At 39.0% G+C, this 123,684-nt stretch overlaps 1 protein-coding gene and 1 long non-coding RNA gene across 4 annotated transcripts; one reads left to right on the forward strand and one right to left on the reverse strand.

Annotated features, from left to right (window-relative positions):
* Positions 1-8,761: 8,761 nt before the first annotated feature.
* Positions 8,762-21,307, forward strand: LOC121527132. The gene is made up of 3 exons (XR_005993377.1): positions 8,762-8,997; positions 14,118-14,189; positions 21,290-21,307. It is a non-coding gene; the product is annotated as an uncharacterized LOC121527132 (long non-coding RNA).
* A 10,378-nt stretch (positions 21,308-31,685) lies between these two features.
* mllt10 (MLLT10 histone lysine methyltransferase DOT1L cofactor) lies at positions 31,686-115,354 on the reverse strand. Of its 3 annotated transcripts, XM_041813870.1 has the most exons (21): positions 114,979-115,354; positions 104,821-104,900; positions 97,424-97,478; positions 93,268-93,377; positions 91,748-91,851; positions 89,728-89,821; positions 83,004-83,093; positions 69,707-69,805; positions 69,174-69,510; positions 66,348-66,566; positions 63,525-64,007; positions 53,903-54,057; positions 46,545-46,662; positions 38,304-38,382; positions 37,092-37,276; positions 36,358-36,507; positions 36,126-36,181; positions 35,694-35,989; positions 35,440-35,460; positions 33,870-33,951; positions 31,686-33,662 (listed from the first exon to the last, which is right to left on the reverse strand). In XM_041813870.1, the coding sequence occupies exons 1-21, from the start codon at positions 115,139-115,141 to the stop codon at positions 33,384-33,386; spliced, it is 3,255 nt and encodes a 1,084-aa protein (XP_041669804.1). In that variant the 5' UTR covers positions 115,142-115,354; the 3' UTR covers positions 31,686-33,383. The 3 variants fall into 3 exon arrangements, with proteins under 3 accessions (XP_041669804.1, XP_041669806.1, XP_041669805.1); XM_041813872.1 differs by lacking the exon at positions 83,004-83,093; XM_041813871.1 differs by lacking the exon at positions 35,440-35,460.
* Between the last annotated feature and the right edge of the window lie 8,330 nt (positions 115,355-123,684).

A 123,684-nucleotide genomic window follows, 5' to 3' on the forward strand; every position in this document is an offset into this window, starting at 1 on the left:
GCAGTAATATGACATTGGGAAATGTAGGCTATGCATTGAGAACAAAAAGGGAACAAGTAAGATGTTTGTAGCTGCAGGAGTTCATGCTGTATTACGAAATCTTGGGAATAGATTTTCCTGATTCCCCTGGGAATTAATTCACGTTGGCTCTGGCTGACATTACACACAGCCAGCACTGGACTGGAAGAGAATGTGGCCCTGCATATTTTGAGCCGGCTATGTACCCAAGTTTAACACCACATAACTCCACTCTTTCTCCATGCCCTTTAGCAGATAAATACACAAAAACTACCAGACAGCTGAGCAGTAAATGACAAAGACAAATAAAAGTACGTAGGCTAGGCTATTGTTTATTTCACAGGCTCTCTTCATGTCAGAGGTGGTTGAATATAAAAAAACAAATAAGATCAAACCTTACTGACCGCAAAGTATATCGGTCCACCGGGAAAATGCCCTGTATAATAACCAGTCCACGGTTAGATACGCGTCATCCTTCTGGAAACATCGATACAGATGCCTCTTTTCAGTATAAACTAATTTTTATAGTTTTTTTTTCATACACCGAATGTAATTTCTGAACTTTTGTTGTGCCTTTATGAAAACATGCATACCTTGTGCTGTCCTTTTATGTATGTTGTTTCATATCTGGACCTCGTGTTCGAGATTAAGTTTGAATTAAACTGAACACATTCCCAAAACCCACGCATTTCCAAGAGTAAGATTGGCTATGGAATTAGAATCTTTTTTTTTTAACGCTTTGCTTCGATCAGTCTCTTTCACAGAGTTTTTACAATGAGGGTTATATGATAGAAACATTTCTTAATTAATTTGTGTCAACATTTTTCAGTATTTTTAAACATTTGAAATCCTTCATAATGACTAGATCTCAGATTTGGATTTAAATTATCTTATAAAGTCCAGGCTTGCCTATAGTCTCCACTTGGCTCGGTGGGATTTTTTGCTATTTTTTCTTCTTTAAAATGCAAGTTTTTTATTACCAAAGCACATTGGTTAAAGGGAAGACTACAAGCAGACACAGGAGGTTCCGGCCTCTTTCCCGGTGCTGACCCACTTTAACCTATTTTATATTCTTTAACGCTGTGCGCAATGTGCAGCACAGCCATGAGCTCTGTTCTTGGCTCTAGTTTCTCTGATCACTGACGAGAGGCTTCCTGAACACAAAAACATTGTTATTCAGTTATCGTAAGTCCTAATCTACATTTGACCATTGATGGAAGCTGTTCCTGTCTTTCCAGAAATTCTATCAACCCATGGTGACATGGAGACGACTTGGTCCCATGTGTTCTTGTGTAGGAAACAATGGTCTAATATAAAAGAGCACATTTTTTTAATCAACAATGCATCACCAAATCAGAAGGCTTTGCAGGGTTACTAAAGTTTTAAGAAATTCATAATTTTATGAATTTCAAGGAGCTTATACAAATCAAAGGCCGTAAATATTTTACGCACATCTGTGTAATCTTTACACAAGGCTTGAATCAGTACAAAAATCTCATGATCATCCTGTTTAAGTCAATTACTCGGTATCATTTGAGAATCAATTTAACGACAACGTTTTTTATCAGATTCATTTTGTCATCTCCGAGGACCCATAGGCTATCAATGATCTAGCTATCTGTCGACAAAAGTCTGTAAAGTTCTCATTTCCCCAAAACAGCCAATCTATCAGTTTATCCTGAAGACTGGAACACATTCATCTGATGCCTTTGAATATTTAACTATTTTTAATGTAAACAGAAGATTGTCCTCCATTATACATTTGCTGAGCAACTGTATGTCGACCATGGTTCCACCAAATCTATGCTAAGTAAGTTAAATGGTTAGTAGAAAAAACAGGTTGTAAGAGGTTGGTTACATTTTAGTCGAGCTATAAAATAAGAATCGGGACTAAGAATCACCATCCACCTTAAAACACATGTCATGCAGACTTCAATGAAAACTTAGCTAATTATGAGAGAGCGTGAGACACAAACCTCAAGCAGCCCCAGTGCTGTAGAAGTTCAACGGAGAAAAAAAATCTTTATTAGTTATTATTATATTATATTATACTAGCTATGTATCTATTATTATAACACTTTCAACTAATAGCAGGTATTGGAAACAGAACAGAATTTAAGCTCCTCAAAGAGACCTTTTCAGCTTCATCTGCTAAAATGAGAAACCCTGAACCATTCGGCACCTCTGTGATGTGGCCCAAAAGTTTATTTGTTGAACAAGCAAACACAACCGATTTGGGTGAGGCAGTGCGGAGGTCACTTTAAACTCAGCTGGGTAGAGCAGGAAGAAAAGACACCAGCAGGGCTTTTGCGTTATGCATTCCTCCTGTGTGAATATATGTTTTTCTTTAAAAGAAGGACACAGATTTTTTTTTTTTTTTTTTTTTTTGGCAGTGGTTCTGCCCCCTGTTGGGAAAAAAACCACCGATTCACTCCTCACAGCCTAATCTGCTGTATGTTTTAATAATTTATTGTTCTAGCTTTGCTGGTTATCATAATCAACAATCGCTATTTTTCCCTTAACAATAGGCTGATATTTGCCAACTGTAAAATGAATTGTGATGCATAGTTCGTTATTGTATGATATAAACCAATAAAATAAAATGCAACACATATTTCATACTGGCAGACTCGGGGGGTGAATTAAAAGTGCTACAGTATCATTGATTAATGCCACTTAAAGGCGCAGAGAGGAGAGGATGCCCTGCAGATAAAAAGCAGGGCAATATAGAATCTGTAATTAACGCCTCCCTGTTAAGTACCTCATTAACGCGCTTATATATAGAGCTAATTAAATTGTTGTCCTGCAGAGCCTATAGCTCCCCTTTTATTGAATCATTTCCATGTGAAATCCGCCAGCGATGGCGCTGAAACGAATAAGCACGAGCGCATCACTCAAAACACAATATGATTATCTCTGGAGGACAAGACCCTCCGCCCCCCACCCTGTCCCCAGAGGTCAGTATGGGGTCAGTGTCTTGCTCAAGGACACTTAAGCAAGGCGCGCGAGTGTCGGCTCCTGCAGACTCTCTGGATTCAAAATGGCGACAGAGCGGTCTTATTTAAGCTAAGATATGCGTGTTAACGTTGTATAGTTATGGAAGTGTTATTTTAATACCCGCTGGTGGAAATTCATGGTGGTCTGTGTTAACAAAGAGAGAGCGCGCACGGTCACGCGCGCCCCCTCGGCCGCTGGGTGGCAGTGGTGTGATTCCCCTCTCTCTCTCTCTCTCCCTCTCTCTCTATCCTGTGGGGAGCTCATACAGAGAGTCATCGGAGGGGAACAAAGAAAGGAGGGAGAGTGAGGGGGAGGCTGTGTTCATGTGTGTGGACTATGTGAGGAAAAGACGAGGGGGGAGGAAAGGGGGTCTCCCTTGTGACAGGAGGACATATATGGAAATTTGAATGGCTCACATGCACCTCTAGCAGAGCTCGCATGCCTCCTCTAATTCACCATCTCTATAGTCATCACCATCAACTCCCATTATGACCTGAGCGCGCGCCGTGGCAGCGTCACCAGCTACAGGCAGAACCCCTGAACGTGACAGATGTTACGGTGATAAAGGCTCCGTGGTTAATTTCTGCCAGAGATGTATAGAAGTAGCCTATGCACCAGTAGTCCAACATAAGCTTGGTTATCCCTCTGGAGCAGAGGGAGTGGGAGAGTACCTAGACAATAAAGGCTTTTGGGGTTCAATGTGATTGCAATTACAGCCCTTTAAGCCTGTCTATCACTGTTACAGTATGGCAGGCCGATGTGTGGAGAAGGGATATTAAATGCAAATATCACCTGACGTAAAATTCAATAACAGGGCTCATAGTCTTTAACCTGCAGTTCATCTTTTCATGTGTGTGACTTTGCCACTGCATATTAATTCACCTAAAAAATATAGGCTAGAACCTAATGGCCCACTTTTCATAGTAAAAGAGGGTCATCTTAAATTAAAAGAAATAACTGCGATTTTTAAAACAGGTTATACATATACCGGAATCAGCGCTATGAATATTTAGTTGAAGTTATTATAATATTTAAGAACATGTAATTTTATGTATGAAATTCCGTCTACTTAAATCCACAAAATAAAGCACAGAACTAAAAATATCGTCATTTTTAAAATGTATTTTTTCTAGCTTATTTTATGTTATAGTTTTTTCTGTAATTATTTTTGACATATTTTCCGCCATCTTTTCTTGCAACTTAAAATATTTATCAGTGCGTGTTTCACTCTTACAATGATTAATAAAATAAAGTTAGCTGTTACTCTTACCCTAGGTCTATATTTCAAATATTTTAAAACGTCTTATTTTGTAGGTTACGCAGTGAGAACGCCGGTGTCTGCCTGCTCGCGCAGCGGCAGCTGTTCCTCCAGCCTGCCCGGGAAAAGCAGCTTCCTGCCGGCTGCTGCTGCCGCTCTGTCCGCTGGTAGGAGCTCGACTTCAGCTCATGTTCTACTCGCCTCTACGGCGCCAAGGCTCCTCGCACAGCACGAAAGGCAAGTGGTACAAACCGAAAGAGTCCTATAATCTGTACAACCAAACACGTAGGGAGTATTTAAAGGGAGAAAACACGAGTTTCGCTGCTGTTTCTGTCCATACTTACCACATTTTCTCACGGTGGACCCGCCATGTTTACCCTGCTGCTGACAAAGGACGGGGGGCAGTTAGGGTCTTTTTCTAGTTTAACGTTTTTGTCTTAACTGAAAGCGAAATTTCACCCACATTTTCTCTAAAAGTACTTTAAACGAACACGTTTTATGTAGTAATAAACATGTCCTGATTCACACCCTATAAAACTTAATCAATGCCTATTTATTCCCCCTTAATGTCGCAGCTCGTTTTGAAGCTCGTCAGACTTTAAAGTTGTGTCGTTGTAGAATGGTTTCTTCTGTATCGAGTCTCATTTCACTCTGTCTCCATGCTAAAACCCCAATCAGAGGCAGGGCTTTGGATCAAAGTGAGCTAAGTGAGTAATTGAACTTTGTGGTTACAAAGGTTACAGTCTGGTTGACATGATGCCAGAAAAATCTGCCCCCACCCCACACACACACACTCCTCAGCTCCCACAGGTTGACTATTTGTTCCTTTGAGTGTGAAGTCAGTCAGTGTAGAGGAGAGTGACATTTGGCTGTAAAATATATCAGTAATAATGATATGAAGGTCATGAATATTGCTGGATTTATCTCCATTGCCAATTTTCCACATCTTCCCACTCTGATGGTTGTGTTTTGTTCAGTAAGAATACTTGCAGCCAGGCTTTATTTATTTATTTTTAATTATAAGGGACAATTCACATTATTGAACATGAACTTGTAAAAGTGCCAGATTGTAGCCATAGGCTTTAAAGTGTGGGCTAGTTATAACACCATACAGAAATATATAACGTCTATTGCATTTTTCCAGCAGGTATTCAATCTTGAGGCCAGCCTGGATGGCAACAGGTAATCCTAAAAGAACTGGATGTTATGTGATGCTTTGAAACAGAGCTGTTTTTTCTTCTAAAATTCATCAAAGCCTGTTTGTTTATTACTGAAGGCCATCTACACATTCAAGAATCTGCTCTGTAAAACATCTGTATGTGCATGGCACTATTTTGTCCATGCAAAATGTTACTTCAGGCTTGCACAAACTTCAGGCAACTAATCTCCAACATCTTAGTCCTGCTTTTCAGTGTTAATTCTGTCAGCTATTATTCGATTTTATTCTCAGTCTTAGTCTTTATATTCAATGCCTTTTAGTTTTAGTCAGATTTTAGTCATTTTTTGCCTTTATAGTTTTACTCTAGTTTTGGTTGACAAAAACTAAAAAACATTGTAGTCTATTTTAAACCCATTAAAAGTCCTGACATTTTAGTTTTTACTTTTTAGTCCAAGCATTTATTCTCTTACCTGAATCTGGTACCAAACCATGGTAGTGTGTTCTCTGCACCCTGCGAGACCTGGGGTCCTGCTTTCTACAGCTGAGAGGTAGAAGAGATGCAGATGCATTATATTTTGACAGATTTACCCGCAGTAGAGAAATATCATGGATTTAGAATGTCTGAAATTAAATTACATTTTATTCTAGTTTTAGTCACTTTGATGAAAACTAAACTTACTTTTAGTGAGCTTTGGTCATCAAAGATTTGTTTTTGGCTAGTCTTAATCTAGCCTTTCCCATGGGAAAAAGTCTGTCAATGAACATTTTTAGTCATAGTTTTAGTCGACAAAATGAACACTGCTTCTTTTGAAATATGCACACTTTTAGCAAAAGACTTAGGGCTGAACTATTTTGGAAAATAATCTAATTGCAGTTTTTTTTCTCTAATATTAATATTTTGATTTGATGTGCGAGTATTCTGTAACTTTCTTTTATTCCTAAACAAGGGCTGAACAATTCTTTAAAAGTGTCTAATTCTGACGATTTTGACTCGTATTGAAAATTGGATATGAATTGTTGCATTGACGAGTTTTTGTCATTCTTATATTTAATAAGAAAAAGGTACAAAAATGAAGAGGGTAGGATTTTTTGTAGACTATTTTTAAAAAATGGCACTTAAGCGATTGCATGATATATCATGCATATCTCTGCTACAAAAATAAGTCTGAAACTGGTATTTTGACACAAATATCAGGTCAAAGAAATGCTGCACCTTTTGCAATTTGAAAATTGCAACAGGCCATATTGCAATTTAATTTGACTTTTGATCAATTGCCCAGCCCTTAAAGACTTAAAGGAGAATGGCCTACTTTTTGTTGCTGCATCTGCAACATTTAAATATGTACGTATTAAACAGGTTTCCAATCCAATATGCCCATTACCTCTGCAGCAGAGCCTCTAAAAACAGTCATTAGCGGCTGAATTTATGGCACTGGAGCAGTAAAAAGAGCTTTCCTTATATAACAAAAAAAAAGAAAAAACACCCCACACATAAATAGAAAATGTCACCCTTTTTTTGAGTAGGTCTACTTTTATTTTTAACTATTATTCATCCATTTAGTAGCAGTATAAAAGTGTGCTTATGCACCTGTGCACAAACGTTCATGCATTGAAATAAATAAGAAATAAAATTGTTATAATGTGAATATTAGAACTGCTAAGATAGATAGATAGATAGATAGATAGTTAGATGCTAGTTTCTGCATCCTATGAATAAAAGCAAATCAAAATATTTTGACACCTGCCACATGAAAAATTAAATCTTAAAATGTAATTTGAAAAGAAGGTTATAAAGGAAGTTATTTAATGAGTGGCACAAACACCTATGCTGTGAGAGGCAGATAGAGAGGCAGGCGGGCAGGCGTCCACCACAGCCCAAATTAAAACACTTTACAATCAGGCAGGGTGAAGGACGGCCTGAGGCGTCTCAGTTTCCTCGTACCAGGGGTCTTAAGCGAGGATCAACTTTCATGCAAGCGCTCCCAGAGAAGGATGGTTCTTTGTTCTATCGGCACCAGTCCACACAGCCTCTCTCTCTTCTTCTCTCTCTCTCTTTGAGGAGTGAAAGAGATGAGGAAATGTAATTATAAAAGACACAACATTGCTTCAGGAGGGCCCTAAGAAGTCCATTTATGCAGCATCACAAAATGCAGAGACACACAGGGCCCCTCAATCTGCAAGAAAGGAAAGATAATTCATCATTTATATTTTAAGTAACCGTCCAGATTGACCGAGTGGTTCTGCACAATAAATGTAAAATGTTTACTGTCCTGTTTCTCGTCCTGTGAATGCAGGGTTAATTGAAGATGCAAATGCAGGGTGTAAGCCCACATTCATTGTTTGGTGATGTAAAATGTAGCTGATGTGCACAGAAATGTGTTCTCTCTCTCCCTCTCTCTCTAACCGGGAGGCCGCCGTGGGTTTGTGTGGAATGAATACAATGTTGGACACAAAGGGAGCACAGCAGAAAGAAAAGTGTCAATCTCCACCTGACTCAGAGCCCATTATAGGGTGAGAGAAGAGGCAGGGATGTGCACGCACGTGTGCGTGTGCAGCAGAGGTAAAAGAGAAAGAGACATCCAAAGGTGAATAAAGCGCACACATCACTATCAGCAGTACTATTAGCAGGCTGTGCTGGTTGCCAATCAGACTGAATTATCCTGCAGTGAATCGACTTGCAGGGAGTTGACCAATGACTGTTTCCTTTACGCAGAAACAAACACTAACTCTGCTTGGTCTGATTTCATTTCCCATCCTTTCTGTCACTCCCCTCATTGATTGGCTCTTGTGCTTCCAACTGGAACCTCTCTACCATCAAACCCACCCTCCTTTATTTCAGTCTGTTCTGTTTGTCTTTGTCCACAGCATCCAGCTCATCCTTCTTTTTTTCTGTGCAGTGATGAAATCTGCAACAGGCGCTCATAGTGCATGTATGTATGAGCGTGCATGTGTGTAGATTTCGGGGCAGGGCAGTGCAAGCAGCAGTCTGATCCATACTAATGTTCATTGATAGGAAAATCAATGGTGCATTGATCCAAGACTTGGCTCTGAGGTAGGGAGGGGGGGGTTTGCAAGTGTGAGGACTGGAGGAAGAGCAGCAGAAAGAGGAAGAAGAGGAGGAAGGGAAGGATTAAGAAGAGGAAGGCAAATAAAGGAGAAAAAGAGAGCTAGAAAGATGCTCTGCAGGCCTCCGTTTGTCTGCACATGACAGAGATGAGAGCTGGTGGCTGCCGTTGGGGGTGGGTAACTATATGTGTGAACAACCTGTCGTGGCCTAACTATTCTCTTTTCTCTCCCCGTCTCGCAGAACTGCTCTCAAGAGTGGATGAACAAGCCTCAAATGGAACCTGAGAAGAAGGAAAAAGAGGAGAAACAAGAGAGGAGAGGAGGAGGGGAGGGAGAAAATCAATTTTCTCAGACAGAGGCAGGCTGGTCTAATGGAGGTCTAAAAGAAGAGGAGGAGGAGAGGACGTATTTTCTTCTGATTACCTCCTCTAGCTTCCCCAACAAACCTTGAAAGCTAGCATCGCTAACGTTGCCTCCCTCATCCGACCTTTCACTGAAGGTATAGAGTCTAGATGTTTCTTTTACAGGGCAAGGTGCATGCTTTGAGGTGGAGAAGGCAGTGAAACATGCATGGAGATGGCTGTAAAACACATAAACCTAATGGGAATTAAATTGAAAGAAAATCATGTACTCATTAGCAAAATAATACACGCTTCCTCCTTTTAAATTCAGAAAAAAAGAACATAATGGAGCATCAAAGCTAATTTTTTCTTCTTTGTCATCCTCCATGCTGCTCTCTGTAGAAGTTGTGTAACCCAGGGTTGGATCTCAAAGAGAGAGAACGATCTAGATTAAATGATAGATTTCAATTTAGCTAAGAGGAATCATTTATAGAGTATAAAGGAAGAAAAATTGTCATTAAATGAAGGAAGAAACTTGAGTACTCTTTTCCTGGGATTCTTAGTTAGGGCAGACTGCCTAATGTCATGACCAGGCCACTTTGTCCGGTTTTCAACAACAGCCTTGGTTATTATAAATTTAACGGTTAAGAGGACCTTCAGTGGAATGACCAAACACAGGCAGCTGTAGTCCTAGCTCTTAAAATATGAAAGGCTCTTCATATAAAGTAAATTGTAGAGCATTTGTTGGAGCATTATCTAACTTTCCAAGCAATAAATCCAAGAATTTTTGATTGACAGTGTTAAAAACTTCTTAGAAAATTACAACTCATGAGCTCCACAGCTGACATCTGGTGTTAATGGTCCCTCTGGTTATACAGATCAAATCTGTGAAAATTCTCTGCTGGGAGGCTCCATTTAAACGGCTACAGTGGAATATAAGGATTGATAATGTTATCAGTAATGAAATACAATAAAAAAGAAAAAAATATGTTGAAAAAACATGAGCATGACTGCAGTGGTTGTTGGGGGGGGGGTGCTATTCAGAAAAACAAAGAATTTTAAAATAATTTTAAGGGTTATATTTTATCCATTATTGTAAAAATGTATGCAAAACTATTTCAATTCAAAATGAAGTCATAGTTATTAATTGAGATTAATGCCTGAAAGGAAAGTGATGTGTAGAAAATCCTGAAAATGTGAATTTGCACATGGTGCTTTGCATGATCTTAAAGTATGGCTATTAAAAATCCAGGCTAATGCTGTAATACACTATTATTGAACATAAACATTTGTCAGTGTCTTTCTCCTTCGGTATACTCCTTCTGCATCAACACACCGCTGCATTCACTGATCAAAGCAGCGCAGAAGGTCTTCAGACAGTTGTCTCAGAACCTCTGTCATTCTTTTCTTAACTTCGGACACTCAAAACCTTTGAGCACAGGTTTGATCTTAGGAAAAAGGAAAGTCACGCGGTGCTAGATCAGGTGAACAAGGAGGATGATCAAGCACTGTGATTTGTTTTTAGGACAGGAACTTATTTACTGAGAGGGCAGTGTGAGCTGACACTGTCTTGATGAAGAATGAAACAAATTTTCCACAATTTTGGTCTTTTTCTTCTGACTTTATCACAGTTTTTCTAGAACTTGTTTGTAATAGTGTTGATAAGCCATTGACCCCTCTGGAACCCAATCCTCCAAAATCATACCCATAAAGAAAAGAACCAACATGACCTTGAATGTGGACTTGCTTTATTGTGCTTTCTTCATCCTTGGTGACAATGGTGCTGTTTAGTCTCAAATGGTATTGGAACATCCAAGTTTTACTGCATGTAATCACTCCTAAAAAAATTGGGTTTCTTCCAGTTTGATCCAAAATGTCTCCACAGATTTGCTTTCATTTTTCCTTTTGATCAGGAGGCAGAAATTTTGGGACAACTTTGGCACACACTTTTGTCATGTCCAAATTTTCATGCAAAATTTGCTGAATGGTTTCTTTATCAATGGAGACCAAATCTGCTGTCATTCTTCCATTGAGTCATTGATCATTTTTCAGAAGTTTCTGATGTGCATGGGCACCCAGAACGCTCATGGTCTTGGACATCCTCTCTGCCTTCACTAAATCTTTTGTGCCATTCAAACACAAGTGCATGTGACATGCAGTGTTCCCCACACACCTCAGTTAATGCAGGAAAAGATTGGCTGCTGTTTTGTTGCATTTCACCAAACTTTAAAGTTAACGCATCACTCAGATTTTCAGCTGATCAGTTTCTAATGCCTTAGTAAAAACATGTGCGCTTCATTCAGTAGCTAGTAGGGGTGGGAGAAAAAATCGATACAGCATAGTATCACGATATTTTGTCTGGTGATATATCATCTTGTCCACCATTTTTTCAAATTAATTGCTCATATGAACTGAAGTCTATGATAATAGAAAATAAAATCAGTTGTTTGTCCAGTGAGGTCAGTAGACGTGACGCTCATAGAGCAGGAAAAAGTTAGCTCAACAAACATGACAGCACCAGGAAAAGGACATTAGGAATGCAAGGAGGGCACGAATGAGATGGACATGACACATGAGGTTTGAAAGAAGTGCTACAAGAAGACAAAATACTGTGGAAATAAGACAAACATGAGGGCAAGACTACTGCTAAATCAGCTAAACAGCTGAAAAAATTGTATAGATCTCAATATATCGCAACATGTGATATCAGAATACTCACTGTATCGCAAAATGTTTAAAATTGCAATAATATCAAATCGTGACCCGAGTATTGTGATAATATCGTATCGTGGGGCCACTAGTGATTCCCATCCCTAGTAGCTAGCAGTGAACTCATTGCAGTCTCATTTAATAACCATACCTTGTATATCCTGCACTGCACCACTGGCTAAAACAAGACTTCCTATTCTTATGTGTTGCATTGTTTACAGTTGAAATAGCAGGAGAGAAATCTCTTTTTAGAAACCTCAAGAAAAGCCAAATGATGTCAGTTAACTGCCAGTAGGTTCGTGGATTGCATTACAGTAGATTTGGTTTGCCTTGTTTTCCTTGGTGCAGCCATAGCTGAACTCTCGTTGCAAAATCTTGTCTTTCACCTGCATGTTCTGATTTTTATACACAGTCCGCCAATAGAGTTAAGGAAAATTATGAGCTGCATTCAACTGAAATGCTGCCTTTCCAATAATATTTTGTCAGAGCTAACCAAAGCTAGAGTCAACAAAGGGTTAAAAGACCAAAATGTGGACAGAAGTGGCTGCAAACCCCCTCAAACAGGTCGCCTTCTCTGGCCAAGTAGTGTTCTTATTAGACTAAACCAAGCCTGTAAGCAACATTCAAAGAACTTTTCCTTTTCTCTGGAATGCTTACTGTGCAAATACAGTGTTTCTACCCAGGGGAAAGCTGGTAAAAAGCTGAGAAAAGAGGGTTTGAATAGCAATTAAATGTAGCTGAAGGAGAGTTTGTACCACACTCTCTGTCTGTCTGTCTGTTACTGTGTTTCCGTCTCTCCCTCCCTGTCTCGTTGGCTCTTTGTGTGTTCCTTCGTCTCTCTCTCTCTCTCGGCCCTGTGAGGTGAAAGTGGCTTCCATGGTAACGGCACACTCTGTTTATGCCACGACGTCTCACTTCATCACAAGCTGTTGATGGCGTTGATTTGCATGCGTGCCTCTGCGTGTGTCCTCCACCATTTCTAGGAAGTTCTCCCTCAAACATGTATCATACAGGTGTTTATGGGACTAACAGGCCTGGTCTGTACTTTAATCTGCTGGATCAAATTCCTCTATAAGATAAAGAGAAGTAGTCTGATGTTTTAAAGGCACATTTTACTTTACTTATAGCAACACAACAGAATGTAACACATAAAAGCAGCTGTCATGATCTCTGTTTTTAAGTTTATACTTATTTAAATAGGAAACATATGACAGTAAATGCAAAAAAAATCTCTTGAGACATTACAAAAATGTTATTAGGAGTGTATCTTTCAAGAATCTCGAACAAAACCTTAAAAAGGAAATTGGCACTTTAGCTGTTAAGACCAAAAAATGTAAATTTAATCATGCTCATTTCCTCATTCAGATAGCCGATCCTGTACACTTAACCACTTAAATTAGCAGCAGAAACAATGATTATGACTTCTTTTCACTAAAACCAGTCGCTTCCAATTAGTGGAGTAAGTGAGAGAGGAGGAAGAGAGGGAGGGAGGGCCTGGCTAGCCGGACCCCATGCAGGGCAGAAAAGGGGAAAAAATGGATTCCATACCAGGAAATCCATTAGGGCCGGGAGCGGCATGGAGCTGGCAGCATGGAGCGGCCGCCGTGTTTTTAAAAAATTCCTCATTAGGTGTAATTTCTAAATTACAATCAGCATGGGCAGAATGAGAAGGCGAGGATCTGACCAGCTCATCAGGATAATCAGGGTAATAGCATGATTCGGCAGATGGGGATGAAAACCAAAGAGAGCAGGGGAGAACGGAGGGGGGATTTTAATTCTGCCGCTGCTGCTGGACACTGACTCTTAGATGCTTCATTTTTCATATTTTGTACAACTAAGTGATGTAGATAATTGTGTGGGGGGTTGGGTGGCTAAAGCAACAAGCTAATGGAAAGCAGGAGTCTCTGCCTCATCAATAACTCTCCTCTTCTTGTTTTGCCCTCCCTAGGAACAAGGCAGAAGTGGAAAAAAATGGTGAAAGTGAAAAGAAACAGGAAAAAGGAGGAAGAAGAGGGACAGAAGAAGAGGGTGGGGATCGAGGCGAGAGGGAGCGAGGGGCCAATGTAAGGGAGAGAGGAGGGGAAACGGCAGGAGGGGAGGAGGGAGGGGAGGAGAAGAGGTTAATTTGCACATATTAGAGAGGGCAGGATTTTTCATTAAAAAGAGATTGAAGTTGATATATGCCTGCGCGCTCCTGACACACTGTACACTCTGATTGTGTTAAGTCCTTGACAGAACAAAGGATTTCCCCTCTCTCTCTCCCTCTCTCTCTCTCTCAATCTATCTCTAACAGCCCTGGCTCCAGCTCTGGCAGCATTTTGCAGCTTTATGGAGCTGTTTCATGGTAGATGGAGGCACACACAGAGTGTCATATCACCTCAGGACCCCCCCCCCTCAATGCATATGCATACACTTACTTTCTTTCCTATGTAAATTAACACACATGCAGAGGAGAAAATGGCCTTCATGCATGTGCTCTGCCTTTCCATTTCCTCCTACGTGCAAGTGTTTGGTGCAGGTGGAGAAAGGCTTCAGATAACATTTGGTTTTCCTTCTTTTCTCCTCACAGGTTGAACATTTTTGATGCTAGAGAAAAATAAGGAGATACAATCCATTGTTGAAGGCATCATCACTCACTCAGGTAAGCCGATCTGAGGCCTGAGGCAAAGCCATGCCTACCTCAGAAACAACACAAACAATAATAACAGTCTCTTTTATGATCTTTTGTTTAGGACACACTCAACTGGTTTACATCTTTCCCTCCTTTCCTCCTTTCTCCCCATACCGTTCTTTTATCTTGTTTTCCTCCAGCCACATCTGTCATTCCACGCTGGAGGGTTATACCTGATCTTTGACCTTAGTTAGCGCAGCCTTTGAGACCCGCTCCCCTCACAAACACACATACATAAGAAACTAGTACACAGAAAAGGAGATATTGATTGGCGATAGATAGATAGAGCAGGGCCAGCCTGATAAGGAGGCCATATTTGATGTTTGTTCTGGCAGCGGGGAGAGATTAAATCACAATGAGCAGCCTGCTTCGTCCTTGGCTTCGTCCCCACTCAAGGCTTTGCAGGAGTTTAGGGGTCGAGCTTAAAGGATGACGGGTGAGGGATTGTGGACAAGGGGTGCCCGGGCTGCTTAAATCCACTGTGCTAAGAGCCATTGATTAACATGGCTGCTAATGTTATTCAAGGGTGTGTTTTTGTGCATTCCAGGGTTTTCACCATTTCAGGCTTTTGGATGCACAACAACTGCTTCTATTCTGAACACAGAGCTTTGTTTTCCTTCCTCTGCCTGCACCATACACCGAAGGGAACTGATTGACAGGCATCAGTATAAATCTGGAGGTTCATAATGAGGCTCTAGTTCTCTCCAACAGACACAGAAGTGCACAGACAGTCCAGTCCACTTTAGGTTTATCCACAACTATAGCACATAAAAAAATCAAAGCATGGTTTACTATGTGCAGCACAGGGAAGTCAAAGAAAAAGAAATGGGGGATATTGAAAATAGAAAAAAACAAGCAACTTTTAATACTTTTAAAACAAACAAACAAAAAAAACCTGGAGAACCCTGTAAAATATGTAAACATGCGAGAACACTGAAAAAAACACTTTCAAAACACATAGCAATACTTGAAATACTGATATGTGAAACACTCTAAAGTACCTTAAAAACACCTTTAGAACACTGCAGAAGATTAATTAAAAGAACTATAAAGTGTTTAAATATGCACAAGAATTCATAAAAAAAAACATAAAATGAAATAAAAAACACATAAGAACACTGAAGAGAAATTAAAACTAGATTTAAAAAATACTCATATGCACATAAAAAGTTTATTACAAATACCAAAAAAACACTTTAAAACAGATTAAAAAACACACTTAAATACTGTGAAATACTTAAAAAACTCATAGAAGAATGATATATATTATTGAGAACTACACAGAGGACATAAAATACTTTTAAATTCAAACATAAATACATAGAACACTATAAAAACACACAAAAAAACACCAAAATATTACCATAAAAAATATAAATGTTTAAAAAAAAAGGAAAAAAATGCAACTTTAATGCACAATAGCAAAAAAAAAAAGGAAAGAAAAAAGTCAGACAATCCAGTTTTTATTGTGCATTTAATCTCTACCAAATTTTCTAGGAATGCACGATATTTGATTTTTCCCATGGTAATCTGTATTTATTTCCAAACTCACTTCAGCTTATACTAATATACATGGTATGGCTATTAAATGATGAGACTGAGCTTATAAGGATAAACCACATGGTTCACAGTCACACTGAGTGCTTTATATCAAAAGTTGTGTATTCACTAACAACTGCTGTAAGTTTGCAGTAAGTGACGTCTTTAGTTCACTGCTAGCTACTGATTGAAGTGCACATGTTAACTGAGGTGTATGGGAACACTGTATGGCACTTGCACATGTGTTTGAATGGCACAAAAGATTTAGTGAAGGCAGGGAAGATGTCCAAGACCATGAACATTCTGGGCGCCCATGCACAACAGAAACTTTTGAAAACATTCAACAAACTAAACAAACGGTTGGAAATGATCGACGTCTCAGTGTAAGAATGAGAGCAGAAATGGTCTGCACTGATAAAGAGACAGCTCAGCAAATTTAGGATGAAAATTTGAACATAGCAAAAGTGTGCCAAAGTTGTCCCAAAACTTCCAACTCCTGATCAAAAAGGAAAAATGAAAACAAATTTGTGGAGACATTTTGGATAAAATTGGAGGAAACCCAAACTTTTTAGGAGTGACTGCATCTGATGAAACTTGGATCTTCCAGTATGATACTGAGACAAAGCAGCAGTCAATGTATGAAAACGTCATCATCACTAAGGATGAAGAAAGCATGAAAAAGCAAGTCCAAGTTCAAGGCCATGTTGATTGTTTTCTCTTAGTGTTATTCTGAAGGAGTGGGTTCCAGAAGGATCAATGATGAATCAACACTTACAAACAAAGCCCACAAGACAACGCTCCAGCTCACACTGGGCTCTCAGTAAAGAAGTTTCTGTCCCAAAAAACAATCACAGTGCTTGATCATCCTCCTTGTTCACCTGATCTAGCACTGTGTGAACTTTTCCTTCCTCCTAAGATCAAGTCTGTGCTCAAAGGTTTTGAGTGTCAGAAGTTAAGAAAAGAACAACAGAGGTTATGAGAGAACTGTCTGAAAACCTACTGCACTGCTTTGGTCAGTGAATGCAGCGGTGTGTTGATGCAGAAGAGAAGTATACTGAAAGAGACAAATGTTTATGTTCAATAAAATTGTATTACGGCATTAGTCTGCATTTTTAAAAGCCATACCTCGTATGTAGAAAGTTAAAGTAGCTGTAGTTCAGAGATAAAACTTCAGTCCTCAGCACACATTTTAAAGTTTAAGAGGATGAAAAAAGGAGAAAACTTCAGATGAGGCAGGTCAGCTGGTTCTCCTCAACACTCAACAAACTTAATGCTTCACCATATCGAACATTTTTACGTCTTGCCCCATAAGTACAACCAATATGGGCATAATTCATAAAGACATGGGAAGGTGGTATTGTGTCGATATCAACAGCTATTATCATTTTTTTCAGTTGCAAAGCTTCAAGAGTTTTCATCATTAGCTAACATGCAGGATAAAGAAGACAAGGAAAGACTAAAGTTTGATTACCTCAGTGTTGAACTGCTCTACTGTATTAGTTATATGCATGACGTGCCAGTTGTTATAATAAAGGCTCACACACTGTAAAGATTTGTGCTGTTTTAGGGATTATGCATTTGTGCACTGACATGCAGGTTTCAAACTATATGGTGGTGGTTAATGCAATCTGAAAACTTTCTATCTGTCTGTAGTTTGTACTTTATATGTTAGCTGTTTACAGACAAATGCATTTATTCAAACCAGGAAACACTTTTTTTTATTTCTCATGTACTGCATTCAAGTAGAGGAACATTTAAAGTGATAAACCTGCCTCACACATGAAAGCACTTGTGTCTGAGGAGAACATGTGCTCTAAATTCACTGGTGGGTTTTAACATGTGACACCATTTCCCCCTGAAGACATGCACTCTCTTTTTCCTCCTGTGGTTGCTCTTAAACATGGTAGCCTTCAATTTTCTTCAGCATGTTGTGATAAATCCATGTCATCAGCCCATGCAAAGAAGAGTCCTGTTGATTGTTACACAAGTGTGACTGAATCAAAAAGGAAACAAACCCTGATCTGACCTAAGCGTCGCCTGTTACATATGAGCAGAGCTGACCCAGGACCCAAATCCCCCCGGTGGAAAAAGCAGCGTGTGTACGTATGAAAGGCTGTATACGTTGGCCAGTGTGAGCTCCGTCTCGAGGGTTGGGAGATTATGTCGACAAAAGGTGCACCTGGTGCTTTAGATTGAGTTTCTCTCCTCCCCTTCCTCCCTTTATCCCTCTTCCATCCCCCTCTCCTCTTCTCCCCTGGTCATCTCTGACATTACCCTGGGACTTTTAAAAGATTAGACCACAGCTTTATAATTGTACCACTAATGCATGTTTACAGCTAGTCTAATGGAGAGCACTACTTCTTAATGTTCGATATATACCTGTAAGTTATGGGAGTACACCCTCTAGTTCTTTGATTGTTTGATATATTTATTTCTATGGTGTCAGCCCTTAATGAACCATGTCTATGTGAATGTCAAAGAGCCAGGTCACACCCTGAAGATGCTATTTGCTTCCTTTTTTTCCACTATGACTCTAGCTGACCCATGCATACAGTGCCGTTAAAAAGTATCTGCCCCCTTTCTGATTCCTGATGTTTTTGCATATTTATCACACTTAAATGTTTCTGATCATCAAACCAGTTTTTATATTTCACAAAGACAACCAAAGTAAATACAAAATGCAGTGTCTGAATGATTATTCAATTTTTTAAAATCAAAACCTATCTGGCCCTGTGTGAAAAAGTAATTGCCCCCCCTGAACTTAATAATTGGTTGTGCCACCCTTGGCAGCAATAACTAAAATCAAGCATTTGCATTAACTGGTTTTGAGTCTTTTGCATTGCTGTGGAGGAATTTTGACCCACTCTTCATTGCAGAATTGTTTTAACTTAGCTATATTGGAGAGTTTTCCAGCATGAACTGCTCGTTTAAGGTCACACCACATCATCTCAGTTGGATTTAAGTCCAGACCCTGACTGGGCCTCTCCAAAACCTTAATTTTGGTTTTCTTGAGCCATACAGAGGTGGACCCCCCCCCTTAAAAAATTTAAATAATCATTCAGACACTGTATTTTCTGTTAGCTTGGGTTGTCTTTGTGAAATATAAAAATTGGTTTGATGATCAGAAACATTTAAGTGCGATAAATATGCAAAAACATCAGGAATCAGAAAGTGGGCAAAAACTTTTTCACAGCACTGTACATGAGAAGTATTCACCTCCTTGGATTCTTTACCCTTTTATTGATTTTACAAACCAATCATGGTCAATATAATTTAGCTTCTTGGCAAAAAAAAAATCAGCGTTTTGCTGCATTCATTTTACCCTCTTCCTTTACAAGCCTTCCAGGGCCATCTGTTGAGAAGCATCCCCACAGCATGATGCTGATTCACAGTGGGGATGGTGCGTTTGTGGTGATGTGCAGTGTTTGGCATCTTGTCTGATGGCACAAAAGCTCCATTTTGGTCTCATCAGACCAAAGAACTTTCTTCGTCTTGATCATGGAGCCTCCCACATGCCTTTTGGTGAACTCTAGTCCAGATTGAATCTGAGTTTTCTTCAACAGTGGCTTTCTCTTTGCCATTCTCCTATAAAGCTTTGACTGGTGAAGAACCTGACCAATAGTTGTTGTCTGCAGAGTCTCTCCCATCTCAGCTGCTGAAGCTTGGAACTCCTTCAGAATAGTCATAGGTGTTGTGGTGGCCTCTCTCACTAGTCTCCTTCTCGCACGGTCTCTCAGTTTGTGAGGACGGCCTGATCTCGGCAGATTTACACATGTGCCATATTCCTTCATTTCTTGATGATGGATTTAACTGAACTCTGGGGGATGTTCAGGGTGTCGCAATTTTCTGTATCCATCCCCTGACTTATACTTTTCAGTAACTATTCCTCGGAGTTGCTTGGAGTGTTCATTTGTGTTCATGGTGTAATGGTAGCCAGGAATGCTGTTTAACCAGACACCTTCCAGACATAGGTGTCTTTACACTACAATCACCTGAGACACATTCACTGCACTCAGGTGATCCATTCTAGCAATCGTGTGATATCACTAATTGGCAGGGCCTCTGTTAAATCAGCTCAGTCACTCTAAAGGGTGGAATAAAATCATGGTCCGTTGTAAAGGTGAATAATAACTGAATAATAACCACTCTTATCAAATCAACAAACAATGAATTTTGCTTATTTACGCTGTTGTACAATAAAGCCTTTTTCCAAATATAAACCACTTTTCTTAGGACAGAATTACCTCTTTATTAGTGATGTTAACAGTGTGAATGGGCACATTGAAATAAATGATTAAAGTAACGTTAGACAACATTGCCAGCAGTGTTAACTTTGTCTAATGTTTTGCAGCACATATTCTACAATTTCAATGTGTTTTGAGTGTGGTTATGAGAGATATAGCTATTAGACATATAGTTTTGTAAATAATAATTATTATAATAATAATTTCATCCTCTGAAATCTAATGGAAGAAAGATGCAAAATGGAAAATAAATAAAAAGCATGCAAGCCTGAGACTGAAGTGGAGTTTTATGGATACAGAGTTTTAAACTTGGGTATGTAATTACTAAAAACCAAACATTATACATTTTTAATACCATTGCAATGAAAATTTAAATCCCAGGGAACTTTCTTGTTTTCTTTAACAAAAAATCAAGTAAACTCTGACTATGTACGCTGAAATGTTGTTCTCATATTTGTGAAACGTAGACCGAACATGAAGTCCTTTCCTAAGCAACTGTTTTATGATCTTGATGTCGTTTCCTTTAAAGGTTCAGCATTTTTCAACACTACGATCATTTAAACAACCTTTTTATAAAAACAGGGTTCTCAACAGGTGGGTTGGGACCTGAAAATGGGTCGCAAAGGTGTTCTTAGTGGGTGGTGAAAGTGTGCCTGTATGGAAGTTTTAAGCAAACATACATCAATATATTCCATTTTACTCTTAGTTTTCCTGTGATGACGTTATTTTTTTAGCTCAGAATGCAACCCAGATTAAATGAATCACAGGCAACAGAGTAAAATAAAACATGAATGTGCTCTTTTTAAACATGTTTGGATTTATCTCATTGTTTTCATCAGATACATTTGATATGTTTTTTGTTTTTATTGTATTTTGAGTCCCACCTTCTTATTTAGGAGATGTTAGACCCATTGAGAACCACTGTTTTAAAATGTGGTGGGGAATAATTTAGCCAACTCTTAATTGCAGTGGTAACAGTTTTGATATGCGCCTGCAGACTGAAATATGCTCAACTGAACATGTTCAACCAATTGGTTTTGTATTTAATATTTTCTTGCTGCTTTACATAGCAGGATAATTTTTGTCATTTTTAAAATAGAACATTTAAGGAAATATTAAATTCCTTTTAAGACTTTTAATGAGAGGGACTGATTTACTCAACACATATTTTATATTGAAGCAGTGAAAATTTTTATTTTTCTGCTTTAAAGAATTGCAGGATTTATTCCTTGTTATTTTTGCAAATGTGTATAAAAGGTCTGATTTTTCTCTGCTGATGCTTTTCAGGGTGAAATGAGCAGGAAGGTTCTGCAGAGATATCAGCAGAGATGCAGGTAAGCAGAGACAAGCAGCAGCTCCTTTGTGCATCTGAATTTCAAGGTCATGCCGTAGAAACTTAACTACCATTCTTAATGGACAAATATTTAACAATCATGGCCAATGCAACGAGTCTGACTCTCTCTCTGCAGTCTGCATATCTCTCTCACCTCCTCGTATATTTGAGAGCACAGAAACAAAATCAGCTGTGTGCATGTGTGCTCTGGTGGGCATCACATATAACACCCCCTTCCTTCTCCTCCTCCCCATTTCCAAAACACACACACTGGCCCTCCCCTGCAGCCCAGGGGTCTCTAGTCTGCATAATAAATGAGGCCTGCTGATAGGTGGATGAACAGGGGAGGGGGAGGGCTCTCCCTCTCTCTCTCTCTCTCTCTCTCGCTCTCTTGGTCTTCACCATTGAACAGCTGTTGCTGTTGGAGAAATCCCAGATCTCTTTACATGCTTGTTGTTGGCTCATTTATCGTGATTGCAGCAGCGGTTCAACTCCTCTTCAATCTCAGATGATTCGACTCCAAAGCTGAAAATTAGCTCCAATCTCCACAGAGATGTCTGCTCTTAAAAAGCACTGCAGAGTCCTTGAGCAAGGCAGTGGCTCTCTTCAGCTCCCCCCTGATGTTTATTAGCTCATCATAAAAACACACACATATTTGGAGCAGAGGGATTCCAGGTTGGTAATTTGTATGCCAGTGTTAAGATTTCCAGCTAAATCAGTAAAATTGCTTGATGAATATTAATATCAAATTTGTCATTTTACAACAATTAATAATACGCCTCTTTTCTTCCCTATCACCTTTAATGTAATTATTATATATGGACACACACAACCCCCCATACACCTGCCATCACTAACCAGCAGCAGACTTATTTAATCATATAGACCCTCACCATTTGAAAGTAATTATCAGTAATGATCTGCTGCTGACTGATCTATTTTTACCTGATGATCAACCCAGATCTCATCTCAGATCTATATCCCGTCACATTCATTATGAGCCCACAAGACTGCATTCATCTCTGCCAGCACCACCTGTCCCTGTAATGGTGCTTCATTCTTCACCCACAGTCCATTCATAATGACGGTAAATACAGGACACACTATGGTGGCTTTTGTCCCTTTTCCTAGTGCAGGTAGGATGGAGACTACAGGATGAAAAATGTTTTTCATCCTGTGTCCAGTTTTAGTCTTATAGCTCACTCTGCGTCGAGATCTTGCAAAGAAATATACAAGTATTGTAATATTTTGCCAAATTTGTACCACTGGAGTACAGATAAATAGAGCTGTCATTCTTTTAAAACAACCTGACCTATAGAAGTCTATGAAAAAGGAGGTTGGTGATGAGTTTAATTGAATTTATACATAATTTAGTGCATTTCTGTGCTGGTTATGTGGATTCCCTGCAGGTTTCTGCTGTGGTCGATGGTCTTCAAAACACATGCATGGAGCGAGGAGGTAGGTCAGTCAAACCTCACAGTAAAAAAATTGTATCTGAATTAGTCCAGGATAAAAACAATTTTTCATCCTAGTGATATAATATTAGTTAAATCTAACAGTATGTTATAACTCCAAGTTATTGTTTTAATATTACTTGTAGAGGTCACAAGGCTGACATAAGTGTAAAAGAGTGGCTAAATTTACAGGGATCACGTGTGTAGTGTTTTAGGAAGGAATACTGTGCTAAATACGCTGCTAACATGAGCGTTCATGGACTAGTCGATAAATTACCGCAATACACGTTATAGAGGCGCTCGCATTTATTTTTTTCACCGTTTTAAGAATAAAAAATACATATATAGCAGTGTTATTTGAAACGTATTTAAAAATATGATTAATTCTTACATTTTAGTATCTTTCGAATAGAAATAAGTCCATTTAATGGTGGCCTATCTGAAATGAATGTAGCGTCATGTAATGCAGGCGGCTGAGCTGCTGTCTTTCAGTCTCGTGAGGCTGAGCTGCATTTCCCCTTTCGAAGGGGAAAAGCAGACTAAAGAAAAACCATTTATTCAAACCCCCTCCTATCACCGACACATTTATACGCTGTTTACGTAAAGTGTACTCATCCTCCCTGCTTCGCTGCGGTGTTTGGGGCTTATTTCTTCACCTCCGTTATCGCGAGCCGGAAGCAACGGGAAGGGGACGGAAAGTCAGCCGGGTAGCGCTTCACTCAGCGGGGCAGAGGATTGGAGCACGAGCCGCTGAGTCCCGGGGATGACGGTGTGGCTCGCTAGAGAGACGGAAGTGCAACGCTGAGGCTATCAATCCACAATTTATCCATACGTGGAGTACACACACTTAAATAAGCTGTATCTTATTAAATCATGAGCAACTTTTAAAATCTTTTTGGACAATATTCAGAATTATTTATTTTTTCCCCACGTTGCATTGTGCTATATTTTTGGTTTACCTTTCCAAAAAAGTTGAAATATATTCTAAAATAAATTCAAAATCTGTTCAAAAAGTGTAGTTGCCCATATTTTGCCTACTTTTGTATTTATCGGATTAAAAAAAAAAGTTGTCAGATTGTTTCCAATATGCACAAATGAACGATAGATAGATAGATAGATAGATAGCAGCTCCTTTATGTGTCTGAAGACGTATTTTCCTCACTTTTTTATTTTAATATTTTTCTCTTAAGCTGCAACAGCACAATGGTGCTGCAGAAGCATAAGCTTCATAGCCATGTTGTGAGTAGGTGCTGTGCTGTTTCAATGAAATCTACTTGTATTTGTGTGTTTTTGGTCATCCTTCAGTCATTGCATGTATGTTGCTGTTGCAGGGAGCCGCTCTGAGGTGTCACTGAAACAACAGGAAGGGGTGAGCATATGTGTTAGTGTGCATGTGTGCGTCAGAGGGTGACAGGGGCGTCACTTAGCAGAAGAATACGAGCTATCTGAGTATGAAGAGGGATGAGGCTGAGTCCTGCTGCTTCTCCTTGCCACCATTATCCTACAGGAGAGAGACCTGTGTGTGTGTGTGTGTGTGTGTGTGTGTGTATGGTGGGGGGTGGGCATGCTCACCCTGGGAGTCCCCTCAGCTGTTCCAGCTACATTCTCAGTTTTCTTCCTCCTCATCCTCAGGCCCAAACACCTCACATTGCTGGTTCTGGTTCTCTGGGCCCCAGCTGGCTGCAGGTTTAAGCCTCTTTTGTGGCTTCTACTCTGCAAAGATTCACACTGCATTACTGTAGATGCCTCCTCCTGCTGATAGTTTATTACAGCTAAGTCTCTATCAGCTTTATTGTTCTCTAACTTGAATATCTAAACCAAATGACCAAACAAGCACATTTGCAGGCATGGTTCTAGCTTCTGTTTTCAGTTTAGCTTTAGTTTGAGTTCCTCTAAGTAAATCCAGGAGTCCATGGAAAATGGTGTCAAAAAGAGACCTCCAAATAATCTCTTCTGTATTTCTGTGAGCTCCTACTAGAGGTTTTTTCATGACAAAATGATATATCTATGTTTGGACAATAATATCTGTTGAATGACTGTAGACTCTTATATAGCATATATGTAGTATACCTAGTTATTTTTCAGTCTCCCTAGAATACAACCACTTCTAAATTCACTCTCCAATGGCAAAGGCAACAAAAAAGTAACCTGAGCAAACTAGCACATTGCTTTGTAATGTGTTGCTCTCAGCACTGCTGAGGAATATGGAATAGTTAAAGAGGGGCAGAGACAAAATAAGCCAAAACTTGGGTCTGGGAGGGTCTGCCACCAAGACTTGCCCACAGAATTGGCTGGGCCACTGAAAAACCCATGAATGGGCCTCCTCAGCTGTGATTTATTAATAAAGCATCTATCTGTGCCACTCTTGATCCCTTTAATCACTTTTTCTGCCAATTTTGCCACTATTATTTGCCATTTCTCATCAATTTTGCACAATTTTCGCTTTTTTTTTTTTACAATTTTTGCCAAATATTAATCCCATTTCACTTTCTTTTATGCAGTTTTGCCACTTTAAATCATTTTTTGCCACTATTTCACATTGATTCACCATTTTTGAACCATTTCCACCACTTGGTTCGCCCATTTTTGCCACTTTTGTCTCTGGTGACCCAATTGTACCACTATTAATGCTCTTCACCACTCTATTTGTCCATTTTTTCCAGTTGTAATCACATTTCACTATTTGTCTCTTTCTTCCACTTTAAACCTATTTCCGACCCTTTTTTTTACCCCATTCCACCACTTTTATACACTTTTCAACATTTTCTTCTTCCCATTTAGGTAAATTTTCAGCTATAGTTGCCTCTGTTGTCCCAGTTTTACCACTATTAACCCTTTCCAACACTCTCATTGTCCATTTTGGCCAATTTTAATCACATTCCACTATTTGTTATGCCCATTTTTGTCACTTTAATTTCATTTCGCTACTTTTAACCATTCCCACCACCTCTTCTGCCCATTTTTGCCACTTTACAGATATAGTTCCCTCTGGTGACCTAATTTTTCCACTATTAACCCTTTTCACCACTCTCTTTGTCCATTTTGGCTAATTATAATCATATTCCACTATCTGTTATGCCTATTTCATCACTTTTAGACAGGTCCCAACACTTTTCTGCCCAATTTTGTCCATTTTCCAGCTATAGTTGCCTCTGTTGACCCACTTTTACCACTTTTACTATTACCTCTTCACCACTTTCTTCGTCTATTTATTATTATTACATTTTATTTAACCAGGAAAGCCTTATTGAGATCAATAATCTCATTTACAGGAGTGTCCCGGCCAAGACAGGCCGCAGCACATTTAACAGAATAACAGACATGAAATATAAACACAGATCAAACAAATCCTGAGTCACAGAGCACAAAGTCATTGGTTAAAACATCTACAACTTGAAGCATCATCCTCCAAAGCCTTTAATCTACTTTTAAAAAGATTTATAGAAACCTGCTCCCCATAGAGTCTCCTGTAGAAGATTCCTGGCTGCAGGAGCAGCGTACCTGAAACTCTTTTTACCCATTTCAAGACAGACTTTAAGCACAGAGAGCAAAAGTAAATCCTGGGACTGACTCACAGAGCGAAGACTGGAGCTTGCAGAACTTTTCACATAAATGAGATCACACAAGTATGATGGAAGAAGATTTCGTATTGCCTTATAAATAAGGATAAGCCAATGATTTAGCCTACATTTGATAGAGAAGGCCAACCAACTCAATCATACAGAACACAATGAGGAGTTCAGGAGTAAATTTTTGCCAATTTGAATTACATTTTACTATTTGTTATGCTGATTTTAGCCACTTTATACCCAATTTTGCCACTCTTTAATCCCATTTTAACCACATTTCCCTCCCATTTTTGCTACTTTTACGCCTAATTTCACCATTCTTAAAACATTTCCACCACTTTTTCTGCCTGTTTTTTGTCCACTTTCTAGCTATAGTCGCCTCTGTAAACCCATTTTTACCACATCCAGGCCCTTTTCCCCACTCATTCATCCAAATATACCCATTTTAACCCATTTTTCCACTTGTATTCCTTTTAAACACTTTTTCTTCCTGTTTCTGCTTCTTTTGAAATTCCACTGCTCCACGTTTTCTGCCCAGTTTTACAACTTTAACCCATTTTCATTCTGTTATAAGAAAAGGGATTTACATTTTTAAGAAAGCCATATACTACCACATACATATATAAAAAATGTTGCTCTGATGAGAGTAGTTCTACCAGTTAAAAATAGAGTATGAATATCACAGCTTAACTTTATGGATCATCATATTGTTGACCCCTATTTAGCTGGGTCCCATAAAGCTGCCTCCTCTATCCCCCCTGATGGGCGGCCCTGATTCCACCAACACTCTACATCATTTTAGAAAAAAGGATTCAGCCCAGAAAAAAAAAAACAAAACAAAACATTTTTTTAGAGCCAACACTCTTCCTCCCTAAAAATGTTAACATTGTTAATTACTTTTCCTGGCTACCATTACACCACAGACACAAAAGAACACTCCAAGTAACTCAGAGAAAAGGTTATTGAAAAGTATGATTCAGGGGATGGATACAAAACAATTTCAAAGGCTCTGAACATCCCAGAGAGTTCAGTTAAACCCATCATCAAGAAATGAAGGAATATGGCACATGTGTAAATCTGCCTAGATCAGGCCGTCCTCACAAACTGAGTAAGCGTGCAAGAAGGAGACTAAAGAGAGAGGCCACCATGACACCTATGACTACTCTGAAGTTCCAAGCTTCAGCAGCTGAGATGGGAGAGACTCTGCAGACAACAACTGTTAGAGAACTATGGCTTGAGAGAAAATTTATTTTCCAGTAACACAATGAGCTGAAGCATACAGAGAAAGCTACACAGAGATGGTTTAAAGACAACCAGGAAAATATTCTAGAGTGGCCAAGTCAAAACCCAGGCCTCAATCCAGTGGAGAATTTTGGTCTGAAAAGATGAATTTTATTGACCATGACAGATTAAAACAATGAAAAAACGGATAAAACATCCAAGATATTTTTTATGGTCATTTTTCTAGATTTTAAATCAAATACAAAGAATTCTCTATCTTTAAAAAGAACAGCTGTTTCTCAACTGAGGTTGTTTCTAACTAAATTGTGAGTGTTTTCATTTGTGAGTGAACTAAAATGCCTTCAGTCAAATCACTTCAAGCTGTATTGTTGGTTTTCATAGATGCAATCAGGACTAAACAAATAAAAGGCAGCATCAGATCTTTGGTTTCACTTTGCTTTGAGCTTTTCTTGATTGTAAGCTTTGCTCTCTCTGCATTAGAGAAATGTAGGAAAGCAGAAACCTCCTTGGTGTGATGCAGCACCCATGTTTCTGCCCCACATTTGTCTAATCATCCTGGGCTTAACCCCCCTGCTGGCCTGCTGTCTGCTCTATACTTCTGCTAACACCACAGCTTAGCCATGTTCTGACTTTGTGATCAGGCACCTGGTTGGGCAGCTCACAGGGGTCCTCCATCAGCTGGTAAGCCCTCCCATCCCCTGGGAGGCTTTGTGGGGGGAGTGTTGATCGATGATGGACACGGCAGCTCTGCCCTGTGAGTGTGTGGCTGCTGTTCTACTGAGTGGAGGGGGGGGCTTATAAAAGAGATGGTCCAGGGTGGAGGGGAGGGGGGTGTATGGTGTTTAAACAGCCTGAGTTTGATTGACAAGGCTGATAGTGAGTGTGCTGGTTAGGGATATTTGGATGTAGGAGGGGTGAGTGAGCGTTTGAGAGAAGAGAGGAAAAGGGGGCTGTGTTGGTGAATGCAGGTTAGATGTTTGTGTGTACGTGGGCAGGCTGGGGGGGTAAGAACTCCTGAAAGGGGGGAGAGCAGTGTATTTTGGGGGAAGTGGGGTGCAGGAGGAAAGTGAGCTTTTAATTACCGGGGCAGAAGCAGATGTAGCAGAATGGTGCCCCCACCTTAAACACACAAACACACACACGGGTTGTTTCTTGGCAGCTGGAAGTCATCAGCTTGTGTGGTGTGAGTGCATATTTGTTGGGACAGGAGCCTTGAAGCACATTGTTTGAATTTAGAGACGTTAAGCTTCTATTGACACTTTAAGCTTATTCGTCCTCCCCTTACTGAATAAATCAGAGCTCAATGCTACTGTCTCCTACATCATTTCCTCAAAATCAACCCCACCCTTTAAACTGCATTTTCACTTTTTCTCTGCTGTAAATAAACGTAAAAATCAAGTGTCGAACTGTGCCATACCTTCAAAGACCAAATGAAGTGGTAAGGATGCAGTATGAATCTGACAGGAACCCTTCTCTTATAATAAATGTATATTTTATAACAGGGGCAATCAGACATTTTTGCAAGTGTTCAGTACACCTGCTAAAACAGAAATGTCACTTAAAAGGTAATATTTTCCACAGAGTCTATAATGTTCATTAAATTAGGAAAATGAATCAAAGAAATGTGAGTTTTACCCCACAGACTATCTTTGTAGCATTTAATGCCGCTATCATTATAGAGGCCTACTAGATTTCAGCATCGTTAGGATTTGGCTGAATTAGAATAATAAAAGGATTTTATTTTGTGATTAACTATTTGACAAAATCTAACCTTAAAATAATTTTTTGGACATATTTTAATGTTTATATTGTTTTTTCTATTTTATGAAGTTTTGAAAACAGGACTTTTAACACTAAAGCTTCATTTTAAAGGCTATTACCTCCAAGTATTACCCTCAATTAAAGGACTATCTTTGCATTATTAACCTTGTTTCATTATTTTTATCAGAGAAAGGGGGAAAGGTTAATATGAAGAAAAACAAAATGAAATTTTGAGGATAAAACTGAAATTGAGGATAAAGTTAAATAGTTTCAAAATTTAAAAAAAATTGTTGAGAGAAAAGTTGAAATCTGAGAATAAATTTTGTCGACGCTTTGATGCCATAGATGATAAGGTTTAGAGGTGACGGAAAAAATAACAGTGTGCACTTTAAGTTTAAAGTCAAAATAACAAGAACGTTATAATAGTTTTGGGTTTTCATTCATTCATTTCATTTTTACCTTTTTTGATATTTTACTTTTAATCATTTTCTCCTGCTGAGTCACTAGTTTAGTTTAAATTTAGAGTTGGTTTTGGTTTTGTAAGCACAGAATTTAGTTAAAGTTAGTTTTTTTTAAGCTTCGTTTTTATTATGATTCAGTTAACTGAAAAGTTTTTTACATGTCAGTTTTAGTTATTTAGTTTAAGTTAACTATAATAACCTTGGTCAAGAATAAAGTTGAAATTTTGAGAATAAAATTAAAATAGATTGAAGAATAAGGTCGATATGAAAAGAGAAAAAAAAAATGAGAATAAAGTCAAACAGCTGATCTGAGGCACTTTGTTTCTGAGCTTAAAGAGAAAGGCTCTCTTTGTTGTTAAATCTAAAGCATCAGTTCACACGTTTATTGATAAAAGGCTTTTTGTTGAGACAGTCGAGATTCACTGTTTCTTGTATTCTTCAGTACTATTCTCTCAGGATTATTATCTGTTATAATCTCTGATTATCTGTGAAAGGCTCTGTGATGTCAGTGGTTGGTGCGGTGTATTTGCATGGGATAAACAAAGTAAATGTAAACAAATTCACTGACATTTCAACAGAAAACTGTAAAAAAAAAAAAAAAAAAAAAAAAAGACAGAGGAGCCTTAGTAAGAGAGGAGACCAAGAACCTGATGGTGACTCTGACTGAGCCCCAGAGATCCTGTGTGGAGATGGGACGAAGTTCCAGAAGGACAACCATCACTGCAGCCCTCCACTGATCTGGGCTATAGTGGCAATCCAGTTTTTGTGTCATGCCAATGTGATATTTCTGTTTATATATATTTTTTAATTGAAAAAAGTCTAAAATTATAGTTTAACTTCATCACAATGGGGTACAGAGTGTAGATTAATGAGAATATTACGTTTTTTTTTTCTTTCAACTTTAGCGTCATAGAAAATTCTGAAAAAGTAAAGGGGGTCTGAATACTCCGAATGCACTGTATATAATAATATTGTGCTATATATCTGCAGTTTTATATGAGTGATTCTGTGGCTGTTAATTATAGTCATTAGTTAAAGCCACATCTTTATAGAGCAATGGTGTATGAGTACCGTACAGCTGAATGTCTGATAAATGGTGTCTAGAATAGAGCGGATAACCCTGTCATGAGGGTCGGTCAGTCCTTGTTCATGCTTTATTTTCTTAATTTTATACTTTGTAAATCTCTTTGACTTTGAAAGGAGCTGCATAAATCAAAAAAGTTATTACAGTGAACTTAAACTAAAATATATTTTAAAAAATTAACTGAAACTAAATAAAAACTAAACTTTACCTAAAAACCTCACTTACTAAAGCTGCACTGTGTGCCTACAAAACTAAAATATATTGGAGATAAAATCTCCTCAGTTTGAGGCTTTGACAGCAGACTGAGTGTAAAATGGCCTGATTTGATAAAAGACTTCACATTATAGAAGTTTAATGTCTCCAGTTGTATTCAAACATCAGTTTTAAATAGATAAAATGAAAAGTGAGCGTAGTCTAAAACAAGTGAAATGTGGAACTGTTTCCCCATTCAGCTGTGGGTAGAATAAGGTACTAAGTAAAAAAATAAATTTAATAAATGATGTAATGTGTCTTTTTAAACAAAATCCCAGAGGCGTGGCTTATATCCATAGTGTTTCTTTATTTTGGTGTTCTGAAATGAGTCAGATTTCCTCCTTCTATCTCTTTCCATTTGTACAAAATTGATCCAAACAAACGTGTGCACAGATGAAAACACGGTGCCCCGAGTATAAAACCACTTCTCATCATGAAAACGGTGCAAAAACTAAAAAAAAAAAAAAAAGAAAAGAAAAGAAACACAATGTCCCTGAACATATAAAAATAAATTAATACTTTGTGTGTCCAGTCACCGTCAACCTTTTTTTTTTGTTTGTTTTCTGTCTGGTCCTAATGATTCACACACACAAAGAGAGGCTTCACTGGCTTTCCTTCACACCATCACGGCCAATCACAATCACTTATGTACACCAACGGCCAATGAGAAAGGTCTATGTACACTTAACGAGGTAAAAACTGTGCCTCTGTGACACACTTCCTCCCCACTACCAATATCTATATACAGCTGCCCCCCCTCCCCAAAATCAGCCAACTATGGAGTTGCTTCTAAACACAACACGGATTATTAAAAGGATTTACAGCCAGATTCAACTATGAGGAGAAAAACAAGACAAACAAAACTTTACACAGTAGTACAAAATGAAGTTAACACCAGCAGGCTTTTAAAATATCATCTTATGCCTGTTATACAAACTCCCAATAAATAAAAAGCACAATACAAAGTTGGCTTTGATATTAGATAATGCAGCAGAATTAGTTTTCCTGGTTTTCTTAAAGAGACAGTACACCTCAGCTTAATTACATCAGTAGAGTTGTGAAGAGCGGGGCTGAGTGACAGCGGCTCAGGTAAAGGGAAAACAAGCCCCGCCTCCCCCCTCCATGGCCTCAGGCACTTGGGTTTTTGACCCTGATTGGCCAGTCCTGACTGCTTTTTTTTTTTGTTTATTTTAAATGGGTATGTGGTTTAAGCGGCCGCTGCTGTCGGCCTTTTAGGTCCTGCTAGGCTGGTCCTGCTCGAGAGGTAGGTGCAGCAGGGGGCTCAATCAGAAACATGAAACGTGACGACTTTCCCAGCTGATAACCAACTGCATATTATTTCTTTTTGAGTCTGTGCTGCATGGATCTAAACATTCAACAAGCCGTTTCCATGTATATATATCTTTAAATTTTCACTTCCCTGAGTGAGCCCCCCGTCTCTGGCCCAGAGAAGAGACAGTCAAAAAAGCAAGGCTTCTGCGGTGACCATGTTCGAGTCTTGGCTCACTGACATTAAAGGATCGACACAAGCGGAGACAAAGAAAAGGAAGAGAGGCAACAACATGTGGGACATTTTCACTACACCCTCAAACAACATTTCCCCCCAGGGGACCGCTGCGAGAAAGATGCTTCTGTTAAGTCCTGTGGTAGAGAAGCGCAGTATTTTTTTTAGATTCATGTATTTCTGCTATTCTTTTTTATTTTAAGATTTGTAGTTCTGCGTATGTGCTAGCTTGTGTGCTGATAGCCGAGGCCCCTGAGAGAGACAGCAGAGACAAAACAAAGAGGGATGTGAGCGTGGAGGATGAAGAAGATGGACATGACACAAGAAGAGAAGAGAAGACAAACTGATTAAAGTGTGGAGACGAGACAAACGTGCTAAGATGCTACCAGTGACTTCAAATGAAAATAATCATCTTAACAGTGAAAAGAAGAACCTGAAGCAGCACTACAGCTAAAAAATCTAAAAACTGGATGGAAATAAATAGTAAAAATTAACACACAATGCTGTGTTAAGACTGTAACCTGATAAAAAAATAAAGCCTGGTGAGGTCTACAAATGCAAATGAAGGCATCACTCTCTACTGTGTGATGCTGAATGAACAGATTTCTCTGCTGTCAGTGTTTTCTCAACTACAACAACAGTCTGATCTCCCCAAAAACTCTGCATATTTATTTTCAGAAAAATTAAAAAGGAAGAAAAACGACCAAAAGAGCATCAGCCGTCATGTCTTCTCCTGCCCTGCAACGCCCACGGCTTTCTCCGCGAGCCGCGGCTTCTGCGCCCCCGAGGCGTGCGTGTCAGCGTGTGTGTGCTGCAGCGCCAGGAAGGGGTTGGTAGTGATGGCACCTTGGCCCTGGGTGGCGGGCAGCAGGTTGTTGATGGGCAGCTGAGCGGAGGAGAGCGGGATGGAGGGAATCTGGGCAGAGGAGGAGAGGGACTGCAGCTGCTGGAGGTCCTGCTGCTGCTGCATCAGCTGGTAGAGCAGCACCTGCTGCTGCTCCTGCACGAGAAAGGGAGGGTTGTAGAGGAAAGAGGGGTGAGAGGAGGCAATAGACAGGGAGGAGAAGGGAGGAAAAGAGATGAGAGAGAGTTGGATAAGGATAGCAATGAGGGACAGAGAAAAAAAGAAGAAAATGTGGTTTAATTATCTTGTTTTGGGTATAATTGTGGGTCAGTGTCATTGTGTGTTTAACTGTTTGTTTTGTACCGCTGAAGGCTGAGAGGCGAGCAGCTGCTGGAGCTGTTGATGCTGCAGAAAAAGTCTTTGCTGCTCAGACAGCAGACCGAGCCTGACGGGACAAAAATACAACAGTCGGATCAGTTTTAAAAAACGCAACACACTGTCCTAAGCCTTATGTGATCAGACATCTAACTCCTGACTTCAGCCAAGATAAACATATTCAAACCTATAAACTAGCCCTAAAGAACATGTTTGTTCACCTCCTAAACTTCTGTTTGGGATATTTCTGTACTTTCTCTCCCTTATTTGGGACCAATAGGACCTGATCACTATAAAACCAAAGCCTGGTATTTGAGCAGGATTAGTTTTTACACAAAGAAACTCTCAAAATGCCCCCAAATTTAATTTTTTCCCCAAAAAATTGCATGAAAATTTCCAAATTATAAAGCGAATTCTGTCAAAAAAAATTCCAATCAAATTCCCCCGAATTTTAGAAATGACGCCCCTAAATTACACATAATTTCCTAACATATACCCCCAAACAAATTCCATTAAAATTCAAGAAATTTCAAAAGGTAATGTTTCCCAAAATTTCAAATCCAATTCCCGAAAATGTATAAATAAATGCCTCTAATTCCAATGTAAGGCGCTAAAAACTTAAAAGTAAATTTCCCCCAAAAGTTCAAATCAAACGTTCTAAAATATACATACAAATCCACCAGATTCTTAATCAAAACAGACAAAAGGCACTTGTTAAGGCCAAGTATGAACTTAATTTACACTAAAAATTCTGGAAGTCTTGGAAAATTTCCTGTAAAATTATTTGTTTTCAAAACATGAAAAAAATCCTTCCAAATTTCCAAGACATCACCCAAAACAAAATCTGTGAACGTTCTTTAACTTTTTCCTAATCCCATAAAATAACCCCAAATTTCCTCAAATAATCAGGTGTTCAAACAACTTTCTGAAAAATCCAAAATATATAAATCGTATTTCCCAGTAAAGGTGCAATAAATATCCTGAAATTTTCTAGAAAATTCCCCAAAATATCAGAGCAAAGTCTATCCAAAATTTCCAATAATTTACACATTTTTTCCCCCCAGAATTTCATGCAAAATTAGGATAATGTTCAAATAAATTCCCCCACATTTCCATAAAATTTTAGAAATTTTCAGGTAGTAAGTAACCACCAAAATTTTGAATAAAATATCACAAAAATGTATATATAATTCCCCAAGAATCTAATGAAAGTACCTACAAAATTCAAAGTGAATTCGAAAGTTTCAAAACAAATTTCCCTATCCTACCTACCTAATTACCTAAACTTTTATAGAAATTCTGGTCTATTATCTGAAAATTCAAACAGCAGAAATCATTACTGTGTTGTAGGAAATTCCAAATCTAAATTTGTTTTATTTACATGCAAAGTCTTAGGAGCTTGAACATCTCAGTTATTTTTTCGACTGAACAGAAGTAACAGAAGATATAAATCTAAAAGCCATGCAGATGAAAGATGCATTTATAAAAATCTCACAAAATCTCTTGATGGGTTAAGAAAAACAGAGGTTGTTGTGATGCTAAACCAATTCTTTCTCACCTGCTCTTACTAGTTGTCGAGCTGTTAGTTTCCAAAATGCAAGAAAAAGGAAAGAGAGGACAGGAGGCAATAAAGTTCACAGTTCAAGACATGCAGGTTCCCAGACGATAGCGGGAAAAAATGAAGCATTTATTTTTGTTGTCATCATGACTTTAAAACAATCGTTTATCATTATTTTTATCCTTGATATTGTCAGTCATTACCACTGTGCTGCTTTAATTTAGATTTTAAGGATTAAAAATAAGGATACGTACCTGTTATTAACAGGTAATGTGACACCTGCTGCTGTAGTGTGCGCGTGAGGACTGCCGGTGCCCCCCGGTGTCTGGATCACGCCGTTCAACGCTCCGACAATCCCCCCCATGCCCAGCGTGCCCCCTCCACCCAGAGCACCCATAAGCCCTGCCACCCCGCCAAGCCCGGCTGGGGTGGTTCCCGCAGTTGGGACGCCATTTAGCTGGGGCTGGGGGGGGCTCTGTGAGACGGAGGGAGGGGTGGAGAGAGAGGAAGTGGAGCCGCTGCTGCTGTGGCCTCCGCACGACGTGCTGTCCTGTTAGAGAAAAACAGGAAAAGTCATGAATAAACAACAACAAAAAGTTATCCCACACATTTAAAAACAAATGAAGGTGATGATTGAATTTCACTGAAGGACTCTGGGTAATAAAGGATGGAGGTTTTTTTCTTACCTGAGCTGCAGCAGGTAAAGAGGAGTCAGTGGCCCCCAGGTGGGCTCCTTTCACATCTGCAACACACATCAACCACATAAATTTTTCACTGCATTATTTGTACGGATGTTTCACTGATTACTTTCTCAGTCGAACATTGATTTGCTACCTTTACCTGTAGAATTATCAAAAAAATAATGGCTGCATATTAACAGTTCAATGTGTTTGTGTGAAAAAGAGCGTGTTTATGTACCAGAGGAGGCTGTGGATGGGGTGAAAGGCACTGATAACTGAGCGCTGAGAAGCTGCAGTCTCTCCTTCTTCATGGTCAAAGTTTTGATCTGCTCCTCCAGCCGTCTGTTCTCCTCCTGCAGCTGGTGAAGCGACTTCAACATGCCCACCACTGACAAGAGAAAAAACCAGACTGATGTGATTAATTTAAACGACACGCTGAGTTCTAAATATCCTCAAGGCTAAACTTGCAGGAGTTATCAATAAAAACAATCATCTTGGTTTATTGCTTTGTCCTGGAAGGATGCAGCTGTATTGGAGCGGTCTTTTCACTACACTGATGCTCTGACTTTAACAAAGGCCAACTCTTCCTTGAGGCAAAGCCATGACTGATCAGACAGATATACACCACAGAGACCACAGAGGTCAAGATCAGCTACAGAGCAGTGACCCTGATGTCTGTGCAGACTCAGCGGAGAGCTCAGTGAAGAGAAGGGGAGGATTTGTCGACAGAAACTTCAGCCTGACACGTCCTGAATGAAGGACAATCTCTGTAGCAACAAGGCCGCCCTCCTTTTTTCATTTTCACCTCATAGATCCATGAAGGGGCATTCAGATGGGCTGGTTACTGACAGATCAACAGTTTACAGACCAAAAAGAAACTAACTGAAGAAGAGGAAGGCGACTAACAGATAAGTTAGTTAACAGGTTATCAGGTTACAATGGGTCTGTGCTAACATGGGTTTGTCCTCTCACCATCACCATTCGCTCCCTGCTGCAGCAGAAAGCTCTGCCCTTCATTCCACTGCCTCTCCAGGAGCTGCTCTATGCTGGTGGCCACCGGGGGCAGCGCGTCTCCGCCTGCCCCCGCCCCTAGCAACCCTGGCCCCGGCAACGACCCCGAGGAGTCATAGCGGATCTGCAGGCCACCAATGGGAGAGCTGAATGACGGGACAGAGAGAGGGAGAGAGCATGGACGGAAAAGGAGAGATAGAGAGGTCAATGGGGGAGATTAACGAGCCAACATAAACGTCAGACAAACATAGACACTGCTGGCTATAAAACTACATCAATTTGTTGTTACAGTGGCCTCTAATGAAAAGGGGCCAGGCTTTCTGTGTGAGAGGGAGAGAGCGAGTGAGAGGGAGAGAGAGGAGATGCAAGAGAGAGACAGAAAGAGGGAAGTGGACTGTCTTGATGCGATAAATCTTGATGTGTGAGTGCAGGGACAATCTGTTGAGTGTGAAAGAGGGGAAATGAGGGACAGCAGGGGAGAGAAACAGCAGCTATTTTTGACTTTTCCATCAGGATTTTAAAGCATGAATAATATAACTTTGCATATAAAAATGTGCTGATTATATTTTTAAAGAAATATCTGTTAAATTCATAAACAACAGCACAGTGGGAAGGCTTCTCAAACATTTAATCTTTCAAATATTGTCCTTTAAAAATCAAATGCTGCCCTTTTCCACATAGCTAAAAAAGTACAATAATGACAAACCTCCTCATGTGAAATCATCCATCCCACCAAGCAGTGAAAACAAACAAATCATCATTATTCCCATCCAAAAAAATCCTCGCAAATATTCCCAAATGATAAAGATGCAGGAAATCAGACGGTCCTTCCATGTGTGAGAAACAAAAAATCTAACTGGAGTTGAAGGATGGTTACCACCTTCAAAAACACAAGTTATCGTTGGCTGAGAGAGCGAGAATTGCCTGTAGGGGTGAGAGCGAAAGTGTGTGTATGTGTGTGTAATGTGTGTGCGTGAGGAGTGAGAGGAAGAGAGAGGGGAGACGAGGGGCCAGCCCAGGGAAAAGAGAGAGAGAGTGAGAGAGAGAGAGAGAGAGAGAGGGGGGATGGGTGAAGGAGGGATGGCAGGGAGGGGGGGGGGGGGGGGGTGTGGAATGTAAATGGGAAGGGATGGGTGAGGTGGGGGGGGGGGCTCTGTGTGAGTGTGTACTCACCGCGGGGTGGTCTTTGGAGAAGCTCTTACGGAGAAGCCTTGAGCTCCGACGCCGCTGCTGCCGTCAACCACCTCCTGATCTGCACACAAAAATCAATCCTGCATGTTAGGAACACCTGAAGTCCAAAATACTTCAAACTCAGAGAACTTCATGGTTGCTTTTACACAAACTTATGAGCAATTGGAACCAAAACTTTGCATTAGAATCAGCTTATTTATTATCTGTGTCTACTGATAACAGCAGAAGTGCACCTTAAGTCTTTAAATATAAGTCACATAATTACACTCATTTAAAATACATACAGCTCAGTGACACTGCTGACAAGCAAGTTCAGGACTGTCATTTCCTAAAACTGATTGAAACAGCTGCAGTTTTGTACTTTTACACCTCTGTTACACTGAAGCACATAGAGAGAATAATCCATGTCACAGCCTGAAACAGCTGATGTACACAGCAACTACTGGAGGGCTGGGGCTCCTTTGGCCACCTTTGGTCATGTTCAAATGGATTGTCGTTGTTTTTGAGGTGAGACACATTTGCACCATGAGTGAAGTTATCCACTGAGTTAAGGCCAATCCCGCTTCTTCCTCTTAGCCTTTCCCCTCTAAACATATCGGTAAGGGGTAAGGGCAAAAACCTTCCCTCAAGAAATGAGACGCCACTTGATTGCTGTACTGTTGATAAACAGCTGCGTCATCAAAGGTGACAACAGAGCTTCAACTATCTCGTTCATACTATGGATCTCTGTGTTGATCTCCATATACAGTCCCCTCCAAAAGTATTGGAACGGTGGGCCCAATTCCTTTATTTTTGCTTTAGACTGAAACCATTTGGGTCTGACATAAAAATATGACTATGCAACAAGAGATCAACCTTTCAGCTTTTATTTCCAGGTATTTACAACTTGGGAGATAGCTTTATTTGTAACAGAAGACCAATTTTTTAGGTGAGCAAAAGTGTTGGAACAGATAGACTTTAAGCAGATTAAAGTGAATAAGATTTAATATTTAGTTGGAAATCCTTTTCTTGCAATACCTGCATCAAGTCTGTAATCCACTAATATCACCAGACTTCTGAATTCTTCTTTTGTGATGCTTTTCCAGGCTTTCACTGCAGCCTCTTTCAGTTGTTGTCTGTTTTGGGGGGGTTTCTCTCTTCGATGTCCTCTTTAGCAGGTAAAATGCATGCTCTATAGGGTTCAAGACTGGAGTCTGACTTAGCCTTTCTAAAACCTTCCACTTCTTGCCCCTGATGAACTCCTATGTTGTTTTGCCAGTGTGTATTGGGGTCATTATCTTGCTGCATGATGAAGGATCTCCCATTCAGTTTGGATGCATCTTTCTTTAAACTGGCAGACAAAATGTTTCTGTAGACTTCTGAGTTCATTGCTGCTGCCATCATGTGTTACATCATCAATGTAGATGAATGAGCCCGTCCCAGAAGAAGCCCTGCAAGCACAAGCCATGACATTACCTCCACTGTGTGTCACAGATGAGCTTGTATGTTTGGGATCATGAGAAGATCCTTTCTTTCTTCAAACTTTAGCCTTTCCATCACTTTGGTAAAGGTTCATCTTTGTCCCATAAGATAATAAAAATTAGTCTCAGAATTTCTGAGGCTCGTCTCTGTACTTGTTGGCAAATTACAGCCTGCCCTTCCTATTGCGAGTGGTTTGTATCTTCTGTTGTAGCCTCTGTACTTTGTTCATGAAGTCTTCTGTGAACAGTAGATGTTGATATCTTCAAACCTGCCCTCTGGAGGTTGTTACTGATGTCACTAACAGTTGTTTTAGGGTCTTTCTTTACAGCTCTCACAATGTTTCTCTTGTCAACTGCTGCTGTTTTCCTTGGTCTAACCATTCACAACTGTTACTTAATACACCAGTGGTTTCTTTCTTCTTTAGGACATTCCTAATGGTTGTACTGGCTATGGCCTATGTTTCTGAAATGGCTCTGCTGGATTTATCATCTTCTCTCAGCCTCACAGTGGACTGTTTTTCACTCATAAACAGCTCTCTGATTTTCATGTTGGTTACACCGCTCAACTATAAATGCAGCCTCCAAAGGCAAAACCCAAATCTGAAACTGAGAGTGGACAAACAGCGCTTTTTATCGTTTGAATAACCAATGTCATTGGACACACCTGGGCAACAAAACACACCTGTCAGTCACATGTTCTAATACTTTTGCTCACATGAAAAATGGATGGGTTCAAACAAAGCGTGCTATCCTTAAAGTGAATCATCGGATCCAGACGTAAATACCTGGAAATACCCCTGAAATGTTGATCTATTGTCTCATATTCATATTTTGATGTCAAACCCAAATGTTTTAGTCTACAGCAAATATAAAGGAATTGGGCCCACTGTTCCAATATTTTCAGAGGGGATTTATACAGTTAATAGCCCTGGTTTACACGTGAACAATAAAGAATTGAATAAAGCTGAATATATGAGAAAACACAACTGTTGTATTTTCTAAAATCATTTATAAATGCTGAAAATTTTTACATTTATGCGCCTTCTTCATCGTCCATTGTGTCACTTCGCAGTGCATGGTGGGAAATTCATCTTGCCCCTTGGTTTCAAGTGTGGTCCTGAAAAATCTATGGCTAAGATAAGGGCTAAGGGGTAGAAATGGGGTTGACCTTCAGAGTTCCCGCCTGTGTCTTTAGGTATTCCTACATAAACTTCATCAGTATGCACTGCCTCACTATAAGGTTGACTCTCTGCTTTGTTCTTTTTTGTGGGTTACCGCAGCTCTTTCATAGTGTTAAATAATTAACACTTTTTAATATATGTAGTGTGAACCATTATAAACACTTCTAAAGTGTTAACTTCAACTCTATATGAGTTTAATCAACACTGTGCGTGTGAATAGCAGAGCTGGAATTTAAATTTTTTCCGTCTACCTGCCGCTGTGGCTGTAGGATCAAAAATCTACCAGCCACAAACATGTTTAACAAAGCCACTCTATTAGAACAAGCAGCATTATTTCATAAGGTATAAAATTAATGGCTTATACTATTCAAGTTCTAGGCTATTTAATATGAGCAGTTTTCCTCATTTTTTACCACTTTGTCCTGTAGTTGACCATGCAGACATTTGCTGTGCTTTCTACAGGGGCACTGTAAATTCATAGATATCTTCCTACATAATGAGGTTTAGACTTGCTAGGATTGATCATTTTTAGTGCATTTTCTACAGTTGAAATCCTAAATTCATGCTTTTTTTTTTTTTTACTTTCTCGGACTTGCAACAAGCAAGACATTGATTCAAACACACCTTTAATAGATGTACAAATGTGTAGGTCTGCTTGGCTTTGCTCATAAATTCAGTAGGAAGAAAATCACTCTTTTAGGTAAGGCTAATTTTATTTATCTGGCCTAGTGGCTGGTAAGTCCAGAATATCACCTGACACACCTCAAAAATACCTGCATTTAGCTGGTAGATAGAGATATGGAAATGCTTTGATACTTTCACACTGAATCGTTGCTTTACAGAAATAGTGTGCAGGAGTTTACCTGCAACTTTTGATGATCAAAGACTTGAAAATCCCTCAGTATGAAAACCTAGACCTTTAATGTTGTTGCCTCGGTATAAAGACTAATCCTACTGATTTTTACAGCTATCATTTTGAAGTTTAAATATTGTAATAAACCAAGTCTAAACTGGTTGTGAATGCTGGATCACATGCCATTTACTTTATAACAATAAAAATCCATTTGTTCATTTGTTTGGGAATTTACAGGGAAAAGTTAGTTTAGCAATTGAAGAAATTAAAACATTTACATGCACAAATGCTGAGAGAATAAAGTTGGTATCAAAAACAAAAAAGTATTGACTCAGTGTTCCTACACATTTTTAAAAATCAAATTTAAGAACTTTTAAAGACAGAGGCTTTCTGGGTAAAAAATAAATTGCTTCAAAAGTTTTCAATAATGCGTACATTTGAGGTAACATTGTTTTGCCCCCCCCCCCCCCTTTTTCTTTTTACCAAAAACTTGCTAAATTCCAAGGAGAAACTGTACCCATCTGTTACCTGTTTAGACTAGCTTACTGGACAGTTCAGCTGGCGAGTCCTTAAAGGAGCAATGCTCACTGAAATCACAGGAGGCTAATGCCACTTCTACTGCTACGCACCTCATCTGGCCCAACTTAAAAACACTGAAATATGTCTTTAATGAAATGGTAAGAGAGACATTTTCTAGTCATAAATGCCCAGGTTTGATGATTTCTGACATCAATGCCTCTGTTCAATCAATATACCATATAACAATATTTAAGCATAGCACAAGTGTGCTAAGATGACATGAAACAATAAACTGTAGGTTATGTATAAGTTACTGTCAGCTGCACAGAAAAAGATGATAAAAATCAAATAACTGGTTAGTAAACAAAGATTGGATAAAGGTTTGTCTTTGTCAAAGTGCCTCCTGCAACTGAAGAACTTTTTAGACTTTTCAAGGACATGCAGGAATCCTGTGACTTTACTGCTACAGATCTTCTCCACGTGACTGTTGATCATTTAAAAATCTCTTACGTTCTTGTCTTAAAATTCTCTTTTTTTCTTTAGTAAGAAAAAAATAGTGCAACAACAAATAGAAGGTAAAAATTCCATTTTACCAATCATAGCTTGGATTTATTTGAACACTTCTGGGCTTACAAACTACAAAACTTTGTCTTCTTTCCTCTGGATCTCTTTAAACACAAGCCCTCATTCAAACTTTCTCTCTCTCTCTAGCTCTACCTTCTGTGAGAGTCTCTGCGTCCTCCCTCTGGGCCCCTGGCCAGACGCTTCTTTTCATTTTCCTCAGTAAGAGTAATGAATCACACATGTACACACATGCAGACACACACTTTAGCATTTACACGCTTTCGCAAACTCCCCTCTACTTAAGACAGTCAATCCCAGCTTTTACCCCCGCCGGGTCACCACTCCAGCCCGTCGCTTGCCTTCTTTTTCTCCCGTAGCCCTTTTTCCTCCCGGCACCTCCCTCTAGACACTCCAAAGCAAAGTCAAACAGCTGCCAAAGTAAACAGGCTGCATACATACAAACACGCGCACACCTTGCACGTTTGAGCTCACATGACCCTTACGAGTTCACAAGCACAGCTTCACGCCCGCTTAACTGCACACACAGAAGCTGTACGCCACGGCGTGCAGAATTAAACAGTCTGGAAATATCAGAGAGGAAATACAATCATGGCAGAAAAGATTTACTCAGAATAGACTCAAATCATTAGATTTCCTGGCATAAATTCTCTGTTTTTAACTGCCTACATTGACAATTTTGGGTTTTCTCCTGCTTTTATTCACTTTCAATGGAAAAACTTTGGCTTTCTGGTAGGGGTGTAAAGGTACGTGTATTCATACCGTACCGTACCGATTCGGTACAGGCCTCTCAGTACGTTACAGATGTGTACCAATCGAATACACGTTGAACAAAGCTCATACACAGACGGAAAACCAGAGCACAACTCATTGTCACACTGTCCTGACAACCACACAACAACAGCAAATGACAGCAACAGCCTGAATATTCCCAGATAGAAGTGTCCTGTTTAGGAACACTTTGTTTCCCAGTGAAACACAACAGTGGACAAAGACAACAACAGTAGCGCCAACATTATTCAGCAGGTGTGTCGCTGACAGCATGTCATTCAGCGGATCAATTAAAGTGTTTGAAAAGGAACCACTCAAACAAGAACGTCACTGTAACGAGGAGGAACTACAAAAAGTCTCACCAGGCGGTCAAGAATTTCCCATGATTTAAGATCTTTTAATTTTAACAATGGTGCTCTGGTTTTGTGGATTGAATTCAAACGTGTACCTTCAGCTGTCAGCCTTAGAGGAGTGGGGGAGAGGACTCCATCATGTCTGCAGCTGTGTCATAGGTAAAGTTATCCTCAGATTTCACACGGCTCTAAACTTTATCTGCCAAGATGGAGAAAGATGGTGAAAAGTTCTCCTAAACTTTGCAGTAGGTCCCACTGGTTACAAAAGTAATCCAGTGCTGAAGTCCATGTTGAAATCAGCAGGATAGATGCTAATTAGCATCCTTAACAAGCTAACTTATGATGATGTGTTCAAGTTGGCTGGGAAATTTTAGTGTGTAAAGAACTGGTATAAATATGTCAATATATCAATTAAAATAATCTAGTAATTAAAAAATGTATTATTTATTAATATTTTTATTCATTGAAGACCGTTTGGAAGGAGGTTGCAGCATTATTTATATTTTAAATGTAATTCATTCAACCTATTTATTTTAATATAATTAATAATAATAATTTTAAAAAACGGTTATTTATTCATTGTAAATACCATACCGATAATGTACCAAACCATGCCTTCAAAACTGAGGTACATACAAAATTTTTCTGTAGCGTTACACCCATATTTTCTGGACTCTTGGAACAACATTTGTGCATCAATCTAAGGAACCACTTTAGCTTTGTTTCCCAGTTAAATTGCAGAGTAGAAAATTAAATTTAAATTGGGCTTATACTTTATATATGTTTCATTTTATTAACCTAACTGTGAACAGCACCTCCAAAAAAATGTGAAATTCTAACATAATAGACCGGCATACCCTTGTTCCTAAAAAGAAGTATTAACTATCAATTATAAGGACGGCATTACTACAACTCTAAAAAACAGATAGATAAAGAGGATCTGTTAATTTTTAAGAAAATAATCAAAATCTCATGTTCAAAAAGGCGTTTATTTATAATTCAAGTTTTTTATTTTAAATTTGCGACTTTTTTTAACTCTGGAATTCAGAGTTTGGTTTTTTGGAAATACAAAACTTTATAATTTAAAAAAAAGGTCTACCCCCCCCCAATTTTCACTTCTATTTTCACTGCTCTTAGTTTTTTTTTCTTTTAGAGTGGCCCTATTATGTCTTCTTACACTAGTTTCTACGTCTGACTTTTTTTTTTCTTTTTAAAAAATTAAGGTACATCTAATTCCGACACCACCAGAGCAGAGCGGAGAAGAAAGAGGGGAGAGAGGCAAGATGAACAGATTACAGTTGTAGTCTAATAAAATAGAAATTATTATAAAAGAAAATATACAAAACCTGGCATATAACCAGACAAGCTTTAAACAGATCAATGTATTTTATTGTTCTTTTTAAATAGATGACCACATTAGAGTTTTTCCAGGGTGGAACACATATTTTAAACGTGAATAATCATCAACAGTTATGTTTCTTTGATCGGTGGTAGGTTAAAACAATGAATTAAATCAAAATTAATTAATTATTAAGCTCTACTGTCGCCTGCCCTTTTATTTACTAGTGGGCCTAAAATGTTGTGATTTATTTGGATTCTGAAAAAACGTTGGAAACAAAGATGGCATGTGAATAACAGCAGATAGAGATAAAATATAGGAGTGAAAACTAACATGCACTAATGTCTCTTTCACACTGAGTATTAATAAAAATTGAATAATGTTTCGCAGATCACACACTAGTCTCCTATCCTGCAGATTACATTTTTAATCTGTCACACATCAACTACATAAATTAAAGAAAAAAAATTTGTAAATATGATGGAAAAACATGTTTCTTGTTCTAACTGTGGTATTTTCTGGAAACAACACAAAGCTTTTTTGTTTCTAACCCACCCCCCCACACACACACACACCCACACACACACACACACACACACTGCCCCGTGGCCTCCTGTCATTCAGCCTGATTAGTGAGTTGACCTGCAGGTCAGAGTGGATCTGGCTCTGATGACTGCTGACCGGCAGCAGGAAGGACCCACCTTCCTCCTCCTCACTCTGAACTCCTCTCCCTTCTTTTCTCTCTGTTCCACCAGATGTCTCGTATCAGGAAGCGGCTCCTCTGATTACCAAAGACACGTCTAACTCCTTCATCAGCTCCTCTGCGCCGCACAGACGACAAAGCTGCTGTTTTTTTCTGCTGCAGAAGCTCCTGAACGCAGCAGTAGGAACACTCCTCTCCCTCTCACACTGAACACCACGGTGTTTCAGATGTGTGTGATGATGGGCTGTATTTGTGTGGGTTTTTTTCTGTGAGGTGGCGATAGCAGCTTGTAACTGGAGCTGATTGGGCGGAGCTCAAAAATATCACGAGTGCTGACCGTTGACCTCTCTGTGGGACCAAAGGGGCGTGACCTGTCCATTATCTCCTTCTCGCTCTCTCCCTCCCTCCAACGAGAATGCACGCATGCACTCCCTCATCTCCACATTAGGTATGTTGTCTTACCTGCCGGAGAGGCCTCGGACTGGGCAATCAGAGCTGCCATGGCGGAGTTTGGGTTGAGCCGGTTTCCAAACATGTGGGAGGGAGCGAGGTTGAAGACTGAGCCTGGAAGACCGCTCACCTACAGAAGAAGAGAAGAAAACAGAAGAAGACATGTCAGGGTTCCTACACACTGTAAAAATCTAATTCAAGACTTTTTAAGACCTGAACTGAGAAAAATTAATACTATTTATTGCACCGTAAACAGTCAAAAACAAAATGCATGAGATTTCTCTGTACACCAGAGCAGAGCTGAATTTTCTGATTTAATGGACTGTTTATGAAAGATTTAATGGTATAGGGCAAATTTTTTATTTTTCTAAATCATAAAAACCCCAAATTGACCATTTCTGGCACATTTGATGCCTCTATTCTATCAATGTGTCCCATGGTACTATCTATCAGTTTAACTATTAAAAAGCAGAATATTGGTTTTTGTCAAAAGACCTCCAAAGTAAGAGTGGCCTGCATGGATTTTTTTAATGGGCAACCAGGTAGCCCAGATGTTAGAGAACTGGACTTGCATTTTACAACAGAGTTTATTAAATCACAGTGAGTCAAATAATATCAGGGGGGGAATGTAGAACATCAAACACTGAATTTGCTGCCTTATGAAGAATAGTTTTGCAACAGTGTATATCGTACTTGGTTGCTCGGATAAAGAGCTGTTGAGAATGTAAGACCCCTCACTGGTAAAAATAAGACTTTTTTTGGTCTTAAATATCAAATGTGCACTTTAAGACTTTTAAAGTTTCTGCCAGAATCATTTATAAATTAAAGCAACTGAAATCTGAATTAAACTCACACAGTATACAGTATACAAATATACAGTACTAGAAATATGAAAGGGAAATGTTGGAAGATGGTGTCAAAACAACATAATCTGATGCCTAAACTGGCAACCTCCTTCTACAAATACATATTTTTTTAACCGTAAATTTATTGAAATAAACAAATTCATCATTTCCATTGGCTCTTATATTTTTAAAGGAACATTTACAATGATTAAAGGAGCTATAGTTTCAATGATTCACACTGATTAAAGACGTATTTGTCCTGTAAGGCGTAAGGGTGAGAGCAGTGTTAATGTTAATATGAATTAAAATAGATACAATTCAATAAAAAGAATGAAACGATTTATTGACCAATCATTTTGTACTTATCAATTATTAATAAACTAACCCTACCCTAACCCCTAACCCTAATTTATGAAAAACTGAATTTTCCCAATACTTGGAACAAAAAAAAAAAAAAGAGATGAACTTATGATGCCAAAGACTGCAAATGGTCACACTGAAGAGGACAAATGCAGAAGATAATCTGTATTTTTGTTTGGAAATACCCCTCAAATACAAACTGACTGTATTTAGGGCTGTCAGATTAATCAGGTTAATCATGATTAATCAAGGTCCACAATTACTGCACTTTTTTTTTTTTTCAGATGCAATTAATCTCATGCTTTATTGTCTCTTTCAACACACTTTGTTGAAACCACTGCAACATCTTCCTGCAGCCACAGTAAGCAGGTGGTCAGTTACCCTTCATTTATGCTGTTGAAAAATCCAAAGTATAACAAAAAATATTGGAATTTTAAAGCGCTAAAAAGGGTGTGATTAATTACGATTAACTACAGATTTCTGGGATTAATTGCAGTGAAATTCTTAAAAATCATTTGACAGCCCTAAATGCATTTTCATCCAGTGAAGTTTGACAATTCTTGCAGCAATTAAACTTTTTTTTTAAATGAAGAATGACAGAGACTAGCATTTGAATAACTTTATTTTTGTTCTGAATTCATGATTTATTATTTTACGGTTTGAGTTGCCAGTGCTGTTTTAAATGTGATTTCTATGGCCTCTAACTTGGTCAGGTCTGTTAAAGAGATTTTCAATCTTGATGGCTTCTTCCTAAAATAAAGGCTGAACTTACAAAAAACAAGAATATATATCCTTTAATTTCAGACCAGTGTTGATTTATGTGACCATCCCTTTCAAATGAACTAACAAATGAATATAAAATCATGTTGCTTATTTGTGTATACTCACTTTATTGTATTGCATTTTGTATCAGCAAAGAATAAAAATGAATGATTATTGATCTGAGCATCAACTATGATTTTAAAATAAAAAATAAGCACATGGCATGGATCCACAGCTCATTGCTGGGTGGCACAAAGGTCTGGGTACACGTAGGGCTCAAATTGCCACAATGCCTCACCAGTACGCTGACATGCTGACTAAGTGTTTCTGATGCATACGGTATAATCCAATTAAGACATTTCCCAAATAAGGACTGAGAGTGACGGGTCGGGTTAGAGGGAGGAGAGCGAGGGTGGAGCATCAGGAGGTCCATAGACAAGAACAAAATGGCTGACTGTTCTCAAAAGTATTATAAAGGCACGAGTGAGACGTGTGACACTTATTTAAGTCAGAGGCTTCTGCTTGAACACTGTTTGGAGGCGTCAGGAGTGCTACGGTTTGTAGTCAAGTTAACAGGCATTAGAAGATACCCACTTAAATATTCTTAATTTCACTGAAACACAATTCTTGGTACAAAAACAGTTTTAAGAGCTAAAGATAGTTTCCTTTACGTTACGTCTGAATAGACAGGTTGTGGTAAGCACAAACTACCAATGGTGAAAAACAGAGAAAAGCAATGAACAAAACCAAAATATTAAAGCTCCTGTGAGGAAACTCTGGTTTGCGTTGTTTTTGGCATCCCTTGTGGACGAAGTGGTTCTTCATGTTTTCATGCAAAGATTAAAAAAATTCTCATCCTGCATTTCAAATGTCAAATGTACAACTCTATGAATTCAAATGTTGAAAACTAGCTCTGTTTCTGCACCTCCCCTTTTTTGACACCTACCCCCTAGCAGCAATAAAAGCCTTAAAAGTAATGACACAAATACCCTCAGCCTCATCACTGATGTCCTCATTTGCTTTTGTAGCTCATTAAAGAGGCACAAGTAGAGATATGAATCTTTAAATATCTCAAGATTTCCTTTGCTTCCAATTCTAGGGGCCACAACTCGATTCAGAATCGATTTTCAATTCACAACTCATCCTGCACTTCTTCTAAAGAGATGACCATCTCAGCATCTGATCCAGTCTGCCGTGCAGTAAGGGGCTGTAAATTCCTATTTGACATGAAAAATTTTGATAAAATGTGCTAAAAAATTATGCTTTTAAGCATATTGGAAGCACTTTTTAAAACTCAACTGATAACAATACTGAGGAAAATGTAATTTATGCTTCAATTGTAAAATATTTTAATATGAAAAATGTGTGGACTTAAGCAGGAGACTTAATTGTCAGAACCTCGTCAGCAGAAAAAAATGATCAATATTCAAAGCCTTCAGTGTAAACTATGCTGCTGGAGAGCAAGCAGGTGTTGTGTTTGATTAAGTAACTATGTTAACTAGTGACTTTTCTGCTGCATGAGTCAGTGATAGTTGTTGTTACAACATTGTTAAAACACTTAACTTTTTCTGTAATGTCTAAAATATGCTTAGAAGGTATTAATTTAATGAAAAACAAAACAAAGGGACTCTTTAAATATTTCATATCTGTTAATAAACCATACGTATTTGGCACATAGTTACCGATTAACATGGTAAATTGTTAAACGGTTACATCGGTCTTAAGTAAAAACTGGTGATGGATTTTATTATCATATTGTCCGTGTTGTTCAGCTGTTGTTGGCTCATATTCCCTCTGGATGAACATGTCTGTATGATGTCCAGGCATTTGAAGCGTTCCTTGTGTAATTTAGCACAGTAAACATCAGGACAGGCTTCATCTTACCAGGGATCCACAGTGAGCCGTATAACTTTTCTTTTGGGAAACCAGGGCAGGCTGAGTAAATGAGGGCTCCATAGACAGGTGTGTCAGATACAGCAATGTAAACTTTACTGACGGTAAGAGCTAGCGCTGCTAATGCAAACAGCACAGCTAACAAGCTACACATCCTCCAGCATACTCTCTGTCTGAGGCAGCACACTGAGGAAAAAATACACTCAGGATGTAATAAAGCAGGTTTAAAATATCGATTCTTGGAATTTTTTAAAGGATTCAGAATGTGGAGATTAATTTGTGATTACCACGCGGATTTATTTTCTTCTGGCACCTCTACGCTTAAGTAATGACTTTAACATGTTACTGAATAAACTGAACACTCTGAACAAGAGCTTTAAAAACATAACATGCACTTTAATGTTTAATATGTTTATCTTTAATCTCACCTGATTTTAATTTCAGGGATTGCCTTTAGCAGTTTATCCTCTTATCATAATTTTACCAAGTTCTCTTCTTGTGTTTTATACAGTTTTATTGATCTATATTTGTTTTTATTCTTATTTTAGTATCCTCATATTCTGTTACAATGTTACAATGTCATTTAGCAAGAAGTAAACATCAGTAAGTGCCACAAAGTGCTTCAAGTCCATGTGGATGCAGGTGCTGCCATGCACTGTTAAAGGAAATGCACATGGGTTATAAAAGTTTCTTCTTATTATAACTAATTATCATTAGTATTCTGTTTTCATTTCATATTAATCTATTTACTGCCACTTTGTTTTAATTTTTTAACCCATCCTCCAGTGTTTCCTCATTCTGAATTTTAGGACAGCATTTCCTCAGTACGTACTTTCCTGTTTGTAAGGAATCCATTATTGAAGACATAGCTGCCAATGTTGTGTATGGACCACAGGGTGAGGAGAGGGGTAGGGGGGTGGACTCATGTATTTTTCTTTTCTGTTTGTGTGTAAAGCACTGCTAATGTTTTTCATGCCAATAAAGCCAATAGAACTGCTGTACTTGAATCATTTTCTATCTATCTTTCTATCTTTCTATCTATCTATCTATCTATCTATCTATCTTTCCAACTCTCATCACAGTGCTGTAAAGTACAGCTATAAAATAAAATATGAAATAAAATACAAATACTACTACTAATAATAAAATGTTTAAAACATTCTGGTTACAGCTGTGGAGAGAAACGGTCTTGTTTGTCCATTCTCTCTCTTACTTAAATGACTTCAGATTTCTTTGTAGACCACCCCCCCTTTCCTTCTCTTCTTCCTCCTTCACCTCCTCCCCTCTGCGCCATAATCCGGCCCCCTTTTCCCATCAACATTCATTTTTCATTTTCATTCATTTTTCATTCAAAGTCGCTCTCTCTCTCGCTCCTTTTCTCTGTCCTGGGCTGATAGCCAATAACAGTAGGCCGGGAGTCTCTTAGCGCACAGAAAATAGTAAATGGTCTCTGTCACTCACTCACACAACACAACTGAACACACACACTGAGGGAAGCCTGTTGTTGGCGTCCTTCTTAAGTTGCATAATTTTTGCAGCCACAACTCTGAGCGTTTCCTTGGTTCAGTGTGTGGTTTTTGTGTATTTGTGTGCATCTCCCAGATGCCCAAAGCCGTGCATCAAAATCCACAAACCAACATATGTGGTTTTAACAATCTGGAGTGACTGAAAGAATAAAAATCTTTCCTTCTCTATTAAAGTCTTCCTCTCGCTGGCCCTCTTTCTGTCGCTTTCTCTCACTTAAACTCATCTATACATGCTGCAAACAGGCGTGATATCCTGCGCTTCCCTGGGCCTCCCTTCTTCTATAATATGTACCGCACAGAGAAGAGCGGGCGAGATGAAGGCCAGGCCAGTGAACTCACCCCCTCCTCCCCTCATAGACACATCACACTGGCCCGATCCCTCCCTCCCTCCTTCCCTCCATCCCCACTGTGGTGCTTGTCAGATGTCATTACATCACAGGACAACGGAGGGAGAAAAAGAGAAATGGATGGGGACAGAGAGGAGGAAGGTCGAGGGTGAGAGAAAGTGTGTGTGAGAAAAAGAGAGAGAGAGAGGTGGTGAGTGGACACGGAGGAGAAAAATTGGAACTGGGTGGACAGAGACAGAGCGTGGTCTTTAGGAAGGTTTTAAAGAGATGGTAGAGCAGGGTCAGTGACTGAAGATGAGTTTTATTCTGCTTATTGGGAAATGAGGGGTATGATGGTTTAAAGACTGATATAAATGCACACTTTTGAATATATTTACGACAAAAATATAGGGAGAAAAAACATTTTTAAAAAGTCTACTGTGTAAAATCACCACGACAATTTTGATCAGTTGTTTCAACATCTATTTTTTTATGCATGTAGTATTAAAATGTATTAATGAATGAATTTTCTTTTTTCTACAAATTCTATCCAAAACATTTTAAATCAATCCAAAAGCACAGGTTTTTACATTGCATTTCAGAGACTCATGCATAAGAGATTTCAGGATAAACAAGTGTAAGGACTGCAGTTAATCGCAAATTAATCGTTTCTGCAATATGAGCATTAACCGAGACAATCAAGATTATAAACCCAGTTATTCATTTATTTTAAATCTGCTATACATGCAGTGTTAAGGCTTTAGAAAGAAATGAGTGATAAAAAACATAAATATATATATATATATATATATATATATATATATATATATATATATATATATATTAAAGAATGATATATAATTTTGATTAACAAAAAAAATTACTTTGTATGGAGCTGAAACTTTAACCACAAAACCACATGTAGAACAGTAATTGTTCTACATGTGTGAATCTAAAATAACAATTAAAATTAAACCTCAATTAATTGCCCAGCCCTAGCATTCATAATCACAAAAGTCTGAATTAATCACCAAAAACATGAGAAAAAAAATGCAGTCAAGCAGTGTTTCTCACTCTGCATATGCACAATTATTTAGTTTTATTTTATGTATACCATTATTTAGATATTGAACAATGTTATCTGAAATTGCAGATAATTTTGAAATCATGCAAACCAAGTGTAGGCACATGATTAAAATAATAAGGTTTTATTTTATTTAATTCTCTAGAATTTAACATGATTGCTTTTTCCTTATTAAACTTCCACACATTTCTGTAAATTCCAAAGGTTAAGGAAGCATTTATTCATGGCTGTATTAAAGTGATGTTATCATGTCATGCTCAATTTTTTAAAAAAAAGTAAAACATAAATTTTCCCCCACTCTTTATAAAGCAGGAAAACCGTCCACCTCAGAATAACTCGCTGAGAAAACACAATGGGCACAAGGTCAGGACTCACACATTTCACACATAATTAACGTGCAGTGGATTAATAACAGTGCTGAGAGATTTGGTGCGTTTAATTAATGAGCTTTGATTTATTTGTGTTTCCACAGTTCATCTGCACTTCAGCTCAAAGGCGGCAGAGATGAACCGACAGATGCAGCGGCGGCTGAATGGGAAGTGTGGAACATGTTTGTATTTGTGTTTAAACTCACATGTGTCGAGGCCGTGCTGGTTAGCGGTGCGGTGGCGGTGAATGGAGAGGGAGGGGCCAGCGAGGGTGTGGGCTGCTGTTGCTGTGACAACTCAGAACTGGCTCCACCCACGGCAACAGCGCCTGTCCCTGATGCTGACCCATCAGAGAAAACACCTGTGGAGAAATTAGAACTAACAGTTAACATTTAATCATCTAAAACAACAGAAGTAAAGCATTTAAGCAGTCAGAGTTCAGAGGTCTTATGGCTTGGCTTGACTATTTACATGATAGAAACAGCTGTAAATCCAAGGTATTTGTATTTTGCTTCAAATTGTGCCTTGACGAATAAGGATGAAAATAATACTGTCTTTTTGCCAATATCCAATATTAATAAGTAGGCCAGGCGTTAAACTTCAGTCCTTAAAACACACAATATCAAGTTCAAGGATGAACAAATTAACACATTTTAGTCCTCTTAACCAGGGGCTCCCAAACTTTTTAGCCTGTGACCCACAAAATAAAGGTGCCAGAATCCAGGGACCCAGAGGGTCCCGCTACAGGCTTTTAAAAATCAATTCAAAGACCATTACAGAGGTGAACTGGGAAAAAGTAATGCCACTTTTTGCCAGTAAATTGTCAAAAATGAGAGGCATGAGATTTCTCAGTACACCAGACCAGGACTGAATTTTCTGATTTAATGGACAGTTTGCAAAATGTCAAATGGTATAAGGTAAAATTATTTTTGGGGGGTCACAATTGCCCAGATTTGATGATTTCAGTAACATTTAATGCCTCTATTCTATCAATATACAGTAGAAAGATATTCATCATGACACAAGTTTGGTGCTGACCTGATTCTTAACAGAATCCCTATAAAAAAGCAGAACAATACTTTTGTCAGGGAAGACCTGTTCAAACAAGGGTGGGCTGCAAGAACTTTAAAGTGGGCGATCTGTAAGCCCAGATGTAAAAGAACTAGACAAGTGATTCACAACAATACAGGGTGAGTCCATGAGTTCACCGGGTTATGGAAAATATTAATGCGACAGTTTGTGGAGGAAGATGATTAAAATCTTAAAAGGTTGGCTAGAATACAAAGCTTGGTTAAGAACATGACTAACTCAATGCCTGCCGAAATTTCAGACCTCTCACTGGCCTTAAATTTCAAACATGCAATTAAAAACTGTTTAAAGATCTGCAGGAACCCTGTGGTTGAAGCATAGTTGAACACAGCCATGCACATTCATGAAAAGTCGCGTGCAGACTTAATTCTTCATGATTTTTTTAAACATTACTTTCATTTCAACATAAATCTAACCTTTTATAAAAGTGTGCAAAAGATACAATTTGCAATCATTTTTTAATATTCTTTGTTTTTTGGTAGGCATCTGGGGACCATCTCTCAATGTTTTGCAACCCCCTGGGGGGGGGTCACGACCCCCATGTTGAGAAGCACTGCTCTAAACACACTTAAAAGTGTAAGAAAGATGTGGAAAAAGGACAAATTTTCAATATCATGCATCGAAGCTAAAACTGATCTTTTCAGTCATGCCTTTTTTTCAATTGTAAAACCCTGTTAATAAAAAAAAATAAAAAATCAGAACTACATGTTTAAAAAAATGGCCATGCTTGAGGGCTATTTATCTAAATTGTTTTTAACATGCAACATCTAAAACTAGGTTTTCCAGCAAGGTATAAATTTGCTGGTTTAAACAAATGCAATGCATGATTAGTAAACATAAAAATAAATGCAGGCAGATTTTAAGTCAAACCATTGGCTGATTATGACTTGAGTATTTTTTAACCGTAATACAGCACTGGTATAAACTCAAAAAGCAGCACACACTAAATAGCTGAGGTGAAAATAAAGCCTATCTTTAACATCTGAAAAACTGAGAGAAAATAGACACGAGGAAAGGAACTCATGTCTGAACTAATTCATACAAAACACAATTTTCTCTGCCCTGTTAATAATAATTTAAGTCATATATACATCATTTATAAATCACCAATTCAAACATATTGCTCCATTTTCACACACCCACACACATGCTAAACTCTTATCTCTTTGCTCTCTCTCTCCCTCCCCTCCCTCCCTCACCCCCGTGCTCGCCCACTAACCAGGGATAAGCCCTGCCCCTGCCCCCCTTTGACCCCAGCAGAGGAGGAGGAGGGGTGGAGGGCCCCTCAGCCCCACAAAAGCCTGAATGGCTCAGGGCAGCGCACATTCACAGGGGGAACAAGAGATCTTTGTGCCAGGAGGGGAGGGGTGGAGGGAGAGAGAGAGAGAGAGAGATAGGAGCACTACATGGCCCTACATACTATTTATAACGCTTTGTAATATGTACCAGAAAAATTGATACCCAAAGCAGGGCTGCAGGGACTCAGGGGGCACGAGCTGCTGCGGGATTTTTAGCGGCTAGATTAGAGGCCAAACTAACAGTTTAGCTGCGATTGAGTCACACACAAAAGGACGGTGCAGAAACACTGGAGGAACAGCAGAAAAATTCTGTTTTATTTCATACAAAGTTAAACATACAAGGTTGCAAAGATTACTTAAAATGCTTCATTGTTATGTATGAATTTTCATTTATTTCCCTGATAGAATTTAGCAGCTTGTATTTATTCAATTCATTTTGCGCAAACAGGATGGCATTGAAATATCCACATCTTTTCTAATCAGCTTTTAAATACGTTATTTTAATATAAAGATGTTTTTATTTGTTTTTCATTGACTCCAAATCTTCTTAAACCTTAAAAATCCATAGTAACACCAGCATTTCTTCATCATACGCTATTTATGTCATGTGATAGCACGCAAACAAAGCAACATATTGCATGGCAATCACTTTGTGTGGAAAGTGTAATTATTAAGCTCTCTTTCAGTTTTTGTTGGATATCAATAGGTCAGTTAGAACGGGAAACATTATCATTTAAATTTGATTTTAAAAATACTTTTACACACACAGTAGTCCATACTGTACAGGACTAGCACTGTTATTTTTTTCCACAGTATTAGCATTTTATCTAATTATTTATTTTTATGAGAAAAAAACTCTGTATTTTTACTATTTGCTAATCATTTATTCTGTAAAAATGCAGCCCATGAAATTTAATTCTCCTTGTAATTGGGCCCATAAAACGTTTTACAGTGGGACAGCTAAAACTGGAAATAATGCATCTGGACATTATTGCATTTTGATGCATTTAGCTTGATTTAGCTCACTTATATTTCTTTTTAATGTTTCATTTGCAATGTTTTGGAGTCTCTTACAGTCCTGGAACACAAAAAATGCCATACTGTTCTCTGTATACTTAAGGACAAAAACACCTATACATATGTATTCTGTATAAAAAATATTCATTTTAGCTTGAAATATGAAATTTTACTAGTTTTATGTGTACATTTACAATATTTTCTATATGAGCACTTCATCATATTTTCTTATATATATTCTTTTTAAATAACAGTTTAAAAAATCAGTTTTCATTTTTGTGTTTTTTTGGAGGTTCTATATCTAATACAGTAAGTTAAAGTTGAAAAATAATTTTAATTTCATAAAGCAGAGGTTGTGCTGGAAAAAAATTATGCCAAACATGAGTGGGGCAAACATTTTCTGAGTGGTTTATACTGTCAAAAGAAAAGAATTAACAAAACTAAGAGGATCTGGCTGTAGACCTCTATGGTGGGACGATCTCCAACGTGGGGCAGGAAGTGATGTACATTACCTCAGCCAGAACCAGAATGATGCACTGAAAGACGTATATTTTCCCCTCGCAGTCAGAGGTTATGGTGAGTGGCTATTTTTCACAATGGCAGACTTTTATTGAGAAAAATAATAATGATAATAAAATTTACTGAAGGGGATAAATTTAAATTTCACACATCACAAACAAAGGAAAACACAAAGACGGTTAGATACCCAAACCCAAGAGGTTAGGGTTGGGGGGATAAAATTAAAAATAACACCACAAACTAAGGATAAACCCAACAAGCTATACTACGTCACTTCCTGCTCCACGGTGGAGGTCACCCCACCATAGAGGTCTGCAGCAAGATGCCTCTCAACCAAATGACAAGAACAGCCTGTGGACTTCTAAGGGTTAAATATTTACATTACAAGACAGAATTTTTGCTGATATCTGATTTCTTTAAAAAAAATTGATATCAATACTGATTTTAGTCCTGAAAACACACTATTTAAAGTTTAAGGGTGAACTAAAAAACAAATTTCAGCCCTTTAAACATATTGAAGTGTACAGAATGCTGATAGAAAGGCGTAGGTCTGTGGTCCCAGGATAAAACTTTTATAGCTGACATTTACAGAGGATAAACTGGTTGTAAATATCTGCAGAAATTTTCACTTTTAATATTTATATTCTGCCGATAATATTGTGCATCCCTGATTGAAATCTTTCATGTTCGTATTTGGTGAATTTCACGCTCAAAGAAAAAAAAAAAAATCCACAACTTAAAAAATGTATGTTTTTGAAAACATGCAAACTTGTAAAACCAGGGTTGTTTTTTTATATTTGTGTATTGTCTAATTATATTTATGATGTTCTCCTCAATCTGATGATGTTTTGTGATTTGAACAACTCGTCATAGGAGGTAATTATTCAGCCTGAAAATCAAGAAGACGAAGAAGAGCAAAACCATCTTCTCCACACATACACGCCTCTGGACCTTACAGAACTTCTACCCTAGCCATGTGATCAATAACATTAAGCCGCCAAAGCACACCCGCCTGCATCCCTCCACCTTCCTGCTCCTTTTCCCTTCCTGCTCCCAACAACTGCTCTGTAAGCTTCAAAAACCGTCCACCTTGATTACTTCAAGCTCGAATTATCTCCACAGGAAATCCACGGCGTCTATTTAGAGAGGGTTAAATACAACGGAAAACCAAAGTGCATGGTTTTATACGCTGTTATTAACTGGCTAAATCAGAGATTCATATTCACAACTTCCTCCAAATTGTGTATTAGAAGGAAACATCAGTTTAAGTAGCTTTATTCTGAGGCTCTTTCAGTGCAGTCATTTAATCATAGTTTAAAAATGGAGACAAAACAGTGAAGCAACAGAAGGACATCTATTATTCTGACATTTCTCTACCATCAAAGACAAAGAAATATGTATTCAAACATAACGGCATTGTGTAGAGGGAGCAGAGCCACATGAAGGGCAGTCAATGTAAATGTGAGCTTGTATGCAGCACTCAGACGGTCTGTGACAGGCTAATAAAGCAGCTCTGGGCCGGCAAACAAACTCAGAATTCTTTTTAATTATGAGACGTTTGAAGGTAAGAAAGAGATTCGGGTTTCAAAGAGAGAAGTGACCCAGGTCCTTTAAATTTCACCGAAAATATTCACTCTAAGTGACGCATTTATTTGGCAAGGTTTGAATTATAACCGAGCTCTACTGCACATGAAAGAGCTGTCACTCTGGAGTTTTGTGATAATGTGTGTTGCTTTTCTTCAGCTTCATGTGTTTAATCATGTTTGTTTTTCCCATTTCAATCCGCTGTGTTTTTGGTTCTTTTAAAATGCAATATAGTTTCAATTGCGCAAAATTTAAAACTGTAAAATGAAAAATTAGGCCAAAAAAGAAAAAATAAGGCAAAAATTCCCCCTGAAATTGAAAACAAGTTATCTTGAAATAATTTAAATGCAGAAAGGGATTGTTGTAACATGAAGAAAATGTTTTTTCTACTGCTGCACTTCCCACATTGTGAGGATGAGATTTAATATCCAACGTTTAATATAAATTCAAATGTTAGTCACTGAATATTTTCACTTTCCTTCAAACTAAGTTCTGCAGCAACTGCAAGCTGTTGAAATGATGTTTCCCTTGGATAAGGACAGGACTGCAGCTGAAAAATGTCAAAAATATATAAACAAGCAATCAAAGCAGAAACAAGCCCAAAATAAACATCTTAAGTTTCTTGTCTCTTTTCTTGACAATGCTGGACTGAATAAATTCCCATCCATGCATCGTTCCTCCCCCACACACCAAGTGCTCTACAAGCTAGTCCGTCCCATCAGTGACCCCCCTGCCGTCAAACATTAACCTAACCAAAATCTAACCCCCCGCCTCTGTCTCCCCAACCTCACACACACATTTCTATCAGGCTAACTATCTATCCATCAGCACGGTGGAGTCAGCAGACAGGATGGAGGGGTGGGGGGGTAAACGCTAAGATCCTCCCCATTACTGCCCTGCATTAACCCTCGGCTAAATATTTACAGTAGGAAGGAGAACGCACGGTTCACAGACGCACATTTACACACATTTAATGCACAGCCATTCATAACCACCACTGTTTTGTTTTCCCTATCTGCTTTCACCAGCTGTGGTCAGAAATGCCACCACTGCTGCGGGGAAAAGCAGCAAAAAAACGGAGATGGACGTGGAATCACAAACAAAATTACCCTCGACCGCCGCGGCTGCAAAAAATTAGATTCAGAGTGCAGACTGCCGCAGACCCCAGGTTTTAATCATCATCTAATGCTCAAAGCTACATAAATATCAAACATCCACTAAAGGGAGGCTTGAAAGCATGACTGAATATCAAATATGTGGTCAGACAGGGCTTGTTCCTGCAAGGAAATTTCTGTCAATACACACTTAAGATCATTTTAAAAAAGCTAATGACACATTTATATACAGTCAGCATGAATGTTGTTTTAAAAAGCTGAAAATTTGCACATAAATGCACATGCAAAAAGAAAAGAGAACATAAATCTTACAATGATTTAAGGTTATGCTAAAAAATATTCAAAATATGGACCCTTGTAAGAGGGCAAATTAAATCAAGCAACATTTGTTTTAACAGTGTAATCTCTAGCAAATATATTAAATTTTATCATCAATGAACTGCAGATTTTAAATGATAAAACATTATGAAAAATTCATATATGCAAATTCATACTTTGCTCATAATTCTATATTTATCTGTATAAACTAATTAAATCAAATTATTTTCTGTGAATTGTTTTGTATTTATTTCAGATGTAATTATTTTTTGCACATTCCTTCCTCATGTCTTTATATAGCTGGGCAATAAAATCACAATATGTCCTGCAATTTTCAAATTAAAGAAGTTGAAACATTTATTTTACCTGAAATGTAAGTCCAACACAAAAAAAGTTTAAAATAATTTGGTTGCAACAGAGATGTGATACTCTACACATCATGCAAACTTTGAAGCGTTATTTACTTTAAAAAAAAAGTTACAAAATTTCCTACTTTCCACATTTTTGCATGTTTTTCTTATCAAAATGAGAATAAAAATGACCTCTCCCTTCAATACAGCACTTCAGAATAAATTCAAAATATCAGTCAAAATAATCGCAATTAGATCCATTTTCCAAAGTTGCTCTGACCTAGTTAATCCATTTACTAATGTGTTGGTTATTAGGGTCAAGGTTAATCGCATTAATTGTGATTAATAAAGGTCTACAATTAGTGCACCAATTCTTTTTAATCATGATTAATCTCATGCTTTATTAGGCTTTTAAGCACACTTTGGTTTAGCCATACTAACGTCTCCCTGCAGCAGAAGTAATAAAAATAATGCCCCATTTCACGTTAAAACTCATAGATAAGTCAATAGATAAGTCAAATCATTTGCACCTTATATTTCCTTCACAATCCATAACAAGTTCTTTCTCTGTGGTTAAGTTTACATGAAAATCTTCAGTCCCCCCTATTAAAGCAGGAAGTTAAGACAGGAGAAAAATCCTAAATCACACAAAACCGTTTTGGTTGCTAAAAAGTGTCATTTTAAAATGGGATAAAATGGATGCAGTTAATTGTGATTAAATCAAGAAATTCTAAGATTAACTGGGATGAAAATGTTTAATTTTTTGACAGCCCTAGTTATAATATACACTCATTTGCTTCCTGTGTTTGTTGAATAATGCATAAGATGAGGGTATTAGAAAGTCTCCATCCTTAAAAGTGTGTAGTTGTTATTTCAGACCTGAACTGAGAGGAATTTATCTTTGCATGGCAAATGGTTAGAAATTGAAAGATGAGTGAGATTTCTCAGTACACAGGACAGAGCTGAATGTTCTGGATTGATGCACTCTTAATGAAATGTCAATTGGCAAAGAATAAAGAAATTTCTTTGGTCATAAACAGCCCAGTTTAATGATTTCTGGCTCATTTAATTCCTCAATTTTATCAATATAAGTGCTACTTACCACAGGACATGCAACAAGAAAATACACTGAAAAGAATGATTTATGGCAAATCAATTTAGGTAGAAAAAACTGAGTAAAGACATGTTTTATTCAAAGTGTCTTCTTAATCTAGAACCACTCACAAGTAAAAATAAGAATTTTTAAAGCCTTAAATTTCAAAAGTTAATTTTAAGACTATTTAAGACTTCAAAGATCCATAGGGACTCTACAAATAATTGCACATTAATTTGCAATTACAATATCTGGGTTTTTAACTTGGTATTTACTTTAATTCTGGGTTTTTATGATGTCTTTCCAATGTCATGTTTTTCGTGTTTATGATGTTCTGCTGGGTTTTCATGATGTTGGCGTTACAATGGTGGCTGAGTTTTTCATGGGTTCTTCTGTGAGGTTAGTCTTTATTGTTGTGCTTTTCTGTTTGTGTTTGATGTTTTGTTATAATTGTGATTCTGCTCATTGTCAAAACACTTTTTAAACCTATGTTTTTTAAGGTGCTACACAAATAAAGTTTATTATTTTATTATATCAGAAACAAAAAACTGCAATTAGATTATTTCCCAAATCTTTCAGTCTCATATTTTTTTGTTAATTTCTTATAACTTAATACAATTAAAACACCTTCATGCCCAGCCCTTAACAATCAGTGTGGTTATTTTTCTGATTGGAGCGTTTATTTCCATACTTTGCATCCTTCTTATGATTATGCAAACACTCAGAAACCTCCATCTCCATAAAACATCAACAGGTGAGTGGAGGATTTAAAGAACCAGCAGGCTGCAGGTAAGAGAGAGAGAGAGAGAGAGAGAGAGCAGCTGAGCATCAGGACAGTGAAACAAAAGGGCGGTAATTCTGCGAGAAAAGGAGAGATGTGGGATGTGTGGGGGCTGCACTGAGCCATTTCCATCAGCAGAGGGGAACTCCAAAGCATAAAGACAGTTGCCAAGCAACTGAACACGAAGAAAAAAAAAAAACATACAGACCGCTTCCACGTGTGTGAGCAAATAACACATGGACCTGCTCTCTGGCACACATACACACATACACACACCGGCACAGAGGGAGCCAATTACAAAGGTGTGTCGAATCCTGGCCGTTTGTGATTGGTAATGTTAAGACTTTACTGCACACAGGCGATCCTCAAACATATGGTAAGAGGAAAGGAAGCTCCACAAGTCAGGAGCCTAACATGAAGAACAAAAACGGCTGCAAGAAAGCCATGAGCCACTTCCCTTTGGATCTTTTTTATCACTACGGTGAGCACAAAGGGACACAAATGGTTTATCTGAACTTAAAGCAGCCCATTTCCTCATTCTAGCTGCCAACAAAAACTTGATGACTTTTGGAACATTTAAAAACAATGACAGATTCCTGACAGGCTGGAGCGAGTTCTGTGAGATTATTGTGTCTTGTGTGATAACATGCGGTTTCCTTCTCACCTGGCCCAGCGGTGGTGGAGCCGCTGTTCTGGAGACTCCCGTTCCTGAGGAGTGACGGGGACTTCTGAATCCCACCGCTGACACCCATGACCCCCAGCCCCCTCTCTGCTCCTCCACCCCCCACCCCAATCCCTAATCCACTGCTGGAAACCAAGCCTGGCCGGCCCGAGAGCGTTGAGGATGTCGAGGAGGAAGGGGAGGCGGTGGAGGAGGAGGGGGCGCTGGCCGTGGAGGAGGCGGGGAGAGTCAGGGAGGGAGCCGGCTCCAAAGGCTTCACATCTGTGGAGAAGCAAGGCCCAAATCTGTTTCGCCAGTTGCCCTTCTTTTTCTTCTTCGCCCCGTCCTCCCCTCCTCCTGCGGCGGCTCCTCCGATCCCTGAGCCTGAGCCGGAGGGCGGGGGCCGTTTGTAGCCAGCGGACCCACTGAGGCTTGTCGTCTCGCTCACTGTGTGACTGTGGGAATTCTCATACAGCTTCCCGCCCACTGAAATGATAAGAAAGCAGAACGAAATATTCAAGTGTAACGCCTGCAGACTCAAGGTGTTTTGTTTTGGTTTGTTGGCTTCAAATCCATCAAAGAGTCTACTTCAAGAGAAAAATGCTCAGTTTCATAAGTTCTCTTAACTAAACAATACTTTTACCTTTAAGATAGTTGCTGATCACATATTCAATAAATGTAAGACTTGTCTGGCACTTAAATGTCTGGAAAAATTGAAATAACATTCTGTCTACTGTGGGATTCAGTTGTTTGCAGTTTACTATCATTAACAAATAAAAAATGCATTTCAGAAACCAAAACCAGCACTTTGTACATTGCCTGCAGACAAAATTTTATATAATAAATCACAAAAATTTACTGAATATTGTGCTGATGATTTTGCAGTACTTTTGAGCTCCAAAACTGGGACAGCAAAGGTCAAAATATCCAGATGTTACTTACCATAAAAGGGTCACCCTTCTTAAGTGATCCTACAATTCCCACAATGCAACCTGGCAAGTGTCCTTTGTTAGACCTTAAATACTTACTTACAGGTTGCAAATTTTCATAAATGTATCTTCTGCAGGCCGGACATCTACTAGTAAATATAAAAGTAGTGGAGTGCAGGGTTCCTACACACTATTAAGACTTTTCCTAGGACCTGAGCTGAACCTTTCTAATACCCTAATTTGTGTGGCAAATGGTCAAAAATGAAAGGCATGTGAGATTCTTCGGTACACTGGACAGAGCTAAATTATGTGGTTTAATTTAACATTAATGAAATGTCGACAGAGATTTCTTTGGTTATAAAAACAGGTCAGGATTTCTGGCACATTTAATGCCACTTTTCTATCAATATATGGTATATTGATATTTATCTTAACATGCACATTGAGCATATACTCAAAATTTCATTCATTTTTGTATCTATAAGCATTACTAGTTATTATAATCATTATTCAATATTATTTGGATTTTTCATTATTTAATTTTTATTCTTATTATTTATTCATCATTACTTTATTTTCTTCTTTATTAGTATTTAATATGATTATTTGGCTCTCTGTTATTTGGCCCCCACTACTCATCCAAACCCTCTCATTTTTGTTTTTATGAAATTAAAAAAAAAAAAAAAATTACCCATATGTCACTGTAATGTGTTACCATCTTATTGGTGTCACTGTCATTTTGTCATGTTCTTTTTTCTTGTTTTTATTAAAAAAACTACTTTTAAAAGGGTAAGTCTAATCCTATAAAAGGGGGAAAAAATAAACAATAAAGAAACAGAAATGAATAAATGTAGTTTAAAAAAAAATTGGATAAAGATACGTCAGAGTGCCACCTAAAATTTCAGACCTCTCACCACTAAAAAGAAGACTTTCTGAGGCTTTTTATGGCCTTGAATCTAAAAAGCCCAATTTAAGACTTAACAAGACTTTTTAAGAATCTGCAGGAACCCTTTACAGGAAATCTACTCGCGCTTGTTGTGAACACAACATGAGAGTTCATCTTTAAAGTTCCTGTAGAATGAAATACAAACTTTGCTTCTTAACACACTAGATATGCTGGAATAAGTCTGCTGTAAATGTGGAAACACAGAGAGCTATGTGTGACTGAATTTTTGATTTAGACCGTTAGAAAGTTGTTCTCTTTCCTGGCTTGGTTTAATTTGGGCGGGGCAAATATGTGAGCCCATGACATCACTGGTCTTAAAGGGAAATTACCCCGACCCCTTTACCCTAGAATATAAAATCATTGATTAGTTCATCTCAGTACAGCCTGTTGTTAACTGACACCACTGTCTTCATTGAAAGTTTACAGCTGGCTACAAGCTGTTTTTTGTTCATTGTGGGGTAAATTTGCCAAATCTATCAGCCACAGTGGTCTATGGATCATTTAAAGCATCATAACAGAGATTTGAGCGGACTTTGTCTCTTCTCTGACACAGAGCCAGGCAGCTGTGCTCTGATCATAAGGTCAATGTAAGGTCAAGGGGCAGGATTATGGTGAGTTTTTTCCTCCATTCAGAATATAGCATTTTTCTAAATCTGAGAGGATTGTATTTCTCCTGAGTGGGAGTGGCCTCAGCTCATTCAACAGACATGCCCACACCATCCTGGAGCAGATTTTACTGCCTCATTTTTCATGATTTTGAAGCTTAATTTCATAAACTTAGATAAACTGAAATTTGGCCTTAAAACCAGTTTTTTAAAATACTCATCAAACCATGCATTTAACTTTTCACATGTATCTCTTTAGCTACAAAACTCCTCTGTAACCTTGGCTCTTCACTTCTTCTTACTGAATAAATCTGATAATAAATCTTTAAGTGGCCATTGTTGTTACCTGCAGATGCTGCAGTGGCAGACATAAGAGAACCAAAAAGCGTTGTGGTTCCCTCTGAAGCCCCGCCCTCTGAGCTTGGCTTAACAAGGCAGCTGCTGAAGGTTGGCGGGGAAGAGAAAGTGGTCCCGCCCCCGGGACGCAGCGATGGATCCGAAAAACTTAAAAACTCTGAAGAGGAAGAGGCAGAGGGCGTCTTGCTTGCACTCGTCAACAGGAGTCCTGAAATATGGAGAGACGTTGGAAAAAGATCCAATGTGAGAAACGACACAACAAGAGAAAGACCTTACAGATGGAAGTTTCCATTTGACTCTCCTCTCCATCATCATGGGAGCAGCAGTAAAACAAAGATAACCTAAATAAGGATTTTATCTGCTCTCCCACTCTCTATCGGCTGTACAGCTAGTCCTCCCTCATCACATAGTCCTCCCATGGAGCACACAAACAGACAAGCACAAGCACACCTGACAAGGGCTTCAAGGTTGTGATGGAATGAAACACAGGAGCTCAGTGTGAGCGCTGACTCCGTTCAGGTCCTGACCTCCCTACATGTTCTCTCTCTCTGTTTCTGTGTTGGTCTGTTCCCAGACAGGGCCCCCGATTACACGAGCCAGAGGCCAGTCAAGACGAAACACTTATCTCGGCCACACACAAAAGTCTGGCGTCTGGGCAAAATCTAGAAAATGACACAGCACATACTCACACACATTAAACCATCACAGTGTTGGTTTACTTCACTATTTAATTTTTTCTTATTTTATAGCACTGCTCTGCCCTCGAGAGAGAGTGCTACAGACAAAGCTGGGTCTATAAAGCCTGTTTCAGACTGGTAGTTCATTTTGCTTTGCAAGCGTTAAGCTTGTGGCCTTCATCAGGGTCATCAAGAACAGATTTTAAACACATTCTAACGATGGGGACCTGCGTACATGCTACAACAAGGTAAATACGGCTCTCTATTGATCATTTTCCAGTCTATTTCGGTCCATAAATGTGTGCTGAAAAATTGGGGGGGGGGGGGTGATTGCCTTAATTCTCCATGCCTAAACCGTCAGATCAAGCGTGTGAGACTTTGCACACACGTCCTGACTTGTTAACATGCAAACAAACTGAAAATCAAGCTGTGTTGTGGTCATCCAGTCTGAAACGGGCTTGAAGAAGATTGACCGTGCATCTGCTGCAGCCAACAGGAGGTCAATTGTACAAGGACATCAGTTTTTCTTTCTACTTTTCACTAGCAAACAAAAATAATTCATCACGGTGTACTTAACATTTCTAACCTATTTCTGATATGATTTATGTCAGTGCATATTTTTAATCTTTTATGTTAAATATCAGCTCTCTTCAATTTGACCCCCAAACATCTCCTTTTGGTAAGCATGACAGTCTGTAATCATTTGGTTTTATGTCTGATTTGACATGAGTCAGCTGAATTCTAGTTTAGTTGATTGAAATGTCAGATTTGACCACTTGTCAAGATACTTTAATTCAGTGGTTCTCAATCTTTTTTTCCTTGAACCCCTTCTACTTGTATCTAAGAAAACTTGAGCCAACCCAGGATCAACGCCGAAAAAAAAATAGTGATACTTTGTGGCCAAATTTAACATGAATTTTAATTGTTTTTTTTTTGTGTGTGTTTTTTTTTTTGTGTAAATCCAAACAAAGTAGCCCTAAACACAAATTATTTTACCAAACAACCATTGTATGAATTACTTGAAAGTGTCATACCATGATTTCTGGTAATATATGTAAATTTAATTTTAACAACCTCAGGGTAGACAGAGCCTCGCACCCCCCTAAGGGGGTCCCAGACCCCAGTTTGGGAACCAAGGCTTAAATTCATTTCAAAGGAAAAGGGAGAAAACGTATGTCAGTTGTCTGTAAATGTTGCACTCTGGTATACAAATGTTTAACTAAAAAAAATAACAGTTATAAAGTCAGAATAGTTCTTTGTTTTTTGATGTAAACACAAGTGACGTCAGAGTTAGTTATAAACATCTTTGCTCACCACATATTAACCCCTTCTTACCCCCAGATGTGCATAAATACATTAAATAAACTTCTCTTCTAAAAATCAACAACTGGGAAAAAATTATCGGTTCTTATTGGTTATCAGCCATCAGGAGAAGGAAATTGTCTGTTATTGGTATTGGTTCAAAAAAATACCTATCATGCATCACTAAATATTACTGATGACAAACACAAGATTATCAGTCCAATCCTGATTAAAACTGTAGTTTTATGCATCAACTTTCAACTTCAGGCTCTGAGAGTATGCAATTTGTCATGCCTTAGAATCAACGCAATAAAACCTGTTTCCTGCAGGTGCTTTTCATCACTCAAGACACACTCTATTAGCGTTATACCTAATACCTACAAATATCATGTATATTAATATAAAAATAATAATTTTCTGGTTTTAGCCTCTGTGAGGTCAAACTCTGTCCCTTGTACGAATGTAGCTGATGACCCCTGGCCTAAACGTACAAAAAAAAGAGACGTCAATTAAAGAATTTCTACATCTTTTTCACCGTTATTTTAAAGTTAGACACTAATTTTTGATACATATACCAATCGTAACACATTTTTCCTGCTATTGTTTAGAATATTACATTTATCGATATATTTGTACACTGCTTTGGCAATGCAAACAGATGTTTTCCATGCCATCAAAGCTTGCTGAATTAAACTGAATTGTGTTATTTTGGTGTGAATTCTGCCTGTTAATTGGTCAGAGAGTGCTCCAGTGTGTTTCCTTATTTCTTACTGTAGGATTGATTCCCTGTTGTGGTAAAAATTTAAATACATAAAATTCTGCAGCCATCAATTCACCTTGGTGGAACGGCCCTGTGGAAGCAGAGGCAGATGTGGAAGAGGTTGCCATGGTGACCACGGCAGAGGGGAGGGGTTTCCCTGAGGAGGTGAGAGACTTGCGGCCGCCCCTCTGTCCCACAGCGTGACCTGGGCCGCTGTTCTTCTTGCTCTTCGTTTCCGACGCCACCTTCCCAGCGTCTGCGGCCAAGCTGTCCTTAGAGCTGCCGCTGGTGTGAGCGGATGACACTTCCTGGAAGTTGGCATTGGTGAAGCGGGCGCTGCTGTCGTCGAGTCGCTTCTGCGAGGAGGCTGGTAGGGAGGTGACACCTCCACCTGAGCTGCTGCTGTTGTAGGGCTGCAGGAGCAGGGTAAAAAAGGCGGAGGGTAAATAAGTTAAGATAAATAAAAGGAAAACAAAAATGGGAGAAAGATTAGCAGGGGGACAGCAGAAAAGGTTAACCAAGGTAAAGAAAGGGTTCAAACAGCTACCACTGCTTTAATATCTAACCAGACCCGTTATAATGCATTAAAACCAAGCCAAGGGCGCTCACCTTCTCTGGGACCATGATGTTTGGAAGGACGAGGGAGGGGGACATGTCCATGGAGCTCTTCTTGTGTTTTGGTTTGTGTCTGTCTCGCTCTTTGTGTTTCTGAGAGAAGAGAACAAAAAGGAGAAACAGATGGGTAAAGCTGCTTAAGACATGATACAGGATAAAGAGAAATAAGGAGAAACACAGACAGAAAAACAGACTTCCTACAACCTAATTTTATGGCCCTCTGCATTTCAGCAACATTGGTAACATACTGGACCACATACGCAAGTGTTAAGTGAAAGATTATAGCTAAAGAAATGCAAAAAACAAAATAATCTAAGGTATGAGTTATTAGGGTATAAGAAGAGAAGAGGGAGGATGCGTGTGGCAGACAGAAAGAGAGATAAAAAGAAAGAGCATTACATTTCAAAGGCTCAGTGGGAGATGAAAGCTTAGAGATCCACAAACACAAAGAGAGTGATGGAGGAGAGATAAAAACCGGGCAGGAGGAGGCAGGAATTCAGCCTGCGTCAGTTTAAAGCAGAGTGTGTCTAAGTGCCTTACACTGGAGCGCACAAGGTCTCAACGTTTCATCCAATCATATCTTGCCTCTTGGACGATCACAGCTCAATTTACACCCTGGCTATCACACGCGCAACCACCCTCCTCCTCTTGCACCCCTGAGGTGGCGACTGGGTGCCAGCGCATTTACACCTCACATGCACGCCCCTCGCCCTGACACTTACACCAGACAGGTGCATGCACGCACATACGCACACGTGTATAGGCAATTACATGTAGTGTAAACACACATCCACGCTCACTCTCTGTGATAGGTGGTGAAAATATGCAGCGATTCATAGACGACGTGGGACTCAACTTGCTTCCAATGCACGCTGTCGAGAAAACACCAGAAATCACCCCTCCCTCCCCGCTTGTTTTCACCCCCCGGGGTCTCACAGAGGAGCAACTGCTTGGAGGCTGGTGACAGTTTAGCCAGACTTCCTCTACGAGTGTCGGTTAACAGACATGAGCCAAATCAGGGGGGAGCAGCTTTACTGCATGCTGCAGTTTCCACTTTAGAGTTAGAGCGCAAATTTCGCAGCTTTTCATGCATATGTGCCTGTTTTTGGGTGCAACTTTGAACAACAGCAACGTTTACTTTTCCCTTTCCTTATAAAAAGCCTTTAAGTTGTTTAAATCATTTTATTCCACAGCGACTGACAGACTCTAAACACCGAGTTTTATTTTTTCCAGCTTTTCTTAAATATGAAAATGTTGACTACATGTTTGTGGGAACATTCTACATCTTTTATTAATAGTTTTACACCAATCCCCACCCAAAAAAACTGACATATTTTGGATCCTTAAACATTAGGCTCCTCATTTCAATTTAAAATAGGTTGTGCGAGTCTAAGCCATGTTTGGCTGCACAGCATGAGGTTCTCATGATGAGCGTACTGGCACATCACTGTTTCTTTAGATCAGCATAAATCTTTCTAAGGTAACCAAAAAATGACTTTGTTTATCAAAATAGAAAAATACACAATCAAGACTTTAGAGTTAAAATTATTTAACTTCTAGCTTGCCAGACATCAACCAGGTGACTATTGATTAATCTCAAATAATAAAAATCACAACAAGGCGAAAACCAGAAAATGATTCCCTTTATTCTTAACTGTAAAAAAAAACTTACTGATTATCAGAACTATAGGATAATTTGTTATCAGGCCTCACAAAAGATTATTATTTTTTTTTTAATGTTCAATACTGCCATTTGCTACTGAGACTGTAATATAATACGTAATGGCATCATAAGTCTTAAAATAGTGTTGTTTCTGGCAGCCCCTGTTTTTGTTTTTGACAGAAAATGGGGGAAAAAAAGAAAAAAAGTCAAAAATCTGGTCCAAATTTGTTGTTTTTTTTCTCAATTCTGTTGTCTTTTTTAAATGAAATATTTGAAGAAAAGGAATTCTGTGACCGAAGGAGAAAGGTGAATGTTTCAAAATAAAAGCCCTCATGTCAAAATTAAGGCCTATATAGCCACTCATTGTGTTTTATATTATTTTAACAGGCCTATTTAACTTAAACAACGGATTAAAAATTAAATTAATGGTACAACTAATGGTGCCTTGATGGATTCCATTATTATTAGGGGGAAAATAAATGCATATGAATTAGTAAGCCTGAACTGCTGGAGGTATTTATCCATGTATACATCCATCCATTTTCTTCTGCTTATCCAGGCCCGGGACAAATCTTTGATTCATGATTGTATTGTTGGTGGAAAAGTTCAATTATTATTGTGTGTACATAATTAAGCAAGTAAATAAATAAATAATCTGCGAGAAAACAAAAAAACAAAAAAACAAAAAAAAAAAACACAGGTAGAGGAGTGTGTGGATCACTATAGTTTCAACTGTGCTATTAAATAGCCTATACATTTAGTTCTAAATTCCATGTGCTGTGTACATACCTCCAGCAGTTCAGGTTTATCAATTCATATTAATTCATTTTCATCCTATTATTAATAGAATCCATGAAATCACCTGTACTCTTACCATTAAAATTACTTTTTAATGCATTGGATTAGTCAAATAGGCCTGTTGTTATACTGGAAAACACAATGGATGGCTATGTGGGCTTTTGAGGGCTTTTATTTTGACATGTTCACCTTTCCCATTGGGTCACATGGTTTCCTTTCCTCTAAGTACTTCATTAAAACAAGAAAAAAGAATGGAACTGGAGAAAAAAATCTGACCTATTTGTTTTCCTGTTTTTGTGACTGAAAATAAAAAACAAAATAAAACACTGAATAACAGGGGTTTCTCCAGATTATGAGACTTGTTTTAAACAGGAAATGGAAGTGCCAGAAAATACACTGAACATCGACCTGCTTGGTTATCAAAGAAAATGCAGAGAATAATGAAAGTTATGATGTATTTATCACCTCAAAACATACAAATATTACCTAGCATAGAAAATACAACACCTTAAGTTTTTACAGTACTACTTTCAAAATATCTTAGTAGCACAGTCAAAAAAACAACAAACAAACCAAAGTTACAGCTTTTTGCTCATTCAAAAGGCACAAAATGTGACTTTTAAGACTTTTCTATACTGCATGCCAATATAACACTAGCACATCATGGAATCTCATTTATTTAGTCATTCCCTTCTTCATTCTGGTGCCATTTTTTACAGGTTGGCATGGTAACTCAACATGCTACAGCAGCAAGCATACTCACAGCTGTTCAATCGCATCGTTACAAAGTAGGGATACATGAGATTGGATTTCTGCCGATATACAACATGCCCATATTTACAGATTCGTTTTAGCCAATACCGATACAGATACTGATATTTAAATATGTTTTACATAACTAAAAATTCAGTCCTTTGAACACAATTTAAAGTTTGAGGATGAAGAAAGGAACAAACTATTTTTCTTAGAACAAACTTTAAAGTTTAAAGGATGAGGATGAATAAAGAAAAAGATCTGAAATGAAATAGGTCTGTAAGTCCAGCCTTAAACTAATTTATTAGTATATATGGACAACTTTACAGTGGATATATGGTGATATTCACCGCCAAAATATGGGATGTAAATATCGGCAGAAATTTTGATATCTGCCCATACCAATATCAGGCCGAATATATTGTGCATCCCCATTACAAAGGTGTGTTCTACCCTTTTTGCATGCTGTTCATTGAAGAATGACTACTGTAGATGGTTGTGTTTACATGATACAACTTTTACTTCAGCTTCATTGTTGGTACAATATGTAATAAAATTAGAGGAAAAAAAGAAATGAACCAAAATTGTTGAGTTGCAATTTTTAGATTCCTGTCAAAAAGGGCGCAGGTGGTCTCATGGTGTAAGGCGCACTTGTTGTACACGGTGGGCCAGGGTTCAAATCCGGCCTGTGGCCACATGTCTCTCCCCAGCTCTCTCATCCCTGTTTCCAATTCTATCCACTGTCCTCTGCCATCAATAAACGCATAAAAAGCCCAAACATAGATTTGTTTATTTAAAAAAGGGCTTCAAATAGATTTTTACTTAAATAAAAGCACAAATTCATCATTTATGGCTGTGAAACAACTATAAAGCTAATGCATGCATAGTTGGACACCAGGACAGAGCAAGCTGAACAGCTCAGTTCAGTATTCCTCACAAAGTGTCACAGATGAGCTCTACTATTCTGCTCTGTCACTTACCAGTCTACTGTTTGGGCCATCTTTTATAACAGTGCCTGAAATCTGGCCTACATAAAGAGGATAACTAGAGTCACAGACTCCATGGTGAGGTGATAAACCTAAAGAGCATCAAGGGAAAGTATCAGATAGATGATGGTGGAGAAAAGGAGAGTGGAGGTAAATTCTTCGGGATTCCCTCGTTGGTTTTCATCAACATTCCAGAGGAAGGTGTTGATGGACAGAGCCTGAGCTGAGAGGGTCGGATAACGCACAAACAGAAGGAGCCGCAGCACTGGGCGTGGGAAACATAACACACACACAATGTAACCCTGACACACTCTTATCAATCAGGTCAATTGATTATACAGGCAGAGACAAAGCCTTTCAGCGTGTCCTCTCCCCTCACTCTGTGCTGCTGACCATTAGCGGGCCCATCATTTGACATGTCCGAGTGCTCTTTGAGACTGTGTGGGGTAAATGTAAGCGGTGGCAGAGGACGGGGGACACGTCTATTTATCAACAAACTCGCAAGCGATGAGGAATACAACGGGGGGCTTTCCGTCTCTGTCACATGCTGAATGGTATCAATACTGTTTCTTTTAGTGCACAGCAACAACCCATGAAATATGGACCAGCTGAGTTTTACTGCTAAGTTGTAGGGCTGTCAACAGAATTTTCAGTAAAAACGTAAAAAAAAAATCATATAATTTACAAAATAGATATTGGTTAATCCTCGTTAATATCCTGTTTTAAACTACCATAAATGCATGAAAACTCCTGCAGTGTCTTAACTGCACAAATACAACAGTAACTCAACACTGCCAACTATTTAGACAGTGTGTAGGAGTTTGCTTTGAGAGGCTTTAGTACACTAGTTGTGTTTCCATTACAGTTTTTCACAAAGGAAAAGCCATATTTTTAAAATTTCAACTAAGTACAATTGAATGTGTTTCAATTGATGGGAGTTTTCATGAGCCTTGTAATTCTCTTAAAATCTCATCTCACTCTTCGCTGCAAGAAAGCTGGATGCTCAAAACCTGCTGCATGTTGGCAATGGATGATAGCTCAGAGGCAAAGTCCGTATGTTTGGCAAAAGCCACATATAAGAGTATAAGTATGATGTTAAGAAAAGTCTCATCTCCTCTTCTGTCCACATGTACCGTGCCATGTTGTCTTAAAGTGAACTGGTAAATGCAGAAAAAGTGTTTCCATTGCACTTTTATGATATATTTCTATCTTGAAACATCTGAAAAACCTCCTCATGAGAGTGTAAAAACTTTTTAGTGATATTTGAGAGGTTTGTCTAGGAACATGCAAATCTCAAAAATCCAAGATGGCAGACTCCATGGAGGGGGCCCTTCACATATATGAACTAGAAAAGCACTCGGAGAGCACAGACCTCCGCTATTATCCCTATCTCCCAACAGTACAGAATCCTTTTAGAAAATTCCTGAATCCAGGCGTGATCCAGATCACTCCCAAAATCTAATCAGTTCTTCCTTATGACATTTCCTGAAAATTTCATCAAAATCCGTCCATAACTTTTTGAGTTATATTGCTAACAAACAAACAAACTAACAAACCCTGCCGATCACATAACCTCCTTGGCGGAGGTAATAAAGGGCTTATTCTAACTTGATAAAAAAATGAAATTATTTTATATAGTTATATTCTGGTGATTCAACACTCATTTATATAGGCCTTCTTATGAATATTTAATTTAGTTTTAACCACGTTTGTTCTGCAAAATGCTGCCATGCTAAATATTACACACTGCTCCGTTAAGTCTTCATGGATACATAACCCCAAGCAAACTTAAAAAAGGGATATTTTGGCCCTCAGAAATAATCCATAGCAAGTAACATCAATGAATTTGTTTCCCTTACTTATAGGCTTGATTCAGAAAACAAGGAAAGAGACTGGTCAAAGATGGCATCCATGGGAGAGTTCCAAGACCCAAACCACTGCTGACCAAAAAGAACTCACATTTTTCAATACTATTTTGTTGGGCTTTTTGCCTTTATTTTGGATAGGACAGCTGAAGAGTGTCAGCAAACAGGGGAATAAACACCCCAAACAGTGCCAAGACTGGGAATTGACCCCACGACCAGTGCGCTTAGGACCACAGCCTCTGACAATGGACGCCTGCTCCACCCATCAAGCTAAACTGGCGCTCAGGTTCATCTCACTTTTCTATGTGGTGTTAAACTACCACAGCATTTCACAATTACAGCATCATACCAACAGTCAAACATGGTGAGGGTAGTGTGATAGAGCCAGGTGTGCTTGGACAGCTTTTGTCCTTAATCATTGAAATCAGCATTTAAAAACTGTATTCTGAATTTACTTGAGTTATCTTTGTCATATATTAAAATATGTTTCATGATCTGAAACATTTGAGTGTGACAAATATCGTTCTGGTAAAAACGTAAAAAAAAAACTTGTGCAACAGCAGCAAAAATACAATACCTACGTACAAAATCCTAGTTAATATGCAATTTCAAACTACAAAAAACGCTTCCAACCTCTGCACAGTGTCTAAAATTCACAAATACGACAGTACTTTAACACTGCCAACACAGTACGATTTAGACAGTGTGCAGGAGTTTGCTTTGGGTTAAAAACATGGGTGAATAGCTGAGATTTTTAAAGGCTTCTACACATTTCCATTCAATTTCATAATTTAGTACCATCAAATTACATTAAAATTCTCTGTTTATTGATGTATTACTTTTCAATTATTCTAATAATGATGAAAAGTTATGATAAATCTATAACGCAAAAAAAAGGTAAAAAACTACACAAATCTTCATTCATTTAGGGTTTTTAGGGATCTGGATCAAGGAAATGTTTTAGTATAATAGTTGATAAACTGTATTATTTCATCAGTTATTCATATTTGTGAATGTACAGCAAAATCTTCCTCTTTTTCTTTCACAAACAGCCACTGGACTCAGGGACTGTGTAGTGTTTCATGCTGCTTTATACTGTGGTTATTGTTGGACACCATGTTTAACTGATTACCCTCTCTCATTCTGCTTTATTCAACAGTGGCATCGCAAAGATACTGTAAAAATTAACATACTATAAAATACAGCATATACCATACTTAAATCGTTTTTAATTACAGATTTAATCCATCAGTTATCTAAATCAAAATGTCTTTTGAACTGCACCACTTTCCTTTTCTTGTTGTGATATTCAAATCAAAGTTGTATTACGTAGAGATGCTTTTTCCTAATAATCCAAATGAAGTATCGCCTCTCAGTGTGATGCATCATGTATTCTAAATGCTTCACAAGTCAACACAATGCCTCAGGAAGAAGATGAGAGGTTGCAGACACAGCAAGGGGGGAGACGGGAAAACGGAGGAACAGGAAGTAAGGGGGAAAATAATCCACCCTGGCCTGGCAGGAATTCCCCCGTGCAGTTTCCTGCAGGATTTCTGACCAGCCATTGTGTATGTATGGATGCATGTGTGTGTGTCTTTGTGTGCGTTAGTGTGTTTCCTGCAGGCCTTTTCTAAGCGGCCACTGTGGGGGATCTTTTAGCCCCTACTGTAGTTTGGCTGCAGGCTCTAATATGAGGTGGGTTTACATCTGAGCCTCCAAACCACATACACACACATCTGAGCCGACTGATCTCTGACCCTGGGATGTGTATGGAGAGAGTCGAGTATGTATGTGTGTGGAAGTAAGAGGCAAAGACTAACAAATGCAAATAAGGCTGTAGAACCAACAGTACAGTTTGAGAACATGCAATACTACACACATGCAAGTGTGTAAAAAATGTTAGAGCCAACATTGTTTAAAAATGAAAATAAAATCTATTATAGTACCATGAAAAACAGTTTGCCCCCTCCCTGATTTCATATTATTTAGCATATTTATCACACCTAAATGTTTTAGATCATCAAACAAATTTTAATATTAGACACTGGCCACACGCAGGCCTGATCTGTCAGACCTGTCGATTCAGAAATCCTTTAAAAAAAACCTGTCTGACAGTGAAGTAGGCTACAGGACCTTAAAGAGCAACACATCAAAATTTGAGTCAATAATAGCAGAGCCTGTGAAGAAAGAAGTGGCGACCGTGCTGAAACTGTTGGAAGCAGAAGTTGCTGCACAATGTGAGACTATTTTGGACCTAGAGCGCTCGGCTAGTGGACAGAGTGATCAGCTCACTAGCATGGAAGCTAATATAACTGAACTCTCTGCTATGGTTAAATCTCTGAGAAAGAAATGTAAAGACTCGGAGGCTCGCGCCAGGTGGAATAATATTCGACTGCTGGGACTACCCAAGGGATCCGAGGATCCCCGACCTACTGAGTCTATGGCTGAGCTTTTGCAGAACTTGCTGAAACTCAAAGTTGTCTAATATATATTTTTTTATTTTTCTGCTTGTGTTTGATGAACCATGCATAAGATGAAGAACCTTAAAATTCTCCATATTAAGTCGAAATTGCAATTTTGGGTAAAATAAAATGCAATAAGATTATGTTCACAAATTTTTCAGTCCTAGTTGATTCTAAGGTGGTTTGGATCCCACTCAGAGGCATCTTCTTAACCACACATACACAGCCACATGACCACATCTGCCTACATGGCTGTCTATGTTAAGTACTTGTCTTATCTAATGAGCATCCGTGTTCAGCCATGCACTTTGTGACCATCCTGGTTGGAAGAAGTGCTGGATAGAGCAGACTTATGGAATGAGATCTGTGTCAAAAAGATTCAAACAAAACTTTTCAGTATCAAACAAAAATTAGCATTTGAGAGCAAAACTAGAAAAGCACTCAGAGAGCGCAGACCTCCGCCATTAGCCCTATCTCCCAATAGTGAAGAATCCTTTAAAAACATTCCTGGATTCAGACGGTGATTCGGATCACTCCCAAAATCTAATTCGCCGATTACTCCCTCCCCGGTGGGGTGGAGACACTGTGAGGCAAAGCATTGGCGTCACTACGTGTGGACTCATGGTGGAAGCACCCATGGTCTCACCGGACAACCGAAAGTCATGGCAGAGGGTGAATATTCCACTATTCCTCCCAGCATTGTGAGTATTCTCGCTAAAATTTGCTGTCTTTCTCTCTGTTACACTCCGACTCATCTCCTCGACCAGGCATGTGTCTTTCAAACTGTATAAACTCCAAAACTTTGACTAAATTACTCATGTCCGCCATCTCCTGGTGTAAAGTGGTAACAGCACAGACATCTGCCATTAGCCCTATCTCCCAATAGTACCGAATCCTTTAAAAAATTCCTGGATCGAGACAGTGATCCGGATCAGTCCAAAAATCTCATCAGTTCTTCCTTATGCCATTTCTGACATTTCCTGAAAATTTCATCAAAGTCCGTCCATGACTTTTTGACTTATGTTGCTAACAAACAAATGAACAAACAAATAAACAAACCCACCCGATCACATAACCTCCTTGGTGGATCCAAGCATAAAATGTTCACAACAAGAGAACAAATTTAAAATAGCAACCAAATTATTAGTCTTTGAATTTTGAACATCTATCTTTTGTTTACAGTTCCTGTTTTTCTCTCTCAGTGATCAGACTGCCTGATTCTTTGTTTACGTTTCTTGAGTTTTTGGTCTCAGTTCTGACACAAATGTCACGTGTGGGCAGGCTTTTCTGGGGCATATCCCTATTGGCCAACGGATTTTTGAGTAATGGCTCAGTCACTCCAGATACACCGGAGTATGTTGTTAAGCACATGTCTGGGAAATTTAAGGAAACCATGAGTTTCGTTTTTGAATGAGTTTGACTCAATCATTGATGCTTTATTAGATCTAACTATTGATTAAAAAGGTTTATTTGTCAGTGCAGTAGTAGATGTTGTGTTGTTTCATACACATATGTGTTTTATCGATTTTTCCGGCCCCTTCAGGTGTCATCTTAACTTTGTACGTAAACTACGCCTATGCCTCATCAGCTTATCGGGTAGCTCAGTGGTAACACAGATGTCTGTCACTCAGGGGACCAGGGTTCGCGGCTCCGCTATTTTATAATTATTGAGGTCTGCCGGAGCATCTGGAGTGACTGAGCCATCACTCAAAAATTCGTTGGCCAATAGGGATACGCCACAGAAAAGCCCACCCACACGTGATATTTGTGTCAGAACTGAGACCAAAAACTCAAGAAACGCAAACAAAGGATCAGGCAGCGCAAATGCAAAACTGAGAAGCGAGAGCAAAAGGATAAGGAAAAGGATAAACTTTATTGTCCCCAGGGGGAAATTTGTCATGGACATAAGTGCAGTGCTGCTAACAATCTATACATTCATCATAAAAACAAACAGGCAATACACTGACAGATGAATAAATGGTCCAAATTGACCCAGAATAAGAGAGACTTGCAGGTACAGTAGAGTATTGCACCTGCCCTGTAATATTGCACTGGCTTCCCTGCAGTAAACAGTTTGTAAAATACATTGCACATTCCCCTGCTGCAAGTTGACAAAACTGCCTAACGAGAGTACATTTAAAAAAAGCTTTCACTGTGGCATACCAATGACACTGCAAAGTACCAATATAACAATAACAAACCCACTGTCAGAATAAAAAAAAAAAACAATGTGACTGTGGCATACCAATGACACAACAATATACTAGTAATACAATAAAATACCTACTGTCACAATAAAAGAACAGTTCCACTGTGGCATACCAGTGACACAACAAAATATCAGTAATACAATAAAATACCAATATGGCAGTAAAAAGCAATGTCACAATAAATTTAATGCAGTAGTAAGACAACACTCATGCTAGAGCATTATGTTAATGCAGATTGTTTGTTGAGTAGAGCTTGTAGTCTGATCACTGAAAGAGATGTTCAAAATTCAAAGACTAATAATTTGGTTGCTATTTTAAACTTGTTCTCTTGATGTGAACATCTTTTTTGCTTGGATCACATTTTTTTGTACTCAAATGCCAATTTTTGTTTGATACTGAAAAGTTTTGTTTGAATCTTTTTGACACAAATCTCATTCCATACAGACTTAACACCAACCACAGAATCAGGATCAGATAAAGCCTTTCTAGTGATTCTACTGCCGATGATAATGAGGGATGAATGTGTTATTAAAGTGTTGTCCAAACAGGACACATTGTCAGGGTTTGGTGGGAAGAGTCAATGAAAAGAAAACTCTGAACAGCTCAGCTGTGAGGGGACAGGTGTGAGTTTGCTCCATATGTTATAATCATCTATGGAATATCTTCAGCCATTATACTCTTATTAAGGGCTGTTGATTCAATATCAAACATAAGAAATGGTAGCAACTATTCTAACATGCTTTTGTCCTTAAGGATGACAGGCTAAATTCATCGTCAGGGCCCTATCGTCTGTTCTGACACAACAAAAACAAAATGGAACAAATAAGCTGACACATCCTGTAAATTCAGATTTTTCACAGCCAGTGATTACATGTTCTGCAAACAGCTGCGACTGATGAAGTCGCATTCATTAGATAGCTGGTGGGTGTAGGTGGGCTGTAGACATACCAGCCGCTATACAATAATCAAACGCCACTGCAGCTGGGCCTATAAAACCCAATCCAGCACCCATTTAGACAGGAAATCTAACATTTAAGGACATTTGGATGCTTTTTGAGGTGATACAAACCCGGCCTAAAAAGTCAGACTAATCCAAAAACATCTATACATCAGGTAATGTTACACAAGTGTCAATTATACAAAATTATGTAATGTAAAATAAGTGACTGTATAAATATTCTCCCTCTTTAAAGTGACTGACCTAATTCAACAGAGGTCAGGCCAACTGGGGCTAGTAGTCTCACAGTTAGTGAAATCAGCTGAGTGTAGTGAATGTGTCTCAGTGATTGTAGAATAAAGACACCTGTGTCTGGCAGTCCAGTCACTGGTTAAATAGTATTCCTTGCTACCATTACATTATGAAGATCAAAGAACACTCCAAGAAACTCAGAAAAAATGTTATTGAAAAGTATTATTTGGGGGATGGATACTAAATTCCAAGATTCTGAACATTCCCTGATGTTCAGTTAAATCCATCATCAAGAAATGAAGGAACACGGCACATGTGTAAATCTGCCTAGATCAGGCCGTCCTCACAAACTGATTGAGCGTGCAAGAAGGAGACTACTGAGAGAGACCACCAAGACACCTATGACTACTCTGAAAGAGTTAGTCAGCTGCCAGCCCTGGAAGGCTTGGAGGGTAAAATGAATACATAAGAATATAGGAAAATCCTGGAGGTCAATCTTATTCAGTATGTAAGAGAACTACAGCTTGGGAGAAGATTTATTTTTCAGCAATACAATGATCTGAAACATACAGAGAAAGCTACAGAGAAATGGTTTAGAGACAACAAGGGGAATATTTTGTAGTGGCTGAGTCAAAGTCTAGACCTCAATCCAGTAGAGAATTTGTGGCTGGACTTAAAAGAGGCTGTTCACACTCGACTCCCTTACAACCTGACAGAGTTTGAGCTTAAAATGTCAGAGTCCAGATGTTTGAGCCTGATTGAGACCTATCCACACACTCAGAGCTGTTGATTGCAGCCAAAGCAGCATCTACTAAAAACTGACTCGAAGAAGGTGAATGTTTATGCAGTCACTTATTTTACCATACATATTTTTATTTAATTGACATTACTTTGAAGAAATCTGTTTTCACTTTGACATTAAAGAATTGTTTTTTTTATTTTGTCGTCCAAAAAACATAATCACATTATAGATTTATCATATATTGATTAAAAAAAATAAAATGGTAAAACATCTAAATGTCTAAATGTCATTTTCTAAACCAAATCACCTTCAATATTAAACATGCACTATCATGAAATATGATCAATTAAAATCAAAACACACGATTTTGAGCTTCACTTGATAATTTCAACTTGTCCACTCCCCCTCTACTTGTCATAAGTAATCTGCCATTTTTTTCAAAGACTGTCTCCATAAATGGTCATTATTGAGCCATTAAATTCACCACTGAGGATGATTACTGATCAGTGGTACACTGTCCCTCCACAGTATGAGCATGTGACAGTGAGGGCCTTATGTTTCAGGTGGAGTCACAGTCATGGGGTTGGAGGCATACAGAGGGTAAGATCTGAGGGCTGTCTTACCTTCTTGTCCGTGTCTGGGGGTCTATCCATACACTGAGTGGAAGAGTCACTTAAGCTTTGAGACCTACTACCACGTCCCCTGCTCCTTCGCTAAAAAAAGGGTAAAGAGGAACTCCAAGTTACTGCATGAAGTCCAGAAGGGAAAAAAAAAAGGCTAGAACCAAAAAAAAAAAAAAAAAAAAGGAAAAATTTAAAATAAAACTTGATCTAAAAAAGGCTGACGGAACTCAAGGATAACTCAAAATTCAAAAACAGTCAAAAACATTTGGCATTAGTTATAGAAGTGATGGTTACAGGAGTGAGCTTGTTGGTACTGCATCGTAGAAATCCATGGTGGTAAGAGGGTGTTTAAATATTAGACTTTATCTGCACAAAAGGCCCTTGCATTCTTCATCTTTCATCATTTAACTGGAACCGTTGGGCACAACATTTAAAGTGTTTTACACCTGGAACAATGTGCAATCTACCCTGGTTAAAGACAATGGTAAAGTTAGCTTTTAAAAATGCTTTGCATTTAATGTCTAAAGATGCATCATGGGACAACTAAATAAGTTCTTTGCAGTCACGTGATTCTGATGATGCACAAATGTCTGTTGGGGGTTAGGAAGTGGGGGATGGCCAAAAAGAATGAAAGAGAATAGAGCTGTGTGCTGCAATTATCGGAAAAAAATACATACATTGAGTACGATCCCTACACTTAACAAAAAAGTGATTTTTTTTCCACAGTTAAACCAATTAACCTAGCGTGGAGGCGTTCAATACAACAATCTATTCAGTCCTGCAAACCTCATAGCATCTAGCGACCTCTAGCCAAATGAAGGGTGACAAGAGTCTAGAGGAGTCTTGTACTAAGTTAAGAGGCTAGCTGAGAGCGTTTAGCATGTAAAAAAATACTCATTTTGCCATAAATATGCTTTAAATAGAAACAGTGATGCACTATCAACCAAAAAACACCTTGTGAGGTAGGAGACCAAGAAATGATGTGCTATGAAACAGCTCATCAATGTGACTTATGGTAGCTAGCTCCTGTTTTAGGGCCAGTGTTCTTTCCTTCATCCTTTGTTGTTATTCAATCCACATTTAAAAAAAAACAAAGTGTCACCATATGAAGAGCTGTTTGGGAGCCAAACTACAACCAGCTTCACTGAGCCGAGGCAAATGATCTGGTCTCTTGAAAGAGATTTCCCATCAGGAGAGATGCTGGACAGACAGCATAGAAAACATGGGTAAGATCAGAGTTTAATGTGCCAAACCAGGGATGTCCAAACTTTTCCACTGAGGGCCACATACAGAAATATATAAGGATGTTTGGGCCACTTTAATATCCACAAGGCAGGGTTCAATGCATTGATTACGTCAGTAGCAGAAAAAAGGGGGAGCTGGGGTGGAGGAGGGTTGCAAGAGCAGCTTACAGAGAGAGTGGCAGAGCATGGCCAGGAAAGAGCAGTTCAAATAAAGCATTAGAGTGATAAGCCAATAGTGTGCTTAGAGCAAATCAGCTGGCCATTGGATTTTTGTTCACAGATCAATTTGGTAGCACCGTCCATAGTTTGGACACCCCTGTGTTAAACCGTGACAAAACTGTGCTGAGCCAAACTGATGCCCGCTGTATGGAAACTTGTGACACCGCTCATCCAGGCTTCAGGGCGAGGTTTTTTAATTTCAGCCTGCTGCCGTTTCTCTGTGAGTTTTTTTGCCTGAAGATTTAACTACTATCAGGACACAAAAGTAGTTAAAGAAAGTAAAAATGTTTTTATTTTTGCACCTTGAATGTTTGGCATAGTTGTAAACATCTCAAAACACAGCCTTTTTGGTAGCTTATCTCTGTGCAGAAACTACTTCTTGCCCCCAAGCAGCTGCAGGACGTCATCTGCAAAGAACCTATATAATTTATCTGCACTGCAAGCATTTATTTACTTCAGATTAGTGTTTTTAGAAGACGCTTTGTGATGCATTTCTCTTACAGCAAAGTAATGCAAAAAAGGAACAGACTGATTGAAAAGTGCATTAAAGTTCCTGAGAAATTAGGAAAATACATCATGCATAGTTTTGATGAAATAGCTGGCCAAAGAAGAAATTTTAATCCAGATTAAACAAGGATAGACTATATTTGAAATTAGATTTGGCTTATGGCTGAGTTGAGTCAAATACCATATGTTGCTAACATGCCGTAAACATCCATCAAGGGGTATTTTATGAAACGCTCTCTGCTAACAACATTGCCCTCCTCGTCATTGATCCCCTCTCGTACATTCCTGTCATCCATACGATCTCAGCTTAATGACATTACGCCCCAGCATCCAAAGCCATTCATACACGATCAATACAACAGCATGAGTCTTTCCATCAGCGTTTGTTAACATTGCAAAATGTCATCTGCGTTTTTTTGCTGTTGTGTGTGCCTATACACATTTACAGCCTGGCCTCTTTCCATCAAACCACTGTTCCAGAAATTATAATAATAAAGTCACGTTTGTGTTTTTCATATCAGTGTCCCTCCCCTGAGCGTGTTCCTGCATTCATGTGTGTACATGTGTGATGTGTTGTTAACTGCTGGAGAGGTGGAAGAAAATCTGGAGCACAACAGGACGTCTCTCCACTCAACGTGTGTGCAGAAAACATATTTCCTCTGCACATCCAGTTGTTGGATCTGTGTGTTGATACGTGTCTCTTTTTCATTCTTCTCTTATCTGATTGAATTCTGCTTGACAAAGACGAGCTGTCCACCTATAAGGTTTACATTATGCTGGCTGCACGGTCAGAGCGAAGCTAACAGACCGCAAGAGACAAGGAAGCACTGGGGTCAGGGACAATAAACCAGTTATCTATCACTGACGAGTGAATGCCACATGTACATAAATGTAATAACAACAGATTCTGCTTTACAGTCTTCCCAATGTCAACCTCCGTGCCCTTAAACCTTTTTATTTGATATAATTTATATACTGTATGGGGGAGACGTTTCTTACTGCGGTTAACAGCCACTTCAACATTAAATTGAAGCCATGAGTCCAATTTTTACCAGGACAAGAGCTGCGACTGTATCTGATGACTAAATATTATCAGCTTACAGTAAAGAGAAATTAAAACAGAAAATTAAAAACAGAACAAACATATTTTAAAAAAAAATCTGAAAACTTGAGGGACTCCAGCACCCACATACCCACCCCCCAGTGCCCACTCAGTGCACAAGAGAGTGGAAGGAGCGATGGGACGTTGTCAGAGAGATTAGAGGGGCGAGAGGAAGAATAAGAGGAGATGGGACAGTGTGGACTGCGGGTAAAAGACAGGCTGAAGTGAGGCAGACTGAAACAGATTCACAGGTCAACTGAGAAGATAACCCTATGGAGAGAGAGAGCAAGACAGAGAGAGAGAGAGAGAGAGAGAGAGAGAGAGAGAGAGAGATGGAGGCAAAGGGAGAAGAAGAAAGACAGAGGGAAAAGCAGACCGTGGAGGAAGCAGTGGAAAATACATGGAAAGGTGGATGTCAGAGAATGAGATTAAAGTGGTGAAAAAGAGGAGGTGGTAGTCTGAGAAGTCAATTCCTACTAAAATCAACAAAAGTAAGACAAGTGCCCGAAGTAAATTCATTGTATTATTGATTTTTATGTAAGCTATTGAACCTGTGATATTTAAATAAAGGCAAATCATTTCAAAACCATTTAAATGCAAACTTCAACTTTCTTTTGTTTAGTAGTCGAAAGTTCAGTGAGCACTCACAAAGCAGTGAAAACTAGAGGTGTACGGGTTTTTCTATTTGGGGTTCAGGGGTCACAGTTCGGTGCACGTAGTCCCATGACAAAAACATCTGAATTCTTCCAACAGGCTAATACAGTGGTTCTCAACCTGTGGGTTAGGACCCAAAAGTGGGTCGTGGAGCTGTTTTCAGTGGGTTGTGAGTTTTTCTAAGGGCCTTTCAAGTGCTTTGTTTAAGCTTCTGACAACAAAGGAAATAAAATCTATTGACATGTTTTAACCTGACTTATTAAAGAATTTTATTTGCGAATTTACCCAAACCCATAGGGGGATTTTCAGTATATTTATTAAGGAAAATTTTGGTAATTTCCCCCAAAAGGTTAAGGAGTTTTCCTCAGTCTTTTGAAGGGAGTTTTATTCCAGCATTTCCCCTGAAACTTGTGGTACTCTTCCATGGAACTTTTCCTCTAAGTTTTCTGAAAATTTCACAAGGAATCAGAGACTTTCAGGACTTTTGCCAGAAACTTCCAGCCGTCTTCTCCAGTAATATTTAAGGAATTTTCAAAGGAAGCATTAGGGAATGTTCACATAAAGTTTTATGGATTTTATCTGGGATTTTTCCAAGAAACTTTCAGGAATATTCTATTTTCAAGGATTCTTTATTCATTATAAGTCTTATTATAAAGAATATAAGTCACATTTCTATATAGGGTGTAGCAGCACCATCTTATATCAAATAAATCTGAATGATTGACAAATACATCAGAACTTGTGTCTATTTTTGTCATTAAGGAACCTGTGGTTGTTCCCAAGGCTAGACTAGCAGAGAACAACTGGTCAAATATACAATATGGTGCATCCATCTGAATGGAGAAGAACAGCTACCACAGATAACAGTAATACCTGCCAATTTAGGTGGCAGTAACCCCATTAACTGTTTGCAAACCGCTTTTAAAAACCAACGAAGAAGAGGAAGAAGCAGACATAACAAAACACGCAAAGAAGGAAAGTTAGGGCAGCAGGAGAGGAGTGGCAAGACTGCTCACATCGTTCCCTCACAATCTTCTCTGCAGTGTTTTTAAAAAAACCTCTGGATGTAAAAGCAGAGAGGGTTGAGGGCATTAGTGATGCTAGTACATTGTATGCTATACGCAAATGCATAGAAGTAGTGACCAGCAGCTACAACAGTGAATTTAGCTGCTCTGCTTAGACTCTGTTACTATGTATCTGTCCTGCGTTTACACTAGCTATTTCGAAGTCCCTCACTGACAAACACGATTCAAGATTTTAGTATACAGTATACACCCTTTAACTCAGTGGTTCCCAAAGTGGGCCACTGTCCCTGTCAAAATAAACAAATAAAATAAATGAAAATACAGAGTCAAATCATAGCTGGACATTGAGAATGAACTGAAAGTGTCAGTCTCACAGCTGCACCCGAGATGTAAAAAGATCTGCAGCACCAAATAAGCCCACAGATGTCTCTGAAATTATTGCAGGACTGGGTTTATAAATCTTAGAGATGTTCATTAAGTTTTTATTTTCAGGAAATTGTTCTTCTCCAGAGAGTCAAATTTTTAAAACTCAAAATTTTTAGGGTTTTTGTTGTGGTAAATTCTATTAAAAAAAAAAATAATAATAATTTGCTTGCAAAAATTGGGAATAACGGCGTGTTTGTCATACATTTACATGTTTCTACACATGATACGTACGGGGACAGGTAGGGGGGGCTGAAAATATTTTGAACTGCCAAAGGGGGGCCCGATAGAAAATATTTGGGAACCACTGCTTTAATAGGCGTTCTCTACCTCGATATATATCTGCATATAGTCTTTAAAACATAAATGATACTTTAAAAAAACCCTAAAATACACATTTGATTTAATTTGTATGTTTATCAATATTACCTGTCACAAAACTGTTTATTTCTGTGCTGCTTTTATTTTGCATCTTTTCTGTAATATGTTTTTCCTCTTTGTTCATGTTTAATACATCAGAGGCTGTACCAACCATCACAGGTAACTCTCAATAGTACTGTGCAATAGACCATTGGTTCCCAACCTGGGGTCTGGGACCCCACGGGGGGGGGGGGCTTGACTGCTCTGAGGCTGCCAAAATTAATATTGACTAAAACCATGATAAAGCAGTTATTAAGCATTTTATACAAACGTCTTTTGATAAGAAAAGCAAGTATAGGCCTTTTTCAGGATTTTATCAGTGAAACAATTAAAATCTGTGTTGATTTTTGGCAGCAGTGTGTCACTTTTCCTTTTCTCTTCCCTGGGAAACACTGTGCTAGACTACCGCTAAACTACCTCCAGCTTAAAAGAAATAAATGAGAGAATCCTACACTTAGGCCTATTAATTCAGGACTTTAAGTTCCTCTTTTACTGGTGAACCAAGCCTGTACCAAACCATAACCCCAAAACCGCAGTGCAAACCAAACAGTGACCTCCGTGAACCGTTACACCCCAAGTTAAAACTGATGACTTTAGCATCTGTGGGTAAAGGATGTAAAGTTGCAGAGTGTGTTTAGCTACTAGTTTCTTTGGTATTATGCAAGTATAATCTGACATAGCCTCAGTTTAATTTATCCCCTTGCTCTGGATCAAAACAGTGTTGAACTACGCTGTTCCTACAGGATGCTATTGTCCACTGCTGTTCACTTTTGGGTTAAAAAGTGTTCTAATGACAGCTACAGCAGCTACATTTAAGCGTATGAAATTATGGGCCTGAATTGAAAACAAAGAGTAACTGACTAGTTATTCTTGACCCACCTTCCAAGGGATTGGATATTTAATCATTTACCCAGCTTACTGTGTATATTCCTAATTTATGTGTATTGACTGGTGATGAACCCGGTGTGTATTCATGTTGAATTTACTATTTACAATAATTAGCAATGACCTCTGATTTGTCTCCTTTTTGTTAGAGTCATGAGATTCTGTTGTGTGACGTGGGAAGTTGTGTTTTAAGAAAATTTTAAAAAACAGACTAGAAAAAGATCAAATTTAGGGATGACACTTACCAATTTGCTGTGGTGGTATTTGCAATATCCACAGTACTTGACATTGTCTGCGTCCGATCCTTGTTCCTCACATAACAACCCTGCAAACTGGGCACTGTGACAGAGAGCGACATATAGAGGGTTTAAAGTAATGTGGAAAACAAAACACATTTTAAAAATGTTTGCCAAGACTTGTGAAAAAAATTCCATTGTGTGCTGAAACAATTAGATTTAAAATAAAAGAAATAGAGAATATACAGTGCTTAACAAATTTATTAGACCACCTGTCATAAAAATGAGAAAACACAAATATTTTAGTAATCTTTCATGAACTTGTTTAAAACTTAAAATGTTATTGTTATTTATTTGGCAAATAACAAACTGGAACAACTAAATAGTCCTCTGTCACACAAAATAACCAAAAACTTTATATTTTGTATGGCCTCCTTTGGCCTAGATAACAGCTTGTATTCTTGCTGCCATTGTTTTGATGTACTTTTCCACAGTCTCTTGTTATTGAGTTCCAAACAGTCTCTAGCTGTTCCCACAGACTTGCTTTAGATGAAACTTTTGTACTATTAATCTTTGAATCTACTAAATCCCAAATTTGTTCAACAGGATTCAAATCCGGACTTTGACTTGGCCCGGCCATCAGTTCCAGTGCTCCAGATTCCTTTTTCTTGGTCAAATAGTCTCTGCACAGCTTTGAAGTATGCTTGGGGGTCATTGTCTTGTTGGTATATGAACCCACGACCAATCAGATTCAGTCCAGAAAGGATTCCATGATGCACTAAGATGTTGTGGTAGACGTTCTTGTTCATGATACCGTCCATTTTCACTCATTTGCCCACATCATATCCACAAATGTATCCCCATACCATAATGGAATCTCCACCGTGTTTCACTGTGGGTGCAATGCATCTGGCATCAAAACATTCTCCAGCTTTTCTGCGGACATAAACACGACCATGCTGACTGAAGAGTTCAAAGTTGGACTCGTCCGTCCAGAGTACCTTCTTCCAATCATCAACAGTCCAGTGTTTGTGCTCCCTGGCAAATCGGAGGCGTTTCTGGATGTTTGCAGGTCTCAATAATGGCTTCAAAGCAGCTATTCTTCCCTTTAAGCCTTGTTCCTTCAGTGGTCTGCTTGTGGTCATTCTGGAGACTTTCTCAGACTCTGATCTAGAAGCATTCATCTCTGCCTGAAGATCAGCAGTGGTCTTCCTTCTGTCTCTAGTACTTCAAATCTTGAGGTGTCTGACATCTGCTTCAGTTAACTTTCCTTTCCTGCCTCTTCCTTGGTGCATTTTGTAAGTACCAGTCTTGGCATTTGACTCCAAAGCATCCTTGACCACACTGTGAGAACACTTTACGTCTTTCTCTATTTGTCTCAGAGACCATCCAGCATCATGAAGTGCTTTAATGCGGACTCTTTCATTTTCAGTGAGCTCTCCACGTTTTACCATTCTGAACAGGAATGAGGAATTCCAAACTGAATTCACTTTTTAATACCCAAATTAGAGCCGGCTCACTGGGCTTCTCTGAAAAGTCAGAAATTAATCAAGCATAACATTCAACCACAAAAACCCATTTTTCTGTTCAGGAATGCAAGTAAATAACTATCATTTGACATATTTATCAAGAAATAATAATGTGCTTTACTATTTTTCAGTTTTCTTGTAAATCAGTACATTTGAAAATTCATGGATTACAATAGTAACTATATCTTAGCAATAAAAATATCATTTGGGTTAAAGAGCTTCTACATAGTGGTGTATTAACCATTGCAGAAACATAAAAAATGATTTTGGAAATTACCAATGCTGTTAATTTAGGGCAGCTGTGGCATAAACCTTACTTTGGGTGGTGGTCTAATAAATTTGTTAAGCACTGTACATGAGCATGTATTAAGTTAAAATTGACAGTCTTTTATTTTGGAAGTTTTCCTCTTTACAGTGCTCAGCTCTTTGCCAGAGTTTTGGTGTAGAGCTGAAGACAGCCTCTCTCTTTGTGTGGTTAATGTGATTTAAACGGGTCTCACCATGTGACATGAAAGGCCTGTCGGCAGCCATGTTTGTTGCAGGTCATACAGGCTCCAGTGGCTGCTTTACTCTCTCTGCCCTGGTCCTCACAAATATAACACGTCTACTCAAACAAACACAGAAAAGAGAAAGTTGTAATCTCAAGAACAGGCTCCGTCCCCATTATTTCCTCATACATGTATTTTACAACATGTCTTAATGTTTGGCCTACAAAAGTTTTCACCCCCGTGGATGTTTCTGCCTTTTAATGGTTTTATAAATCACTCATGGTCAATATAATTTTTTTTACAAAAAAGAGAAAACAGATTTCTAAAAAGTAAAGTAAAGTAAAAATATGTTAAAAATAAGTGAGTGCATAAATATCCACCCCTTTCAAAGTGACTGACCTAACTCAACAGAGGTCCACAGTAGTAGTGCTAGTAGTCTCACAGTCAGTGAAATGGGGATCGCCTGAGTGCAGTGAATGTGTCTTAGTGACTTTAGTGTAAAGACACCTGTGTCTGGAAGGTCCAGTCACTGATTAATCAGAACTCCTGGCTACCATTACACCATGAAGACAAAAAAAAGACCAGGTTCCTCACCAGTCAAAGCTTTATGGGAGAGTGGCAAAAAGAAAGTTACTGTTAAGGAAAAGTCATTAAACTACTAATAAATTTACTTTTCTCATTTTTTTTTCATATCTTATTACTGGTGAAAGGAAGTTGACTGTTTATGATTAAAACGGTGACCCTGTTAGGCCCTCAGGTTAGTTCTGAATCCAAAATCCAGCCCCTGCTGTGATTGAGTTTGAAAACCCTGTTTTAGACCATCAGACATGACGCCAAGCACTGACATCACCACAAACACACCATCCCCACTGTGAAGTACGGTGGTGGAAGCATCATGCTGTGGGGATGCTTCTTAGCATTCAGCCCTGGAAGCTTTAATGAGGCAAAATACAGGAAAATCCTGGAGGACAATCTTATTCAGTCTGCAAGAGAACCACGGCTTGGGAGAAGATTTATTTCCAGCAGGGCAATGAGCTGAAGCGTACAGAGAAAGCTACACAGAAATGGTTTAAAGAAAACAAGGGGAATGTTCAGGAGGAGCCGAGTCAAAGCCCAGACCTCAATCCAATAGATAATTTGTGGCTGGACCTAAAAAGGGCTGCTCCCACGGAAAGCCCCAAGCAATCCGACAGAGCTTGAGCAGTTTAGCAAAGAAGAATGGAGTAAAATGTCAGAGTCCAGATGTAAAAGCCTGACTGAGACCTATTCACACAGACTCAGAGTTGTGATTGCAGCCAAAAGAGCATCTACTAAATACTGACTTAAAGAGGGTGAATAGTCATTCAGTCACTTTTATAATCTACCTATTTTTATTTAAATTACATTACTTTGTATAAATCTGTTTTCACTTTGACATTGAAGAGACTTTTTGTATTTCTTTTTACACTGACCATGATTGAATTACAAATTGATAAAAGGGTAAAACATCCAAGGGGTTGAATACCTTATCTAGGTACTGTACATTGTGTTACCTTGTTGTAGCGCTCATGTGGCACAGACTGGAGAACAATGGGCTCCATGGTCGACACATTGGCAAATTCCACCTCAGGTATGTAAAGGGCACAAACCACATGAGCCCAGCCTGCAAAGACACACGGAAAAAAAAACTCATCAACCTCTACACATATGACAGCAAAAGTGTGAGTTAACATTTCAGAGTGAGCACATGTGTGAAAAGCACATGCTTAAGTCTTTAGGTGTAATAAAACTGTATTTTGTGGCTTTTAAGGCACAGCAATGCTTGGAAATTTATGGCAAGAGGGACAAAAGCGGATAACCTGTGCCGTATATCGCCTACAGAATTTTATCAGCTGGACTAAGCAGAGAAATACCCTCTTCTGCGCATTCTTTAGAGCTGTAACTCATAACAGTCTCTAGAACGTGGGACTTAAAATCCCCCATCATGCATTTCTGGCATATTTTGTAAAATTTTTTTGTCTTCTTTAATTTATTTGTTTTAAATGGTGCTCTATACAATCTGACTCATACTAAGACTGCATGATTCCTCACAGTTACTTATGACATGAATGAACAGAAGTTAGTCGTCCGAAGAAGAAGTTGACAGTGGGATGGAAGAAAAGAGGAAGGTGGGACAATATTGGAAAGCAATGAAGAGAAATAAAGAACTAAGGCATGATAATCCTGAAATTTAAGAGCCATTTCATACTTGTCAGGGTATCAGATATCCTTATGCGTCACTGTATGTTTGCCTTGCTATATACCAGATAACACAAAATCACTGTATCATTGTAACGTATCATATGCTGCAATTCCCATCCTTGCAGCCAATGAAAATTTCCTCTGAACACATGAATCATTCATCTGCACAGCTCATTAAATTCAAGCAAACTCACAGCTATGTCTCCAAAGCTTTTGGTGAAAGATGAAATAAAGCAACTGCATGTGTTTCTGGTCAAGCCATGTCATTACACAGCATTGGGTTTGCTTTAAGTCAGCCTCAAATGAACCAGTTAAAACGCTTTATGTATAAAACTTCTCTGGAACAAACAAGAGCAAGAACAAAACCCGAATGTCATCTTAAATCACCATAAAAGTGCCAAAAATGTCCTCTGAGTAACATTCGCCTATCAAAATAAAGCCCATTAAACTTAGAAAAAGTCGAATTTTAAATATGTTAAATTGCAATCTGGTTGTTAATCTATCCCGCAAACACACAGCTGCCTGTCAGTGAAGACAAACTGGGGGCGGCGGGATGACAGTGGGGCCTGCTGGAGTGGCAGCAGAATTGACGACGGGGCCAAGGAGGAGCAGGAGGAGGTCGACAGGAGGTCAAACGGAGGTGGGAGTCTCCTGCCACACTGGAGGTGTCTGTTTTTTCCCCGTAGCGGAAACAAAAACAGGCTTAAACTTACAGTTGAACCCCTGACCTGCCTTTGACCTGGGTGAGCGGGACAGAAGGGGGGCAGAGGGCGGGACGGGAAGGGAGGCGGCGGGTGTGAAATGGGGGCATGTTGTTGTTTTGAAGTCCCTCCAAGAATTTGGAAGAGGCCTATAAAACAGGACTATAAAAGTGGCACAGCCTTCCTCTGCAAACTTTTACCCCCCAAATGCCAAACAAAGCATTACGAGCATCCTTTTCTCAGTGATGTGTGGAGACAATGAGCTTGAATTCTGCAGATCACGCTTCTTTAGCATGTTTTTATTTCAAATTAACAGATAAAAACCAAAGGGCTGTCAGTTTGGAGGATGGCTTTATGGCTGTTTATGCAGGAAGTCCATTTTAAATCATGACATGAGGGCCTGATGTGAAAGAAAAGGAGCATTTTTATGACAGACTAAAGTTCAAAATGTTTATTCTGTGGTCAAAGCTACCAAATATGGTTGACTTGTGGGAACCTGCTGCTGATTAATCTTTTTATTTTATTTTATTTTATAAATCTGCAGTTTTTAATAAAATTTAAAAAACATAGGTAACATTTCCTAACAAAAGTAATAGCAGCTTTCTACTGCGATCATATAAACTATTGCATTTACATTGGTAGCCTTTTAACAACTCAACAACACAATGTTTTTTTTAATGACACAAGGAGCGGATTTATTTTAATTTTGGTAAATTCTGAAAAATCTAAGTGGTTCTTTTTGAATTAAGTCCCAAGGCAGCATTCACCTGATCCAGTATAAGTCCTTTTACAGAGCGCTGCTGATTATCTGAAATACTTTCTCTTAAAGGGATATTTCAGTGTTTTGAAGTTGAGTCATATTCGGTATGTAGCAGTAGTGAAATTAGCCTCCAGTGATTTCAGCGAGCTCTGCTCCCTTGAGAAGGACTTGCTGGTTGTACTGGTCAGAAAGCTAGGCTATACAGCGTAACAGATGGGTACAGTTTCTCCCCAGAATGTCGTGATGTTTTGTAAAAAATGGGCCACAAAACAATATTCACTCAAACATGCATCATATTTTCAGCTTGTTAAGTTCCCTGATTAACTTCAATTTTGCTAATTCCACCACAGATTTCCACACTGGATTAATATTTTCTTCCAAGTTTTGAAGCACTTTTCAGCATTTATCTGAGCAGCTGAAGGGTTTCAAATCCCATCTCTAGTCACGGGGTTGCAAGACACAGAGAGGGTCATCAGATGCCTTCCAAAAACCAAAGAATACTCTAAAATTATGTCAGACTGTAAATTTTTACTATAAAATATGCATAGAATTGGTTAAAGGTAAAATAAAAGCATTCATTTGGTAAGAATAATGCTGAAATCAAAGTTATATTGAAAAACATCCTTAAAATGTAAGTCTGCACATGGCAGTTCTTGAATTTTTCCGTCTGTATTCACCTACCTTCAGGTAAAGCGGAGGTCCCTGTTCCTGGCTCTTTATTTTTGGGGTCATGGGCTGAAAAGTTTGAGAACCCCTGCCTTAAATATGATAAACCATAAAGTATAAAACTGATTTTGACTTAAGGTTGCCAAAAAGCTGCACCGAAATGTGCAAAAGTTTTCAAAAAGAAAAAAGAAAGAACAGCTCAGTTGTAGAGAAGGCGGCCATAACACTAGGGCTGTAATTTTCAACACACTAGTTGCAAGATAAGTTCCCGGTCTCGGCCCCTGTTTGGTGCATGTCTCTCTCTGGCTGTCCCAACCAATAACGGCCAGCCAAAAGGGGGGAAGCACCGTCTAAGTGGCACAAATACGTTGGCAATAATCAAAATGGTGCCATCATATTTGTGCAATTCAGACTGTATGTAGAGGTTTGCTGGAACTTTGTAGTGAATAAAACGAGAAATCCAAATAATGGGTTCATAGGGCTTGTTATGGCTGCTGTGGTATTGAAACAGGCCTTGATAGGGTTTGATTTTCCTCAAATCGTTTTTAAGTTTCAAAATATTGTCATGTAAAAGCCATAGTTTAACATTTTATTCACTCACACACAGTATTTACCAGTAAAGATGACTTAAAACAGGGCAGGGCAAGCAGTTAAAAATTAATTTCTGTCTCTCCCCTTCGTCTTAAGATCCAGGATCAAATACCCATTTCAGACTAATACCTTTGCTCTGCTTTATTACTGTCCCACCTGAAATAACAGCGACTACCACACAGATCAACAAGTGAAGAGGAACTGACAGGAGCTGAGAAACGGACAGTCGGGGGGGAAAGAGACGGTGAGAGAAAAATGGGAAGAAAAAAAGAGTGAGAGAGGGAGAGAGCGGGGTCATGGGAAGGGTAAAATAAAAGAGAAAGTAGTAAAACGGTGCGTGTTAGTGTTGTCCTGATGCCTCCCTGCAGGCCTGGACACAATCCCACAGCTGTGCCGCTCTCCGACCGACTCACACACACACTGACACAAACTCACATGCACACAGAATATTTACAGTCTCCACCAAGCTGACCTCCCAATGAACCCAGAGAGGAGACTCCACACAGGCCATGCACTATACCCATCCTGGCCCGCCCCCTCATAAACATACACACACACACATACGCAACCTCATAAAACATGCAACTGGCAAAGTCAGTGAAGAGAGGCAGCACACACAACAAACAGCAACATAACTCTCCCAGCACGCTCACACCCCTTAAACTTGCCGGTGACACGCAATTAATGACAAAATACACAAGAGGCTCACCACAGATGTCTGTGTGTTAAAGAGTGTGTGAGAGATTCTACCTCCGTTGTCCGTCCTCTTGAGGGCTCCATCTTTATGAGGGCACAGCTCACATCTCTGAAAGTTGAGAAGAAACATCAGATCAGATACAGCCTTATCTACTTATAAGTAAGAAACACTAAAGTATGACAAATATGTCAGTGTGTCAGATTGATTGTGGAGTGGGCCTGACCTAGGAATGGGGCCAGAGACATACGGGGAAACTCCCTCGCTATCTGCCACCTAAGACAGTTTCTTTCATTGTGTATCTGCAAGAAAAACTCCTGATGAAACTTTGTCCTCTCAACTTGGCCAGAAAATTCTATTCTGTGTCAACTTAAAAATTAGCTGCGGTGTCTCATCTTTAAGTTGCTGTAAATCTCACTAAAGGTAGTTAAGATTCTACTCAGCATTTCTATGATTTCTTTGAAGATTTGTTTTTAGGCATTTTACGCCTCAATTATAGAGGAGGGCAGTGGGTAGAGTCAGAAACAGGGATAAGAGAGTGGGAAATGGTACAAGGGTCAAAACTTGAACCCAGGCTGCCCACATACATGGGGTAAAGCCTAACTGCTAGGCCAGTGATTCTCAACTGGTGGATCAGGACACAAAAGTGAGCTGCAGAGCCCTTTTCAGTTGCTCATGTGTGCTCCTTTCTCTTTGTTTCACATCCAATTTCCACATCCTTGCCTATGGAGCTTATTGCTCGGGCCAACGGTGAGGGACCTTGCACACTGTAAGTGCTGTGCTTTGGAGCACTGTGCAGCACTAACGGACAAGTTCACTGGAGAAGAGTATGTAAACAGCGATTTACTGGATCTTTTTGGGTTGATTTGTCTTCATGATTTCATGGCTTCCATCATGGAATTAAAAGGTAAATGTTGAATTAAGAGATGTGTGGTTTGATGTAAAATTCTGTGGTTCTCTCCCTCAGAAGTTAATTTTACTTTGTTGATGGCACTGTAGCAGCTCCGTGACCCACTAACCTCCAGTTGACCTTATGCTTGTGGCACAGAATGAGAAGGAATGCTGATATAGTGATGATTTACTATTTAGAGTCAGTGCATTGTGTTGTATTTTGAAGATGACCACATGCATTGCATATTTTTCTGGCTGTCTGGTGATTTGGTAGTGGTCGGTGCTAAAAACAGATCTGGCGCATATCTCCAGCGGAGCGGCTCTTCTGGGATGCCCCGAGGGGGGACCAGAGCACATGCAGTGAAACTGTAAAGATGAAAAGGGGAGCGATTTGCTCCACAGTGTGCCTCAAGGATGGAGCAAATCCAGGCACAAGTGGAGTATGTGGAAATTGGAGATTAGCGATGCATGATAGTGCTGGATAAGTAATCCAGTTTCAGTTTCAATAATGTCTTTAGCTCCCCACATTTATGAAAACAAGATCATTTTAATTAAATTATCACTGTGAGAAAGGTAGCTACTGGTTAATAACAAAGGTAAAATTACTTCAGTCATAAAAAGACTCTTTGCTTCTGAAGAGTCGGACCTAGAACGATGGAAAATAACTTGCCTTTTTTATTTTAGTTTGCCCCTCAAGGCAACACGATAGGATTGGTGAAATTTGGTGACAAATTTGGTGAAATTTATGCACATATGCTGATGTTGAATTATCACAGGGTAATCGTGTTTAATCATTCAGATTTCAATACCAACAAAAAAAATCGTAACTATGGCTTTCACTTAATTGAACAGCCTCTGATGCAATATCTTGGAATTTTGCTGATACTTGATATTTCCAAACTCATTTAAGCTATCACAGAAACCAATATATACACACCTTTTTATTGTAGGAAAAAAAAACAAGTGTCGCTGAGAAAAGGTAAGGTAAAGGTAAATATCATTAGAAATGTTAATATCTGTCAATACCAATAAAATGCCAATAATATTGTGTATCCTTATTTGTGTTGTCACATTCTGTACTGCAAATTTTTCAGCAAACAAAACTGACTGGTTGACAAATATGAGGTTTTTAAGTCCCAATTTATCACTGAGGAGTTGGAAGACCGGTTATTTTGTTGATGTGTTTGGTTTGGGGGGGGGGTAGGACTTAAATATACAGTTTACTCATTAGTATTCAATTCATGTATAGCATCATGTAGGTTATGGTGTATAATAAAGGTAAACCCTACATGTACCAGATAGCTGTTGTAGTTATATCACATCCTCCATACACACCCCATTCTAACCTGTAGTTTCCACATGCGACAACTGCGCTGCGCACTGAAGCGCCACAGGTTTGCTCTGACCGAAAGTAACCTCGCCCTTTGGAAGCGTGTCCAGAGCGCTGCACCACAGCGTGCAGCCCAGATCAGTGGGCAGAGATCACGGGAGAGCTGTGAGTTCACACATGAATAGTATGTCAGCAGCAAACTATTTTACCTTTTGGGGTTAATCTATAATCCACTCCGGTATAAGTCCATGACATTATTGCGTCCGCCATTGGGTGAGTACATTAGGAAGTGAAAAGGTTATGTTTTCTTAAAGGAGCTGTGGTTTTATATCAAATTCTTTGGCTAAATGTCCTCAAAAGTTAACTTTTCCTCATCAATGGCACTGTTGTAGCTTTGCGACCCACTGACCTCTCTGTGACCCTTTGCTCTTGCTGCAGGATGAGACGTAACGTTGATATAGTGATGATGTACGATTGGGAGTCTGTGCATTGTATTGTTTTATGAAAGAACCGGATATTCTATGCTTGTCACTTCCTGTTTGGAGCTTTCTGATCGACGGGAATTGACGTGGTCTGGAAATAGACCTGCAGCACATCTAGAACTAAGTGGAGGGGAGTGGCACTTCAGGGACTCGTCGCTGCCGGACGGGAGTGTGGGCAGTGGAACTGCTCTGACTGACTAGAGAGGGAGCGATTTGCTCCACAGTATGATTCGCCGGCGATCAGGGCGCTGTATGTGGAAACTGGAAGTTACCTAATCCTACTCTTCCATCAGTTTTATCCTCTACAGCTAAGGCATAAAAAGCGAAAAAATAAATAAAGTGTAACCCTCTTTACCCCTCTTTTCTCATTTGTTGATGTTAGCAGTGTTAACATACGCTGCTTGATGTAACCGTGGCAGAGAAAATCAGCAAGCTGATTGTGAAGCATGAGGCCGAGCAACCCTGACAGAGAAAAGCAACTTTAATAGTGGGTAGGATGCAACTTATGAGGAGTGTTGAAATTTGGGGCTGAACTGTCATTACTCCAGAGTTTTCACAGGAGCGGTGTGTAACTGTCATTTGCTTTCTTTTTTCAGAAATGTGAGCTGGCAACTGCTGTCTTATAGATAAACAGTCCAGATAAGGGGCACAAAACAGTTACCACAGAAGACTGCCTCACAGCTGCAGAGTTATGACAAAGTGAGCGCTCATGCCCATTAGTAGAAAAGCGTTAATGTCAGCATCTTTTATGAATACTTGGGTACTTTATGAATGGTGCTGTCAAGTCTGTCTGAACTTGATGCTAACTGTCTGTACAAATTAATTTTAATTTTCTTTCCATCTCATAGATGGCTTAAAATGTTTCAGATAGAAATACCCCAGCTTAGTATCTCTTGAAAAACAGAGGAGCCATGAAAGAACAATTCTGCCAGTTATTTAGATTCAGATTTCTGTCCAAGTTGTTGATCGAGGCTTTCTCTGGAAAAGTTTGTGATCCATGTCATCTTTCAACGTTCAAAAATGACTACAGGAAGTACAGAAACTTATTTAGTTATTTGCTGATTGCACAGGCTGCAATTCAGACTGGTCAAATTACTAACACAGAGACTCCTTAAATGAGACATTAAATTCTGTGAAACAAAGATTCCCAACAACTTGACCCTCCTTGACAAGTTTTAGGTGTACTGAAGCGACGTGTCCCTGCTATTTTTCTTCACTCAACTAATTTTGGGAATGCTCATAAATGACAAACCTGGTTTCCCTTGTCAGGTCAGTAGATTTATGGAAAATCTAGTGATCTTGTTAAATTTCTGCAGGAGAAACTTTGCCCTCGTTGTGCATGAGCACCGAAGGTGAACAGATCATTCCTAACACCTGTATCAACAACTACACATGTAAATCTTACCCTGACAAAATCTCGACAGGTCTTCAGAAGTTTGCCGAGGTCAGATGAAGTTGAAACTCAGCAAGCGATATTAGTGCAGCGTTAGCGCTCAGGTTCACAGCAATAGCGTGTAAAAGATTGCAGCTCTATAGCCCCATCAGGTCATCTGTAAGTGAGGAGACTCAGATGTCTGTGCAGAGGGTGAGTTTGATAAAAGCTTGTTGGGAATGAAGTGTTTTCTAGTCCTGTGTTCATGACATGAGCACTGCAAATTGTAGGCAAGATATGTTAATGTTTGCACAACAGACAAACAACAAGTGGCATTTGGTCTATTTAACCGGCCACACTCTGGCAGCATTAATGATAATCTTTCAGAGATTTGTAATCAGGATTAAATCATTTGGTGGACTATGGTTGCATCTTGAATAAAATACTTATAGAGATTATAGAAAAGCACTGTTAGTGTAGGGAGCTGCTCTGAAAAAGTGGCAATGGCCGGGAGGTCTGTGCACACTTATTCAGTAATTTCTCTCTGTGCAGCTTCAGCCAAGCAAACATATCATTACTGCATTCATAAATACTATATTTCAACATATTAAAAATTTACTGTGGGCTTCTTGTTTTAAAAGTTAAATGAAGGCTCCAAAAATCCTAACTTTAACACAACTTTGCAGCTTTCTCAACATCTGCACCAATACACAGTGGTTAACCAAAGTGAATAATCTAATATCCAATTCAACAAGGTTTTATTTCTTAAATGGTAAAAGATTTGCTTATGTAAAAAAAGCAAAAGTTATAAATCCCTGTTGTCATATTTGAAGTGATTTAATGTTTTTGGAACTCCTGAGAATCACACTGTGATGACTTCAAACTGGATGGCATTAGATTATTTCCATAGTTTATCCTAAGTATCACTGTTATGCGACATAACATTAGAAAAAAAACACACTGTCTCTATCCCTGTTTTCATCCTGAATAGACAGCAAACAAATATCTGAATCCACAGGCTGTCTTAAATAATAACCCCTCTTCTATTTTTGTGCGTTTATAACAAATCAACTAGAATATTCAGAAACAGCTGAGAACACACATTTAAGGCCAGCTCAGACTACACGATTCTTTGGGTCGTTCACGATGGCACCATGTTAGACTATGGGACCAAAATCTTATCCCGTCTTGACCGACAGCCTGGCCACACTACAAGAGTGGTCAGGACCGCTCAGTGTATGCTGACATCACCACCGTCTCCGCAACTGGGTACGAGTTCACAGGTTGTCGGGGAGCGAGCCAAAGAGTGTCAATCACTCTACAACAGAAGCAATCTATGTGATTGTAGCAATCTTTTTGCTCAAAAAGAAAAAAAAGGAAAATAAGAAACAATATGGATTGAATTATGGATAATAAGTATGGATGTATCAAGAGGAGGACAATATGGACTGGCTCTCCTTCAGATAGAACTTAAGGTAAGCATGTGATAACATAAATAAAATGTACACATTAGTTTTAGGGGATAAAAGGGGATAAAAGTGGTAAATCTTGTAAATGATGATGCAAAGATAATGAGCAAATGTTCCCCTGTTAGACATCAGGAGTCACGTCACTAACTTCAGGTCAGGGTGTCAAACTAGTCGACGATGTACGAAAAATTCTGACATGCTAGTCTTGTTGAATCGTGGTTGCAAGGAATCGTAAGGAGTTTTGGACATGTCATTATTTATGTCACACTACAAGACGGTTTGTCGTTCCCAACTCTCAAAATCGGGCCCGAGTTTTGACGACGAGCTGCGACGTCGCAGTCGGGCTTACGTCTGGCTGAATTTGCGTAGTCTGAGCCAGCCTTTAGAGACTGAAAGAAACCAATTATCAGAGCTGCATTTTGTACTGTTTGTTTAAAATGTGAGGAGTGACACTCAACAAACGTCTTATCAGCTTGGCTTCAGAGACATTACCCAAAACGTTACAAGATTCTTGACTATATTTTGCTTTTACGGATGTCTTCCATGCCTTTAATAGACTCACAAAGGATGCAAGTCCTAACCTGGCATTAATTTGTTGTATCTTATTACTACAGTTGGGGGCGTGTCTGTCTCAATTTGCACACCACACCGTTGCTTCAATTGTCCTTGATACCCCTCAGTAGACTTCTTTGGTGTACTCATTCAAAACTGCCATTAAAATGTCATTAATATGTACAGATTTTCTATAAAATCCCAAAATGTAGAGCCCAGTCATAATTTGGGGCCTTCTGCTATGTTCCATTTACCTCAGAAGTCAAATGTTGGAGCTGCGAATGACGTCACGCTCAAGTTTAATGTATTCCATTTTCTACGAGCTCGTTAGAGTTGGTGTTCTAACTATTTCTGTTTCTTTCTCAAAAACTGTTTTAAACAATAGCAGACTCTAAACCTAACCCTAACCATTTACCCAAAGTGTACAAGGAGAAAAGGAGCATATCTTGATAGGTAGCACAAATCAACAAAACACCGGTTAAAGCTGGACTTCTATGATGCTTTGTCAAAGCACCACATAAAAGTGCGTGCACCACTGTAATGCCCTCCTTATTGTACTGTTGACCAATCACCACACATATGCACTGGTGCACAGAGACACTGAGCCCACATACAGTTATATGGGGAAAAAAAGACCCCTCTCGAGGCAAGTTGGCCTTATTGCATTAAGCATCTAATGATGAGGACTTCAATAGCACAGCATAAATAGAGTAAAGATGAGCCTACTGTCTGTGAGAGCTGATGGAATTGTGCTGGAGGTTTTATGAAGCATGAACTTTCTAGAGATCTGGAAACAGGGTCCCCTCTGTATGACTTTAAAATGTAAAAAAATGATAAAATATGAACAATTATAAATTATGTATAAATACATCAGTAAATATTACTTTGACATTGCCATTACTAGGCCATAACTAGGAGTTAAATCTGAGACTCTCAGATGCTTTTTTATCCATCCAGCCATTAAGCATGACAAGGATGTGGTTTTCTTAGGGTTTCTGTCATTTAGAGAGGAGACTTAATCTGGGTGGAGCTTCTGTGAACTAATAAATATTGCATTTAATCAAACACACTGTTATCCTGAATACTGAACATGCATTGTCAGAATCCGTGCAGGATGCAGGCAGAATTTAACCCACCTGTTGTGGGTGCAGGTGGGACTGTATGGCACACACTACAGGAGGGGGCGTTAATGGTCAGAAATCCAGCAGAAGCAGGATTAAGAAAAGAGTCTTACACAGAGCTCTAGTATTTATAAATGATGCCACTGTTCGAGAGCATAACTATTCAATCCTCATCAAACAGTCTTTTAGCACAAGTTTACTCTTTGAGATGAGTGGTGATGGATAGTGGGACTCACCACACGGGCTGCTCTCTCCTGAGACTCACACTTTCTGCAGAACCAGGGACCCGTGGGCACCTGCACGATTCCATAACAGGCTGAGGAGAGACAGAGAGGCATTAGAGTAAGACTAAGCAGCTACAACAACAGTGTTAGGAAACAAAATACGCTCACAGAGATTTTGAAACCACAGTAAATCTGACTTCACTTTAAACTAATTCATGCACACGCAGATGGCAAACCTGTAACTTAACTGCTTTGAGAGGAAGCATGAACAATGTTTTGATCTGACAGAATGCTGAACACACTGTTGTTGTTTTTACATCACTGCACCGACAGCTGACACAGATGCCTGTGATCCAAAATATTATAATCCCCTGAGACAATGTCTCGCTCACTGGTGATGCATTCTAGTGTCAATTTGCATAACCAGCAGCAAAAATACTTTACTGTACAGCGTTGTTGCATCATATATTATCGGAAATCATGCATCAGGCGTTTCTTAAGGCTATTGATATTTGTATAAAATTAAATACAGGTCGCTTCAGTAATTTTTCAAGTTCCGTTGTACACCTCAGTATCGCTTGGGAAATATCATGGTTTTAAGAGCCAAAACAAACTTTTTTGATAATATCTTATAGACCCTGTAAAGTGAAAATAAATCTGCATTTAGGTTTGTTGTACAACAGATCGCTGTGTTATGAAACCCCAGGTCAAATTTCAGTCAAATAAAACATCTCTAAGTTTATAAAATTAAGCTTCAGAATCATGAAAAATGAGGAAGTAAAATCTGCTCCAGGATGGCGTGGGCATGTCTGTTGAATGAGCAGAAGCTACGTCCACTCAAGAGAAAAACGGTCCTCTCAGATTAATATAAAATGCTAAAATCTGAACTGAGGAAAGCACTCAAGCCATTAACCTGCTCCTTGACCTTACACTGACCTTAAAAGAAGAGACAAAGTCCATTTTCTGTCTCAAATCTCTGTTTTGATGCTTTAAATGATCCATAGACCACTGTGGCTGATAGATTTGGCAAATTGACCTCACAATGAACAAAAAAACAGCATTTAAATGACTGTTAACTTTCAATGAAGGCAGTGACATCAGCTAACAACAGACTGTGCTGAGATGAACTGCTCTGTGATTTTATACTGTAATGTTAGAGGGGTGGGGTCGTTCCCCACTGTGGGCTGGTGACATCACAAGCAAACATATTTGCATTAAACCCAGCCAGGAAGGAGGTGAGAACGATCTAAATCCAGATTTCAGTCACATGTAGATCTCAGTGTTTTCACATGTTTACAACAACCATATTTCAACATATCTAGTGTGTTAAGACAAAAGGGTTGGATTCCCTTTACAGGGTCTTTAAGAGTTGACCACATCTTTATAAGACCAAATATAAAGAATATTGATTTTACTGTAATACAAATGTAAAGAATTAGGATAAAATCAATGTTCTGCATCACAGATGTTAAAATTGTATATTTTAATATCAGCTGGAGTTTTGTTGTCCAACACTGTTGTTAACCACAGTGCTGATTTCCTTCCACATGCAGTGTTACTGATTAGTTTAATGCCACTTTTCAGGTTGAAAAACTGATTAATTTTCTTTTACTTCTATGACCTGGAGAGGGAGAAGGTCATTTTGGTAAATTGCATACCTCCATGTTGTAAACTCTGGGAGCAATAGCGGTTGAACCATGAATATCTAGGGGTATGTTATCTAAATGACGACTGTTTTGTCATAAGATGATTTCTACACACGAATGTGCACTGGTTTGATAAGTGGGGGCTTCTGTGCTTGCAGCATGGCTCACGTGCACATACATGTTCACTGCTGTGCAGCCCAATGGGATGTCAACTTTATGAAAATTTAACATTGGTGGGGCAATTTAGACTATGACTAGGTATCTGATGGGAATCACTGCACTGCTACTGCAAAAACATGAAGAGCTGCATCATAAAAAAAAAGACTACTGTTGAAATGCACTAAAGCAGCTCTGTTTTTGGGAGAAACTGGTTTTTATTTGATTATCTGTGGTAGGTCCAGCTGCAGGGGGAAAATACGGAAGCAGCGTATGTCTGCATCAATGATGTACTCCCTCTGCATCAATACAGAATCACCCACGTCTGCATCAAGATGCATCATAGAAAAATATTCAGGAAATTCCCCACCTGTTAGTGAAGGTACCATGACCTCTACATCCAAGACAGGTGAGGGACTGGCATGTGGTCAGTGCAATCTTGAAACATGTTCTTTGATGCCTCTTTTTGACCAAGCTGGTGCTAGTGCTAGTTCCAGGCTAGTGCCTGGGTTAGCACCGGTTCTTTCTGTTTCCAACAACAAAGCACTGGCTCCAGTTGCTAAAAACTGGAGCTTAGCAAGCGCCAACTCTTTGACGGGCCAGAGCGAAGCACCAACAACGTCAGGGGGCAGGGGTTATCATGACGATCATGACACAGTGGAAAACAGCCATTCTGAACTCGACCACAGCCACGACGGAGTCCATGCTGGTCGGCTCCGTCCTGCAGACCACCGTTACTGATCCTGGTAAGTTTTATTTCACCCTGTTGTTAGCCTACTATGAATATGCTTAATCAACAATGTTTCTTGCTCATTTTAGAGTTTTCGACCATGGATTTGGAGGCTCTGTAACCACGGCCAGCATCACCTGTTCCATCCTGCAGCTAATCTGCCTCATCTTCCTCTTGAACCAAATCGTTTGGCTGAAAAGTTTATTTCTAATTATGTTCATTTGTACTTTGTGTAAATAAAAAGTTATTTGTGAAAAGAGATGCATGTTTCTTCTATAATCTACAGCACTGATCACCAACTGGTGGCCCAAGGGCCAATCAGACTCTGGTTTTAAGAGTATCTTCTGGCTTCAAATGTCTGCAGCTGTTAAATCCACCCCAAAACAATAACTATTTAAATAGCTTTTAGAATGATCTGATGTTGATCTGTTTTTACAGAAATTTATTCATCAGCCATTATAAGTATATATCTTTTTTTTATGGGTTAAGACTGGCAGAAATGTTGCAAAAATGGCCAGAGTAAGTGATGAAAAGGGGTCAGAGTGGCAAAATGTGCTTTGGACTGGCACTAAGGGGCAAAAAATGTGCAGGAGAAGAGGTTAAAATGTGGCAAAAACAGGTAAATGAAAAAGGGGGCAAAAGGTAGAAAAATGGGTTATAAGTGGCAAAAATTGTTTTAAAAGTGGCAAAAGGGGCAGAAAATGTTGCAGAAATGACCAAACGAAGTAATAAAAAGGGGCTAAAAGTGTCATAAATGAGTAGATCCACACATTCTTAGTTTCAACAAGAGTTAGAGTTAGAAGAATGCAATGGTGATTTTCTCATCTCAAACAATTTATTGAAACATGTCAAACAACAGCGCTAGGTATAAAACAAAAAATGTGAATATCACAGTAACTTGTCATGCGTCCTTGAGCATCAATTACAGCATCAACTAAAAGTCAACAGCATGATGAAAAGGACTGTTTATATACAAACATCTTTACATCTCATGACAGTTTATTTGGATAGAACAGCATGCCTTCAGTCACACACAAAGTTATCCCTCTGGATTACCATTCTCAGGTAAATAGTTGGACAGGAGGCTGATTGTGTACATGTGTGCCTGGGAGCTCCTCAGTGAAGTTATCCCCATGTTCCTCACAAATATCATGCAGTACACAGCAGGTCAGGGGCATTTTCTTGCTCAGCTCCAGCTTGTAGTCATTTCTTTTTAGGAGGCACCTCCTCGCAGTCAGCCTTAAGACCATCTGTAACGATAAAGATATCATCGTCAACTTATTGCATTTGTTTAACTGCTATGTAACAAATGCTAACACTAATAGGTTCATTGATATGAATCAAAACGTCTTTGATAATTACCTGTCTTCCCTGTCGCCATTCCCTGTGACTATGACGAAGACGGATAGCCTGTAGCAGTTGGGTTTTTTGGCTCTGGATCTTTATGCAGGCTTGCAAAGCCGGGATCATCACTTGCAACGATGAGCTCCTCCACTGTGATGTACTGACATTTTAAGGTGACGCAATGACGTGGCTCCAACTTGGCTTCTTGAAGGTGGAAAACCAAACCGGTTCTTACAAAGAATGTGATTAGAACCAACTAAGCACTAGCACTAGCACTGAATTAGCACCTGATTCTTCTGATGGAAAAGGGGTATAAGTGCTTCTTCATGGTTCCTGCTTGCCAATGTGTTTTCTCTGCTATTTTGTTGATATGGTCAGTTGATATGGCTGAATCACATGTGTTCCTGACACAAAGGCAAACATTTTCATCACAGCATCTTATGCTGCTGCTTTCAAGTCAGGACAGTTTTTTACATCATGTCCCACTTCCAGAGCAAAGCATGGAGTACAAAGCAGTGTGATGAGGAAACAATCAAGAAATTGGTGATAAACAAGGCTATCTTACATTCTGCTGGCTCTGATGATCTTCACTCTCTGCAACTACCACACAGTTTGTATTTTCTATGGTGACAATTACAGACCCACAGACCAGTAGTGTTGCAGATAATTAGTTATGATATAGATATGACCCAAGTGTACCAAAATTAAGCTCTTATCGCAATATGAGTTTGCAAAGGACACCTGAGAGGTGATGTGCTGTTGCATCAGTTTAATATCAACCAATGTTGGTCTTGGTGACAAACGTCAGCCATCAGCAAATAATCTGGGGTGAGCAGATGTCAGTAGCAGATGTGTGTTTGCTGTGGCATATATCATACATAACTTTTGATTTAAAATAGGGATGCACAATATTGGATTTCTGCCAGTATCTGATATGCCGATATTTAGTTTCATTCTAGCTGATATCGATACTGATATTTAATTATGCTTTTCGGACAAGAATTTTCAGTCCTTTTGGACACACGTAAATGTTTGAGGATGACCAAGGAAGCAAACATTAGTCCTTAAAAAAACCTTAAAAGTTTAAAGAATGAGGATAAATAAAGAAAAAAGACTTCAACTGACACAAGTCTGTTGGTTCAGCCTAAAACTACACTACTTTCTAAGTAAATAAGGACATAATTTACAGTCAATATACGCTGAAATACACAGGTAAAATATCAGATGTAAATATCAGCAGAAATTTTGATACCTGTCGACATCGATACCAGACAGATAATATCATACATCCCCAATTTAAAAAAGAGGTTTTTTTTACCAGGCAATTAGTCACCTGTTCGACAAGGTGATTGTTTGATTTTCATAGTCAAAGATTAGACAAAATGTTGGCAAAGCAGGAATATTACACCAACACTGATGAATTTTAAAAAAGCATGCAAGCATTTAAAATAGAAGAGCCAAGCACTCTGTCTGCATGCAATATTTGACCAATCAGATGAAGCTCCAGCTAGCAAAAACTGGGTGCTAAGACATTGGACAAGACTTTGTGAGTGGAACTGCACAGAGAAGTAACAGAGGCCATTCCTCATTATTTGATTAAGGACATGACGCCTGTAAACAAAGTGATCAAGAGTTGTTTGCAAATCTGTACCCACACTTTGCAAATCCATGTGCAAGGTTTCCTCAGCTGTGCTTTTGCATTTATAGTCCATGCCCACAGATTTGTAAACCACAGGAACGGTTTTGGAAACTGTGGGCATGGTTTGATGAGCTGTGCCCGCAGTGGTGCACCAGTGAAATTCGTGTGCATACTTTGCAAACAAGGATTTGTGGACATGGATTATAAAGCTGTTACAGGAAGCTATGCAAGGTTTGGGGCCTAATAAAGCTGAGGTATATTACATAGCAGAAAGACTAGCTATTATTCTGATGTGCTGTTTTTGCATTACGGTACCAAGGGCAAAATGAGGACGCTATATCGCTTTGTTGTTCAGCCAGTAGCTAAGGTAGTGACAGAGAAGTAACAGAGGCAAAACAGTGATTGTGTAAATACGAGCACAGCAAGTTTGTGCGTGACGCTAGTGCTGTTAGATTACAAAAACACCCTTTTGATAAAGCAACTCTGGCAGACCATGTTAAATCATATGATGATAGTGCATTAGTGGAATGGATAGAGCGCTTTGCTTTCTTGGTGATTTGCACTCCTTCTACTAGCACTGTTGCAAAATCTCTATATAAGACAGAGTATTGGAGTTGAAGTTTGAGTACAGGCAGTACAACCCTTAATGCAGTAGCACCACCCTAAATAGCCTACCTCTACACATTTTCAGATTATCTCTGATCAGACGAAAGCCCATAATCCGTGAGAATAAACGGCTATAATCCTGATCTCAGGGGGAAAAAATCCAAAGGTTACCAAGTTCAAATGAAGAAACTGGTGTCAGATTTTAAGGGAAGAAAAAATAAATTTAAGTAGCTAGTGGTTCAAATATTCTTCAAATGCTACATACCAGATTAATTTCATTGTAATGGCTGCCTGAGCTAAACTCTTGACGTTTTGAGTGTTTTCATGCTAACAGATGGCATGTATAATCTGTGAATGCTTTGCTGTATAAGAAGTTACTGTGTAGAAGCTACTGTGGATCAAACTATAGCTAATCACAACTACAGCAGTTGCATGGTGGGCAATACTAATTTTTTAGTACATTAAACCTTCCCAGAAATTAACCACAGTATACAGCATTACTGCCAGGTGTTTCAGAACCACATTATACAGGTCAACCAAGCACTTATCAGTGCCCATACCCAAGCACAGCAAGAGCCTGCACCTCTACATGCACTTAATTCACCCCTTTTACATAATGTTTGTGTAAAAACCAAATAATGAGGTTTATTATAGAGGCTCTAAATGTGATCTTGCATCATTGTCTTCACACTTCACAGGTAGGTGAAGTTACACCAGAACAGAGGATCAATTGATCCTTAAATGGGAGTACTAAAGCAAACTCCTGTTGCAGACAATTCCTAACTTGAATGATGTTTTACTTTTGCAATGTGCAAACGCTGTTTTGGGCTGCAATATTTTGATTGATTTAGCATTATATTTGCACTCTAAGGGGGCTGCATCACAGGCTCTCTCTATCTCTCCTTTATGCTCTATTCGGGCAGCATCACGTGATTACGGAACAGCCTGCCATTGGTTGACAGACACTCACAGGGGGTAACAATATGGCGGTTAGCATTCAAGCTAGCAGCGATAAACAATCAGGCTCGCTGAAAATGCTGCCACACGGGATTCAAAGGCATCAATAGCATCAATGGTAAACCACACCCATTAGCTTCAGAGGAAAAACAAGTCAGAGGCAACGATTTATGGTTCAAAAGTTATTTAACTTTTGATACACTGTGTCACTTCTTGTCGTGTACAACAGTGCCCATCTGGAAGACATTTTAACGATCAGATTCTGAGAAAAACTGTCACACAAACACCACTTTTTACTGTTGCAGTGGGTTCTTTGGTTCGTCTTCACTGTGCTAAGAAGAACCAAAGAAGCAGCAAAGAAGAATTGATTCTTCGGTTTAAAGTGCTAACATTTAGCATGGCTAAACGAAGCAAAATATAAAGCCAAATGGTATCGGATTGGTGCATAAACTTGTGTACTGGCCGATACCAGTATGCATTTTAAGCAGTATCAGACGTATATGTGATACTTGGTATCTGAATTGAAACAACCCTACTTAAAAAATGAATTATCTTAACGGCACATTCAAAATTTTAGCCAGCATTTGCAACCAATTATTTGGCCACAAAAATACACCTATATCAACTGTAAATATTGGTTGATAATTTAGTGGAATTTAAGGCTGGAGCAACAGACCCACATCAGCTGAATTGTTCTTCTTTATTCATCAACATTTGTAACACTGTTTTAAGGTCTGAAGTTAGTAAATATGTTAATCCACAATCTGTTAATTGTGTGTTTTAAGGACTGAAGTTTTAGGTCCACGCTACATTTAAATATCTGTATCGATATTGGAAAATAAAAAATGCAAAAATACCATCATATTGGGTACTGACAGAAATTCCAATATCGTGCACCCCTAAAAAAAGTGAGTAGATAATGAACAGCCATAGCTTTGGCTTTGTCAGCAAAGCAGGTCAGATTACAGCAACAACTGTTTCACAACAGCTACTATAACTCTCATGAGGCATATGACTTAAAAAGCTAGCAAACCTTTAGCAACAGTTAGTACACGATGTTTGCAATGATACCAGTGTGGAGAACATCAGCCTGCTCAATACCAAAACTGAGGACAAGAGATGCGCTCATGTTATGTTTTGTGGAAGACTTCAGCCAGCCAATGGCATTTCTCAAGCTTAAGTAAAAGCTGCAATCATGATAAACAACTACAAGACCGTAACAGATGTATGAGGAAAAAGAGGTGTGTTGATAAAATGACAGGTACAACAGACTCATTCTCTCAATTAAGTCGTGTGATATTTGCTACTTTGTCTCAGAGTGGCGTGGTTTGGTCTGTGGAGGAGTTGACAGCCATGACCTACGAAGCTGAACCTTCTCGTTCATACTACAGAGCTCTGTGTTGAAATTGTCTTTATATTTATACACTTATTAACCCTCAATTACATTGTCATCTCTTGTTATTTTATTTAGAGCTGAGATTTGAAGGCTGATGGGCAGTACACAAGAAAGAACACAGCAGGCCACAGGCAGCTTCCTTTGTGATGTATTTTTGCTGATATTTTTACAGTAATTTTGATTTGTGAGTACATAATTTAATTGGCAGTACAAGTACTTTAGCAGTAAATCTATGATAAAATCCAATCTCTGGACACCAGGGACAGACTAACTGAACTTTTTAAAACATTACTAACATTTCCTTTATACTGACCAGGTCTTTTTGAATCATTTGTTTGCACATAAATGTTTTTCCTTTGGTTGTTGTTGACATTACTCATTAAAAAAGACCTTAAATTTTTAATAATGCAAGTTATTCTATTGACTTTGAACACAAAAAGCGACTCTACTGAAACTGTTGAAGATTTCCTTTTTATTTTATCAAAGACATATAGTCTAAATGCTGCTGACATATAAGATTATCAGTTTAATTAGGAACACACTGTGCTACATTATTCATTATCCCACATATAGGCTATTTAATGTTAAAACATCTGAATGTTTAAATGTAAGCATTTTACCTAATCTAATAAACAAAAGACTATTAGATTTGAATGCTTATTTACTCTCGCAGTTAGTGATATTAAACCGGGCATACATAATGTTTAAGTAGATCCTTATAGAGCCTAGGGTATAAATGCACTTGATCTCTGCCTTATGTTCTGCTGAGTAATGATTTCTAACAGGCTGATGTGGGAACAGTGTTACCCAAATTTAATGTTACATTACCGAATAATAATACTATGAGTTTGGCCAAATGTTTGTGTGATACAAATATAAGACCTGTCAGTGCTAATATTGTTACTTGAAACGACAAAAACATACAGGGCACATATATTTAGCATTTTAAAAGATCTTAAAACTGCCAGGTGTCTTTCAGTCTGGCTATTTTTAAAATATTACACATATGATCCCGTGGAGTAGTTAAACGTAATGCAAATAAACTCATGTTACAAATGCACTGACGTACTTCTGCATGGGTTTAAGTTGCTGACTATGCAAATAATTTCCAGGCTCTTACAGGGTTGGACACATGGCCAGCTGTGGCATTTGTAAACAGTGAACGTCATCATATGAGTCATTTAGGGTGAGCACTGTGTTTGCAGCAGATCACTGTCACTTTACAAGCCTACATGTGGCTATTAGAAGTCAATGTTTTTATTGGTGAAATGTTTAGATTTTATATTTTCAACATAAAAACCAACATTTTTCCAATGTGTCTGTCATACAATTTGAACTGTTACTGATTTACCATTGCTCCAAATCGCTTGCAAGAAAGACCATGAGGGGACTCTGACTGTGTACCATATGACAGCTTCTGACACAGGATATGAAAAGCACGCCTCTCCTCAACAATGTGTTCAAAATCCAGCTGCTAACTTAGGTCCAAAGCGGATTAAACTGGCTAAGTGAGCTGCCTGAACCAAAGTAAAGGACTGCCCTGCTATACGGGGTGAGCCTGACCTCAGCCTGGCCTTGGTTAGGGCAGCCAGAGGAGGAGGCTCCATACGAGCGCACCATAACCTTGTAACAAGACAACGCTAACTAGCCCGTAGGCTAACTGCTAACTCATTATCGAGCTAACAGCACAGCTTACCTTGGTGCACGGCGACATTGCAGCCATGTCCGTCGCAATACACCAGCGGGTTTTCCGCCCAGCCTCTCTCGTCTGAGCAAACACAGCAACCTCCGATCATCTCCTTCATATTACTCGTCGAGAACTCGTCGTCCGCCGCCAGACAACGCTCGCCGGAGACCATCTACGAAGAAAGCGGACATGCGGAGGAATACGACATAAAGATAAACCGAAACCTTCGCCTAATACCTCCCTCTGGGCGTCGCTACGCCGCTTTAGGTCCCAGTCGGTCGAAATGCCATGTTTTAAACGTGTTTACGTCCCTTTTTAACACCGTATTTTTTCACCAAAACATCTACTTCACGGCGCGATGGTGAGCAGAAGAGGGGACGTCGTAGAGAACAGGAAATACGTAATGACGCAAGACGTATGTGTGTGCGTATCTGCTGACAGGAAGTAGCAGACGATTGTCATTGGACAGTTCAGAGCAGCGTTCCATTTTGGCTCCACATGGCTGAAATGTTTGAAACTTTTGTGGCTATGAGATTTCACTTTGCTCGTAACTCTGTCAACGCTGTAGCAATGTGGAGGTAGGGAAACCTGTGGCTGTTTCTGACAATAACACTGCAGAGTATAGCTGCTGTGTAAAGTACCATGTAAGTGAATAAACCGTGAATATGTTTAAAAAGTGTTTGCAGGAAGCTATTTCCTGTCGGTGGAGATGGGTTTGCATTAAGCACAAATGAAGACGCTAAGAACGGTGCATTTATCACTGTGAAGTACTTATTTTGTGTGTCGTACTCCACCTGTGAGCCTCATGATTTTTTTAAAGTTATGTTTACTGCAGTTATTGTTTGCCTTTCAGTCTGCAGCTGCATCAGCACGTGGTTTCATTGTTGGTTACTGAAACAGACTTAAATGATTGAAAATAACACTGTTGTTACTGTAATTCCTAGGGTTTTGAGGAGTTGATGACTTACCTTTTTATCTAACTTTCTTCTATCATCCGTGGGGTCGAATTACTAGTTCAAAATACCAACTGAATATCTCAGCTTCATTTAAAAGAATTTTTAAGAGTAATTCCACAGTAAATGAAAATATAGTTTTCATGTTGATCCCTCTATGGATTTTATGGCCTCAAGTAGATGTTGTCAGTTGTTGCACCATATTCGACTAATGCTGATCTGGCCTTTATTTTATTTATTGAAGATTTGTTTACATCTATCTAGTGAGAGAAAATCATATACTCAGTTACAGCACATAAGTGCTATTTTTTATTTAACCGTCTGTATTTGCAGTACTCTTAAAGCTTTGTGGTGAAATTTAAAATAATGCAGAAGACTGTCAATTTGTCAATTTCTACACATACTTCCTAAAAGTTGTGCCTATGGGTTTTCTAAACACACTCATTCAGAACAAAATAATCAAGTTTAATTATATAAACATGAGATTGATAAAATTCATCTTGCACTTTAAAGAATCTATAACAACAGATGTTGTTTGAATATATATTTTATTATCAAAATAGTACAGCCAAAAAACATTGCGCTACATTCAGTGAAAGTTAAGAAACAAACCAGTAAATTACAAATATAGCAAATAATAGTTTTTATTTTTCAAGTATTTTTCTGTGTAAACAGTAGAAAAGTTTTACATATTTCTTAGTATAAATAACTCCACTTAAGCTTTACATACAGGTTTCTTGTGATATATTTCAGTGACACCTTGAATGTCCATTTCTGTGCTATAAACTGCTTAAATGTAATTATTTTTCAGCCATCTTATATATATTTAACGTTAAGTCACCATGCCACTTTAAAATGACAAGGAATTGAGCATTTATTAAGCAGGATGAAATAAAAGCCTGTGGGCTTGAGGCAGTAATTTAAAAATTGTGTTATTCCAAGGCTGAATATCTTTTTCCTTTCAAAGAATATCTGATGGGCTTTGAGAACACTACATCAGCCTGCATACATCAGACCTGTCAATATACAGTTTTGTTTTGACAGCAGCCCCATGCTGTTGCCAAGGATGCTCCACAACATGCACATGCACTCACACATGCTATTCCAAGCACTCAGCTGCTGCTTGCATCACCGATTTCTCTGAGCGAGGCTCCCGCTCTTGGTTTCCAGAGAAACGTAATGACTTGCCAATAATGCGCAAGAGCACACGAGCGTTCTCCGTGTAATATGGTGAGCGAGAGGTCCCTGGGAGTGCCTGCCCATTGTTTGCTTTAATTTCAAATTGCTCAAATGCTCCAGTCGACACTGGGCACTGCACTAAAAGGGGGAGTGGGAGGGATGGGGGAGCTGGGGAAAAGAGGAAAAAAAGTGAATTGTGTGTGGCAGGGGAAAACCTATTAGAGCTAGAGAGAACAAAGGGAGGCGAAGGAGGGGGCAGCGGCTGTGGAGGGGCCCAGCTACTGAAACACTGAAAATGGCAAATGATTTTTTTACAACTTGCACTTGATTAAGTCAAAGTCTACACGAATCATATATAATGTTCCTTAGGTTGTCAGGAGAGAGAGCTTTTTCTGAGACAGCAAATTGCAGCGACACTGTCTACCTCCAGCCACCACTGGTGACCTCAAAGTGCATATGGCACTCAGGGCTTTTATATAATTTAAGGTATTCTATCATTATAACCCAGCAAGCCCTCTAGATGCTGTTTGTTGGAGCTTCATGAAGTTGGCTTTTTGGATTAGGAGATCTGTAAACGTGTACAGGCCTGGATCAGTTTATAAAATGAGCTTTCCTGTTTACACACCAAAGAAACCAGCACTGTTGTCCCACAACAATGATGTCACCCAAGGATTGACGTCTTGGTAAACTTGCTATGTCAGGGTTTTCAACAATTTTGGCCATTTATTCTATACTGTAAACTTATCTGTAAAGCTCAATATGACAAAAAGATAAATAAGTCAGACGTATTTCTAAAACCATCATCTGTTGTAAAATTTGTGCCCAGTAATACGTCTTAATTGACAAGGAAAACTATTTGAGGACACTATGGAAATTAACTGGCTTCTTTTGTGGTGTACTAATTAGTTCAAGTCATTTTAGTGGGTCTTGTAGTCTAGATTTAATGGTCAGAAAGGTGATTCTCTAATATGGAAGAGTCTTGAAATCTGGGGCCTCTGCTTCAGTGCAAGTTTTTGCAGTCTGTCTGTGCAGAATATATAGTGTGTAAAAATACACAATTAGCAGAGAGGACACAGGGAAAAGCAGACCCAAATGTGCAGACTTCTGGAAAGCTCTGTGCACTGTGAGGAACCTTTGCTGCAGCCGCCCCCACCCTATGGAACTCACTCCCACAAAACATCAGGAACTCGGACTCAATACAAAACTTCAAATCACTACTCAAAACTCACCTGTTCAAATTTGCATTTTCTTGAGCCCCTTTGTTCCTTTGTTTTGTTTTGTTTGTGAAGTGTCTTTGATTGTCCAAAAAGCACTATATAAGTGTGATGTATTAGTATTATTATTATTATTTACTGATTCAGTGCATTACTTTTGAAGCACATGGCATTGTCTTGCTATAATCAATCAACCTATCAGGTAAAGTTTTGCTTTAAGATTGCACCAGGTCTACAGGTACATCTCAAAAAATTAGAATATCATGAAAAAGTTCAATGTTTTTTGTCACTCATTTCAGAAAGTGAACCCCATATATTATATAGACTCATTACACATAGAGTGAAATATTTCAAGCTTTTATTTCTTGAAATGTTGATAATTATGGCTTACAGATAATGAAAAACCAAAACTCAGTGTCTAAGAAAATTAGAATATTGTGAAAAAGTTTAATATTGGAAAGTCCTGGGGTCACACCCTAATAAGCTAATACACTCAAAACACCTGCAACGGTTTCCTGAGCCTTTACATGGTCTCAGTCTGGGTCAGAAGGCTACACAATCATGGGGAAAACTGCAGACAGATGTCCAGAAGACAGTCATTGACACCCTCCACAAGGAGGGTAAGCCACAAAAGGCCATTGCTAAAGAAGCTGGTTGTTCACAGAGTGCTGTATCCAAGCAAATTCATAGAAAGTTGAGTGGAAGGAAAAAGTATGGTAGGAAAAGGTGCACCAGCATAAGGGATAACCGCAGCCTTGAGAGGAATGTCAAGCAAAATCCATTCAAGAATTTGGGGGAGCTTCGAAAGGAGTGGACTGAGGCTGGAGTCAGCGTATCTAGAGCCACTACGCACAGACGAATCCTAGACATGGGCTACAAATGTGGCATTCCTCGTGTCAAGCCACTCCTGAACCAGAGACGTCAGAAGCGTCTTACCTGGGCTGTGGAGAAAAAGAACTGGACTGTTGCCCAGTGGTCCAAAGTCCACTTTTCAGATGAAAGTAAATTTTGCATGTCATTTGAAAATCAAGGTCCCAGAGTCTGGAGGAAGAGTGGAGAGGCACAGAATCCACGTTGCTTGAAGTCCAGTGTGAGGTTTCCACAGTCAGTGATGATTTGGACTGCCATGGCATCTGCTGGTGTTGGTCCACTGTGTTTTCTGAAGTCCACAGTCAACGCAGCCATCTACCAGGACATTTTAGAGCACTTCATGATTCCCTCTGCTGACAAGCTTTATAGAGATACTGATTTAATTTTTCCAGCAGGACTTGGCACCTGCCCACACTGCCAAAGGTACCAAAAGCTGGTTCAATGACCATGGTGTTACTGTGCTTGATTGGCCAGTAAACTGGCCTGACCTGAACCCCATAGAGAATCTATGAGTATTATCAAGAGGAAGATGAGAGTTGAGTGCATAGTGACATTTGTGTTTAAAATATCATTTTTATTGATCTTATTTAATATTCTAATTTTCTGAGACTGAATTTTGGGTTTTCATGATCTGTAAGCCATAATCATCAACATTTCAAGAAAAAAAAGACTTGAAATATTTTACTCTGTGTGATGAGTCTATATAGTATGGGTTTCACTTTCTGAAATGAGTGACAAAAATATTGAACTTTTTCATAATATTCTAATTTCTTGAGATGTACCTGTATATAGAAACATACAAATTAATCCAACTTGTGGGCTTGAAAATGCTTCATTAATATATGTGTGTTGTAATTATACACAACTACTATGAAACCTTTCATATTTTCACAGATCGCACTCCAAAGCTTTTAACAGCTAAGAATGGGACTTCTATTTTGAAACATTCTCAGATGTCATGTGTTTGTTTTCAGTGTATTAATGAGTAATGGTGTTTTTTCACCGGTGCCATGTGGGGCAGAAGAGTATGACCAGCTAGCTTACAGTGCTAATAAAGGTATAACGTTATCTATGCTGACATTTGCAAATGTGATGTTTGAATTGTTTGGTCTATTTTACTTAAATCTACACTAGCATGAGATTGCATTGTGCAAGCAGCACTCTGTGTTCTTCATCAGTTCTGTCCATAGCTAGTTTAAGTCATAATTATTCACCTGGAGCAGCCTCGTGAATGCGTCATTAACTTTAAGGGAGCCTCATGTTCAACAGGGCAGTAATTTAAAGCTATATAGCAGACTTATGGATTTCCTAAATGGTATTTGATTGTTATAGTACGGTCATCCTGGGACTGTTTCTGCATGGGTTTCCTATGGTTTATGGCAGTTTGTACTAAATAAATATCAGTTATTGTGGCTGTAATGGTTGATGGAGACTGTGGCAATCCCACCTGCATCATAATTGAGCGCGTGATCTTATGACGTGCACCACATTAAGGCGCATCTGTGTTTCCTCGCACTCTTTCTGTGGTCGTGGAGTAGCACAGAGGCCTTGAAAAAAATACAAACAGCCCCAACACGGCGGGGTGAAAGGTGAAGAGAGCCCCTCCCCCCACCACTGTCCGCACACACTTCAGGCTCAGATTGCATGTACAATCACATTCTCCCGGGGTGCTGGGGGGTGGAGAGGAATTCATTGTTTTGGCATGGGGCGGTGGGTTTGTGTCATAAAAAAGTCCATGCGCTTACAAGTGCCTGCGCCTCCTTGACCGAGTGTCTCCATAAAACTCGAGGCAAAACAAATGACTGGGGCTGCAGTAGCGACACGTTGGGTTGGAAAATATGAGTGTTGATTCGTTTGATTCCAGATTTTTAGCGTCAGAGCTGTTTAAAAATGTAAGCACGTCCAATTCCAATTAGCCACGTACGTTTAATGGATTTTGCATGAGTGGCGCTTGCAAGGGCATTTAAGTTTGAAACCGTTTTACTGCTGTTCAAATGTAGGTTACGCTGCACGCAGCGATGGTGCACTGGTCATGTGTGCTCATTGGTCATGTGTGCGTGTGTGGCTGTGTCCTTACCGTATATCTGCCCATTAACCACAGCGAAGCAGTGGAATATGTAAAAAGAAAGAAAAACATCAGCAGGCGTGTGTCATTGTGGGGCGAACATCCTCCTTATACAAAAACGTCAAGTCAAAAAAATACCTTGATAATTTTCTTAATTCCAGACTGAAGTTTTATGAAAGTTTCACGTAGCTCAGTAAATCTTATGCATTCCATTGTACAACAAATCTGCACAAAACTGCATCAATTGTAGCAGATTTATATAAAAACTGTTTTTAGGCTTTATAACCATAATACAACTTTAATACTTGTGAGCTTGCAATCACACACTCCGACAGTGATTTAAACTACGTGCCATAAATCTGTTACCTTTTACCCTCAACTTAACGTGAGTCACGCAGCTCATCCATTGTAGCGCCAACTGACTTTATCAAGTCCAAACAGGAATGGCCACCACCGATAAAAAGCCTGCTTTACCAGATTTGATCTTCTGAGATATTCTCCGCGTACCAGCAGCACGCACGTTGTGAGAAACTTCCCCGGTGTTTGAGGTCTCTTTCTAGGCCACTCGGTCTCTTCGTCTCCCCTCTGACATCCAGGCAGAGGAGGAAGGAGGAATAGCCTAAGTGCCGTGTGGCATCTGGTGTTTCACAAATCAGCATGACAAAAGTCCGTTCTTCAGTTGAAATACTTAAATACATTAACTAATATACATATGCAAAGGTTTATAGTTCGGAATTAAAGTTATAAATCTTATTAATATAGTCAATGCAATAAACAGAGCACTTCAAAAACAACTGTTACGTCATCAGAAATTAACAGTCTATTTCACATGCACACAAGTATATATATATATATATATATATATATATATATATATATATATAAAATGTGTGTTTTTTTTGTTCATTATCAGCTCTTACCGTATGTCTCCCGCATGCTGATTAACTATGTTTGGGCACTTCGTATGATAATACATAAAGCAATTAAATAAGGGTGAGGCTATAAAACAAATATTCAATTTATAATTATTCCACCAACAGAAATGTAGGATCAACGTGTAGCCTATTTACGTCTAGACAGATGGATTAGCCTATATACTGAGTGCAATTCGTGTCAGCAATAGAGAATTGGTCTGTAAGATTGATTTAAAATGGCACATTTCAAGTGAGAACGTCTTGCTTCCCTGTAAAAGGGGGAGACATGATAAACACGTATTATGTCAAACAAAAAGGACAGAATGACAAATACAGCAGTCAGGATGTGAGTTGAAACAAGCTCTGTCTGTTTCTTCCCCACTAACTCTAGGCCAGGCACGTTGCACCGGGGCTCTGGGACCTGAGTTATTCCCCCGGGGGATCCGGACCTCAACAAGCTGCCCCTCCTCTTCCCCTTCACTCTGGTGCATCCGTGAAACTCCGCGCGCCCCGTGTATTAATGCTGTCATACAGAATCAGCACGTGAACAGCGAGTTTTGTTGCTCCAGCCAGGGCGCGAGCGTGCAGGTCATTGGTTTGTATTTAAAGCGACGGGAATGCAGGTCAGATCAGGCGTGGCTGGAGGAGGATTGATGAGGAATGAGCTGATTGATCGTCAAGTGATCAGGGAGCCCATAACACACATATTTACTGACAGTAACGCAAAGCTGCACCAGCACTCACAGTGATCTCAACTGTGACTGATTCACTGATAAAGTCTTCATCAGCGAACATTGCTGGATTGTGCAGATGTGCCTCTACAATTACAACAGTTAACAACCACAAATATTCTACGTTACGAGACTCTGTTTTCTATTGAATTCTCTTTATATAAGTTGGGGCTTTGCAATAAAATAAATAAACTCTACAGCAGTCTCCTTGTACGGGCTGTTGCACCATGGTGTAACACTGTGACCCTAATCCTCATAATACGCGCGCACGCGTGTTTGGCATGCATATAGATCCGGTATTATGCGTATATAATTTTCTCCTTCATTCTTTATTAAAATATTTATATTAAATCCTATTCACACACTGTCCCCTTGTGGGATTTGGTTTGCGCGATCTGCCCACCAAGCCTATGACCACAACGTTAATGATCGTGTTTTTTTTTTTTTTTTCACTCCAATATTGCATGGATTCAAATGGATGTCATCCAATCATATTTAAGGAGCCACAATAACAACGCCTACATGAATAACACGCAGTTTGATGTAACACCGAGGTAACATCGCTGCTATTCAACGTACAGTGAATGCTCTGTAAATAAGTAAATAGGCTTAACATTGTGGAGATGAGTGTGCCCGTGTATTAAGTTTGGCCCCACGCGCACGGCGCTGCCCCTGAGGAGCGGTCCACAAGGGGCTCACGTGTTTTATAGATAACAAAGACTGAGCATTACGCAGGAAGGAATGAGGAAATGTGGCTGCAGGGACGGAAATATAGACTGTCTGAATAGC

This window comes from Cheilinus undulatus, linkage group 19, assembly GCF_018320785.1.
Source record: "Cheilinus undulatus linkage group 19, ASM1832078v1, whole genome shotgun sequence".
NCBI classification, from domain to species: domain Eukaryota; kingdom Metazoa; phylum Chordata; class Actinopteri; order Labriformes; family Labridae; genus Cheilinus; species Cheilinus undulatus.

Bases quoted from the DNA above. Each gene is read 5' to 3' on its own strand.
- mllt10 (XM_041813870.1), bottom strand. From the start codon at position 115,141: ATGGTCTCCGGCGAGCGTTGTCTGGCGGCGGACGACGAGTTCTCGACG. The intron at 69,511-69,706 runs GTGAGCGCCCTT...CTGCTCCTGCAG, and splicing joins ACATCATGGTCCCAGAGAAG to CCCTACAACAGCAGCAGCTC. The intron at 66,567-69,173 runs GTGAATTGATGG...TCCATATTTCAG, and splicing joins CACAGGGCCGTTCCACCAAG to GACTCCTGTTGACGAGTGCA.